This window comes from Thamnophis elegans, chromosome Z (genome assembly GCF_009769535.1).
Source record: "Thamnophis elegans isolate rThaEle1 chromosome Z, rThaEle1.pri, whole genome shotgun sequence".
Lineage (NCBI taxonomy): Eukaryota > Metazoa > Chordata > Lepidosauria > Squamata > Colubridae > Thamnophis > Thamnophis elegans.
In genome coordinates this window covers 116,200,668-116,332,441 of record NC_045558.1, presented here as the reverse complement: position 1 = coordinate 116,332,441, position 131,774 = coordinate 116,200,668, and the positions used below count along the sequence as shown (strand labels likewise).

Sequence of the window (131,774 nt, the reverse complement as noted above, 5' to 3'; positions counted from 1 at the left end):
CTAGTCCTAATTGGATTTATTTCTTGTTCTCTTCATGTTCTCCAGTGCCCGTCCTTTGATTAGTCAGCTTGTCAAGGCAAATGAGAGGACATTCTACCTGGGGCTGATGAGAACTGTAATCCATCACAGCTGAAGAGGGCAATCTTGGGGGAGATTGAAATCTGGGATATCAAAGGAACACATTAGAAAGATACTTGGAATATTTTATTGAATTCAAGTGAGCAGTGCATGATGGCATCTATCAGAGGGATCCGGAAGAGGACAGCTGGTCAAATCTCAATGGTACTAATTATTGTATGAGAACTGATGGAGGACTGGCACAGCATCAGAAGGAAGGAAAAGGAACACAAATAATGCCTTTTTTGGAAAAAGGATAAGAAGAAAGAATAACTATGGGAGTGTGTATGTATGTGTGGATAATGTTTTTGTGTATATGTGTGTACAGATACAAACATACATATTAATATTACGTGCATCAAATTGTAGGGAGGTCTCAAATTAAATTGTAATTGGTTTAGTGTTATATAATTCTTTAAATTAAAAAGATCAGATTTTGCTTCTTGCTCACCTACATCATGCCTCCACCTTCAGTCAGAAAAAAATAGCCTTCAGTCAGAAAAAAAGCTTGTTCCCTCTGATTTAAGTTATAATTATGGGTTTTTTTGCCATAGTATTGGACTTTGATCCCCAAATTCTGTTTATTGCATGAGTCAAATGTCGGCCTGAGGTGAAAGTTCAAGTAAGGAAAATGATTTTGAGGAAGGAAAAAAAAAACCCTTTCCCATTCCTCAGCCCACTGCAGTCATTCTGATTTGATTTGATCCTCTGTCCTTAAAAATTACTACAGTTTTTTTAAATGCAGGCAATTCAATCATTTCTTATTTAATGATTGCTTCATATTGTTTAAGCTGGGAGACATTCTTTGCCATCAACAGGTTTTATCCAACAGCCCTTCTACATAAAGTTTCTTCTGCCTCATTCTGGAACCAGAAACTCTGCTAAGCCGATTTATTTCTAAAACAGCCTCAATGAACTCAAACTCGACAGCAAAGATTTGGGGTTCTTAGAGGTTGTGGCTTGGTTTACAGTTAGACCGTTGGCCTTCCTCTGCATTTTTTATTTATTTGATCTGGTTTCACCAGAATTCTAACCCATGTCGCTTGGTGATGGTTGCTGTTGGAGCATTCGTATTATTAGTGATTTCAGGATGTGATCCATACACTTTTCTGATATACAATCCACTCTTTCCTGAAATAAAAGGAAGTGATATTAAATATAAAACCTTATACTCACTTTATGTGATCATGGAACAAGGTTGCAAAATCCTTTTGCCTTCTCTTGCCATTACTATGAGATCAGATTTTATCATTATGTTTTAGTGGTTGTGATTTTGACCATTTACCAGTTCTAAATAGAGGTTTCTGTTTATTTTTGCCCTTATAAATGGATGAAAATTTATTTTCTCTTTCATCACATTTTCTGCCCATGGAGGCAGTTGTTCATAGAAATGTACATAACTCTGATTAACACCTGATTCCTGTTATGAAAGCGGTAACAACTTCACGTAATTCTAAATGAATTTTTCTTTTTCAGAAAATATAGTAAGGGAAAACTCGTTCAGCAAGCTCTCTCAAAGTCAGGCCATTGAGTTAAGTATTTGATGTTTCAAATCAAATGCTTGGCTTGCTATGGCCAATGACTTCTTGCTCCGAATCATGGAGTCAGGATGGAAAAGCAGTAAGGGAGTGACTCTTTCCAGCTTGAATGGAGATCATTAGTTTGAATTGTATAAACAGATGAATATTGCAGAGGATTTTAAGACCTGGTAGAATAGGATAAAGGCCATGGGAGCGATGAGTGCCTCCACCTGCTTACTGGACCCGTGTCCCTCCTGGCTGGTCTCGACCAGCAGGGAGGTAACATGAGGCTGGCTCCAGATGATTACGAACGCGTCTGTGCAGGAGGGATCTTTCCCGCAACCTTTGGAAGAAGCGGTGGTGAGACCCCTCCTCAAGAAGCCTTCTCTGGACCCAGCTATTCTTAAGAACTATCATCCGGTCTCCAACCTCCCTTTTTTGGGGAAGGTTGTCAAGAAGGTGGTGGCCCTTCAACTCCGACGGACCTTGGATGAAGCAGATTATCTAGATTCCTTTCAGTCTGGTTTCAGGCCTGGATATAGCATCGAAACTGCTTTGGTCGCACTGACCGATGATCTCTGGCAGGCCAGGGATGGAGGACATTCCTCTATCCTGGTGCTCCTTGACCTCTCAGAGGCCTTCGATACCATTGACCATAGTATCCTTCTGCAACGGCTGGAAGAGGTGGGAGTGGGAGGCACCGTTTTACGGTGGTTCTCCTCTTACCTCTCCGACAGGTCGCAGTCAGTGTTGGTTGGAGGGCAAAGGTCGACCCCTAGGCCCCTTAAATATGGTGTGCCGCAGGGTTCGGTCTTGTCCCCCCTCCTATTTAACATCTACATGAAGCCACTGGGTGACATCATTTATCAGCACGGGATTAAATACCATCAATATGCGGACAATATGCAACTGTATCTCTCCGCCCCGTGCCAGCTCAGTGTAGCGGTGGACGTGATGTGCCGGTGCCTGGAAGCTGGATGGGAGTGAACAAACTTGCACTCAATCCTGACAAGACCGAGTGGCTGTGGATGTTGCCCCCGAAGGACAGCCCAGATAGTCCATCCTTAATCCTGGGGGGTGAAAATTTACACCCCTCAGAGAGGGCCCGCAACTTGGGGGTCCTCCTGGATCCGCAACTGACATTAGAACATCACCTGTCAGCTGTGACCAGAGGGGCCTTTGCCCAGGTTCGCCTGGTGCATCAGTTGCGGCCATACTTGGATCGGGAGGCACTTCAAATGGTCACTCACGCCCTCGTCACCTCAAGACTAGACTACTGTAATGCGCTCTACATGGGGCTGCCCCTGAAAAGCGTTCGGAGACTACAATTAGTCCAGAACGCAGCCGCGCGAGCGATACTGGGTGTAACAATATACACCTATGTTACACCTATCCTCCGCGAGCTGCACTGGCTTCCTATTGGTCTCCGAACGCGATTCAAGGTGCTGGTCATTACCTTTAAAGCCCTACATGGCTTAGGACCTGGATACCTGTGGGACCGCCTACTGCCACATATCTCCCAACGGCCGGTAAGATTGCACAGGGCGGGCCTCCTTCAGGTGCCGTCAGCCAGGCAATGTTGGCTGGCGGCTCCCCGGAGGAGGGCCTTCTCTGTAGCCGCTCCGACCCTATGGAATGAACTACCCCCAGAGATCTGGACCCTACCCACTCTCATGGCCTTCCGAAAGGCTGTCAAAACCTGGCTATTCCGGCAGGCCTGGGGCTGTTGACCTCATTACTGAGGTCCAGCCCTGACCAGATTGGGTGCATGGTGAGGTTTTAATCTGTTTTCTTTGCCTTTTTTTTTAATTCTTTATTTTTTATAATTTACTTCTTTTCTGTAAGCCGCCTGGAGTCCTCCGGGATTGGGCGGCCTATAAATCCATTAAATACAATACAATAAATTGAGTCTGGATATTCTTCATGGGGCTGTATTTCTCCAGGAGTACACATGAGGTCACATGAACCTCACAGATTGGATTCTGGAACGAAGCTGGCCATTTTGCCTTACTCCCCCCCCCCCTTCACTATATCTGTAACAGGCCTATTATTATAGCTGGGTTTATTATGTCCTCCCCATTACAAAGTTCATCCATCAAAATCTTCATCTTGCAAGCTCTTTTCAACAGAATGAAATTCAGCTGTAAGCATTTGCCTGCTCCTGCACAAATCCTTGGACATATAACCATAACACAAACATTGCTGAGCAGATCAAAGAAGGACTCAAGTAACAGTAACAGAGTTGGAAGGGACCTTGGAGGTCATCTAGTCCAACCCACTGCTCACGGAGTAAACCTGTATTAGGGATTTGAACCGCCAAACTGCCGACCTTTCTAATCGACAAGCTCAGTGTTTTAGCCACTGAGCCACCTAGTCAGGCTGTTAACCACCTAGTCAGGCTGTTCATTGAGATCCTGATTCTCAAAGACCAAAAAGAAGCACAATGTGGGATAATCCTGCTTGCTCATTCATTCATTCATTCCGCTTCTATAGTCACCCAATTCAAACAAATGACTCTGGATGCAATCATAAAATCAATTAAAACCAAGTATGAACATAATAGTTCATAAAGTTCATAATAGAAATCTATCTATCTATCTATCTATCTATCTATCTATCTATCTATCTATCTATCTATCTATCTATCTATCTATCTATCCTTCCAATATATATGCCATATATATTATATATGCTCTCTCTATATATATATATCACATATGCTCTGTCTATATATATTTAATATAACGTAAGTACTAATATAAGAAACAGGAACCTTAACATACTTGGAGTCTTAGGTCTGAAGATATAACAAGGCCTTATGAAAGGCTAGCAGATTTGGCTTTTTCTTTACCAATGCTACAAGTTAATATTACTATTGTTGTCGGTTTCTGGAGCACGTGAGAATAAGTGTGACAGGGAAGTGAGACTGATATTTTTGGTCTTTTGTTTCAGTTCACTTGTGGTTGGATAGTGTCCTTTAAGGACATTATAATTTTGCTTTGTTTGTTTCCGTGCATTTGTTATAGTGGCCTAGCTTGGCCTTAAGAGTTCCTTTGGGTTCTTAGATCCCAATTTTTCTTCTAGCAATATATGGGTCTCTGATTAATTCCATTTGTTGTATCTTGTTCCAGTTACTCATGCAATTTATTGTGCCTGCATATGTGTTTTAATCTAGCATGTTTTGATTTGATTATATTTTTTAATGGATAGGCATGCATCTAACTAAATTTTAACTAAATTTTCTAAACATCTTTAAGGCTTTGGTTACCTCCAAAAGCAGGTTGCCTTTCTTTTAAAAAGGAATGGAGAAAATGTTGTTTGCCAGTATTGTTATTATTACTTTATAATATCTTAGAAGACCATACTTGGAATATTAGATTCAGTTTTGGTTGCCACAATATTAAAAAAAAGACTTGAAAAAGAAGAGTAAAGATGATTAGAGTGCTGGAGACTGAAGAATGATTGCAAGAATTGGGTATGTCCAGTTTAATGAAAAGAAGAACTGGGGTGACATGATAGCAGTATTCCAATGTCGAAGGGACTGCCACAAAGATGAGAGGGTCAATCTGTTCTTCAAAGTACCTGAAGGCAGAACAAGAAGCAATGGATGGAAACAAAGCAACCTAGAACTAAGGAGAAGTTGCCTGACAGTTCGAATTATTAATCAATGGACTTGCCTCCAGAAGTTGTGTGTGCTTCAACACTAGAGGTTTTTAAGAAGAGATTGGACAACCATTTGTCTGTAAAGGTATAGGACTTCCTGCTTCAGCAGGGTGTTGGATTAGAAGACCTCCAAGGTCCCTTCACACTCTGTTATTCTGTCACCGCTGAGGATTTCCACTTGGCCTGCTGTGATGCTTATATCCTGCCCCTTCCCCAACCTTGTGTTTCTTTTGAGGCTGAAGAGAATTATGGGCCAGGGAACCCAGCTCAAAAAGGCTGATGTAGAAAGAGAAGAAGATCTGGCCTCTTATGGTCCCAAAAGATATAGAAGCTGTGCTAACTGCTAGCCAGGTTTGGATTTGGCTGGGGTTCAACCTAAGGTCAAAGCAAGGCATGTTACTGAAGCACCTACCAAGAAACCCTACCTCCTCCTTTACTACCCCATATCATACGCGGACAAGGATTTGGTGTTCATAGGTCAAAGGATTGAATGTTCTGAGGAATCACATAGCATCTGGGTACGAAGCAGCAATGGACTACTTTCAGATGCCCAGCAAAAAGGGGTAGAGGCTTTATTGCCCAACAAGATTCCCTTGTTTCCATTCTAGCAGTGCCAAGTTGAGATGTTCTTGAGTGGAATGCCTGCTTCATCATCAGCAATCATGCAACCATTAGTACTGGGGAGATTCAGTTTAAATGTTCAGGAACACAGAAGTAAATTCAGATAGTGATCATAGCACTGGTTCTAAATGGAGGGAAAAGGAAGTTCCCAGTTGCATGCCTTTGGGGGTGAAGTTGTCTTAGCAAGTGGCAAGAATGCATGGGCTAGACTTGTATTCTTTCCCATGTAAATACACATTGGAATATATGTGTGTGCTTGTATATCTGCATATATGTATTGGAAACTTAGGCCCATACATCTTGGCAGGGAGACAAGACTGTTGTTCCAAATTACTTTCTCCTTTTGCCATATGCTAAATAACTAAATAACTTTCTTTTTTGCTGTTTTTTAAAAAAAACTTTCAGAGATGTCTCTTCCATAGAGGAATATTTAGGTTGAAATCATTATCCTAATTTAGATAGTGAAATGACTGCAAGAAACCAACAAAGTTCAGAAAGCACCAAGGACCCCTAAAATTTAGCTATTCAATCTCCCACCACACATTTTGCCCCACCTTGGGAATGACCTTGAACTAAGGGAGGAATATATTTCTTTAACACTGGTTCAACTTAAAGATGAATGAAGCTTGCCTCATCTCTGAGTTGGAGATGTGAGGAAGGCTGTGTCATGAGGACACATCAGAAGAAACAAACGTGGCCAGGGCATGTTTTGTGCTGCAGTTAGTTGAAATACCAGCTGATCACGGGTCTCTCTGAGAATGCACCCACACAAAACATTTGTGCCAAACAAAAGATTAGCAAGCTCCTTTTGGACAGAAGTGTAATGCTGCTCCAGGAGAGCCTCAATGCTATGTTCATAGACAACCTGAACATCAGCTGACAGATGTGGGAAGAGCAGAGAAAAACCTGACTCTCTCCTCTATTGTGCTATAACACCCTCCCTGGCTGTCCCCAGGGTGAGTGGCTATTCAGGCTGATCCAGGTCTTTAAACCAGGGATTGATCTGGAGAAGTCCTGAGTAGAGGAGGAAAAACAGAAGGGCTTTGTAACGCGGCATCGAGGGAATACACAACTAGGTGCCAGGCAAATTGTGTCAAGTTGTGTCTGTGGCAAAACTGCTAAGGCTGGTCTGATTAAGGGGGGAAACCAGAAGTGGTATTCAGCCAGTTCTGACAGGTTCTGGAGAACTGGTAGTGGAAATTTTGAATAGTTCAGAGAACAGGCAAATAGACTGGCCCCGCCCCGCTGGCTCCCCGCTGATCTTATTTTGTTGCCCTGAACGGGAGAATGGAGCTGGAAAGCAGGTTAGTGGGGTGGGGTGGGGAGGGAATGGGGACTTTGCAGGATCCTTCCCCTGCCATGCCCACAAAGCAACGCACACAAAGCAACGGCCACATAATCAGAGACACTACATTAACACTAGAGCAGCTAAGGATGACTTTGAGCCCCTTGGGGAGGGTTAGGGATGAGATGAAGCTGACGTCTTGAGAACGACATTAAAAAGAAATTTCATCAGGGACATGTTGGTGCAAGAGGTAGAGAGGGCCATCTAGTTACTGTTAAGTATAGGACAACTGTGGGAAGTCTAAAGAGCTTAAAATTCTTCATGTTTACACATGATTTAATGCAGAGAAACTGAAATTAGAACTTTTTCAGGTTCTTAAAAATTGAACCTAAATTTGCCCTTTGCTACGAAGAGCAATTTCAATTAACTGGCAGACGGTAGGATGGCTAAGATGCATACATGCAGATAAAGTGAAGCCAGGCATCCTGTTCACCATTTAAGCTGGACTTAGGGAAACTGTTAAGTGTCACTTACCGTAGTAGGCCTTATTGTGCTGGATGCTTCCTTGCAGGATTTGTTGCCTAGGATCCTGGGTAGAAAAGGCTATTGTGCATTGCAAGAACTGTAACTTTATTCCTGATTGTAACGCTAGTGGAATTTGGCTTGAGGAGTTAGATTTAGGATTTTATAAACCTGAGCAGTTAGGTTTATAAAAGCAAAACCTAAATGTTATTTTTTAGGGATGTTCGCCAAGGAATCAAAAATGTCAGCCAGGACCATGTGATTGAAATCCATCTTTTTTTTTCTGCATGTCATGCTTGATTTGACTTTTTTTGTCTCTCTTTCTGTGGCTATATTAATGACTTTTTAAAATTCCTGGATTTGGATTGATAATTGCCTATCTTACTTTTGATCAGATGTAATCAAACAGTGTTCCGTTCAGCCCTTCCTACTCTTGACTTTCAGGGGTATCCACAGATCATGATTAGCTCTCTGTCACACAGAAATCTTATCAAATTTGAAGAGGAATATTTCTCTTGGAAGATAACATCCCACTTTACTGGTTTATGATGGTTTCAATTGTTCTTCTTATTCTTCTCACTCGTTGCCAGTTTGGAAATCCTTTCCGAATGGAAGATCCTTTCTTGCTTCTCCGCTTCTCCTCCTCCCTCATCAAGCCTTTAGATATTCTACCCAGACACATTCAACACCTCTTTACTTGATGAGTGAAGGGAGCTCTATCTATCACTCCTGGGTTTATATCTTGGCAAAAACACGTGACTTCTTTATAAATATAAAACGCAGGGGCTCTTTTTAAAAATCATAATAATACCAATAGTAATAGGTGCCTAGGTTGCAACCAAAATATTTGTAATGCCTTTCGAACATCAGCAGCATTGACAAAATCACCACCAGTCAATTACAGCTTTATCTGGAACAGCTTACATTTTGTGACGATACCTTTAATATTAACAAACACAATCTGCCTCTGCCACCTGTGGATAAAAATGCCAAATCCAGTCTAAATGCCTGGTTGATTGTGCAAGGAATCATAATACATAAAATTACAATTAACAATTATTAATGTATTACTACATTAAATAATAAAAAATGGAAATGGTAGTCCTAATGATTATCAGCATATTGGGTGCCATATCAAAAGGCCTTGGGTAACACTTAGAAAATCTGCGCATTGACAAAATTTTCCCTCTGTCAATTACAAAAAAGCCACAGTGATTGGATTGGCACATATACTATACTGATAAATTACGACATCCCAAATTTTGGGGATGAAGTCAGTATGAATGAAGAACAACAATGGCTAAAGAACTGAAAGTTGTTGTGATTAATATAAAAGAAGGAGAAGGAGGAAAAAGAGATGTTCTCTTTTCCCATCTCCCTTTACCCAAAGACTAAGTTAAGACACTTTGGAAAAATGGACTCTTTCCACTTGCTCAGATTTCTGAGGCATTTAACCCCAATTTTGGCTTGGCTGCTGGTAAGAATAATACACCTTCATGGGATAAACTGGGACATATGCCTGCCTCAAATTTGCATGTGATCATTTATAGGCAAATTTATAAATAATTATTAGATTTAAGGCAACAATGACATGTTTAACCCTACTGGGAAGAATAAGACTTCCTGGAATGGCTCACTTGCCTATTCAGGCATTAGTTGTTGATAGGCACTTCAAGTCCTTTGCTTTCTCTTCTTTTTCCGGTTCCTTATCTTGAAACAGAGTCTTTCAAAAGCTGCGACAAAATCTCTTGCCGTCAGTAAACTTGTGACAATCATCCCCTCCATCCCTATTAAAACCAGATGTCTACCAACTGGGAGGTGTGAAGAAAAATACTATTGAATAAATTGAGCATTGTAAAGCTTGAGTTATACTTTTTAAAAATTAATTTTCTTGGATAACATATTTAACAGAGTAAAAGCAATTCATATTTTTTTAAAGAAAAGGAAAGAAAAGGTGATAAGTAAATAAAGAAAAGAAAAAATATATAAAGAAGTCACTCCTATCTTTTGTTATAGCAACTATAGATTTATTGTCAATATTCTGACTGACAAACCCAACCAAAGCAGGCACAATCGAGACGATCCAATCTCTTAATGCACAACTTTATTGAGTACATCATTTTGGCACTGATGAGGGCAAAACCAGATCTAGCTAATTCTTGCGCAAACCCACATGATCAAGTATAGGATTCTCCCTCCCCCATTAGGGCAGGTCACATTGTCCAATTGAATCTCATTGTATTGTTATGAGAAAAGTCTTTGACTTTGATAAATACCTGCTGAAGTGTCCTTGGCTCTTATGCTTATCTTGATGTCTGAAGCTTACGTTCCATCTCCCCCTTCCCTTCCCTCTGGTTCGTTGGCAACACCAAAAGCATTCTTTGAATCTTGATGTTTATATTTTATCACCTCTGCAGTTATATCATGGCTCACTTTTTTCCATATTCTCATTTTCTAATAGTCAAATCCATAAATCACAGGTTTATTGTTTTCCTGTTTTCATTCAAAAGTCCATAAAAAATTTCCAGTCATTAACAGATGTAGTTGTCTTTACTCAGAGGGGGAAAAAATCAATGTTGCCATCTCTGCAAGTTCTGTCATCTGTCACCATTCCTCCAGCCTGAATCATACTTTGGATGGGGTTGTCTCAGTACGAGGAGGTCAGTGCAATTTCCTTCTCCAATGCTTTTAGATTTGAAGTAGAAAATTTCAGATAAAAGAGGTTAAATTGAGGATCACTCTTTGTAAAGTAGAACACATGGTTGTCCTTCTATCCCTAATCCTATGACATTTCATTTCAAACATCTTCTCATAACCCTTGTATTTCAAATAATGGTGGAATTTGCATGTTTCTTGGAAGGCAGTTGTCCAATGGTATCCAAATACTTTCTAGAGAATCTGAGTCTTGTCCTTCTTTCCTCGTGGGAAGAAAAGTCAAAAGAACTCCCAATGCGTTAATTTTAGTCATTACATTTATTTAATCTGTTTACCATGTTTAATGTTTCACTTCAGATTGTGTAACCATCCACATATTATCTGCACTCAATTCAGACAATTTCTTATGAACACAACTAAATGACAACTTCATTATATGCAAGGACCTAGGAGGCATGGGATGAAGATCTAATTGGCTTTTTATTTTAAGAAATAGTGATAAGTTGTTAATGCTGAATATACTTGCTGGTATATTTTTTTCTCATGTTTTGTGGTATTTTGATGGAAATTTGTGTGTGTGTGTGTGTGTGTGTGTGTGCACATTTTATCTGTTTAATATTCTTAATAAAATTACTTAAAAGAAGATGATCTCACATCTCTGTAAAAAGCTTCAGAATTAAAGGGATGGGAAAAGATCTCTCTTCACTACTGCCCTCAATATTATGATAGCTTAATATTTCAACAGAGTATATATCCATATAGTGGATGGATACCTTTTGATATCCTTACAAATATTCATACTAATATTGAAAAAGTTTGGATCCCAAATAAAGTCTGAAGTAAATAAAACCTGTCTATTTTGATCAAGCTGTAATTTATCATGTCTAATCAGTTATGAATGCAATTTTCTATTAATTTTAAATAATATATTTCCTTGAAGCAAGAGATTCATAGGGCATTCAGAAAGTATTCAAGCCACCTTCACGTTTGTCAATTTTGTTATGCTGCAGCCTGATTTCATGGTTGTTGAAATTCACTTATTTTCTCATTAATCTACATCCAATACCATATAATGACAAAGTGAAAACAGAAGTTTGGAAATGTCTATAAATTTATTAAAAAACAAACAAACCCTGAAATATTACATAGGCATAGGTATTCAAACCCTTTGCAACAATACTTGAAATTTAGGTCTGATGGCCCCCATTTCTCTTGATTATTGCTGACACGTTTCTACACCTTGTTTGGAGTTGATCTGTGGTAAATTTAATTGGTTGGACATGATTTGGAAAGGCACATTCCTCTCTATACAGGCCCTCACAGCTGACAATGCATACTGTAGCAGAGCAAAAGCCATGAGGTCAAAGGAACTGCCTATAGAGCTCCTTTGATTTGAGGAAGGTTCCTGCATTGAAGTGCACTAAGTGGCCTCCATAATTCTCAAATGGAAGAAGTTTGTCATAACCAGGAGTCTTCCAAGAGCTGGTCAGACCTGGTTGGGGGAGAAGGGCCTTAGTAAGAAAAGTGACTAAGAACCTGATGGTTGCTCGGACTGAGTTCCAGAGATCCTGTGTGGAGATGGGGCAAAATTCCAGAGGGACAACCATCATTTCAACCCTCCACCAATCTGTGCTTTATGGCAGAGTGGCTAGATGGAAGCCTCTCCTAAGTGCAAAACACATGAAATTCCACTTCCACTTTGCAAAAAAGCACCTGAAGGACTCTCAGAATGTGAGGAACAAGATTCTCTGGTCTGATGAAACCAAGATTGTACTATTTGGCCTCAATTCTAAACGTTATATCTGGAGCAAACCAGGCACCGCTTATCACCTGTCCAGTATGATCCCAACAGTGAAGCATGTGGGTGGCAGCATCATGTGTGTGGGTGTTTTTCAGCAGCAGGGACTGGGAGATTGGACAAGGTTGGGGGAAAGCTGAATAGAACAAAGTACAGGGATATCCTCAGTGAAAACATAGAGCTCAGAACCTCAGACTGGGCTGAAGATTCACTTTCCAACATGACAACTATGCTAAGCACACAGCCAAGACGACACAGAAGTGGCTTAGGAACAGTTCTGAATTTCCTAGAGTGGCCCAGCCAGAGCAAGAGCCTCTATTGAACATCTCTGGAGGGACCTGAAAATGGCTGTCCACCAACAGTCGCTATCCCACCTCACTGAGCTTGAGAGGATTTGCAAGGAAGAATGGCAGAAAATCCCCGAATCCAGGTGTGCAAAGCTTGTCATGTCATACCCAAAAACTCTCAAGACTTTAATTGTTACCAAAAGTGCTTCAACAAAGTACCAAGTGAAGGGGTCTGAATACCTATGCCACTGTGATAATTTCAGGTGGGTGTTTTTTTGTACAATGAATAATAAAAAAAAATAACACCAGAGAGTCCGTTGCTGCAAGAAATTGCAATAGAGTGTACTTTAAAGGGCTTGTAAAAGCAACAATTGGTCATGGAATTGTGGCCATAAGCCATGATTGCTAGAAGTGCAAAAATCATGCTTAGAGCTAGTAGCAGATATCAAAGACAAGTGACAGGACCTCTTCAGCTTGTGAATCTCTCTTGGTCATCTGTTTGGTTGCTGTCAGAGATTGCAAACTGGGAGAGTGGGATGATAGGTCCAACAAAGAAAAATTTACAGAGTGAAAAAAAGAGGGAGGAAAAAACCCTAAAATTATATACTTATGATACATATGTAAAATGCACATGTGATGATTATTAAATAATATTTAAAGTCTATGCAAATAAGAGAGACAAGGCAAAGATTGATTTAGTTGCATATATGGGAATGAGGGCAGCCCACTTCTCTGTGTATCTTCATTACAAACGACAAGTGACAGAAATAAACCCTAAATCTGTAGGAGGCAGGAGGGGGAAGCTAGGGTGAGAACTCTTGAAAGGAACAGGCAAGCATTTGAGTGACACATGGGTCTGTGGACACTCAGCCTCCTCTCTCCTCCTCCCCCCATCCTAAGCCAACCATCCTCCTGGCTTCTCCCTTCAAGTCAGCAAAAATACTTTCTCTCCGCAGAAGGCCATATGTGAGTTGGTGGATGAAGTGATGTCAGCACCGGCCACCCAATGAGGGCCCACGGAGAATGTCCAAGGATCTGGTCCCCAGGCTGCCTCATAAGGACGTGTGCCAGCCTCAGAGTTTGGCGAAGGCTTCTGTTCAAGGACAGGTCATCGGGCTTTCCCTCCATCGTTGGATACAGTGCTCCAAGGACCATGGTCTGCTGAGAAAGAGGAGGAACTCCACGGGGGCACGAGTGACACTCCATTAAACACACAGCAGGGGAACAGCAGAAGCAGGCCAAGCCCGAAGAAGTGGGAAGCAGCTTTAAACACACAAGAGGACAGGTGCGGTAGGGCAAAAATGGAAAACGCCCATGCCAAAACAGGAGAAGAATGCCTGGCTTACTTTGGAGTAAGTGAGCATACAGGCCTCTCTCCTGAGCAGGTGAAAAGGCATATGGAAAAATATGGACCCAACGGTAAGTGCTTTCTAAAATAACAACCCTTTTGGTACCCACTTGGCCAGGTGCCAGGATGCACAAAGGCAGGGGAACTGGAGAGCCAGAGAGCTGAAAGGATGTGCAGAGCAACATAGATATGAGAAGCAAAGAAAGCAATCCAACCAGAGATGCACAGAGATGGAGGGACATGGATTCTAAAATGTAAGGAAGGACAGAAGCAATAAGTAGAAGTAAAAGAGGAGGAATCAACTATTATCAAAGAAAAATAGTCACGTACTTATTGGAAAGCGGGAAGGAGGTGATGGAGATGTTCTAGCAGAGTCTAAAGTTGGCCATGGAAGGGGAATAAGAATGAAGGTAGAAGCAAAGCACAAGAGGGAAAATTGACTATTGCAAAGTTGCGGGGTGAGGGGGGAGATAGTCATGCTGGGACAGGGCAGCTGCTGCTGCTTTGCTAAGAATAACTCAGTAAATTCCCTTTGGTATGAACGAGATATCAAAATTGCTGATGGCAACTTGTAGGAGCAGCCGGGAGGTTGAAACAAAAGAGAAACACTGATATTACACGGCCAGCAAAGTGAGCTAGTTAGATGCTGAGAAGATTTGAGAAGATATGTCTTTGGGGAACAAAATATAATGGTTGGTTGTGATGCTGCTGAGTGGGTGGATCTGGAGAAGCTTGTTTTGTGAGGAGTGGACATATCATGCTGCCAAATATGCAGATAATTGAGAGGATAGTCCGATTTCCAAATTTTATAATGTCCCTCAAATACATGGGGTAAGGTCAAAAGTTCTGGATTCCTCGGTGGACTGGGATTATAACAAGAATTTTATCAGAGGGGGTTGGAAATGTGTGATGTGCTATTTTATGGGACATGCACAAGTTTGTAACTGCTCTAAATGACCTGTTCCTTCCTGTCTCCTTGTCCTACCTCCAAAGATTTCCTATGCTCAAACCAATTTTGCAATCACTTTGGCCGTGGCTTACAAAGTTTTAATGAAGTCATTGAAAAGCATACTCATTTCTGCAGAGATGTCCATATCCAACTCACAATTGCTCTCTAAACCTAAGAATGATCATATAACTTCTTTCTTTCTAACTGTCCGCTTATGACACTGAAAATTCACCTTAAACTTCATGGGCGGAACCAACTTCTTTGTAAATCCAGAATAGTTTCGCTTTCTCTGTTGCCACCTTTGCTTTACCACTCAGCAAAAGTCATACTAGCAATAACCCTGACAAGCTTTTCTTTCTTTTTCTTTTCCTCTCTCAACATGTTGTCTCCGAACCCCAGAACTCCCAGCTGAAGAAGGTGAGTCCTAAAAAAGATTATACATAAGTGTTAGGAAGGGAAAAAAAAACCCTCGACCTTGAATGAGCATGGCCCATATGACTCCTACAGACCATAACACTCATTCGGTGGCTATTGGGTCTCCAGATGGGACCTCAAACTTTCTATTTAGAAATAAAATCTCAGGCTAACCTGTGAATTGCCACCTGGTTTGTCCCAATCATTTCCATCATGTTCCATCATGATCCGTAGCCATGGAGCTCTTCCTTTGACCAATCAGATGCCAAATTATGCCTCCGCCAAGCTATATGTTGTTCTATTCAGATCCATGTTCTGATTTGCCATGTATCACCCCAGCACCCATTTCCCCTTTCTTGGGCCTTAGAACTAATTCAAAGCTTGTAAGAGGCATAGCTGTGATAAAAGATAGCTTGGTTCTTTGAAATGTTATTGATCAAGTAATGGAGGCTGCTTGCTAACCCCCTCCCCGCCAACACACAAACATTTTTTGGATGAAACAAAGACCTCTGTTTTAGGAAACAGATCAATTGGGAAAAGGCAAGAGTAAAAAAAAAACAAGGTTTGTATACGCTGCCATTTCTCCAGGTTAATAATTGCTATGGAGCTTTTGTTAACTCATAGCCAGACTTGCAGAGAAGAACCTACAATTTCCCCAAGCATAACAGCTGGAACCTGTTGAAAAAGTCTATCATAGATGTGTGCAGGCCCGCTATCCCTTCTCTCTTTCCTCGCAGCCCATTGCTTTCTTGATATATTTTTTTTTGCGGGGGAGGCAGGCTGACTTCCCCCACCCCATCTCTGCAGTCTCTGTCTCCTTTGTGCCTTTCATGCCACCCTTTCTTGCTTATCAGGCAAAACTATATGGGAGCTGGTGGTGGAACAATTTGAAGACTTGCTTGTGCGAATTCTCCTGCTCGCAGCCTGCATCTCTTTCGTAAGTGACACTGGCCTTGTAACTGAGGAAACTTGGGAAATCCACAGAGGGCTGAAGAGGAGAAGCAACCATTTGGGGGGCAGAATGGGAAAGAAGCTGTTTCATGGGCAAGCGATGACTGCAAACATGCTCTCTGGGGATGCCATCCTGTGTTAGAAACACCCCGGTATTGGATTGATTTTAGATTGTAATGAGTGGAGTTCTTAGTGCTCTCTGAATTTGGTAGTTTGCTTGTACCATAGACATTTCATTACCCAACAAGGCAACATTATCAGTCAGAGTGAGTGTGGGGTTTACTCCCTGTTTATAACTGGTGTGGGCAAGCTAGTGTATATAAACAGATAGCAAACCCAACACGCTCTCTAACTAATGATGTTGCCTCATTGGAAATGTCTACCAGCAAACCACCAAGTTCACACAGCACCAAGGACTTCACAGTTCAACTCTGAGTCACAGATATTATCTTCTATTGGTAATCAGTGTCAACAAATTGGTGAATTAGCTGGGTGGGAAGAAATAACTCTCAAATGAAGGCAAATATACATGGATAACAGGATAATGTTGCAGGGTCCAAGCTTGGTTGATCACCAGGGCCAGAGTTTAGTCTTCAGAAATAACTGTAATGCCGTATTTAATAATTCTCTTTAACTTCAAAGGTAGAGATTAACTAAGGCTTAATTTGAGTCAGGATACAGAGGTGAAATTATTTTCATTGGCAAAGTAGGCAATACACGTAAATGAAAACTTTGCACCTGAGCATCTTCAATGTGTTTTTCCTCACCAATTCTTTTTCAACATTTGGAGTACTTATAGATGTTTAATTCAATCAGGACATTCTTTTTCTTAGAACTAAAATCTGACTTCCTTTTGTGTAACAATCAGGAAGTAAATTGAGCTAATTTATCTGCTCACCATTTTATTTTAGCTCCTTGATGATTAAAAGCAGGCACCGTGTTTTATTTGGCCATTTTCAAATATTTTACAAAACCATTTCCTTCTGAGCAAAATCTCAGAAAACAATGTGTACTATTTTTCCCCTTTTTAAATACATAATTTTATAAAAAGTTTTGAAAAGGAGGCTAAAAACCAACATAAACTAAAAACTAATACCAATTAACATAAAATAAGAAAAAAAAGAAATAAATCAGGAAAAAAAAACCTAAAAGTGCAAGAAAGGAAAAAAAGAGAAAAGAAAAAACATGCAAAGAAGTGGCTTCTTCACAAGAGTTGTAAACTTATTACAGTACAGTGTGAAATAATTGTACTTATTAAAATTACACATTTATCTTTTAGTCTATGATTAGACTTTCTTCTTTCTATAATTGATTCACTTTAATCATCAAAACCATAACCATAAGCTCAGAGTCAAGAATCCATAGGGATTTCCAAATAGCAATACATATAGACATTGTGCTTTCTCTGATCAAAAAAGTCAGTTTGACCATCTCAGAGTTCTTTGATAAGCTTATTGTATAATTGTACTTCTACTATAATGAATACATTGATTCGGTCTAGAAAAAGCATATACTTGACCTGTACATTTCTGTTTAAAAATGAATGCTCTCAGGTTCATAGAAACCACAAACTCCCTGCCATTTGTATAATACAGCAAACCCAAGCACAAGAAGCTGAGATTTTCCTTATTTCAGCACCCAGAAGCTCATCGTAGCCTGTTGTGCTTCTGCCCAGTTTCCTGACACTTGAGATGCAGCCTCCTCAGATCGTGATATTAGATCTTTCAAGAGCACATGGCTAGGCTCAGCAACAGGAGGTCTCAGAAAAGGTCATAATTTGCAGCCTGGTTTTCATGTCTCTGTGTGGTTCAACATTTCATTCTCAGCCCAGGAATATTGGCATTTCCTTGACCAAAAAACAGCCAGTCAACCAAACTGTTCTGTCTGTTTCCTAATTTTCTTTCCCCGAGCTCTGCAGGACATAAGTATTATGGGCCTTCTGAACATCTGCTTTGGGATTGTATTATCATTGAAAAATAGGACAGACAGTATAAATAAAATCAAGGTCACATTGGAAATAGCACTGTCTTCACCATGGTTTCGAGACGTATTTGGCTACAAGTTTCAGGATTTAGGTAGTTTGGTTGAATTCTTCTCTCTCAGAGAACGATTGCAAAACACACTTTTGAGATGCTGAACTGGCCCTAAACGAGATGCATTTTATCTTTGGCACACATCTACACTTATCTCCTCTGCAGTTGATGAAAGAATATGTCTTTAGTGTTACCTTTTTCCCACTGTCTGTCATGCTTTTCCACTCCTGAAGCTTCATTAAATAGAAACTAATCTGGAAATGTACATAGTGCTTCTAATTTTTAGGATTGCAGTTATTTAGAATGAAGCCAGTAAGAAGCAGGTTTGTTTTGAATATTAAGTGTTGAATTTGGACCTGGAAACAAAGAGAAAGAACTTTGAGATAACTCTGGGAAACAATCAAGCATTATAAAGCACATTTCTACTGTTAATTGACGATAATCCTTCTAACAATTATGTCCCTTTCCCACAAGTATTTCAAACAGCATGAGGTATATATTTGCACCAGGCTCTGTTCCTCTAATAGAAACCCTGTCAGACACAGCTCTCACTAGCAGGGGGCAGTGTGAAACCTTGTAAATGCTTCATTGCAATTGTGCGCAGCACATACCTTCCTTTCACATCTCAAGCTATGCATAGTTACACACTTGCCCCTGCCTACACAATTGTGCAACATCCATGCGCATGCACGCATGCACGTGCATGCACACACATGAACACACACACACACAGCAGCAGGAGCCCTTCGTGCTGGTGTTATCAAGTTTCATGGAGACTGACTGACAGGCTTCATTTTTGTGCCAATGCAAAATGCAGGCTGGCTTCAGCTGTTTTCAAATGGCATGTTCAAGGAGAATTAAAAAGTAAATGGCATTTCAGAAGGAGAAAAGAGAGGTAGGGCTGGGATTTAGGATTCCTGACTGGAAAATGAACAAGAATCATATCTGAGTGAGAGAGAAGTAGAAGATTAACAGTATTCGCTCTCCTCTCCTCTACAACTATGTATATCTGTTTGTTTACAGGTACTGGCATGGTTTGAAGAGGGTGAAGAAACTGTCACCGCATTTGTGGAACCATTTGTCATCCTATTGATCCTGATTGCCAATGCCATTGTTGGAGTATGGCAGGTAAACAAACTAATCATGTTTTGTTTCATTATAGTTTGGTGGATGCAGGTGTGTGAGGTAATCCAGACTCCAAAGGAAAAGGTGATTTGAAACATGTGTGAATGCACATGTATCTGTCAGCTGCCTTTAAATAAAATGCCTCTTTTGCTGGAATTGAAAAAAACCATGAGCTCGGAGAAAGGAACCTCTGCCATTACAAGTTACTAATGGGTAAAATATAAGTATCCTGCACACCTCAAATCCCCTTTGTCCCTTCAGATCCAGATCCCTAGGGTTAATTCAGATATTGCACAGGCATCAAGAGATTGTAGTCGTCTAGTCAATTATAGAAGCTCCCTATGTACTTTAGACCAATCCTCTATATTAACCAACCTATCTCAGGAAGTTGTTCTGTAGGAAAATTTAGGAGAGAGCCCTCTACATGCCTCTTTGGACTCATAAATGAAAGGTTGTTGATAAACACAATAAATAAGCAAACAAATCATGCTTTAAAGCAGTATTTTTTCAAACTTGGCAACTTTGAGGTGTGGACTTCAACTCACAAGGACGTGAAATCCACACATCTTAAAGTTGCCAACTTTAAAGCATAAAGTTCACAAGCCACACCAAACCAGAGCCAACAAATCACATTCTGATTTAATGTAAGGTGAGAAGCCCTCTTTAGCACATGAAGGTATCTCCATGATGCTCTAAATGCACTACAAGATGGCTTAATATATATTTTGTTCTTCAGATGGACCTTATGAATATTATCTGACTGCTATCATGAGGAGATTGCTGTACTCTAACCTAGTCAATCTCGGAGAGCATGAAAGTTCTTTCAGCAAATTGCAGGGTGTCAAAATATCAAGGCTTAATGGAGTAGGAGTTTAGATCTTTACTGGCTCACCTTTTTCAGCTTGCTTTCTTGCATTGCTGAGGGGCCCCGAGTGGTAATTGAAAGCATCAAGAGGGCATCTTAACTCTGAGTGGGGCCCTTCTCCTTGCAGGAACGAAATGCTGAGAATGCCATTGAGGCCCTAAAGGAGTATGAACCTGAAATGGGCAAGGTCTATCGATCTGACAGGAAGGCGGTACAGAGAATAAAGGCCAAAGACATAGTCCCTGGCGACATTGCAGAGGTGGCAGGTAAGTGCAGGTGGTGGTGGGTGGAGGGGGAGGGGAAAGCATTAAAGGTCATGGGGATTCCCCAGGGCAAAGAAGACTAAACATAGAATGAGCACCAGAGTCAGTTTGGATACCACAAGTTCTCTTCCATAATCTTTAAATCCCTAAGAAGCTCAAGCTCCCAACTTAAGCTATTAGAAATGAGGCGACTGAAGATGACAGATACCGTTAGCAGTGACATTCAAAATGCTTAGATATTTCTGGAGCTACTGCTCTAGAAGACAGTATTCTCCTCTCACCCCAATACCTACTCCTTGACAGAGTAGGGTCAAGGTCAATTAAGTCGAAGGGGTATCCCAGTATTCTCTACTGCTTTCTTTTGTAGAGGACATATATTCTCCAGATAAGGATAGTATGATTCTCTAGTGACAATCATCTACAGCTATACTTCTCTCTAAAGAGCAGTTGCCAAGAGCTCTGCCTCCGATCTCCACCTGAGGATTTAAAAATGCTTCCGAGTTTGTTAAACCGAAGCAATTGTTGACACTGACATAGCATTTCTGTCTTCTATTAATCGAACAGGTTGCCTCAACTTGAACAGGGTTGGCCGAAAGACCGAATAGTGATAAAGAAGCATTATTTTGTGAAACAATTGATTTGCAAAGATATTTAGCATTAAGCAGGGATCAATCCATTATTAGATAAGCAGAGGAATTATAGCTGGAATACGTAGCAAAGAAGACATTATTCTCTGTGAGCCAAAATAAATAAAGGTCATTTTCACTTGCACCTAACCAGGACACAAAACACCCTGATTATATCTTTTATTTGCTGTTACCTAACGATATAGCCATCATTTTGTCCCCAACGCACAAAGAAGACAGGCTTAAGTAACCCTTAGTTATAATGGCATTGAAGTAGCATTTAACTCTTATTCTAATGCTGCTCAAAGTTAGCTTCTAGGTAGGTCAAATCTGTCGGGTTTTGTTATCCATAATTTTTGGAAGGAACTAAAGTGGCCGCAGTGACTTGAAACAGAGGCAGCTTAGGCAGATTGAGGCCTGGCAAGACTGAGCAGCAATTATGTGCTGGTTTATTTCTGCAGTTAAGGATGGTAGAGAGCAGTTTAACTTAGCCCCAGGAAAAACGCCCTCAGTGAAGTCAAGAATGCTTCTATTACAGTAGAAATGATTAAACTGAGATCTAATTCTTTTAGGGAAATTTCAGAATTTATCAAATTAATTGAGTGAATATCAACCATGAATGAATTAAAGGAAGAAACTGACCTTGTTTTGAATTTCCAGTATGTGAAAAAGAAATGTTCTGACAATGTCTATTTCTACTGTAAATACTTCCTGTTATAAATTGTATTATTGACTACCCACTCTAAACCCCCCCCCCACTCTTCAGGAGAAGAGTAGCTATTTTTATTTGGGTTAGATAGTGTTTTTCTTCAGCCTCAAATCTGCAGGAAGTTCTGCAGATGCTGCTTCAGCAAAATCTGAACAAGACCCCTCCATCATGGAGCTTGTTTACTCCTTGGGTTGCCCTGTCTTGACCCTGGAATAGAGGCGAGAGGGATGTTTTGGGAACAGACAGTCCCCATGGAGAGTGAGGGCTGTAGGGGGAGCAGTGAAAGCAGAGCCCTGAGGAATCCCCTTCAGCTGCACTTACTGGATAACAGCTGCCCGCAGAGCTGGGCCAGCAGCCAGATCATGCCCTCCTTCTTTCTAAATTAATTTAATTTGGAGATCATTTACTCTTGGGACCAGTTGCACAAGTGTTTCCAAAATATAAAGGGCAGCCACCCACCCACTCACCCACCCACCCACCCATCCAACAATCCATGGGATGGAGCAGTCCCCCTCATGAGGTCTTGTAGCTTCTTGCTTTTTCTTTTTGTCACACATTCACACTAAGGAATAGTTTCTTCTGTGTGCCTAAAAAAAGAGAAATACTGCATTGCCAAAATTTTTTTAAAAAGTACAGACTTTACATAAAACTCATACTCTCCCACTTATCCATAGCAAATAAGGCAAAGTGTGAAGAGGAAATGTTTTTTTCTCTTTTGAGTCTATACATTTAAGTGTAAATTTTGAAAGGATTTGTTAATTTAAGTAGAATGCAAGACATCATGACAACTGAACAGGAAATATGCTGGCTGCTAACAGTTGATGGGCCACAACAAGCCACTCCCTCTCTCATTTTAGAAACTAAAGCCGTTCTATTTGAGCCATTCCCTTTAAAATATGATCACTGCCTCCCCACCCTGGTCCCATCCCACACCAATTTGTCCTGGAGAATTAAAAATCCAACAGGAAATTAATACTCCAGCTCAAATATCAATAAAATAATACATGTGTACACGTGGCTGCACAAAATATTTTGTCATGGAAGTCAGCTTCCAAAAACTGAGAGGTAACTAGAAACTCTCAATCCCCCCCACATCTCATTCTTTTTAAAACTGAAAACCCAGTTCCTTGGTCATGCTTTTTTTTTTTGCCTTGATCCGCTCACATCCTTAAAAATGTGCTTATTAAAAAAATCCTAATATATATTTTGATCAATAAACTATCTGTGTCAGAAGGTTTGGTGACATTTTCAAGAACACCACCAAAGATTCACCTTGCCTAGCACCCTAGCTCTTAGCGGCTACTGCCCAGTGATCCCAGGGAATCTTATAAGCAGGGTTTGAAGGTGACAAAATTTCCCTGTTTTGATTTCTCATGCTAATTACTCAAAAGGGGAAACTTTCTATACATAGATGCCCTGTTCTTAAATAGGACGCTGAATAGCTCTTGTCTGGCCCAACTGTCATTCATGATTTTATCACCTTCTTTCATGTGCCTCAGTGACCGAATGCCAAGGAAGGACACAATGTTCTTGTGTCTTCAAGAATTGCATAAGGCGGGGATTCATTTCCCTAAATTTCTTCTTAAATGTATCGAACTTGTAGTCAGTCCCCTGTGCATTTGGCGTCTATATATATGGTAGGAGGCAATTCAATAATTGGTAATAAATATGTATTACCAAAGAGACAGAGAGTGTGTGTTAAGTCAAAATCCTTGAATGTCTGTAGGAAAGAATTTAACAAACATAAAATTCTGAGGAGGCTCTGCAGCTCATTGATAACTCTGAATAGTTTATGCTCTTTGCTTTTTCTTTTAAATGTTACTGGCCAAGCAACTTTAGCATCACTTTGGGGATGTAGAAACATAGTTGTTGCCACCTTTCTCCTAGACTGGCCTGGCCTGAGTTCCCCTCCCTGCCTAGGGAAGCCATGACCTCTCCATCTCCTTGAAGAAGAGAAGGCAGTGGAGCAATGGATAGTGCAGAGCAACCAGCTTTGCCTTGTATGGACACTGGCAGGCAGCTGGTGGTGCCTCGGGAATGTGATGAGGCAGGCAAGGAGGGAGAGAGAGAGAGGGAGGGATGGAGGGAGGGAGGGAGAGAGGGGGGGAGGGAGGGAGACTTAATGCGCTGGTGGAAAAGCGAGCTGGGGTGCATGGGGACATCTACGGTTACTGTGCCTTGTCAGATGAAAGAGGGACAAGCAAAGGAGAAATCCACACTGGGATGCTGTCTCTGGCTACCTTAGAAACAAAGCAAATAATAATAATAATAATCACTTCCACCCCATCTGCATCCTACATTCTTCAATCCTGACATACCCAAAGCATTTCCTTGATGATTGCCCACTTCTGAGGAAAACAGGGATTTTTAAAGTTTTTCCTCTGCATTTCTGAGCAATATTTATTAATTTAAGGTGCATATGCAGTAAGTATGAACAGGTATCTGGTAACTGGGCAGAGTCTCATAAATGGCTTTAGTATGGCATAGGTTTGGGTTTGCTAAATAGCTTAGCTGGGAGGGATTCTCTGAGGAGAATATAAAGGTGAGAGACTGAGGATGCCCACCTGAACTAACTGTGGGCAAATGACTTAATTAAAAAAAAGAAAACCAGAGAACATCTTGAAGAGGAATGGAGTCAACGAATCCCAAAATTATTTCTGATTGAACGGGGAGAAATTGGATTTTTCTCAATGGAAGAATTTTATCACCACAGGAATTAAACCTCAAAAACTATATTTAAATGCTAAATGGGAGGGATTTACATAAATGCAGATGAACATTTTCACTCTTCTGATTTCAGTTGCTCCAATTGGTTGCATGTTGTTTTTGCCATAAATAGTAGTATATTTATTTCTGAAATGTAATGTTGTAGAAAACAAATAGGAGTGCGATTTAATCTATATAGGACATTTCATCCACTGAAATTCCTGCTTCAAAATTTGACCCCAGTAAGAAATTTTTGTTATTTAAGCTACCTTCAGTTCTGTACAAATAATGTTCTTTGTCTTTATGCCAATGTTTCTTGACCCTAACAATTTTAAGATATGTAGACTTTTAACTCCTAGAATTGCTGATTGGGAAATTCTGGGAGCTGAGTCCACATATCTTAAATCTGCAAAGGTTGAGAAACACTGATCTAGACTGTAAAAAAAAAAACACCATTCTGATGATCCTGGGTAACTTGAGTTGTTCGATAGTCTGTCCATAAAGTTTTCAGATTTGTTACTGTCTTCTACTGCCCTCCAGTGGATGCCAAACCTCTTTTCTTTCCTTAATATAGAACTTGGGTCAATGGATCTGTAGCCTTTCTGACCCAAGACATTCTGCTGTCTGAAGCAGAAGATAAGGTAGCTTGCATGCCTTAGAAACCATCTGGATTGGAAATTGAATTTCATCTGAGGACAGGTGTCTACTAAGGCAGACACATAGCCTGGAATAAACCTTCTTCTTTGACAGAAAGGAACTGAATGCATCATGGCCTGAGACAAACTCTTTTTTTTTGCCTACGGGAAGGGCTGCCAATACCTTGGTTCACAGTGGAGGAAAACTTTGTACAACTTCCTTATCATAATTTCTAGTGCAATGACTTGTAGGTTGAGCAATTGACATCACATGCTTCATGATGTTGCCATACAATTGTCACACTTTAGAAACTATATGCCAGAGACGTCAAACTCACGGCCTGTGGGTCAGGTGCATCATGTGCTGTGGGTCAGATGCAGCACCCACTCCCATTTCAGTGAAGGGGGGGAAAGTTACGATACGTCACGTGCCGCTGATGTGTCGTCGTGAGTTCGACACCCCTGCTATAGGCCATTTGCATCATAATATGACTGACACAAATTATGGCATTTGTACAATGACATCATGAAGTGAGTGACATCACTGAAACATCTACTGGACATCTATTAGTCCAGGTGATGATTTTGGTTGTGTTCACATAATACATAAATAGGCTGAAGTCAATTTGTTGTGAAAACTCAATAGGGTTATTTTGTGACCCAGTGATTGGACATATACTATATACAAAATCTGGTTAGGGAATTAACCTATTTTCTGAGTTTACATAGTATACCGATCTGTAAATTAACTAAATGGATTGGGTTTTTCACAACATGCTAAATCTGAAGGAACAATCTAAGGTGAAAAATTACACAAGCTTAGTATATTGTTCCTATGCTACTATTTTTATTTGACCTGGTTAAGTTATGCTAGCCCAGAAAATTGGATTAATTCAGAAAATTGTGGTTTACTTAGCCCTGACTTAGCTTATAGTCAATAGCAGGTGTTTTATATTGTTTACATCAAACAATAGTGGCTGTTCTATGGCTAAAACTGGAAGTTATTCTTTTTTTGTTCCCCAGTTGGTGACAAAGTTCCAGCTGATATCCGCATCATTTCCATCAAATCCACCACTCTGCGTGTGGACCAGTCTATTCTGACAGGTAAGGAACTCATACACAATACGTTAGCAATAAATAAATTCTGCCCATAAGATAATTTGGGGGGGGGGGGTTAAAACAAAAGGGAGAAAGAGGAAATAACAACAGAGACGATGTTTTTAAATCTCAGTCAATCAGCGAAGACCTGGAGAAGAACATATATTTTAAACCACTTTGCAAAGGGGAAGGATAGAACCAAATAGAGATCATAGACTCTATGGATAAACCTGTGGTTGGGAAAACATGCCTCAGAAAATCATTGCTATAGGTATGATTTGAGTATGATCTATACTGATGTTGTTTCAACCTTGGCTAATTAAAGATACTGTATGTAGACTCCAACTTCCAGAATTCATTAGCCAGCTATGCTGGCTGGAGAATTCTGGGAGTTGAAGTCCACAAGTCTTAAAGTTGCCAAGTTTGAAGACCTCTGATCTATGCAATATGCAATACTTGCATTCAGTCATAGTTATAGTATAGCCTTTATTGTCATTGTACATCATGTATACAATGAAATTGGTTAGTCAGGCCATCCTGACCCTGTTTTGTATGAAGCAAATGATCTAACCCTTTATATCTCCACCCAGGTGAATCTGTCTCTGTGATCAAACATACTGATCCTGTCCCAGATCCCCGGGCTGTAAATCAGGACAAGAAGAACATGCTGTTTTCTGTGAGTATTATTGGCAGGGCTGAAGATGTAAAGTCTCATGATGCATCTTTTTGTCCCTGGAAAAAACACTTTTGGGACAATTAAGTGACATCATTTTATTTGCTTTTCCCTGCTTTCCCTGCTCTCTCAAGCAACAATGCAAATTGATATTACATTTTATTTCACCTATAGGTAACTGGGGAGATCGGGGCAAAACGACCTGCTTGTAAATTCCATAATTTTATCCTTCCTATTAATAACATATGACTGTCAGAAAGTGTGATATGATATAGCCCAAAAAATTGAATATGATTGCAAGTCAGATACAACTAGAGAGACATGGCAAGTGTAAAGTAATCAAATTATTGACCATATGTCATCAATCAGTATTGACTCTAAGTGACCACACAGAAAGATTGTATCCAAGATGATCTGTCCTTCAGATCCTCCTATGATTCAGTAATCTCTGCTGCAACTGAATCTGCTGATCTGCTGATTTTTCTTTTTCCTTTTATCTTTGCAAGAGCTGATTTTGCAAATTTTAAGAAAATGTACTGTTATTTGCTTATTTTTGCTTCTTCATTAAGAATTTAGCAGCATTCTAAAACCTCACCCCAGAAGGTGTGCACATGGTTCTTGGAATAGGTGATGGGATGGGAGTTTCGTGGCCGTCATGAGAAGTAATTTCAACAATGGCCAAAACCAATGGCCTCCGACCTTTTGGGCACCAGGGACTGGTTCTGTGGAGAGAGGTTTTTCTGTAGATTGGAGGGAGTGTGATTTTGTGTGCTGCCTACATCCAGCAGATGGGGCTTCACTTGTTGTGTGGCCCAACAAGTGGCCCTTTTGTTTGGCCCGGTTTCTAGTATACTGCGACCTGGTGCCAATCCACAGACCGATGGGTTGGGGACTAAATAATAGTGCAAGCCATTTTTTTTTTTTTTTGCAGATAGAGAATGAACATGCTATAGATGTAGCGCAGGCATGTTCTTTATACTGCCATGAGGACTAGAGAACTTAGAGTTTAAAGAAATTTTAAGAAAACAATGTACTTATGCAAGATTGTACATAGCCATATTTACAGCCTTCTTTATCTAAAATAACTTAGTTTTGCCCATCCATATTGCGTGCCACTTTCCTTTGTTGATTTTAATCCATCTTGTTCCTATTCCTCTTCGTCTTCAAACTCACTCCAGGGTACCAACATTGGTGCTGGCAAAGCTGTTGGTATCGTCATCGCCACAGGTGTGGGCACTGAAATTGGTAAGATCCGCGATGAAATGGCGGCCACAGAGCAAGAGAAGACGCCATTACAGCAGAAACTGGATGAGTTTGGTGAGCAGCTGTCCAAAGTCATTTCCCTCATCTGCGTGGCTGTCTGGCTCATCAACATTGGGCATTTCAACGACCCCATACACGGAGGCTCCTGGATCCGTGGCGCCATCTACTACTTCAAGATTGCTGTTGCCCTCGCTGTGGCTGCCATCCCAGAAGGTCGGTTGAGGCCATTCCAGGTTCCCACAACCACCTGTCCAGGCTTAATGAATGCTGGCAAATTTCTTTCTTTCTTTAAATAGCTTTTGCTGCCATCGTATTTTTGTGATTTCATTTTCTTCTGCACTGTACATATGGTGCACTGAACTCTGGAAAAGATCTGAAGGAGTTGGAGTCTAGCCCTTTAGATATTAACCCATACTCTTGCAAAGCGTTAAGTTATCTGTGACAGGATTTACACTTTGTGCAAACTCTCATTGTTGCATGTTGGCTTGCTGTACTCTAGTTATACATAATGCTAAGCTATAAATACTGTTTTACAAATTTAGGTGGCTGAATTTATAATATACAGGTAGTCCTTGACTTACAACAGTTCACTTAATGATCATTCAAAGTTACAATCAAACTGAAAAAAATGACATGACCATTTTCCACACTATGACTGTTGCAGAATCCCCATGGTCAAAATTCAGATACTTGGCAACTGACTCATAGTTATGATAGTTGGAGTGTCATTGGGTCAGGTGATTACCTTTTGCAACCTTCTGACTAGCAAAGTCAGTAGGAAACCAGATAAACGTAGCAACTGTGTTACTAATTTAATAGCTAAATAAAAGATGCCCACCTTTCTAATATAGGCAGTTCTCAACTTACAACAGTTTGTTTAATGACTGTTCAAAGTTACAGCAGCACTGAAAAAAAAGTGACTTATGACTGTTTTTCACACTTGCAACCATTGCAGCATCCCCGTGGTCAAAATTCAAATGCTTGGCAACTGATTCAAATTTATGACAGTTGCAGTGTCCTGGGGTCATGTGATCCCCTTTTTGCGACTTTCTGACAAGCAAAGTCCATGGGGATGCCAGATTCACTTAATAACCATGTAACTAACTTAACAACTGCAATTCATTTAACAACTGTGGCAAGTAAGGTCGCAAAATGGGGCAAACCGCACTTAACGCAGGCCTCACTCAGCAACAAAAATTTTGGGCTCACTTGTGGTTGCAAGTCACGGACTGCCAGTAGAAAAGCCAAATCAACCAAGATAGCACAGAGCATCCTAGAGGTGAAAGGAGTTACAATCATCTTGCAGGCTTGCTTTCTGGTACTTTGGTTTGTTCTAACTACCCAGTCCCACCATGGCAGCCATTTTGGAAGACTGACGGAGAGGAGGGTGTTTCTTAAAATGCAAATGTATCTACCTGCCTCGCCCCCCACTCCCTCCAAGCTAGGCTTCTGGTGTTTTGACTACAGTAATGTTGTATCACTTGGCCTTTCAACACAGAGAACAGAATTATGACCTTTTTTCTAGTCCTTCTACTTACTACAATGTTGTCACTCTGAGATTTTCGAGGCTGTTCAGATCCAAAGTATTTCCTACACTATTGGGCTATGACACACTGTTATATTTCTCATTACAGTCTTAGCATTCTTTGTCACAAATTGGAATCTAATAATGTGAGTTTCTCAATGATATCTGAAAAAGAAGTATAATTATAGGTAGTAAGGGCCAAAAAAGTGTCATCCAAGTGTATTCGTTTGAATGGGACATGAATTCCCTAAGCTTATTTTTTTGCTCCTTCCTTTTCTTCCTCCTCAGGCCTTCCCGCTGTCATCACGACCTGTCTAGCTCTGGGGACTCGCCGTATGGCCAAGAAAAATGCCATTGTCAGAAGCCTGCCCTCAGTGGAGACCTTGGGCTGCACCTCCGTCATCTGTTCCGACAAAACTGGCACCCTGACTACCAACCAAATGTCGGTTTGCAAGGTGAGCTGAAGGTGGATGCCAGCATTTTTCTCATCTAGAGTCTCTCTTTTGGGCATCTCATCTTCATTCTTATTGAAATCCCCTTCCTTCCTTCCTTCCTTCCTTCCTTCCTTCCTTCATTCATTCATTCATTCCTCTCTTTCTCTAGATGTTTGTTGTGGACAAAATAGAGGGAGATTTTTGCGCCTTGAATGAATTCAACATCACTGGTTCCACCTACGCCCCCGAAGGAGAAGTGTAAGTACAAATGTGAACTCTAAACAAAGCCAAATTTTAAACCTGATAGCCTAAGCCTAGATAGATAGATAGATAGATAGATAGATAGATAGATAGATAGATAGATAGATAGATAGATAGATAGATAGATAGATAGATAGATAGACTCTGATTTTTTAATAACAAAGCTAATACTTTAGTTTTTATGTTATGCTAAATAATGTTTTGCTTCAACTATGGTTTTCTTAAGTTGAAATGATTGGACTCACCAACACATAATTTATGGATTATTATGGTTTGAAATTATAATGGCTAGTTTCACACAAAATACTAGATCAAAACTGAATAAATCATATTCTGCCTTGATATGGTATTTATTCTTCCAGAAATTCCAGATGCTTTGATTTCTTAGCTGTTGTTTTGCTTCTCCCATAATTCACAGAAACAATCTATGTTCCTTCTAATTATATATCTCGGCCACTGCTGAATTAAGCAATGCCATGGGCATCCTATCCCAGTGCCCGGAGGCTATGGGAGTGGGAAGCAATAGGTTCAGCTGAATTCTGGCAAGACTGTGTAGCTTTGAGTTTAGGGCCATACAAGTTGCAGGACTACCGTGTTTCCCCAAAAATAAGGCAGTGTGTTATTTTCTTTTGACCCCAGAAATAACCTTATTTATGGGGAAGTCTTATTATTTTTGAGGTGCAAGAGGCAGCGAGCGTGGTCACCTCATGGCTGCTGCTGTGTTGCAATATTTTCGGGGAGGGCTTATTTTAGCACATGCATTCAAAAGCCTGATTGGGCTTATTATCCGGGAAGATCTTATTTTCAGGGAAACAGGATATGCTATCCTTGGTGCTAGATAGGGTCTGTTATCCCAGATAAACACTGTGCACAATATAGTGTTATCCTGGACTCACAATTTGCTTAAAATATTCACAGCTAGGAGGGCCTTTGCAATAACAGGTTTGTGTTATGTGCCAGTTGAGTCTGTTCCTGGATGAGGGGGGACTCTGCTCACTGTCCCTCAAGCCCTAGTCACCTTCCAATTGGAATATTGTAATGCACTCTACATGGGACTGCCCTTGAAGAGTATCCAGAAGCTTCAACTAGTGAAAGATGCAGCAATGCGGGCAGTGCGGGCCACACAGGATGGACTTTGTAATACTTGAAACATGGTTTCTGTAGTACTGTTGCACTGGCTAACTAAAAGGGGTTTTGCACCAGCAGTTACATATGTTTCTAGGACAGGAGGTCCTTCACAGGCTGCACTGGTTGCCAATTTGCTTCTGGGTGTGATTCAAGGTCCCAGTTTTGACCTTTAAAGCCCTTCATTGCATAAGGATGGGTTATTTGAAGGACCGCAATTTCCCAATTACATCTGCTCATCCCGTAAGATCTGGCAGAAGAGGCATGCTGTGGGTTCCATCTGCTATACTTGGTGGGCGTGATGAGGCAGGCCACCTCCTGGAACATTCTTCACCCCTGAACTGAAGTCAGCTCTATCCTTACTTATTTTTCAGAAGTCTCGTGAGGCCTAGCTATGTCATGATCTCTGCAGGGGATCCCCTTCAGAGGTGATATTCAGCAGGTTCTGACCAGTTCTGGAGAACCGGCAGTGGAAATTTTGAGTAGTTTGGAGAATCAATAAACACCACCTCAGACTGGCTCCAACCCCATCTATTCTCTGCCTTCCGAGTCCCAGCTGATTGGGAGGGAGTGGAGATTTTGCAGTATCTTTCCCCTGCCACACTCACCAAGCCACACCCAAACAACTGGTAGAAAATTTTTTAGAGCCAAGGTGGCGCAGTGGTTAAATGCAGCACTGCAGGCTACTGCTAGATCAGCAGTTCAGCGGTTCAAATCTCACTGGCTCAGGGTTGACTCAGCCTTCCATCCTTCCGAGGTGGGTAAAATGAGGACCCGGATTGTTGGGGGCAATATGCTGACTCTCTGTAAACCGCTTAGAGAGGGCTGAAAGCCCTATGAAGCGGTATATAAGTCTACTGCTATTGCTATTGAATCCCACCACTGATCCCCTTACTAATTTAATAACTTATGTGCCTCATGTTTTTTACACTTTTAAATAATGGTTGTTTCTAAGATGTTTATTGCTTTATCTCTTTGCTGTACGCTGCCAGAGTCACTTTTTATGAGATGGGAATCACATGCATGGGCTATATAAATAAAATGAATACATTTTTTTTTACTTTTTTGCATATGCAGATTTAAGAATGACAAACAAGTCAAAACTGGACAATATGATGGTCTCGTTGAACTGGCCACTATTTGTGCCCTTTGCAATGACTCTTCGCTGGATTTCAATGAGGTGAATGCTTCTCTTTGGCTTCATCATCCACTTCTCACCAATTGTTCATTAAGGGATATGTGTGGCCAATTCCAAAACAAAACAAAACCAAATAATTCATCATTTAACTAACCAAAAGCAAAAAAGATGAAAATTAAAAAAAAATTCTTTGGAGTCTAAAAACTCTTAAAAGGCAATATAAAGATTTTGACCTGGCATCCAGAAGAATTGTATGTAGTACTGGACAATGCTCTTGTTCTGACCTAGGCTTCCCAAAAGCACAAAGCCGATTCCTAATCCCGATAAAACCCCTTTTATTTAGTTTAAAGTGAATTCCTCTCCAGCAAAGTCTTTCAGGAGATTTCACAACAACAGACCTTTATCAGGCTTGAAGAGCTGCCAGGCCGATATCTTCCAAACACCACTCTGTAGCAGACAATATTTGGCAAGAAGTCAGGAACAGATCTTCACCCTATTGAATTGAACTAATTGTCTCCTGCAAACTCCCCTCCCCTTTCATTCCTCTTTATTCCCTATGGGAGGGGCCATTTACCGTCCACACATGACTTTACTCCTGAGTCAACCCTTGTTCCTTAGTTGTTCCCTTCTCCTGGCAGCTCTGCACTGGGAACAGGCTCAGCTGTTCTTCTGCCCCACTTGTGTCTGACTCCGAAGGCAGCTGATAACTGGCATACGGCTCTGGGCGTCTCTCTGCCTCCAATGCAGAGCATTCGTCAGAGCCTTCCCCAGGCTCCAGGACTGGCCCATGTTCCTCCCCAACTCCTCACTGTCTGAGTCTTCCACCAGCTCCACTGGCCACTGGTAGGCCACAACACTTCTAGTAGGAATAGATTCCAAAATTCTCCAAATTAGAGTTGGCAGGTTCATTGGAGCTGAGTAAATGACTGTTAAACCTTAAATGCAGGGATACCTGGAATAAAAGGAGGTCCAAATATCCTCCTGTTTTTTGTATCTCTGGAGATATGGTCAGATGTTGAGGGCAAAATTCGTTATTGATGGTTTCTTTTCTCACAGGGCTGATAAAATTGTGCTATGTGCACCAGTGATCATTACTTTAGGCAGACAGCCAGTTTGGAGTATTGCTTAAAAGTAGTGGTCTAGAAACCAGGAATTTGAATCCTACCTTAGATACAAAGCCATCTGGGTGACTTGGAGCCAGTCTTTGCCTTAGGAAGAAGACAACATGAAATCACTTCTGAAAAAGTCCCCAAATATCTGCCTGGACCAATCCAGATACGGTACTTGCCAGGAGTAAAGACTAATTTGAAGGCACAAACAATAGCAACAATACCAGAGACTAGTTATAAGCCTGCAGAACAGCCTTGGGAATAAGAGTTAGTCCTTTGAGGTAGATCAGACTAGAAAACCAAAGTATGAATGCTAATTTATTTTATTATATAGTCACAGTAATATAATATTGTGAGTTTGAATACTCTCTCCCCAACACTCTTCTTTTCTCATATCTCATTATCTCTGATTCTTCCCTTTCCCAGTCCAAAGGTGTATATGAGAAGGTTGGTGAGGCCACTGAAACAGCCCTTACCTGCTTGGTTGAAAAGATGAATGTCTTCAACACAGATGTACGAAATATCAGCAAGGTGGACCGTGCCAATGCCTGCAACTCAGTAAGTACATGTTTCTTCCAGGAATTGACTCTTATTAGAGTGCCTGGCACAGGGGACCAAGCCCGCCATGATTAACTTCTCAAAGTAGTTTCTTTGTTGTTTGAGTATAGGCAGAATCTTGCCAGACTAAAGCACACTCTGTATTACTATCAGATAAATACTGTGAAGATTTAGGGAGAATTCCTTCTTCGATCTCTTTCTTCATACCAATGACTAAGTGGTCTCCATTCCTTCCTCCTGCAACTTAGTGCCAGATTCCACCATATAAAGTCTTATATTTCTTGGTCACTGAGTGGTGCCATGTCCACCTCCACTGTAAAGTTCATGCAATGTGTTTTCATGCTACAATATTTATTGTTTATATTGAGGTTCTCAAGATTCCCCCATGGTCTACTGTGGAACTGTTTTGGAATGCAGAAGCACTGTTCAGTGGAGCACAGGAGGAATACAATAGTAGAATTGTGTTTGGGTTAGGGGCTTGCTGTGGGGGGAAGGAGGGAGTTGATTCTCTGGAGATATAACTCAGCCAAGTACCATTTATCCCCCCTTTTTTGTAATTTTCCAATTCTGCCTTGTAACGGACATCACAGCAGTAGGTTTGATGAACTACATTATAGTCTATGAAAGATGATGCTATAATCTATCTATCTATCTATCTATCTATCTATCTATCTATCTATCTATCTATCTATCTATCTATCTAACTATCTACATCCCTCCATCTCAATTGATAATTCTGGGTGGCTTACAATTCCAAATTATTCCAAATTATTGGTGGCTTAGTTATTACCACTGGCCTTTTGCTATTTTAGCTGCTGTAGACATGTAGCATCACCTGGAAGCTGATATTTTATTGAATAATAGCAATAGCAGTAGACTTATATACCACTTCATAGGCCTTCAGGCCTCTCTAAGCGGTTTACAGAGAGTCAGCATATTGCCCCCAACAATCTGGGTCCTCATTTTACCCACCTCGGAAGGATGGAAGGCTGAGTCAACCCTGAATAATCTGTTTTGCGTGTTGTGGTACTGAAAAATCTATTTGTTTCCTTGCAAAAAAAATAATAATCTTAAGAGCCATCCTCTGATGGCCTTCTTCAGTATATTTGAGTCTCTTCTGAGGCTCAAAAAAGATGATTATTCTCACATTACATGCTTTCCAGAGATGGCCATGCCATCTGCATTGCGGTAATATTGGAAACCAAGACTAGTATATTTGGAGGATCAATTGTTTGGATTCATGTCGTTCATTTGCTGTGGTTCTTTGTGAAGCAAAGTAAGATTTAACTCTCCTTTTCTCCCTCTGCTTTGCATTTGTTCAGGTGATCAAACAACTCATGAAGAAGGAATTCACCCTGGAGTTCTCTCGTGATAGGAAGTCCATGTCTGTCTATTGCTCTCCAGCCAAAGCTTCCAGGGCTGCTGTTGGTAACAAGATGTTTGTCAAGGTTGGTAGTAGGCTTCTTTGTGGCCCATCTCAGTGACCCACAAGGGGAAATAGGAATTCACTCTCTGTATCTATTCTAAGTTTAATTATTTTTTTCTAGTTCATTTTTCCAAAGGTAGCCCTTGATTTACAAACATCTGTTTAGTGACTGTTTAAAGTTACAATAGCACTGGGGAAAAAAATGATTTACAACCTTTTTCACACTTATGACTGTTGCAGCATACCCTAGGTCACGTGATCAGAATTTGGATGCTTGGCAACTGGTTCATATTTATGACTGTTGCTGTGTCCCAGAGTCACGAGTGATCACGTTTTGCGTCCTTCTGACAAGCAAAGTTAGAGGGAAAGCCAAATTCACTTAACAACCGTGTTACTAACTTAATGATTGCAGTGAATGGTGGCAAGAAATGTTGTAAAATGGGGCAAAACTTACTTAACAACTGCCTCGCTTAGCAACAGAAATTTTGTGCTCAATTGTGGTCGTAAGTTGAGGACTACCTGATATATACAAATGGTAGCTGTTCAGGTGGAACTTAGCTTGGTAACCAACTTAGCCTGGAATCTTTCCGTGAACCATTGTATCAGGGAGAAGACGAGGTCCTCTCTTCTTTTTTGTAGCTAGTTTTGTTCTTATTTTTGTAAATGTTCTCCTATTGGAGGAAAGGGGGGAAATAATGGATAGACTTTCAGTTATCTGAACCTCCTTCAGCAGACATATAGTTCAATGATGGACCTTTACATGACTATGTCTACCACTTACTCTTCCGCATAAAGGAAAGAGAACTTCCAGGCTGAAGCTTTATGACCTGATCCAGATACTTATGTAGTCACATTGCGTGCTATTCTGCCCACTTTCTCCACAAGTGACAATGCTTGTTATTTTTGTTGTGTCTTCATAGGGTGCCCCCGAGGGTGTGATTGACCGCTGTAACTATGTCCGTGTGGGCACCACACGCGTTCCCCTCACATCCTTTGTTAAGGAACACATATTGGGCGTCATCAAAGAGTGGGGCACAGGACGGGATACACTCCGTTGCTTGGCGTTGGCTACTCGTGACACCCCACCAAAGAGAGAAGACATGAATCTAGAAGATTCCACCAAATTTGTTGATTATGAGGTAAAGCTTACCACTAGTGGTAGATGATTAATGAAAGCTTGGCTTGTGGACTTCCCAGAATTGAAGTGCACATGTCTTAAAGTCGCCAAGGTTGGATACAACATTTTTACAATATTCTAAATACTCTTTACTTTGAAGATTATGTGCGCATTTTAAATTACTATAGTGTCTTAAAATGTACTTAAGGTAAAGGTAAAGGATCCCTTCACACATATGTGCTAGTTATTCCCGACTCTAGCGAATGGTGCTCATCTCCGTTTCAAAGCTGTCCGAAGACATCTCCGTGGTCATGTGGCTGGCATGACTAAATGGCGAAGGCGCACAGAACACTGTTACCTTCCCACCGAAGGTGGTTCCTATTTTTCTACTTGCATTTTTACGTGCTTTTGAACTGCTAGGTTGGCAGAAGCTGTGACAAGTAACAAGCTCACTCCATTAAGCGGCGCTAGCGATTCGAACCACCGAACTGCCGACCTTTCTGATTGACAAGCTCAGCATCTTAGCCACTGAGCCACCTAGTCCCTTACTTGCTGAGCTTTATATTTCATACTGCCCTGAAATGCCGTTTAATTTATTTTCTTCTTTCCTTTTGTAAGAGACTTCTCCCCTGAATGCTGATCTGAGAATTTTAAAAAGTTAGCAAAAACTCCCAGGTGCAGGGCTCTCTTGTGAAAGAAATGATGAAACTGAATTAAACACTATTTTCAGGGCAGTATGAAATATAAAGCTCAGTAAATGCATCTTAAGACAATATAGCAATTTAAATGTGTGGATTATCTTTTTTTTTCACATGTGCAAGTGTGCATAAAGGGAAATGCATGCTTTGCAGCTGAGGAAAAAACATATTGATTGACTTTAGATACTATATAGCTTGATTATGGAGTGTGGGAATGGCCTGGTCCATGATCTTTAAAGTTACACCAAAATCCTGGTGGCAAAAATGGAAGGCAATTGCTTTATGTTTAGCCATACGAGAGTAATTCCTTCATCACAGCCTCTGCTTCCTTGAGAACACTGAAGGACAAGAGGACAAGCCACGTATCAGACATATAAGCAATATGCTCATCCAACTGTATGTTAAACCATAGTGTGTTTAACCATGGTTTACTGAATAAATCACCATTACCTAGTTCATACAAGCCACTGAACCATACATCCTGTTTTTGAAGTCACACTAGGTCAAGGGTCAGTAACCTGTGGCTCTGGAGCTACATGTGGCTCTTTCATCCTTCTGCTGCAACTTCCTATTGACGGTCAGCTGTACAATTGATAGGGCTTTCAGTTAGGACAGGTAGAGGAAAAAGGATGCCGTGCTAGGAGGAGACTCTATGGTGGGGGAACTGGACTTCTGGTCAGCTCCAGAATTAAATGGGGGGCTTCTAGTTAAGACCTTTGTGGCTCTTTGAGTGTTTAAGGTTGCTGACCCCTGCACTAGGTGATATAAGGCACCAAAATAAAATTTGGCATTGATATTTTGGTTCAGGGCATTGTATGAACAATAAAGTGGGAACCAGCCACTTTGTACTTTTCTCTATTCTTGGTTTATCTCCTATTAATTCTTCTCTATTTCATTTTCTCTATTTCTTCTCCAAGAAACTTGAGTTAACATATAAAACTCTTTCCCCTCCTGTATGCACAAGTGAGCTGTAACTTAGGTTAGTCTGGGAGAAACTTCCCATCATCACAAATGTTGTCTCTGTGGAGATTTTTATCCAATTCTCCCCTCAAGCCGCTATATTATAATTGATCTATTCAATAAAAAGCTTTATTTATTCATTACTTTAGCTTCTAGATTGTTCCATATTCAAAGAAACTCAATAGCTTACAAATGACAATATAAAATATACCATTAAAAATCAGTAACATAAATCACAAAGTCATGATGTGTCATCATTTGGGTTACAATAATCCATGTTTTCATAACTCTTTGGAAAAGTGATCAGAGAATTCAGTTTGAGCCTTTATCTATCTTAATTGCAAAGATTCCCACCTTTGACATGGTATAAACTTGATATAAAGACCAGATGGAGGTTATCTAGTGAAAGGATGTGATGGCTAGTAGGCTGGTAATCTTTTTTCTGACCTTCGCAGAATGACCTGACCTTTGTGGGCTGCGTAGGAATGTTGGATCCTCCCCGCAAAGAAGTCTCAGGATCCATTGAACTGTGCCGTGAAGCTGGCATCCGCGTCATCATGATCACCGGCGACAACAAAGGTACCGCTATTGCCATCTGTCGCCGCATTGGCATCTTCACCGAAAATGAAGAAGTGACCGGCAGGGCCTACACCGGCCGGGAGTTTGATGACTTGCCCTCTGCTGAGCAACGGGAAGCCTGCAAAAGAGCTTGCTGCTTTGCACGGGTTGAGCCCACGCACAAGTCAAAGATCGTGGAGTTCCTGCAGAGCTTCGATGAGATCACTGCCATGGTGAATAGATGGGGATATATGTGGGCAGGGAAGGAGTGGTGTGGTGGTCTAGAGGTGGAGCTCTCGCCTCACAATTAAGAGTTCGAGCCTAAGTGGAGGTAGATATTTCTCTCTCTGGGCACAGTGAGACTATATCTGCTGAATAAAACTCTGCATTGGCAACAGAGAGGGCATCCGGCCATTAAACGTTCTGCTAGTTCCATTCAGTTGCCCAGACTCCACTCCACAAGGAATTATGGGGTTGTTAAAAGATGATGATGATTATTATGATATATGGGCAGGTCTGTGCATTAAATCTGGATGAGTGAATGGACACTAGGGAAATTTAATACAGGTAGTTCCTCAATTTACGACCCAAATTGGGACTGGAATTTCTGTTGTTCAGTGAGTTTTGCCTGATTTTAAGACCTTTGATGTCATGGTTGTTAAGTGAATCACTGTGGTTATTCAGTGAATCGCATAGTCATTAAGCGAATCCTGCTCCCCCCTCATTGATTTTGCTTGTTGGAATTTGCAAATGGTGATCATATGACCACAGAGAGCCATAACGGTTGTAAATATATGCCAGTTGCCAAGTGCCCAAATTATGAACATGTGACCATGGGGATGCTACAATGGTCATAAGTGTGAAGACCAGTCGTAAATCACTGTTTTCAGTGTCGTTGCATCTTCAAATGGTCACTGAAAGAATGGTTGCAAGTTGGAGACAACCTGTAAAAGTTATGTGATAGTTTATAGCGTGATGTTCATTAAAGAATAAAAGCCCATCTTCAGGGAACTTCTCTCTGACAAAGTGCGTGCTGTTCATATTGGATACTGCAGAAATTTACTATGCAAAAGAATAAATTGTTTTCCTAATTGACTATTTGGTGAATAATTGAGCATCTCTTTTCATTTCAGCTATTTAGGCTTGAGATCTTTCTATGTTTCCCCCTTTTCACTCTTTTGATCTGAGGATTAATTAACAAAAGAGGACCGCGTCTCCTTCCTATATCAAACTTTTAAAAATCCAGACAGAGGCAAAGCATTGGAGACTCAGGAGAATCAGGAATCAAATCAAACTAAATTAAAATAAAATTTAAAATAAATGCTAAAAAAATAAAAAAAATAACCCTGTTACTTTTAACAAGAGCTCTGAAGGAGCATGATGTCATCAGGGAACATTTCAGGGATTCCCTTGATGAATTGTTCACTGTTGGATGAAATATCCATCGGATTCAGTTCCAAGCCGAGAGGAAGACACTGGAAACATGGAGGCTGATTGGAAAAATTGTTTAATTAGAAAACAAAACCACCAAGCACATAGTTCTCTGGTGCAGCTGAACACATGGAGTTGAGAGTGAGGGGTATTTATACCTTATCTTGGGCTTTGAACTTGAGCTTCCTGTTCCTGTACAAGAACATGTATTCTGTTGGCTGTTGTCGGACTCCCATAGTGCCATGTACAAATCCTAGGAGTTCCTTTGATCCAAACTTGGTTGAAGTTTGGCTGATGCAATTTCCTTAGGAGATTGTTAAATGTAGTGAGCTCTGCTGCTAGTGGGTTAATCCTATTATGTCCGGGAGGGTTATATCTTAATCCCATCACTCTGATGGGATTAATGGTCGAGGGTCTTTTGTTTTGTAGATAGGCTGGCCCAGTCTTTAATGAGCACAAAATATCTGCTGGGAGGAGGGAGCTGGGGCTCTGAGCCTCTCTTAAGATTTTTATTTATCTTTTAGGGGAAATATTTTATTCTGCCTTTTAAAATATTTCATTCTTCTAGGCGGTGGGTAGCTTCTCACATCACTTAAGATGTTTTTAATGTCCTCTTTTCTGTTCTTTTCCTAAATGGAGGACTACCTAGTGATGGAATCATATCCCCCATCAAGGAGGATTGTTCAGTTTTGGAACCTGGAGGTTTTCCAATATTTATTTATTTATATCTCAGTTAATTTTCTATCTCCTTCCTCCCCTCCTCTCTCTTTCTGTCTCCTGATAGACCGGTGATGGTGTCAATGATGCCCCGGCTCTGAAGAAAGCTGAAATTGGAATTGCCATGGGCTCTGGCACTGCAGTGGCCAAGACAGCCTCTGAAATGGTGTTGGCAGATGATAACTTCTCCACAATTGTGGCTGCGGTGGAGGAAGGCCGGGCCATCTACAACAACATGAAACAATTCATTCGCTACCTCATCTCCTCTAACGTGGGTGAGGTTGTCTGGTAAGGGGCCTTGCACGCTGTCATCTGGCCAGCTTCAAAGCTAAACCAGGATGTCTGGAAAATGGTTTTGCAGAGGGACAAATCAACACCGAGTAACTATGGTGGGGAGATCTGTCCCACCGCTCCAAGTGATGATGGTGATGTCACATGTTCCTGCCTTCCAGAGACTTATTTGATCTCATGCTTGTCTTTCTTTTCTGCATCTCCCCACCCCAGTATCTTCCTTACAGCCGCCCTCGGTCTCCCTGAAGCCTTGATCCCTGTACAACTGCTGTGGGTGAATCTGGTGACAGATGGGCTTCCAGCCACTGCCTTGGGTTTTAACCCACCTGATTTGGACATCATGAACAGGCCACCACGCAGCCCCAAGGAGCCCCTGATTAGCGGTTGGCTCTTCTTCCGCTACATGGCCATTGGAAGTAAGTGCTTTCCTCCCATAGCTGATGCCTTGGTCTAGCTTTGGGCCTATATCATATATTTTGGCCCAATATTCTAACTGTGAATTCAAGTCTGCACCCTCATCCTTGTCTTATGTGACCTAACAGTAATCTCAGCTCAGCAAACTGTATCATCTCCAAAATCCCAGGCAAGCACAAATCTTCTGCAAGACCCAGCCTGGCACAATTAGGCTACCTTTGGTTTATTCTTCAGTCAGTTGCATGTTGTTCATACTTACTATTATGTTTGCAAACATTAGGCTAGGGCAAAATATGCATTCACTAGATAAATAATAGTAATAGCACTTAGATTTATATACTGCTTCACAGGGCTTTGCAGCACTCTCTAAGTGGTTTACAGAGTCAGTATATTGCCCTCAGCAATCTGGGTCTTCATTTTACCAACCTTGGAAGGATAGAAGGCTGAGTCAACCTTGAGTCAGTGAGGATTGAACTCCTGGCAGTGAGCTGAATTAGCCTGAAGTACTGCATTCTAACCACTATGCCATCATGATGCAAGGAATTAACCAACCCAGCCTTTTCATTCCAGTTTCTCAGCAAAATCTTGAGGAGATATCCCTTTCTGCTATCACTGGCCTTTTCTTTGCTCACAATAATTTTTCATTTTTGTTTTGCCTACAGTATACGTCGGAGCAGCCACTGTTGGGGCTGCTGCCTGGTGGTTCATATATGCTGAGGATGGACCTGGAGTATCTTACCATCAGTTGGTGAGTTTTGATTGCTCTAAGTTGCGGGAGACAAGTATTGTATAAGGAATGAATGATTTTTTAATTCGGAAAAGATCAGTGTTAATCTCACTTTTCCCTATTCTTCTTCTCCTAGTCCCATTTCATGCAATGTACAGAAGACCACCCTTCCTTCGACGGCTTGGACTGTGAGATCTTTGAGTCCTCTGTCCCCATGACCATGGCTTTGTCCGTCTTGGTCACCATTGAGATGTGCAATGCGCTCAACAGGTAAAATGGAGGATGATGAAGGCCTTGGCTTCATACACACGGTACTGCCCTGCACGTTTTCACTAGTATTTCTCCATTGTTTCCACCTTGCGCAAATCTTATGCTTTCTCCAGCTTTCCAAATTGTGCAGGATGATGGGGAAGGACAATTAATGTTCTCTGTAAACATAATTCAAAGTCCATGCCAACAAAAAATGAATATTAGAGATTCAACTTTAGTTCAGCTTTTTAGCAGTGCAAAATCTTATATTTGAAGTTAACTTACATTTCATGCAAAACATCCAGCCACTGCAAAATATTATGTAAGAATAATTTTTACAACAATATAGGGAACCAGGGAATATCTGAAGAATAGCATTGTAAGTCACCTACATCTCATTGGACATATCTTCACAGAGTCTATGACAATTTGTCACAACCAATTTGCCAGAACCAACTCGCTGTAGCCAACTTGCCATGACCAACTCATTGTAGGACCACTCACCACAGCCAACTCACCACAGGGCAACTTGCTGCTGGAGAAGAGTTACAGTAATATTAAACAAATAGTGGAATAGAATCATTAAAGAAAGGATGCAAAAGGAGGGTCAGAAATGAAATGTGAATGACAAAAATTAAAATATTTTTTTATTTTAAATAATTAAATAGAATTGTTAAATTATCCTGCAGCGAGTTATCCCACAGTGAGTTGGCTGTGGTGAGTTAACTGTGGCGAGTTGTCCCATTCTGGTCTTCACAATAGAAGAAGGGCAGACTGCTGAAGCATGCCAAGATTAATTAGCACAAAAGCAGTGATTTCCCAGTTAGTGCAGCAGAACTTTTGCCATGCTCCAAAGACAAGTATCCTTAATTTAAAACATCTACTTATTTGCATAATTAATTCATGTTTTACTGTTTAGAAGGAAGGGCAAAGAACAAGTGCCCCCAATCACTAGCTCTCCCATTCTGATGACATGTTTTAAAGTCTTAAAGATGTTGATTTGAAATGTAGTCTGAGAACTACAGTCTCAGTCTGTAGTCTAATTGAATTCTGCATCCAAATTGCAATACTGTGGTTTAACTTTGTTGCAATCCTCAAATGCACCCATTTGTTAACTCCCAGGATTGTGATCTTCCAAGCAGAGCTGAGATATCTATTTAATTAACCTTTTGCTCAAAGGAAAGTTACTCACGTCTCATATATCTCAATTTTTTTAAAGAGGACTAGTCATTAGCTATTATATATTTGCATTGACTAGTTATTTAAGCCTGGGAGCTCTCATTTCAAAAACAGAGTGGAAATCATAACTTTGATTTAATTTCCAATTTCTCTCTCCTATATAGCCTTTCAGAGAACCAGTCCTTGGTACGGATGCCTCCCTGGGTGAACTTCTGGCTTCTGGGATCTATCTGCCTCTCCATGTCTCTGCATTTTGTCATCCTTTACGTTGATCCCCTGCCTGTAAGTAATAGTGACCATGTTTTTGATCAGTGAGGGCTGGGGGATTTTACTTCAAAAGAATTCAAAAGTAAAAAGGGGCCATGGAGTCTGCAGAGGCACAAATAACGCAAGACTTTTCTTCAGCTCTTTAAAACAACTGTGTCATTTCCAGGATCATGTGGCACCTAAAAAGGACAGCTACATGACCAACATGGCCAGTTGTTTTAGGCAAGAGTAGATGGGTGCTAGATTCATGCCTGTCAATGAACCTTTTTGCCTTCAAATCTGAGGCATGGCATAGCCGAAATGGCTAGAGGATTGCACTCCCACTTCTTGCTGAAATCTACAGAAATAAAAAAAGGATTATGCAAATCCTTTGAAAAAATATACTTCAGAATGGACAGCAAGGTGCTCTAAGTCCCCCCTCCCCCCCTCCAAAACCATTCAAACAGTTGCTCTACTGTACTTTTAGCTGGAGAGGTCTTTTCCAGGCTTCTTCAGCTGTTCCAAAAACTGTTTCTAGCTACTTCTTCATGTCTGCATATGCACAGCCATACTCACAGGGAAACATCTAAGAGTAACTTCTGAAAGCAGCAGACTCAGTCTAGAAGAAACAGCTTCTTTAATGGCTTGAAAAGAGATGCTTCAGGTGTTCTTCCATTCATTCCAGAATTCCTTCATCAAAGGATTTATACATTCCTAATTGCTGGGAAGAACAAGTCCCGTTTATTAAATCCAATTTTTAATCAGGATTCAGTCAATTGTGTCTAATGTAGCCTGTCATTTACATTATTTTAGTACATAGTCTGACTATGAGTGGAAAGGTAGAAGAAAATACATGCATTTCTTTATTGATGCCTCCATTGTTGTTCTTGTGCTTTCCAGATGATCTTCAAACTGACACACTTGGACTTTCATCACTGGATGGTGGTGTTGAAGATATCCTTGCCCGTCATCTTTCTGGATGAATGTCTCAAATTCGTTGCCCGGAACTATCTGGAGCGTAAGTCTCTCTTACATACCTTATCTTCCCAGTCATTTGCCTTTCCCTTCTTACTGGAAGTGGGTTTTTCAGATGGAATCCATGAAAACAAAATCACCAAGTTGGAGAAGATAAGAAATGGGATGTCCCCTCCTTTCTGATCTTTCTCTTTGTAATTATTTCCTCCCTTCCTCTGAAATTTCCTCAGTTAGTCTAGAATTCCCATCTGCAGTCATTCAGTGGAACACACCTTTAAATATAGGATTCCTTGGTCACTTGGGTTCTTTCCTGGTGAACTCCATGGAGCACATCCAGATGCATCTGATATCAGTTCAAAGGGATTTACAATTCTGATAAAGGCAATGACAGAGTCCCTTTTATAAAGCTGTGGAGTCTGTCCGTCCCTGTCCCCCGGATCCTTGGTTTTACTTTTTTAGATCTGACAATAAAGTAGATCTGGAGCACCAGAGGAAGCACAAAAGTGACTGAATGTCTATGGAGATTCTCAATTATCCAGGTCATGATTGCCCCAAAAGTGCTTTTTCAAAGGCAACGTCAGTTCTGAACTGAAGAAGCTTCTTGGATGAGAAGCAAAATGTCTTCAAGGAAAAACAAAGTCCAGTTGCCTTTTGAAAAAGCACCTCTGGGAGTTCTGTGTCATAAGATATAACAAAAGCGAGACGAAACTATTGTTTGCCTATCTCTTATTCTAGAGAGTTTTCCCTCCTTTATGGATTGCTAATCATTCATTTATTCATTTTACTTACTCATTCCATCCAGACTAATCATATTCTCCTCTTCTTGGGAACTTCCTTCCTAATCTCTATTAACTCTGGCTTCTTTTATCCTTTCCATCCTGTAGCATAAACTCCTTCCCCCTCTATTCTCCTGTATCCTGCCTCCCAGGTATCTTACTGTACAACCCTCAATTGCATGCCTTGTTTGTTCTCTGGCAATTCCTTCATATCTGTCTGTTGATCTATGCAGGAAAATAGGCAATATCTGTGCGGAGCTGGGGAAAATGTTTCTTTTTTGCTTGGACAGTCTGTTTGCTGCAAGTGACATTGTCCAGGAAACCAAGGGCCAGCTACATGGGGGGAGAGAGAGCCTGCTTCATAGGGCCAGAGACAGAAAATCCTTCCCTGAAAGAGAATTATTCCAAGAGTACCATTTCTTCATGAAATGTTTGGTGGTAATCTGATCAATACAAGATTCCATGTTGCACAAATTCAACTTCTTGTTAGGATACAGGAATGGTCATGGCCACTTCAATAAACATCAACTATAAATGTTATGTTTTGAATGCCCACAGAGCAGGCTGAATTTCCAAGAGGGGTTCAAACTGAGCATTTTTAAGATGGTGGGACTAACACGTCTGCCAAAGAATATTTATATATCTACTTAGAAAACTTCAAATATTTCAGAGACTATAGAACCATGTCTAATCCACTGATCTTCACAGAATAGGTTGATCTATCGGTGATTCTACCTTACAGTAGACATAGATAATGTGAATATAGGAATAATCAAAGTGTATCCTTCTCTTTCTTCACCTTCTGCTTCATCCCTAATGAAACCTATATACATAATATTGAATGTAAAGGAATTAGTGATGAAGAGAGAAGGAGAAGGAAAGTTAAAATAATAATCTGTTTTGCTGATTGCTTCCTATTTCAGTCCACTGAAATGCTGGAAATGGTACTTTGGTTCATGTGCCAAGATACACAAATAAGCAAAATTACAATTCCAAGCATTTACTGATAAACCAGTGTATACCAGTTGCTATAGAAAGTAGAGAAAATAACCTTGACAGAGATATGCAAGATTTATTATTAAGGGAAAAAGGGGTGAAACATATTTTATGTTCACAAAAGACATAATATTCAAAAGCGGTTTAGACAGACCCCTCTTTAATTCACTGAACTATAAGAAAAGAAAGTACAAGACAATTAGATTTGCAAGATTGACGTCAGCACCACTAGGCAGACTCAATCCAGAAGTCAACTCCACAGAAAGGGAAAAAAATACCTTTATTAACTTTTGGCTATAATAACATAACCCTGCAGGTCTGATTGTGCTGTGCCTCCTCTTTATAGTTCAGTAATTTAGGAATGTGTCTGCACTGCTACCAATATCTGTCCATTGTGAACTTAAAACCTTTTTCACACCCGTCCCAATCACCCTGGTGATGGATCTTTTGTATTTCTGCAAAGACATTTCTCATACTCTCTACAGCTGTTATAGGAAAGACAAACTATTAGAGATAGTTATCATGTCTTTTCTAAACTTAAAATATGTTCCACCCTTTTTTGCCCTAGTAATGGATGTAGCATATCTCTGTCAAAATTATTTTCTCTACTTTCCATACCAACATTACAGGAGAAAAGGAAGCAATTTTTTTTACATTAAAACTGGCCCCTATATGAATGGTCATCATCACCCCCTCTAATGACTTCTGCATTTTCTGTGTTGCAGAGGAAGCTCAGCAAGGGAAACAAATTATTTCTTAGGAAAACTTGCCTGAGTTTATTGATCCTTCCCTGGAGGAACATCTTAGAAATTTCTAATTGAATCAAATCCTAGGGTGGTTTAGAGTTCAGTTTTGGAACCACTGAATAATTCATAGGGTCCTTTAAAAGAAAAAGATGGGGTAACTTTCAGCGCAAACCATTTTACACGTTTATCTGTTGGGTTGCATGAACCCTAATTGTAACGTTCCAAATTGTACTTCTGTTAGTTGGAACTTTTTCTACATTGTGCCTTTCCTGGCCATTCTTGGCCTTTGGTGCCCTTTTAAAGATGCTTCTGACTTCACTGTGTTTGGCTCAATGAGAGGATGGTCTTGGACTGACCTTTGTTTGCACAGAAGTCTTTTCTGCTTTCCATGGCCTTCCTGATTGTGCCTAACTGTGCCTTTATTGCCTTTGTGTCATGCTTAGGCAAATGTCTGATTTAAGTCGTTGTTTGGCCATACATTTGCTGGACAGCACAGGGGGTGATGCGCGCCTTCTGTGGGCCTGCTGCTTTTGGTGTTGTCAGATTCTTCTTAAAGAGATGGGTGAGGATGCTTGGGCAAAGCTGTAGATAAAATGATGTTCTGGGTTGGGTGAGCTTTTCTCTGCTGGGGTTAGCATGTGTGAAACTAGGGCAGTGAACATCCCCGGGTCTGTTTATCTCTCCCTAAAGCTCCAAGGTCACATATACTTCATAGGAAGCAAGTTCCACTCAGTGTGTAAAATTAGTTTTTAGTCAGTAGAATTATTTGGGGCTTAATTATAATGTAATATATTATCTATTTACCTACCTACCTACCTACCTACCTACCTATTTATCTATCATCAATCTGTCCTATCTATCCATTTCTCTCTCTCTCTCTCCATTTCTATCTATCATCTATCCATATCTATATCTTATATCTATCTATCTTTCTTTCTTTCTTTCTTTCTATCTATCTATCTATCTATCTATCTATCTATCTATCTATCTATCTATCTATCTCCATTCATGCATGCATCCATCACATACCTCCCCAATCAGAAGAACTCAGCAACATCTAGCATAGTCCATAATAAAATACCACAATATTATATAAATAATTAGCAAAATTTAAATCAACATCACTGCTGGAATAACATACAAAAATATTGTTCCACATGGTAATAGCATCCCCTTTAAGCTATGAAAAATCCTCAGAAAAGCTTCATTTTTATTAACATCATCTCAGGAGAAGTCTCAATCTCTAGGGGAAAGCTATTTTATAGTTTGTCTCATTTTCTAAGCATAACACTGGGCACGGTATTATGGATTTTCTTTTTATTAGACTCTCCAGTGTTAAGACAACATGTGGGCCAGTTTTCTCCAATCTAGTGATATGTCTGTAATATGTAAATGTATTTATTTAAACCATTCACTAGATTCCATTACAGCAACTATCAGAAATAGAAGGTGCTAAGTATACCATGGACCATTTAAAAATTGGAATGAGAATTAAAAATATACAGAAGGCATAAACATTTCTCAAAAAGATTGAGAGGGAAAGAAAGTGCTCTAAGGAAGGAATTCATAAAGTGAGACATTGCACTTTAAAAACCACCCTCAACAAATATCAAGGAGTACACATTCTTGCCAGTGATGATTGAAGAGGAAGAAAACTCAAAGTAATGGAGTATGGGCCCATGGAATTTGGCACGCCTTCTCCAATTAGAAGGGGGGGGGGCTTTCCCCAACAGAATGGAGAAAACACATATGGCTACTAGATTATGAGATTATATGTCTGATAATCATCTGAAGGCACAAAAGTTTATACAGATAGAAAAATGCAGGAGGAATAATAATCGCTATTTGCTAGACTGCCACTTGCTATTGGAAAAGTGGGGATAACCCCATTAGGCCTCTGGCATTCTCCCAATTGCAGACCAATATTTGCAGAAGTAGATCTAGGTTACTCATCTTGCTTGCAGGGTATGTGAGGAGTGGGGTGGTGTCTTAATTTCTTCATTCTTTGCCTTTTATTCTTTATTTTCTTCCTCCCTTTTTACAGACAATGTAGAAGTAAAGAAGTGAACATTTGAATCATCATGGAAATAACCACGTTGTTCCCCTCCCCCCAAACGATCAAGATTTGCCCATTTCCCAAACCCCACTGTCTTGTCTTTGGCCCCGCCTCTGCTTCTCTGCCCCTCTGTTATTTAATAGTGTCTCTCTTCCCCTTTAACCCCTCTGCTAGTTGGATTGCTAGTGTGGGCCACAGTGCTGGCATTTGCCATGCCACGTTCCCTGCCAGCTGCTTCTCTACCCAACCCACAAACCCCACCAGCGACTCGGCTTCTGTACATTTTGAGCCACCTGCCTGTCCTTGCCTTTGCACACGCAAGCTCACACTCATACCACATGCACACATACCGTCCCAAGTGCTTTCCGCATTAGTGACCACACTATGTTCGTTTCCCCCTCCCTCCCTCTTCTCATGAATAGAACCCACCTCAAGCCCAGGACTGGATTTTTTAATGCACACATAAACAGAAGGAAACATTTTGTTAGGAAAAAACAAACAAATGAAACTCCTCAACTTGGAGGAAATGAAGAGATTCTTCTAGCTGCTTATTTATTGATATTAAAGAATAAACTCTTAACTGTATTAAAGATTTCCGGCTTTTCTCTTATTGTTATGCCTCACTGGGGAATGGACAGAGAGACTGATAACTCTTCTAATTCAATATATAGGTAGTCCTCGACTTACGGCCACAATTGAGCCCCAAATTTCTTTTGTAAGCAAGTTATTAAGTGTGTTTTACCCCATTTTACAACCTTTGTTGCTACAGTTGTTAAGAAAATCACTACAGCTATTAAGTTAATAACATGATTGTTAAGTGCATCTGGCTTCAACATCGACTTTGCTTGTAAGAAGGTTGCAAAAAAGCATCACACGACCCTGGGACACGGCAACCGTCATAAATATGAATCAGTTGCCAAGCAACTGTAATTTTGTAATTTTGATCACATGACTAAGGGATGCTGCAATATCATAAGTGTGAAAAATGGTCATAAGGCACTTACAACAAATGATTATAAGTCTGGGGACTACTTGTATAGGGAACTACTAATCTGAAACTGGCTGGGATGACATTTCAAGTAAATAATAATTTATTTAACATGACTCATGGGATACTTCATAATTGGCTGGGCTTGCATAGCACTCTGTCTCTCTCTCTCTCTCTCTCACACACACACACACCCACACCCCAAGAACCATCAAAATATTAAAATTTTATAAACTCTCTAGTTAAGCACAGCCATTAGGGTGTAATTGTCAAAGTTGCATGCTGCTGGCAAATTCTTGAAACTAAAATCCAAATATAAAGAACTAGTTGAAAAATTCTGGACTAGATGTGGCTCGGGAAAATAGCAACCCTAAGCCATAAATCATAATCAAAATCCAAGCAGACTACATTATAACAAAGTATATTGGGTGAATTAGCCAACAGCACTATAGTACAGTAAGCAGTGTATATTTTCCCCTCTGCACAACAATTCTGAATTTTTGAATGTACAGTGTGCAGAAATTCAAAGTTCATATCAAAGGTATTGGATTTCTCTTAATATTTATAACTACAATTGTCAAGTGCTTGTTTTCTGTGTAATAAGATATAACAAACTATGGCTTGTTTGAATCTCATTTTGAAAGGATTGTAACCTTTAACCAGCACCCCACTGTTGATCAAACATCTGGAAAAAAAACAAGAAAAGAAGTTGCCACTTTATAATTCCTCCTCCTAAATAGAGCAGGCAGAGAGAGGTTTCTTTGGAGCTGGTGGCATTGCCAAATTGGCTCTCCCATGCAAAAAAGAAAAGAAAAAGAAAGCTGTTAATTGCTTATTTTTATGAGACAGATTGAAACTACCATATTCAGTTAGAAAATGCAAATCACACTATATGGGCAGAAGTAAATCTGCTTCTGCCAGGAGCAAAATGTACTTTGGGTATTTCCAGATACAAAATTATTAGCAGTATCATTCAAGAAAGATTTCCAAAAACAGGAAGTCCTAGTGTGAGGTTTTTCAAGTACAAATAAGAACACATGCTATACATGCCTCATTTGGGAGCAGGCCATATGGAATCACAGATGGAATAATAGCAATTGCATAATGCAGGATACTTATGGTGGGCAACTGCTGTCTAGACAACACAATTGCAAGATCAACAAAATAATCCTTGAGCACAAATTGTAATTCATCTGACAAGCACAAGACTGGAGCAACTCTTGGTAAGATCAAACTTGGAATATTGTGTCCAGTTTTGATCGCCACGATATAAAGAAGATGGCAAGACTCTGGAAAGAGTTCAGAGAACAGCAACAAAGATGATTAGAAGAACGGTTGCAGGAATTTGATATGTCTAGTTTAATGAAAAGAAGGACTAGGAGTGACATGATAGCACTGTTCTAATACTAAGAGTGTCAACTCTCAAAACAACTCTAGCTGAAGCCATATTTTCTTGCTTAATTTTTTAGTTGCCACACTTATGGGGGGAGAGGGGGACTTATGGAGTGTAGAAAGTTTTCCTCCAATGTGCCAGACATAACAATGATAAGCTCCTGAGAACCAAGGCCAAATCAACATACCCTAGCAACAGCAGGAGGGAGTGCAGAGAGGTTCATCACTGGCTTGTTTGGCTAATGTGAAGGTGGACAATATCTATTCTTTAATTATACCTAAAATGCGGGAATTATTCAGTGTTGGTTTCACATCTGACCATGTGTAAGGACTTGCCTCTCCTCTCTCCTCAAGAAAGCAGAACTCTTGAAACAGGCATTATTTCAAAAGGAAACTTATTGAGAGAAAGTGATAGCAAGACAAAGACAGCAGAATCTGAGGATTCCTGCGAATAAGCGATAGAAACCCCTCCCTTCAGTCTGGAGCAGGGCAAGCCAATCCACAGATGCAAAGAAATTCAACCGCGGGCTGAAACAGATGGCCCTCTAACCATTCCTTCCCCCCTTACATTCCTAGGAAGGTAAATCAAAATACAAGAGAGGCATACTATAGGAAAAAGGTTATAAAGTGAGGGGTGCATCCAGGACTTCCCCACGAGAATATGGGGTGTCCCGGTAGGGTTCTATGAAACCTGACACCATGCTGAGGTGATGTACCCAATAAATAGGATTTTTGAGGAAGCCAAGGCCTCAGAATCTTGAATTGATTGGGAGCACTACTCGGAGCCATGACAAAGAGACTACTATAAAGAAGAGGGGGCAAACCTGTTCTCCAAAGCACCTGAAGGCAGAACAAAAAGCAATGGATGGGAACTATCTGTCAAGAGCCGAGGTGGTGCAGTGGTTAGAGTGCAGTACTGCAAGCTACTTCAGCTGACTGCAGTTCTGCAGTTCGGCTGTTCAAATCTCACCGGCTCAAGGTTGACTCAGCCTTCCATCCTTCCGAGGTGGGTAAAATGAGGACCCGGATTGTTGTTGGGGGCAATATGCTGACTCTGTAAACCGCTTAGAGAGGGCTGAAAGCCCTATGAAGCGGTATATAAGTCTAACTGCTATTGCTATTGCTATTGCTAATCAAGAGAGAACCTACGTAGAAATAATGAGAAATTTTCTGCAGAACAATTAGCAGTGGAAAGGTTTGCCTTCAGAAGTTGTTGGTGCTCTATCACTGGAAGCCTTTAAGAAGAGACTGGACAACAGTTTGAAATGGCACAGGATCTCCTGCTTGAGCAGGGGGTTGGACTAGAAGACCTCCAAGGTCTCTTTCAAATCTGTTATTCTGTTATGCCTCAGCTAAAATAAGAAGGGAAGATTCAAAAAAAACAAGATCATCCTATGGAATCCTAGGCATCCATGTGTGTGTGTGTGTGTGTGTGTGTGTGTGTGTTTGTTTGTTTGTTTGTGTGTAGACGGATTTATGATGAAACCTACCTTGCAATGCAAACTTATTCTTACACACCATACATATGTTGCACATGATGCAAGTATGTTTGTTTGTTCACAGTATACTATATTATATTTGTTTGCCACCCATCTCACACAATATAAAATGGTGATCAGTATAAAATATGTGACATCAGAAAGCACATTTTGGTGACATGATGGTTAGGAACGATACCAATGTATGGAAAGGATTGTTAGTTTTCCTCCTTGGCAACACACTGATGTGGCTGCCTATTTTGCAGCTCAGCTGAATCTTGGGTTGAAATTTCCTGTGTCGTGGTTAATTTCAGCATCAGTTGCTGGCTGTTAGAGCTCTGCCCACACATCCATCATTGGCTCCAGCTGCAAAACATTTTTGAAAACCACAGCAGCCCCTCCACAAACCATCACCATGGGATGACTGATTAACATTAGCAGGATGCCTGCAAAAATGCACTGAATCTCCTGGGCCAGGAGCAGCCCTTCTTGCCTGTTGGCTGAAATAAGGCTTTCTGGCATGAGTCAGAAAGGGATGCTGGAAGCTATTTTCCCATTGGCTGGAAAACCTATCAATACCTGCATGTCCCAAAGGTGCTTTTTCAAGAGGCAACTGGACTTGGTTTTTCTTTGAAGACGTTTCACTTCTTATCCAAGAAGCTTCTTCAGCACTGACTGGATGGTGGGGAATGGAAGGATTTATACTCCTTGCAGATGGCTGGTCATTTGCATTCTTTTAGCGAAATGTTAGTGAGTTGGACTTTTATATGTGTCATCACAGTCATCTGAGTGGTGCAAATGGGTGTGGATCCTTCTTGGAAATATTGAAAGGACTCTTGATTGGAGATAGATTATGTCATATTCCTCTCCCTCTGTTAAGAAAAGGCTGCTCACCTATGTCAAAATTGAACAGCTTTCTCTCAACAGAGGGAGAGGGATACAACTTCATCTTTCTCCAATCTGCAACATAGTCATTTCAAAATGATTGACTAAAGTAGGAGTCTCCAAAGTGGTCAATATCACCCCCCTGGCCCTTGGGTTGATTGGGCTAGCCATTGTTGTTATTATGCAAAGTACTTTTAGTTAAAGTAGTATTTATTAAATTATTTTCAGATAGTAAATGTTTGGAGTTGAGGAACAATCTTAAACTTCATGAGGGGATCTCTGAGGTAAAGAGTTTGGGGATCCTTGGACCAGAGGAAACCTCAGTCATGTTGTACTGTAAATTTAGGGTACATTTTAACAAATTGTTATTAATTATGAGTATCCTGGTGTTTTCCTAACATTCATCTTTTCAGTATCCCACCCATACTACATGAGTCAACATCAACACACACACACACACTAGTAACAAGGATTTCTGCACAATTCCCTTATATCACTGCACTCTCCATATTGTCTCTCTCTCTCTTCTTGTCTCTGTCTCTGTCTCTCTCTGTCTTTGTCTGGCTGGGGGATGACAAGAATTATAGTCTAAATATTTCAAGGCCCATTTGAGAAGTTTGCTCAAAATGTTATGTATTGTCTCTCTCCTCTCCGTCTCTCTCTCTTGTCTGTCTCTCTCTCTCTGTCTCTCTCTCTGTTTCTCTCTCTCTCTTCTCCGTCTCTCTCTGTCTCTGTCTCTGTCTCTGTCTATCTGTCTGTCTGTCTGTCTGTCTGTCTGTCTATCTATCTATCTATCTATCTATCTATCTATCTATCTATCTATCTATCTATCTATCATCTATCTATCTATCTATCTATCTATCTATCTATCTATCACATCTGTATCTGATTCAGAGGTGGGTTGCTACCAGTTTTACTACCTGTTCGCTTTGTGTGTGCTTTGCAATTCAATGTACAATTGTGTACAAACAGTGAACAATTTACAGTGAATTGCGCATGCACGCGCACTACTAAACAACATGCTGGCAATGGCCATGGCAACCAGGGAACCGGTTCGTGGACATGGCCAGCCTGGATCGCTATTGGTTTAGCAACCCAGACCAAAATACCACTACCAGTTTGGCTGAACCGGGCCGAATTGGGAGCAACCCACCTCTGATTTGATTTCCTTGAAGGGTGAGTACCATCAAATGGATTCTACCTGGTTTTAAAACTGTTTCTCAACCTTGGCCATTTACCTTTTGTATGTGCTTTAAAGCCCAGAATTTCACAGCCAGAATGGTCAATGATGAGGATTATGGGAATTCATACAGTTGGAAATTGGCAAAGTTGGAAATGCTGCCTTAAAATATTGTCCTAGCATGTCCCTAAAATTCCTATCGCTGCAATGACTATCATGATTATAAACAAAGAAACTAATATTTTGGGGAAAAACATTCGGAGTAAAAATTAGTATATGCTTATAATTACGGTAATAGTTAGCCCACCAAATACAGTAATGGTGTGCAACCTTAATAAAGATTTCTGTTTCGATTTGACCTCTGTTTTAGAGAACCCAACTGAAGCTGCAATGCCCCAATTTTCTCAAGGTTTATTTAAAAATCAATGTTTCCCCCAAGGAAGAAAAAAAAACCAAGAGAAGAAATGCACAGGCCTGGGAACTCAGACCCATAGTTCCTAAAGAGACCACTGTGGCTTGTTTGAATGTAGAAAAGATGTTAAATACAGAAGGAAACTTTGCATAGACATTAGACACTGAAGTTTACACTCTCAATTACTATGCGCTTTGTGGAATTATTTCTCTGCTTTTTCGCTTCTCCCTGCGGGCAACCATTCAGCTCCCAGGGGAGTTTAATGTAGAATTCACGCTTCAGAGCAGTCTCTTTTGCTAAAATTGTTGCTGGTGTGACCGCTTCTTTAGGTTTGTTTGAGCCTTGTTTGCTTTAGCTAGCAGGGAGGAGGCAATGGCACCCGTTCTATGCTACTTGCTTCTCCTATTGTTCTCCTACCACTGGACAGCAACCACTGAAACATCCAACGAAATCGTGCAAGTGATCCAGGTCACAGGTGGGTCTTGTAGATGGTTGAAAACTGGGAGCTTAGTTGATAACAGATTTCAGATTAACAGGTAGGTATATTTTTTGGGAAAGTCAACAGTGTAGAAGTAAAACTTTAGAGAAATAATGTGTGTCCTTCTTCCATCATGGTCAGTCTCAAACATCTGACGCTTGAGATTTAAAAAAAGCTAGATTTGTTTGCATTTCTTATCACTCCCCATATCTTTTTTCCTGTCATGTCATGTATTTCAGGTTGTAGGTCTTTTTTTTTTTTAAGTGCAATATATAGACAATATTCAGTAAGTATTATTTTAGCCCATTTTCAGAAAAAAATGAAGATCTGAAATTCAGTTTTGTAAACCATCAGGTACTATTAAACTTAGGGATTAAAAAAACAAACCCAGCATCGGTTTAGATATTGCTTATTAATTTTTAAAAGTTATGCAAATTGCTCCATTTGTCATTTGATCCTTATTCTTAACTTGCTGGGTTAATTTAATCCATTTTAAGAATTTCCTTTTTTAAAAAATGTGGTTATATTTTAAATAGTTTTAGAACTGAATTCTTTTTGATAAACTTAACTGAAAAAAATCCTTTTTAAATTGGTATTAGCAATGGTACTAGAAATTCTTTAAAGGTTATTATTGTTTTGCTTTGTTTCGAAAGTATTTATTTGACTTGTTCAGCACTTCCACGTGATGAAGAATTAAATACTAAAAAAAAAAAAATTGCTCCTAGAAAGAAAGGAAAGTTTTAATAACTATATCTCATGTTCCAGAATCCCAGAAAGTTTCTTTGTCCTGCAATCTGGATCACACCCGGACTTCAAGTGATTTAGATCTGATCTGGCTTGGTCCAAAAAGGAATGAATTGCTGTATGTAAATGTGGGGTACCACCATCCTGAGGCAAGACTTAATGCTACGTGGGGCTTGTCGATCTACAGAAATGTTGTGCAAAATACCACTTGGTTTACCTGTAATTGGAATGGGCAGTCAGGAAACCGCCATGTGCTTCCAAACAGAACCAGTAAGTGTTGTAATAATGAAAACTTGTTATAGCATTGACTGCTCTCCCTAGCTCCCTCCATCCCTCACTTCGAACGTCCACCATCCCTAGCCACATTGACCCTGGTGTCTGGGGGATGACTAGAACTATAGTCTAAATATGTCAAGGCCCCATTTGGGAAGTTTGCTCAAAATGTTATGTATTGTTGATGATGTATACATCCAGGATGAAAAGAATCTAGGTAGGACAGTGTAGCAGGTAACAGTATTGCCTTCAAATTAGTCATGGATGTCCAGAAAATATGGCAGATATCCTACTAGAGAAGAAACAAGAGAAAGAAGACCCAACAGGAAATGCTAGTTACGTTGATTAACTCAGACCAAGGAGACCCAGGTTAAATTCTTCCCTCAGCCAAAGAATCTAGCTAAGCTGTCTTGGGGCTGATTAGTCTCTCTCTTCTTACCCAATCCAGCCCAATCTCCCAGGGTTTATTTTAATGGGAAAAACTTGAATATCTGTACAGCAGATGCAGCTTTCCTGGAAGAAAGGTATATTTAACAATAAACAAATGGAAGAAGAATAGCTGTAATAATTGCTTAGATGGTATCACTGTTATGGCCAATATCAGGCACACACAAAAAAAAGCGTGGACCAAGTAAATAACAACAACAGCATCTGCCTATCCCAGGTCTTTGGGAAGGGATTGATAGATGGATAAAATGCCAAATCCAATCTAAACGTCTAGCTAATTGTGCAATGAAGCATAATAATAATTCATAATAATAATTCATTTATATGCCACCCATCTTCAATGACTCTGGATGGTTTACTTGAAGCTATTTTTCCAGGTGGAAAAAATGACTATGTTGACCCTGATAACATCCAAGAGAAAATGAAAGCATATGAGAAAGAAGGCTATGAAGATAGTAGTGGTAATTTTTCAGATGAAAACAGCTCTTTCCCTTATATCAGCCACAAGGAATCAGAACGACACCGTGAGTTGATCAGAGTTGCTTCTTTATTATTGCCTTGCTAATTACAAGGGAATAGCCAGAGGAAGTCTTCAGGAATTCCAAGGTAGGGTGATGGTGGTGGGTCTCCGTGGATTCCTTCTCTGCAAGAACTCCAAGCTTTTCACTCCTTCCCCACACCCTAGCATAAGATTTCAGGTCAAATCAGAGCTCATTTTTCATTGGGGAACAGGGTGGATAATTTTTCTATTACCACATGGCTAAGGTGATGACTAAAATGAGTCGGGAAGAAGTATAAATTTGTATGGGGTTGGAAAGAGTGTGAGTAAAAGGATTTTACATGAATTCACATTTGGTAGGATGTAAGTTGTAATCCATCTATCTAGTTCAGGGGTGTCAAACTCAAGGCCTGGGGTGGGGGACGGATTCGGCCTGTGCGGTGCTTTGAACTGGCTCACAGGGCCGCCTTGAAAAGAGCAAAGGACTGGCCCTCAGTGCAATGGTGGGTTCCGGATCTTGTTGCAATGGTACAGTGCAATGGGTCCACCACATGCATGTGCGCATGCAAACTTACTGCCCGCAATGCTCCGCAACACTCCAGCTGCTTGGCAGAGCATTGCGCAGGTGCCATATGTTCTGTGCGCGTCAGCCCTGATCAGCTCAAATACAGGTAAGGAGGGGGGGTGGGCTCTCCAGAGCACCATACTGGAACAGTACCTGGTGCTCCCAGCAGGCACCGGTACGCCTGTACCGGGGCGTACCGGTTGCATTCCACCACTGCCACAGTGCCTCTGCCAGCGAAAACAAAGCTCGGGAGGGCTGCATGCGGTCCTCCTGAGCTCCATTTTCACTGGCAGAGGATTACAGGAGACCTTTGCAGCTGAAAACAGAGCTCAGAAGCCCATTTTTGCTGGCTGAGCGTTCGGGCTACCACAGGCGCCCACAACATGAGTAGCATCGAGCTGGACATGCCCATCCTGGCTAGGCCACCAAGCTCCCCAAGGTCAAACACAATCCTGATATGGCCCTCAGTGAAATTGACACCCCTGATTTAGGTGATGGGTGCCTCCCCCACAACCAATATTTTTTAGTTGTGCTGGGTTATAGTTTCCATTATCTGTAACATTAATTGATAGGAATTGTATTTAAGCAGATGAATGGAAGGTAAGAAGATGGAAGACAATTCCTTTAATTACTAAAGAGTGATAAGCAATGAGCAGGAATTGAATAGCAAATAGTATCTGTGAGTGGAATTGAGAGTGAGGAGAAATAAACTGTCATAGCTCAGATTGCAAACATCTGCATAATCAAATTCAGTAGATGGTGATAATTTTCAGCCTGTCCTGTAATGGGATCCACATTTTTATTGCAAAAATAAAATATTCCTAATGTCTGACTGTTACATGAAGGTGACAGGCGACACATACAACTACCATGGAATGAACCTTACAATTATTTTAATTTCATTTTTAAAAAAAATTCAAAACAGAATCATTACTCTTTAATTTTCTGAGCTATCTGAAGTGTAATGCAAAATGCATTGAGAATTTAAAATGCCTTCAAGTTTCATAACTGGAATTAATGTAAAATTGCGCTTCAGTTCAACTTATTATTACTAACTTTTCTTCCGTAGAACCCCAGGGAGACCTGCCTCATTCAGCAATGGATCCCGAATATTTTTCCTGTGATGCCCCATTACATAGAAATTGGACAAAGGGGACACTGCTCTGGATTCAGCATGATTCACTACATCAAAATATAGTGCTGATTAATATGACAATACGCCGTTCCATTCGCTACTCACTGACTATGAATGCTGGTGTTGTTTCTTTGATCCTTCCAAAAGTAACTCTTGAAGATGCTGGGAACTATTCCTGCCAGTGGAAAAATCAGACACGCTATTTTCAGCTAGAGGTGATAGCAAAGACAGGTGAGGCTTTAAGTAAACTGGTGGGAAGGGAATGCTGCGTTTGGATATAAGTTAAGATATTAAGTTTAAACTTAAAAATGCTATCAGGTTTATAAAATCCAAATCTATTATTTCTGATGTTTTTTTAAAAAATAATCAAATTGTGGTGTTTTTTTTGAAAAACTCATTAACAAATAATTTCTAGAAACTATAACCTAGAACCGTGTTTCTCAATCTTTTTTTTTTAACCTGTGGCCCACTTCCAATCTTGTTTTTCTCCTGTGGTGCTAGCAATAGCAATAGCAATAGCAGTAGACTTATATACCGCTTCATAGGGCTTTAAGCCCTCTCTAAGTGGTTTACAGAGAGTCAGCATATTGCCCCCAACAATCTGGGTCCTCATTTTACCCACCTCGGAAGGATGGAAGGTTGAGTCAACCCTGAGCCGGTGAGATTTGAACCGCTGAACTGCTGATCTAGCAGTCAGCTGAAGTAGCCTGCAGTGCTGCATTTAACCACCGCGCCACCTCGGCTCTTATGCTACCATCCATTCTCTCACTCTTATGCCATTACTGGATAAAAAACATAAGACAGTAATAAGTGTGTTTACTGGCATCAATAAGGCAATATGTGCAATATAATATGCTTTGCATTTTTCTGGCGGTTCAGCAAATGTTATGGCTCCCAGTTACATATTTTTCACTACTGGCACTTTTGACATATCCTGAGATCCTGAGCGGTCCATATGTCCTCTATTTGAAAATGGATGATCTACATCTAAACCAGTGGTTCCCAACATGGGGCCCATGCCCCATGGGGGGGGGGGCAATTTGATTTTTAATGGGGGCAATTTGAACCTTTAAAAACCAAGTTAATGGTCTTTTAGGCTTTCTCCGTGTAAGTAGCATTCACTTTATGAGTAAAGTAAGAATTATATGTCAGAGTGGGGAGGTGGGTGGGGATAATCAGGATTTTAGAGATGCTTAGGTGGAGCATGGCCAAAAGAAGTTTGGGAACCACTGACAATAGAGGATTATGCGTGATCTATATGATAAAAAAATTCTCCAAATGGCAGTCCATAGACCAGAGTGGTACAACTCTACAGGAAGGCTAATATTATTTCATTGAGAATCTTGCAAGTCTCATTTTATTTCTCCCACCCCCTTGATTATTCTACTCAAGTGAATTAGGAAGATATCTGTCTGAGCAGCTTCCAAAATGTTATCTCGCTTTGGACTTTAAAAATGCTTCAACCTTTTTGCCTAGGAAACAGTTCCTGCAAATTTCTGTCTACGTCATTTTCCTTACACCATAAACCAGTGTTTCTCAACCTGGGGAATTCTGGGAATTGAAGTCTACACATCTTAAAGTTGTCAAGATTGAGAAACACTGCTCTCTATACAGTAACCTAGTCACAGTTTTCGATTAACACCATAAATACATTTGTTGCCTTGTCGTGCAGACACGTAACAACCTATGAATGACACTGTAACTGGAACCGGTATTCCAGTGGCGCAGTGGTTAAATGCAGCACTGCAGGCTACTGCTAGATCAGCAGTTCAGCGGTTCAAATCTCACCGGCTCAGGGTTGACTCAGCCTTCCATCCTTCCGAGGTGGGTAAAATGAGGACCCAGATTGTTGGGGGCAATATGCTGACTCTCTGTAAACCGCTTAGAGAGGGCTGAAAGCCCTATGAAGCGGTATATAAGTCTACTGCTATTGCTATTGCTATTCTGTGCTCGGATTTTTCATTAGCATCTAAAATTTCCTCAGGTGTGAAAAGAGCGAGAACAGCCTGTAAGCCTAACATCCAGACCCAAAGACAGGAAACTTTGTTTTAAAAATTAAAATCTGAAATGCTTAGTGCCTAATGTTTATTTATACTGTGCAAAATAAAAACATGCTAAAAAATTTGATGGGAAACTGATTCAACCAGTATTTTTTTTTAAAAGCACCGCTTATATTTAATACAAGTGCTTATTAAAAGCTAGAAATAGCATAGCAGGCACTGTCTTAGAAGACACATCTTCTTTTCTTCTTTCAAATAGAGGGAATAAAAACTGATTTATCATCAAATACAATAAATATTTGTATTTATTTGTTGCAGTTGTTATTTAATCGTTGATAAGGCCTAATCACATCTTTTTCTTCCTTCTCCTCCATCCCGATCAAAGTTGTTTTGCATTGGATAATTTGGTCTGTAGCAACGGGATATATGATTATTTGCCTTGGCTCTGTTTTTTGCTTTCTAAGGCTCCGGCAAGGTACGTATCTTTACATTCAGAAGCTTAATGAGAGAAACGTATGGACAAATATTTTCTGTAATTTATTAAAACTAATAGTTTAATACAGGTAGACAATTGAGCCAAACGTTCTCTTGCTATGTGAGACATTTGTTAACTGAGTTTTGCCCCATTTTATGACCTTTCTTGCCACAATTTTTAAGTGAATCAATGCAGTTGTTAAATTAGTAATATGGTTTGTAAGTGAGTCTGGCTTCCCCATTGATTTTGCTTATCAGAAAATCACAAAAGGGGATCACAAGATCTCCGGACATTGCAACTGTCATAAGTATGCGTCAGTTGATAACATCTGAATTTTGACCATGTGACTATGGGGATATTGTCATGGTTGTACGTGTGGAAAACAGCCATAACTCACTTTTTAAAGGGATGTTGTAACTTCAAATATTAAATGAACTATTTTAAATCGAGGACTACCTGTAGATTAAATCTAATCCTTTCAATACAAATAGTGACAATATTTCTTCCCATTTGGTAAAAGGGAATCCTTGATTTACGACCACAATTGGGGCCAGAATTTTCATTTTTAAGCAAAGCAGTTGTTAAGTCAATCCCAATTTTACAGACTTTTTTGCCACAATATTAAGTGCAGTTGTTAAGCGAATCTATTGCTATTAAGTAAATCCAGCTTGCCCCCATTGATTTTGCTTGCCCGGAGCAAGCCGAGACAGTTGCAACTGATGATCACATGATCTCGCTACAATCAATGCAAATTTATGCTAGTTACCAAGTGCCTGGATTTTGATCACATGACCTTGGGGACACTGCAATGGTCAGAAGTGCAAGGACTCAAGTCATAAGTCACTTTTTTTTCAGTGCCATTGTAACTTCAAATAGTTGCTGAACAAACCTTGGTTGTAAGTCAAGGATTTACCTGTATTACTTTTAAAGCTTAAATGGCTTGAGAAAATGTCTCTATGGGTCCTCCTTTGAGATTAATCCTTTGCAATGTTTGACAGGAAGCTAGGTTGATTCCATAGAGCCTTTCATTATTTGGGAGTAACTCTCTAGCAAACTGAGGGACCCCAATAGGCCTTTTGGCTGTTGACTTTAACTGCTGTTTTAATTTTTTTTTTTTTTTTTAAATATCCTGAGCTCTAGTTCTGATGTTTTATGGCAGAAGGTCACAAAAGGGGATCACGTGACCTTGGGACACAGCAACTGTCATAAATATGAATCAGTCGGCAAGTATCTGAACTTTGTTCAAGTGACCATAGGGATGCTGCAACGGTCATAAGTGTGAAAAAATGGTCATACATCACTTTTTACATTGCCAGTGTAACTTTGGACGGTCACTAAATGAACCGTTAGAAGTCGAGGACTACCTGTATTTGAAATGATCCCTGTCAACTTTTCTTGTTTCAGTCAACCGAGCTCGCAGGCAACAGAAGAAGTTGATAAGTCATAACAGGAGGTAAGTATTCAGAATATAACAGAGGGCCAAAAAATAGTGGGAATTGTGCACTGAATTTAGAAAACTATGTACAAGAGAAGATTGTGGACTCTACAAGATAGGCCCGGCAAAAGGAAAACAGGAGACAATAGACAAGAAAAATGAAGGAATGTGGCATGCAGGGAAAAAAAATCAAATGTGTTTAGCAGATTAAAATTTGTAGCCTGGCAGAAGAAGGAAATGATTAAACACATGCCCAGATATGTTGTTGTGTCAATTAAATTAAGACCCTCGGTTTAAGTTAGATTAAATTCAGTCCTTGGCATGTTCATCCCCTCTTTCTTGAAATGTCATGCTCATAGCATGATACTCGAGCTCAAGTCTGATCCTCAACCCGGAATCAGATATGCGTCCCTCTGCCCCATATCAGTCTTCCCCAATCTGGTTGCATCCAATTTTTTGAGGAAACAGTTGCCAGAAATAGTTCTTCTTTGATTACGTGTCCAGCCCATTTACAAAAATTAGTCTATAACTATTAATGGAGATTCCTTAACTTTATAAATCCCATTGATACAATAAGATATTTTTAGGTTCTGAATTAAATGGTTTTAATGAGGCTGGGAAGAACAGTATCTCGGTTGATACTGTGTGTTTCTCAACTCCATACTGCATATAGGAACCAGGGGTGGGTTTCAAAAAATTTTGGAACCTCTTCTGTAGGTGTGGCCTGCTTTCCAGGTCCACTGGTGGAACCTCTTCTAACCGGTTCGGTAGATTTGACGAACCGGTTCTACCGAATAGGTGCGAACTGGTAGGAACCCACCTCTGATAGGAACCCAATAAGGACCCCAGATATTTTCCCTGACCTTCTCCCCTAATGGCCCAAGTGCCATCAGCTAAAGTATTCTAGAGGACTATTTGAAGCTTTGGAGTAACAATCACAGTTGTCCTCCCCAAAAAGACTCACACTGTTGAGCATCTGATGTCCTTCACATTTGTGCCCCAACAAAGCAATTTGTGTTCAACTCAATCTTGATGTCATTCATATTTTATGTCTCTCATTTCCAGAAGATACTTTTATGCCAAACGGAACAAAAGATCTATTTCCAATAGGATTATGGTATCTGCAGGAAATGATGATGGTGAGTTAATTAAGACCTTTCTCCATTCACAAAATTCTTCCTCAAGATTATGCTAATGTACATTTTCCACTACTTTAATTTGCGGAAAAGTATGCTAGTGAAAGTTGCTTTAGGAATGCAGCACACCAGTGTTTGTCCGTATAGATTTAATGCAAGAAAAATTAAGGAAAGCAATTGCCAGATCTTCTGGTTCCAACCAAGCATGTTCTATGGTAGGAAAATCGTCTCTCTAACATGGCTTGGGTTGGAGTTGAAGAGAAGAGAAGATTTGACATGTCGCAAAATGTGCTCTGGTTTCATTTACTATGTTGTATGGTACCCAAAACCCTTTGGGGCATAAATTTAGCCCTATTCTGAATTAGTGTTGTTGGAAAATGAGTAAAGGCTTAGAGCAGCGATGGTGAACTTTTTTTGGCTTCCGTACCATAAGTGGGGGGAGCGCAGGAGGTCATGCATGGGTGTGCCGCACCCATAATGCAATGTGCAACCCTCCCTCCCCCAGCACGCATGCCTGCATGACAGGTGCGACCCCCCATTTTTTGCATGCTTTTTTCACCCTCCCCAGGCGCCAGAGGCTTTATAGGGGAGGGCGAAAACAGCCTCCCTCCCGGAGGCCCCCCCAGAGACCCTCTGGAGGCTTCAGGAGTTTCCCTGAAGCTTCTGGAGCACAAAAAATCAGCCTTATGTGCAAACCGGAAGTTTGGAAACGGACTTCCGGTTTGCTCGTAGGGCCGGTTTAAGCCCTCCAGAGCCAGGGCCTCGCGTGCCCTGACAAATGGCTCCACATGCCACCTGTGGCACATGTGCCATAGGTTCGCCATCCCAGGCTTAGAGACTAAAACATGTGAAGAACAATTGCAACATTGGGTTTGGCTAGTCTAGAGAATAGGACTGGGGTGGGGTGGGGCGTGATAGCAGTATTCCAGTATTTGAGAAGTTGCCACAAAGAGCAGGGGGGGGTCAACGTATTCACCAAAGCACCAGAAACAGAACAAGAAACAATGTATGGAAACTAATCAAGGAGAGAACCAACCTGGAACGAAGGAGAAACTTCCTAAGAGTGGGGACAATTAACCAGTGGAACAGCTTGCCTTCAGAAGTTGTAGGTGCTTCATCACTGGGTGTTTTTAAGAAAAGACTGGACAGTCAACTGTCTAAAATGGTATAGAGTCTCCTGCTTGAGCAGTGGTTTGGATTAGAAGACCTCCAAAGCCCCTTCTCTGTTCTTCCATTGATTGATTGATTGGTTGGTTGGTTGATCAAAGTTTCTCTGTTCTAGAACAGTGTTAAGCTCATAAGAAACTTGAAACACCCAATTATGGGGAAGTTTGCAAGCTGAAATGAGAAAGAATTTTCTATTGCACCAAGTAACGGTCCTCTTAAAAATGCCAGCTCTATTTATCCTTGGCAAAAATGATATTTTGGGAAGGAAAACTCTTTGGCTACCAACAAGAGTAGGTTCAGAAGGAAATTGTATTGGATGGAACAGATTGAAATGCTAAACTCCCCCCTCCCACATCATATTTGTATTTCTCTCTGTGTGTGTTTGTGCACACATGCATGTATGCACACAAGCGGTCTTTCCACACATTGAAGTAGTTTTCTTGATGCCAGATTGAAAATTTGAAACTGACACAATCTTGCAGTCAAGCTCCCCAGGCCTTTGCTTTTGAAGCTGATGGTACTCTTACCGCAGACTCCTGAATGCATAGCTGCTTTCACTGCTTTATTTTCCTTGAAGGAAGGAAAGCAAGGAGAAATGGCTTCATAGCAGGCCCTTTGTGGAAAATGAGCCCTGGAAACCGAATTGTTCTGTTCCTCTTAGTTTCCTTGTTCTGTTCCTCTTAATCCCATGAAGCAATCACTCCATGAATGTTGAATGTTGAATGTTGATTTTATTTATATGCTGCCCTTTCCCCCCGAAGGGGACTCAGGGCGGCTCACAACTCAACCAGGGAAGGGGGATACAAACAAAAAATTAAAAACAATACAAAACAATGCATAATTAAAAACACACAACAGTCATACCAATTCGAGACGGGGGCAACAGTTCTTTAGCCCCAGGCCTGTCGGAACAGCCAGGTTTTAAGGGCTTTGTGGAAGGCCTGGAGGGTGGTGAGGGTTTGAATCTCCACGGGGAGTTCGTTCCAGAGGGTCGGAGCAGCCACAGAGAAGGCTCTCCTACGGGTAGTCGCCAGTCGACACTGGCCGGCAGATGGAATTCGGAGGAGGCCTAATCTGTGGGATCTAATCGGTCTAGTGGAGGTAATTGGCAGCAGGCGGTCTCTCAAGTACCCAGGTCCAATACCATGAAGGGCTTTATAAGTGACGACTAGCACCTTGAAGCGTATCCGGAGACCATGCAGTCAGGGAACTGACCGCAGCGACTTATGGGTTTTTAACTGGGAAGTATTGGCCCCAAAGTAGTCCCACCCCGCCTCTTTCTTCCCTCTTTGCTTCATGTGTAGACAGAACACATGTTCTTCTTGCTCAGTTAGAATAGGGACTGGAAGCGCAGTGAGCAATTCTTTAACCTAGTAGACTTTTCTGCCATCACAGGTTATGTAGAACAGAACAGAACACTTTATTTGGCCAAGTGTGGAGTTTGTCTCCAGTACAGAAGCTCTCAGTGAACACACAAAGTAACACAAAAACAACACAACATTTGACTGTTGCTGGGTTTGAAAGCACCCTGCATCAACAGTTACATCATGAGTGAGGCAGCCTAGCAGCAGGAGCATTTATTCTTCAGGAGATGAAGACATAGACTAATAGGGTTGGAAAGGACCTTGGAGGTGTTCTAGTCCAATCCTCGGCTCAAGCAGGAGACCCTAATACCATGCCAGACAAATGGCTCTCCAATCTCTTCTTTAAAATCTCCAATGAGGGAGCACTCACAACTTCTAGCGGCAAGCTGTTCCATTGATTAATTGTTCTCACTCTCGGGAAATTTCTCCTTAGTTGTAGGTTGGCTCTCTCTTTAATGAGCTTCCACTCCTTACCCATATTTTTCCCAGTATAAGACGCACCTTTTTCCCTCAAAAAAGAGGGTGAAAATCTGGGTGCATCTTATACACTGCATACAACATTTTTGGCCTCCTAAAACCCTGCCCTCTTTGCAAAAATGGCAGTGCATAGCCTTTAGGAGGCTTTCAGAGTTCTCCTGGGGGCTGGGGAGGGCAACAATGAGTGAAAAATGGGCCATTTTTTTCCTTCCCAGCCCTCAGGAAAACTTCATAAGCTTCCTAAACGCTATGCATGCCCCCCCCTTTTTTTTTACAAAAAACGGGCCCATTTTCACAAAAAACGGGCCGTTTTTAGGAGGTCTGCAGAGTGCAAAAACTTTTTTTTAAAATTTGCCTCTTCAAAATCTTGGTGCGTCTTATACTCTGAAAAATACGGTACTTCTTGTCCTGCCCCCAAGTGCTTTGGGGGATAGGTTGACCCCCTCTTCTTTGTGAGGGCAATATAATAAGGGCACTGCCTTTGTATAAGTTCTGGAACATTCTCATAGACAAAACCAGAACATTTTCCTCATGAGCAGAAGTTATTTTCTATGAATATTTGGCTAGATCTTTCAGGCTGCTGCAGTGGCATGCAGGATTAATATAGTGTGAAGCAAATGCCACATCTTGTAACATTTTGAAAGATTACAGTTTTCTTAATGGCACAAGAAGGTGCATCTTCAAATGATTATGCACCATGTATCTTTATTTGTCTTTAAAACATTCTCCTTTGGAAGAGATATTTTGATGCAATGTGCTTCTTGTCTCTTAAGTCACAGAGCAAATTGATGCCTATGAAAACATGCCACCAGATATGGGTGCACAACGTGGCCAAAGGTTACTGCAGAAAGGAAAAATCTTGCCCAATACCCTCATCATGGAAGGTAGGTACAGATAGGCAGATCATAGAATTAGGTATTGTGTATATAATTTGTAAGAGGGGAAGTATCAATAATAAAAATAGCATAAAGAGCAAAGACTGATTATGACTGAAGTAATGTTACAGTAATAGAACATAATATTATATGATCAAGTAAGGTAACATTATAAACATTGCACTTTCTTTCTCTCTTTTTTCCTTTTCTTCTTATAACTCTGTAATCCCTTGATTTGGGGTTCGGGCGACTGGTGGAGCTCAGAATTTATTGGCCAGCTGCCCTTCCTGACACCTATGCAGAGTTTGCATAGAGATATTTTCTCTTTGCACCCTGAGAGACATCACACTTTATTCTACATCCTATGAATTGCTTTTAAAGATCTGACTTTGAATTGCTACTGGTTTAATTTTGGTTTAATTTCTGAGGGTGTGAAGCCAATGATGCAAAACACAGAAGGGGAATCTTCAGCTCAAGACTTCTGAAAAGTAAATGTTTTCAAATGTTAATGCAGGTTTTTATACAGCCCAATCCACCAAAGGCCTGTAATGAACAAGACTGTAATTTATGATGTTTAAACAGGTTCTAAATGTTCCTAGGCATTTATTTATAACTTTTCCTGTTATTGTAAAGCAACATCACAGTCACAGTCACCTGTGACTAGTAATGCTTTCTTAAATGAAGGCAGGATGCACACACACACACAAAACCAGCACAGGAAATGGGTGAAGCTGTTTAAAGACTGAACCAAAGTGGGCCTCCACCTTTCAACGTGAGGCACCTGCCTTTGCCATTCATAACAACAAACAAAACTCTGAAAACACCAGAAATGTTGGTGCAAATTTCTCACAGAATGTTTGATACTGTATTCCTCAGAATTATGGAGTTCTTCAAGAACTTGATGAAGTTCTATAAGAGACTAATGGCAAAAAAAAAAGTTTACAGACCACATTGTTCTCATCATGACACATTAAAAAAAATTAAGCTGGCCATTTTGTGGATCCTTCTCCATCTTCTTCTCCTCTTCCTGGTTTGGCAGCTTCACAAGGTTTAAAACCCTCTTATAATCACTAAAAGCAATAGCAAGTGTGGCAGTAGCACAGAATACATTGTGCCACCAGTAGTGTTAATGGCATGCTTTGTGCAACAGGCTGGTTCAACTAGGCAGCCTTTTGACACAAGCAACACAGATGAGGGTAGAAGAAGTAAATAACTTCAACTCTTCCTCTTTTTGCATGATAGACAAGAGTTATTTCATTATGAGTGGTTTACAACATCTTCTAGAGTTGACCAATCATTGTGCCAAGCTAGCAGGGGCTGTTTCATTTTCAGGAGCTTCCATGCCTGCCTGCTTTCAGATAAGCTGTTTAAAAAAAAAAAAAAAAAATCATATAGAACAATGTTTCTCTACCTTGACAACTTAAGGGTGTGGAATGCAACTCCCAGAATTGAATGCCATCTGGGAATCTGGGAGTTGAAATCCACACATTTTAAAGTTGCCACGGTAGAGAAACACTCATAAAGAATGGTTCTTTAAAATAAAAGTGCATTTAACAAAGTAAGCTTTTCTTATTTTACTTCAAAGTGGTGTAAACCAATAGGCAAAAAACAGGTAAAATCAGATGCGATCACAATGGCTTGCTTAACAACTGCAATGAACTTAACAACGAACTTTCCAGTCCCTATTGTGGTCACAAATCAAGGACTACCTGTAGTATCATGCAGTCCATCCTTAATGTAGGAGGCCAGTGACTTAAAAAGAGGATTCTCAACCATAGTAATCATGACCCACTATATTATTTACTGAATCAACTAGTGTGAATGCTCCCCATGAAGAGAGCCAAATACCGTAATAAATACAGAAATAATAAAACTATTTGTGATTGACAGATTTGCCAGACAGCTCTCCCACTTTTGCCTTTGTCCCCCGCTATGTCCAAGCTTCATGGGTGTTCCCTTGCAAGTTGCTTGAGACTATCCAGGGGGACATGACTTGAGGTCTGAGAATCCATGCCTTATGTCAATCAATCAGAATAGAGCTGGAAGGGACCTTTGAGGTCTTCTAGTCCAATCCCATGCTCAAGCAGGAGACCCTATACCACTTCAGACAATGACAGTCCAGTCTCTTCTTTAAAAACTCCCATGATGAAGCACCCACAACTTCTGAAGGCAAGCCGTTCCATTGATTAAATGTCCCACACTATTACCAAGTTTCTCCTTAATTCCAGATTGCTTCTTTCCTTGATTAGTTTCCATTGTTTTTTGTTCTCCCTCCTGGTGCTTTGGAAAATAGGTTGAGCCCCTCCTCTTTGAAGCAACCTCTCAAATACTGGAATACTACTATCATGTCCCCCCTAGTCTTTCTTGTCTCTAGACTAGGTAAATCCAAATCCTGCAAATGTTTTTCATATATTTTAGTCTTTAGGCCTTTAATCGTCTTATTTGTTCTTCTCTGCACTCTTTCCAAACTCTCAACATCTTTTTTGTAATGTGATGAAAACTGGATGCCGTATTCCAGGAGCGGCCTTACTAAGGCTTTATATATAGTACTAATACGTCTTGTGATTTTGATTGTTTGACGTCAATCAGGCAATTTTCTGATGATTTTCTGATGTTAATCAGAAAAGCTAGTCCAAAAATTGCACCTAACTGTTTCTTCCTTTTCTTTCCATCAGATGAAGAAGAATATGAATGTCCTGATAGTGAGACTGAGCTGAAGTCAGATGGTAAAATGGGTCAAGTGGGGGGGAGGAGCAGCATGAGGTGGGAAAGGAATTTATAGGACAATAGTTAGCTCTCAAGCCTTAGACACAGGTAGACTATCAAATGTCAACTAACAGCTTAATCTCTTAACTGAAAAAATTACCCTCTTGAAATACATAGGGTTGGATGTGGGGAAGGTTTGGATTGGTTGGAATCACTTGCTGTGGTCAACATTATATGTTCTTTCTTTGGGGCAATGCACAAATGAGTTAATGAATAAACCATTATTTACTTTATATTAAGAAATTCCATGAAATCTTACCTTGCTGTGAACTTATTGATTGCAGTTATAGTTGGCACCAATTGACCTGGTAAACCTTAATCAAGTGGTGCAGTGTTCTGAGAAATTGAACATATTGTTAAGATATAATATATACAGCTATAGGTAAAACCAGAAAACAAAGGAAGCCACAGCTCTTGACCGAGCTTTAATTTGGGCAACTAGTAGCATCATAGTAGAATGTGGAAGAGAAAAATAATAGTGAAAGTGAGAAAAATGTGGGCGGGGCAAAATGGCAGCTGCTTCTGAGTTGCTACCATGCGACTCAGCGACAAATTGCTTTATTTTGTTGCTTTTACAAAGTCTTCATAGTGCTGTGGACAGCTTCTGAAAGCTACACAAAACTTCTGAAAGCTGCAGAAAGCTTCTGCAGCACTTGAAGACTGCATTAAGGCAGCAAAAATGAGGGTCCAAAAATGAGCAAAATGGAGCCATCTGCTCCATGGCTGCCATCTGCTCCATGGCTGCCATCTTATCCCACTGCCTCAACTTGAGGTCCAGGAATTGTCAAAAGGTAAATGTGGGGTAACTATGGGCATGTCGGGAGGAAGCCCAAGCACTATGGAGTCCAGGCAGGGCAGGATGAATCTGGCCCTTTGTTCTGCCTCGATTTATCTTCCCAATAAACAATCGAGTCGGAAGATCATTTAAAACCTGGAGAACCTGGAAACCCACTTTACATTCCTTTTCATAGTTAACACAACAAAGCAAAATAAAAGAGGAAAGTTGGTTGGATAGGATAAGAGTAATCCTTCCTTGCACAGTAAATCAATTATAAAGCCTATTTGAAGTTAGATAACCTGATCCCCAGTTACACTCCTTCTGTAAATTATCTGATCAGTTTAGGAATGTTAAAAACTATCTAATCAATCTGTACAACCATAAGATGAAGGTTTTCCTACATTCCAGTTTGTCACGAGCCTGAACATCATTTTCCAAAAGAAAATAAGTAAAATTAAAATAGAAAGCATCTATGTTACTTAGCAAGTTACAGAATCCATGTCACGTGCCTCTCAAAATCCATGTCATGTGCCCCTCAGGAGAGAGGCAGTGGGGTATTGCAGCATTCCTGTGGTCAGTCATAAGGGCGAATGACCACAGAGTGGTGCGGTGATCATAACTTTGAAATGGGGTCATAATGTAGGGGTTTTTTTGGGGGGGGGGATTTGTCCTCAATTCAAACTGTCATATTTTAAGGACTACTTGTAATCTTTTAAATCTTGTTTGGTTTTGCTTCAGATGATGAAAACTATGAAAATACTCAAGAAGAAGTGAAACCGGGAGTTGTAGTTTTGAATGGTAAACTAATTTATCTTACAAGCTTTGCTTTCTTAATGTAAGTTCTCATCAGATTGCTTCATTGATTTCCTACATTTTGTGAAGGAAGCTGATGAACTTCTCAGGGCAATTGCAGACAGTTTTGAAAAGTTAAGATGCAGGCCATCTTAGGGTGCAGATCAGGGGTCAGTTCCTGCCAGTTCTAACCTCTTCTATAGAAGAGGTTCCACAAATCCACAGTGCCGTTTAGAACCGGTTCCAGCTCCCTCCCGCCGCCCATCCGAACATTATCACGATGAAGAGCGAGAGGAGGAATTCTGGGAGTTGAAGTCCACAAGTCTTAAAGCTGTCCAATTTGAACATCCCTGGGGGTTTTTTTCTAAAGGGTTAGGGGTGCAAGGGTCTTGTAACTTGACAGCTTTAAGACTTGCACCCTTCAATGCCAGAGTTCCTGAGCCAACATCACTGGAGGAGGAATTCTGGGAGTTGAAGTCCACAAGACTTAAAACAGTCAAGTTTGAGCACCCCTGGGGTTTTTTTTCCTAAAGGGTTAGGGGTGCAAGGGTCTTGTAACTTGACAGCTTTAAGACTTGCATGCTTCAAATGCCAGAGCTTCTGAGCCAACATTTTGGTTGCTAAGCAAGAGCGTTGTTAAGTGAGTGTCACCACATTTTACAAGTTGGCCACACCCACCCAGTCACATGGTGGCAAGCCACTCCCACCTAGTCACATGGCTGGCTAGCCACTCCCACCCAATCACATGGTCAGCAAGCCCCTCCCACAAAGCAGGCCATACCTACAGAAGAGGTTCTAAACATTTTTGAAACCCACCAATGGTGCAGATGTCCTTCTTGGTTTGTTTGACCATCTTGTACACATCCCCTCTGGACCCTCATTTTTCAGCAGCTCTTTGAATGAGTAATGTTACCTGGGGAGGAGCAAAACCCTATTGGATTTATGGGCAGAAAACTATAACTTTTAAGGGTAGCTGGAAAATAAATACTGAAGGAGAATATTAAACATTCACTTGTGTGTGTATGAAAGAGGGGATTCTGAATTTTGTACAGGTAGTCCTCAACATACAATCATTTGTTACTGACTACTCAAGGTTGCAATGGCAGTGAAAAAAGTGACTTACAACTGGTCCTCACACATATGACTTTTGCAGCATCCCCACAGTCATACGATCAAAATTTGGGCGGTTGGCAACCAGCATGTATTTATGATGGTTGCAGTGATTCTAGGTCCGTGATGACGAACCTATAGCATGCGTACCAGAGGTGACATGCAGAGCCCTCTTCGTGGACACATGTGCCATTGCCAGCTGCTTTTCTGGTTTCCAATATGCTTGTGCCTGCTGGCCAGCTGACCTTTGTGCATGTTGGAGTCCCAGAAACCCAAAAACCAGCTGGCCGGTGTGCATGTGACATGGTCTTTGGGTTTCTGGGGCTCCAGCATGTGCGAATACCAGCTGGCCAGGACCCATGCGCATGCACGTTCCGGTTTGGACACTTGGTGCCAAAAAGTTTCGCCATCACTGCTCTAGGTCATGTGATCACCATGTGTGACCTTCCCAAATGGCTTATGACAAGCAAATTCAACAGAAGGAAGCCAGAATTCGCTCAACAATCACACAATTCACTTAACAATTGGAGCCAAAATTGTAAAGTTGGATTGTTGTCCCCAGTTCAGATCTGAGCCTGATGCCGAAGCCAATGAAGCCATGAGACATGCATGTTTTGTTTCCTTTTACTGAAGCGCATCCACAAAAGGGCCCCAACCAGCAAAATGCCAGGACCCAAAACAAAGGATTAAGAAAGGCTTATACAATTTCACCAAAGCAGAAAGGCGGGAGATATCAAACAAATCATCTAATAAATGTTTTAGTAATGATCTAACAATTGCACTATTGGCCTCTAGCTGTCCCTATCCCTAAGCCTTGGCTGATGAATGCTCCAGAAGTTATCTAATAAGCATTGTATTACACGTGCACATTCCCTGTGAATAAGAATTATTTGTTTTTGCCAGGCAGACTTCACAATTACAGGCTTCCCTGTCTCCTTTCAAATATTTGCCATAACTTTGCTTTGTTTTAGTAGACAGCCCATCACTCCACTTAACATCCATCTTGGTTATCAACCAAAATTCAGGTCCCAATTACAGTCATACGCTGAGGACTACTTATATACCAAACTCTCTCAGATATTTATCCACAAAACGAGAGTGCTGAAAATCAGAGGCCAGTTATTCAATGACAGGTTCAGGTGGAGACAAAATTCATAATACCAGTTTTTTAATCCCTAATTCTTTCTACATGCCTTCAGCATTTCCTTTATCTGAAATATCACTCTCCTTGTCTGAACAGAACAAGCCGGACAGGGGAGCAAGGTGGCCATTTTTAAACTTTCCAAAGTATGCTCAGGAAAAGGGTATACAGTATCTGCGTCAGTGTCTACCAATTCATCTGGCAGATAGTCCTTGACTTACAACCCCAATTGAGCCCAAAATTTCTGTTACTAAGAGAGCCATTTGTTAAGTGACTTTTGCTCCATTTTACAATCTTTCTTGCCACAATGGTTAAGTGAATCACTGCAATTGTTAAGTTGAATATGGGTGTTAAGTGAATATGGTTTTCCCATTGCTTGTCAGAAGCTGAAGATCTATACTCTGAGCTCTCTACTCTGAACTAATGATCAACCAACATCTTGACTTAAAAAACCCTCTTGCACTCATCTAAATTTAGATACACTGTGTGTTCTGTATGCCTTTGGCCGGATCATGCTGTCTCTACTATTGGCACGTCTGTGTGAGTGTACCCAAGCTTGGAAACTTCCAGATCTATGGACTTCAATTTATAGAATTCCCAAAATGGACCATGCATACAGTGGATTACTGAACAAATCAACCTAGAATTCTCAGTTATACAAATATCTAAACTTAGATTAGGCACTGCAGCCAAAGATCTAGTTTTCTAAAGAAGTATAATGCTAGGAAAGATGGAAAGAAAGAGAAGAGGATTACGAACAACAATGTGGAAGATCTGAAAGAACAGGTTGGAAACAGATTTGTCCTAGAGAAAATGTATCTACATGGTCAATAAGATTTGACATCAACTTGATGGCATGTAATAATCAAAACATTTTTAGAGATAGCATTTTACAATCATTCTTTTGTACCAAATTGCCAGTACCATCCACCTATCTTCGAATATGAGAAAAGCACCAGGATGAAATTTCCTTTCCTTATCAACCTTATCCTGTCAAATCATTGAGAGAATAATTCACTTGATTCCCCTCCAAATAAATGGATAACAAAAACAGAATTGACATGCCTTGAAATTACCCTTAGCTGGTGTTGGAATAAGGAGGGGAGGGGAATAATATTTTAACATCAGATGCCTTATGCACGGCCCATTCATTGTCTGTGGATAAGATGAAGGCCTTATCACAAAGACACAACAGAAAACACATGTTGCCAGAGCAGATTTGTGCCTTGGTGAGGTACAAATTGAGAAGTTCTTCAAACCGTTGCTACAAGAGTTGTCTACATCTCCTCAAGATCTCAGAAAAAAGACCCACCCTTTTTCCCCAGATATGTTTCACATACAGTATGCAAAGCATGTGGATTAGCAATGACAGCCATCCTTTACTTCCTCTTTTTTTTTTTAATAAAAAATGACAGCTATTCTTTCTTCTATCATAGATGTGCTCATTTACGAAAATAACAAGGACAAGGTGACGTTTGATCTTCACAATGGGAACTCAGGTATTGAGAAATATATGGGTGTATCTTGACAGAATGAGGAATGCAGGTGACATGGTAAGATGTCAGTAGAATATTCTTAATCATTGCTTTCTTACGTCCCATAGATGACTCATGGTACTCCAACAAAACCGAGCAGGTCCTTGAGAATTTGATCCAAGACCAAGACCCCATTGCTGAAGGTAGTGTCTGGATTTGATATGGAAGTTGAAAAGACAAGCATCAATCAGGGTTTCTAAAACTTGTCAATTTTAAGATGAGGAGAATTCAGTTCCCAAAATTCTCACATCAGCATGCTGATAGGGAAATTCTGGGAGTTGAAGTCCATACGTCTTAACATTGCCAAGGTTGAGAAATACTAAATATAAAGGAAAGCCAACTAGGTTTCCAAAACTGGTGTTCTTCATGTGTTGAAATGTATCTTCACACATACCCAGGTGTTTTAGCTAGAGCAGTGCTTCTCAACCTTGGCCCACGTGAAGATGCGTGAACTTCAACTCCCAGAATTCCCAGCAGAGCTGGCTGGCGGATTCTGGGAGTTGAAGTCCACGCATCTTCAGGTGACCAAGGTTGAGAATCACTGAGCTAGAGGTAATGTGATGTGTAATGTACTGCAACACCATGTTAGTTGGGAACAGCTAGCAGTACATCAAAACTGGTTTTTATTTTTGAAAAGACAACTAGACTAATTTTTTGAGGAAAAAGAAAACACAATCTTTTCATTCTCCCACCACCACCATTCCCCCAAACTAATCTTAACTGTCAATAACTGCCTTCCATCTCCCAAACCATCCAATACAACTTCCAGGATAAGAAGCAAAATGTCTTCTTTTTCCTCAAAAATAATCAGTCAAAAATAAAAAACCCTTTTGATACAACTATGACCTGGACAGGTGAGAATCTTCATAGATAGCTAGAAGTACTGTATTCTATTCCACATTGTTGTATCGTAGATATATCTTTCCCTCTGGTCTAACATGCCTATTCTTGTTTTTTATTCTAACCCAGACTATTTTTTTAAACAAAAGTAGTTTAAACAAAGATGTCTTAGAATTTTGAAATTAATAAATATATTGACTGTATTGATTTTCAAAATTGTAAAGATACTTTACCACTAGTACTGGTTGCAAAACCTTGTGCCCAGGAGCCTTCATTTGGGGGTCCACAATGGGACCAAAGACCCCCTAGTTTTCATAACACTTCATTGTGGCAGCTGCAGATTTTGATGCATCATGTTACTGCAGTAACATTATTTTCCTTCCTTTTCCTTCTTATGGCTTTAGTTATTTTTTATTTATTAATTAAATTTATATGCCACTCCTCTCACTATCAAGTGACCTTGGATGTCTTATGAGAACTTATAGGATAATTCTCAAAACAGAAACTGACTCCATAGGATGCTGACAAAATTATTGAATCATGGGGCTGCTGGTGATAATCAACTGTATTTACATTATAGACAATGAAAACTATATAAATTTGGAAGAAGAGTGTCCTACGAGCTCTGGTGCAGCACGACTCATAGCAGGTACAAAATAGAAACTAAACAACAACAACAAAAATCTACAAGTCCAGAATTCATTATCCTCAAATGTATGACATTTCTCCATCTTTCTTCGTCAGCAAAGCCAACCTATTTCTAGAAGGCATATTTATTATTACTATTACTGATAGTCTTTAACTTACAAACAGAAGGAGACCAATATTTCCATTGCTAAGTGAGGCACTTGCTAAATGAGTCATGCCCAATTGATGATCTTTTCTTCACTTAACCATATTGCTGCAATGGATACTGCAGGGTAGGCTGGGGCAGTAAGTAGGGTAAAGTAGGTAGCGTAAGGTAAGTAGCGTAGAGTAGAACAGAATAGAACCGAATAGAATAGATTAGATCCCCTTTTGTGACCTTCTGGCAAGCAAAGTCAACGGGGAAACCAGATTCACTTAACAACCAGATTACTAACTTGCCAACTGCAATGATTCACTTAATAACTGAGGCAAGAAAGATCATAAAATGGGACAAAATTCACTTAACAAATGTCTCATTTAACAACAGAAATGTTAGCCTCAGTTGTGGCTGTAAGTCAAGTACTACCTGTATTTTATATCATATTTATTTAAGGAAATACCATCAAATCAGTGCAGTTGGAAGTTGAGATTTGTTAGACTGGTGAAATAAGATAGAGGGTCTTATATATATAAAATTGGTAAACTGAAATTAACATCTCACAGTGATTCCAAATGGGGTTTTATCAATATTAAATACACAAAATATAATAATTAGTAACTGGCTACTACTTAAATATTAAGTCTTGTGTAAGAGACAGTCTATTTATATCAATTCTGGGGAACACAACTAGTTAAATACATTCTTTTTATATAGTACCTCATTTGTGGAAATCTTGGATGCTTTGGGCTGCTCAGTATAAAGATTTCTAGAGAGGAGGAAGAGTCTCTGTTTTAAGATTTAAATGGATGATATTTCTGTAATCACAGTATAAAATGCCATTTAGCTGCTGGTATCCATTTCTGCTTCCAGGTTTACGCTTACAGCTGGCACTGGATATCCATAAGGACAGGCAGGATGGAGGCAGTGAACCTTCTACAGGTAAGTAAAAAGGAGAACTTTAATGGACAACAAAACTTCAAACTTCTCCTGGGTCTCTTCTCCTACCTACCAGATTGATGTATAGCATTACCATCTTTTTTATTTTTAAAACTTCCCTCCTACATATGTAATTTGAAGTGAATGAAAAATACATTTGCATTTGTAAAGGCATTACAGAAAGAAAACTGAGCATAATGTATTTTATATACATCATCCGATGTCATCTAATCTTGCCCTGTTCCCACTATGGATTACCCATACAAGTAATCCGTATTTTAAGATCACAACAGAGACCAGGAAATTTCTTGAGTGAGTATTAAGTGAGGCATCATGGGACCACATCCAATTTTACAGTCTTTTTTGCCACAGTCATTAAGTGAGACATAGCATGACTATGACTTACAAACTTCTCTGCCAGATTCCCCATTGGCTTTGCTTGTGAAAAGATGCTAAAATAGTTGTATGTTTGAGGACTTTCAATCAATCAATCTAGTTTATCACAGTAATAGACCAGAGACCAAAACAAATAAAAGCATTCACTAAATGTACAATTAAAAATTCTAGTATAAAATAATAAATAACAACTAAAATCTTTGATAAAATTCAATCTGTCAATTATATTGTAAGGTTCTACATTTAGGCAAGAAAAACAAAATGTACAAGTACAGTATATGTGTTACCTTGCTCAATAGTAGTAACTGTGAGAGGGATCTTGGAATCCTAGTGGAAAACCATTTAAATATGAGCCAGCAGTGTGCAGCAGCTGCCAAAAAAGCCAATACAGTTCTAGGCTGCATAAACAGAGGGATAGAATCAAGATCACGTGAAATGTTAATACCACATTATAATGCCTTGGTAAGGCCACACTTGGAATACTGCATCCAGTTTTGGTTGCCACAATGTAAAAAAGATGTGGAGACTCTAGAAATAGTGCAGAGAAGAGCAACAAACATGATTAGGGGACTGGAGGCTAAAACATATGAAGAATGGTTGCAGGAACTGGGTATGTCTAGTCTAATGAAAAGAAGGATTAGGGGAGACATGATAGCAATGTTCCAATATCTCAGGGGCTGCCACAGAGAAGAGGGAGTCGAACTATTCTCCAAAGCACCTGCGGGTAGAACAAGAAGCAATGTGTGGAAACCAATCAAGGAGAGAAGTAATTTAGAACTAAGGAAAAATTTCCTGGCAGTTAGAACAATTAATCAGTGGAACAACTTGCCTCCAGAAGTTGTGAATGCTCCAACACTTTTTAAGAAGATGTTGGATATCCATTTATCTGAAGTGGTGTAGGGTTTCCTGCCTGAGCAGGGGGTTGGACTAAAAGACCTCCAAGGTCCCTTCCAACTCTGCTATTCTATTCTATTCTATTCTATTCTATTCTATTCGCATCCATGAGCGAATTGGCAGTAGTGATTGCCAGAACCACCCCTGGTTCTATTCTATTCTATATATGGTCTAACTATACTACAATTACAATCTATAAAATGAGTGGCCCATTGTGAGTTTTACTAAAAGGGAAAGGAATAAGCAGTGCGAAGGTTTTGCTACATTTGTTGTATAACATAACTATGGTGAATTAGACACCTGTTTCCGATGAATCTCCGTGCTGCTGTGCAGAATCCAGCCACCTGCACTGTGGGTATGGACTGTTCATCCTTAAGCAGCCACTGGAGATGAGCAGTGTCAGAATGGCCAGGATACCTAGGAATTATTGGCAGAATATGGTTTTTCTGATTCTCTATGTAAAAGGAACATCAAAGGAATATGTGACCCCCAGTGTCCACCTCTCCTGAGCTGCAGGAACAGAGTCTTTCAACCAATGGTACCTTTGAGGCCTGGTCATAAATCATCTTTTTCCAGCAGCATCATAACTTCCAACAGTTGCTAAACAAGTGGCCATAAGTAAAAAAACAACAACAACCACTTATCATTTCTTAATGTTGACATGAATTTCTCCCATGTTTTGAAACTCTGCATCCATCTTGCATCTCTCCAAGGCTTTTCTTCATCCTTTGGAGCAGATACTCTATAGGTAGCCCTCGATTTACAACAGTTCATTTAGTAACAGTTCAAAGTTACTAAAAGGTGACATAGGACCAATTTTCATACTTTGCAGCATCCCTATAGTCATGGGATCAAAATTCAGATGTTTGGCAACTGACTCATATTTATGACAATTGCAGAGTCCCAGGGTCCAATCATCGCCTTTTGCAACATTCTGATTGGAGAAGTGAGTGGGGAGATCTGATTCATTTAACAACCATGTTACTAACTTAACAATCACAGTGATTCACTTAACTACTGTGGCAAGAAAGGTTGCAAAATGGGGCAAAACCCATTTAGCAAATATCTCACTTCGCAACAGAAATGTGGGACTCAATTGTGGTCATAAGTCGAGGACTACCTGTACTCTGATTTATTCTAATCTCATTCTATTGCCACTCCAAATGGCTACAACAGCTGGCATGGGCCATCCCCTCCAAGGGCTGATTGCTGCCCTGTACAACAATGATACCCTTGGGCTGCTGGGAAACTATGTTCTCAACATAGTTGAGATTAGGTTGCCATGCAAAATTGTTAATAACATCAATAAATAAGTATTGTTCTCAAGATAGATCATAACAATGTAATATCATTGTTGTTGTTAGTTGCGAAGTCGTGTCCGACCCATTGTGACCCCATGGACAACATTCCTCCAGGCCTTCCAGTCCTCTACCATCCTCTGGAGTCCATTTAAGCTCACGCCTACTGCTTCCGTGGCTCCATCCAGCCACCTCATTCTCTGTCGTCCCCTTCTTCTTTTGCCCTCCATCTTTCCCAGCATTAGGCTCTTCTCTAGTGAGTCCTTCCTTCTCATTAGGTGGCCAAAGTATTTGAGTTTCATCTTCAGGATCTGGCCTTCTAAAGAGCAGTCAGAGTTGATCTCCTCTAGGACTGACTGGTTAGATCACCTTGCAGTCCAAGGGACTCGCAGGAGTCTTCAGCACCATAGTTCAAAGGCCTCAATTCTTTGGTGCTCAGCCTCTCTTATGGTCCAACTTTCACAGCCATACATTGCAACTGGGAAAACCATAGCCTTGACTATACGCAGTTTTGTTGGCAGAGTGATGTCTCTGCTTTTTAGTATGCTGTCTAAATTTGCTATAGCTTTCCTCCCCAGGAGCAAGCATCTTTTAATTTCTTGGCTGCAATCCCCATCTGCGGTGATCTTGGAAGCCAGGAAATAAAACCTGTCACCACCTCCATTTCTTCCCCATCTATTTGCCAGGAATTGAGAGGTCCAGATGCCACGATTAAATTTTCTTAATGTTGAGTTTCAAGCCAATTTTTGCACTCTCCTTCTTTACCCACATCAAAAGGCTCTTTAGTTCCTCTTCACTTTCTGCTATTATAGTGGTATCATCTGCATATCTGAGGTTGTTGATATTTCTCCCAGCAATTTTAATTCCAACTTTTGATTCTTTTAATTCCAACTTTTGATTTTTGAAATGTAATAGCATAAAATAGAATAATTAAAAGATGCAAAGAACTCAAAACAAAGTAGGCCAGATTTATTACTTTTTAAAAAAATTCTTTTTGAGATTAAATGACAGCAGAGCAACAGTAGCAAAACTGACTGCTAAGAGTTAGAAACATTTTGCAAGAATATAATTCAATAATTCAAGGTCCCGGCCCTTGAATTGATCTACCATAAATAATTTGGCCCTAATCCCATTGCGAATGGGGCACTGCTGAACATAGTAAATGATGTCCTCCATTGGACCAAGGGATCAAGATGCTGTTAAACAGGATGCTTGCGAGACCTCCCTTCAAGACACAATGAAGATATGGCTGAAGGGTTGGTAGTATTTTCCAGATAAATAGTATCAGGAGTAATTAACATAGCCCTATTTTGAGAAGTTCCTGCTTTGTTCATCAGGGTCTCAATCCTATGAAGAGATGAATGGATCCTTATGTCCCACTGCAAGCAAACTGTTTTACCTCCATACCAACACGAGCAATGAAGAGGGTGAGTATAAAAACTCCTGGATTCTCTAGGAAGGAAGTTAGTTGTAGGAACTTAGAAGAAGAAACTTCAAGGACTACTTTCATAGAATGTGAGAATAGATTGCTAACAAACAAGCCAATGTCCAATTTGTGATAACGGTTGAAGCATTAAGGAAACCAAGGTCGTCAGCTATGAAAAGTTGCTAGATGATTTTAAGGCAATTATTCACTCTCAACCCAACCTATCTCACAGAGTTGTTTTTCTCTGGAGAGGAAGTGCTCTGCATGCCCTCTTGAACCCTTGAATAAGAGGCAAGATAAAAATCCAATAAACAAAATAGTTATTTTTCATCTTCAAATAATTTAAAGTTACTTCCAGTAGATGCTTGAACAAAACTCATGAACTGTTCTTCTGCATTTTAAGGACAAGCAGCAGAAAAGGAGAAACGTTTTTCAAAGCCATAGTGATTTTTTTCTCAAGAGGAGCTTTTTTTGCATTTAAAATTGTGTGGCAGATGGAGGAAAATCTTCTGCTTGGCAAATGCAATAAAACCAACAGCTGCTGTAGTGAGCATTGAGGGTTTATTGATCTACGAACACAGGATATTTTATTTGAAGAGCAGAAAACATTTGCATGCAAACAAGCACATTTATCAAACTAATTGCACACGTATGTTATCTTTCTGGTTTCCTTATTTAGAAATAATAGCTGATGTAGGCGTTGGGGGGAAACAGTCTTGTCCTTGACCCAACATACTTATTTTAGAGTTGCTTCCTTCCATAGGAACTTGACTAAGACAGCAAATATGGAACAAAGAGGCTTGTTTCCAATTTCTATATAGTCTATGTTTGTTATCGCTGATTCTCTTTTCCCTGACAGAACTTTTCTTTTACAATAGTTTCTAGCTTATAGCTAGTCCTTGACTTACAACCACATTTGAGCCCAAAATTCCTGTAGCTAAGCAATACAGTAGCTGAATGAGTTTTGCCCCATTTTACAAACTTTCTTACCACAGTTGTTAAGTGAAACATTGCAGTTGTTAAGTTAGTAACATGGTTATTAAGTGAATCTGGCTTCCCCATTGACTCTGTTTCTCAGAAGGTCACGAAGGGTGATCCCATGACTCCAGGACATTGCATAAATGTCCATCATAAATACATGCCAGTTGCCAAGCATCCAAATTTTGATTACAAAACTAGGGGAATGCTGCCATGGTTGTAACAATGGTGGGCTCCTACCAGTTCAGCCTGGTTCGTCTGAACTGGTAGTGGTATGGTGGCCTGGGTCACTGGAACCAACGGCCTGGGTCGCTGGAACCAGGCCTGACATGCCCCCAAACTGGTTCCCTCGTTGCCGCCGTTGCCACCGCCATCTTGTTTTTTTAGTTCTGCGCATGCACAGAACAATTTTAATTGAACTACACATTCGCGCGTGCATTTTGCGCGCGACCGAGCGAACTGGTAGTAAAGCCGGGCAGAACCCACCCCTGGGTTGTGAGTGTGAAAAACAGTCATAAAACACTTTTTTTCGGTGTCATTATAACTTCAAACAGTCATTAAACAAATGTAAATCAATCTTCCTAGCATGGCTGACTTCCTGTCTGTTCTCCACAGCTGCCCCCCTCTTCCTATAGCAGCACATCGAGTACAAAAAGAGGCTGAGTATTGGGACAACATTTCCACCTCAAAATGGGTCGAGAACCAAATTCAACAAGTTTTAAAGCAGTCAAGTATTTTACCAAGATACCACTATACTTGGAAAGCCCAGTACCATATTAAAGACAGGACAGGGAAAAAAAATGGCTAACTCTGAACCACTTGGATATCTCCAACTCTCCCCAGTTCCGGAAATCTTATTGTCGTAAACTGGGATTGGGAATTCAATTAATCTATAACAAGTTTTCTCACTGCAGATGCCGACTCCTATGAAAATATGGAAAGCCCCACAAGTCTCAACTCACGGAGAGATGGCATCTTGGATCCACATGGAGACAGTAAGTTGTCAGGAGAGGGGAATTTATGGAGCAGGAAATGTTTCCATAGGGATGCTGCCTGTTCAAACTTGTTGTGGAAGTCCTGGAGTTAGAAATTTATCATTTGCCAGGGAAATAAGTCATGTGGGTCTAGTAGTTCTTTCTCTCTCTTTTTTTTTTTGCTAATTAAAGAAAATATTCAAATTAATGAATTCAGTGTTCTATATTATGTTTAAATGCTGCAGATCCCGTAGTGTGCAAGAAAGTCAAGGGTATATGTTACTTTCCCCAGCATTACCTACCCAATCTTCATTTCTTCCACAGATTCTCCCTCTGGCTCCAGGTGGCAGCACATCTCTGTTCCTTTTGGAGGTGATCTTAGAGGTGGGCTGCTATGCTCAGACTAGTATTGCCACAGTACGAGAACAAGCCCAACAAGGGATCCTTTCCTTCTCTTAATTAAAAAATATTTCTACCCAGAATTCTACTCTGTTGTCCCAAGAGATGAGGAATGTTGAATGTGTTAGATGTCAGCTCTTTTACAAGAGAAGAAAACCCTGGTAGATTAGACTTGTGTCTAGCAGTTGGAGCAGTGAAGAACGGTAGAGGTTTTTAAGGAGATGTGGGTAGAAACTTGCTTTTTTCAATTGCTCAGAGACTCTGAAAATGTTTCTTTTGTTTCACAATTACAAACTTTTTTTTAAAGCAGTTTATGGGTCTGATGAATCAACAATTGGCAAATATTACTCAGAGAATCCAGCTCTGGAATAATGAAGCCGCTTGCTGATTTATTAATTCTTATGATAAACATGAAAACACCTTCTTCATTTAAGACTGTGTTGACTGGTGCACATGACAATCACAAAACCACCCTTCATTTTCAGATACTGAAACAGCATTTCAAGCAAGAAGCATACAATTGCAAATGCTTTTTCAACAAAAGGATCAGTACATACTTTGCTAAATAATTGTTTTAACTGGAAAAAATATTCAACTATGTTGATGTGCCTATACTTGCAAAGATCAGAACTGTGCAAACCTTAATATCCTCTGGGTATTATAGGAAAGCGAAAGTTGGACTTTAAAAAAAAGCAGGCCAGAAAGGGGAGTTATCCTTTTGGGATGCTTGTGTGAAGAAGCCTCCTGAGAATAATGTGGCTAGCCAGGAAAATAAACAAATGAGTCATTGAATGAATCAATCCAGAAGTCTCACTTAACCCAGAAATGACCAGACTCAAATTATCCTAATTTGGAGACACTATGTGAAGATCTGATTCTCTTGAAGAAGGCTGTAATGTTGGAAAGGAGGAAAGAAACAGAAGAAGAGGATGACCACGAGTAATGTGGATGGATTGAAAGTGGTGATGGGATTATCAATGGAAGACTGAAGGACTGGATTGGGGCAGATCTTCATACTGGGTTCTAAGTGGAACCAACTTGCTGGCACGTAATCAAATCAATTTTTAAAAGGCAGGGAGGGATTTTGAAGAAGTTACTGTCATTAGACATGCATGTGTCAAGAAAAACAAAAAGTGGGGGAGGACAAAGGGGAAGTACATATTATGCCCAGTAAAAAAAAAAAGGGGGGGGGGGTTCTATAAATAGATGTGTTTCTGTGTAACTATGAAGAAAGGACACATTAGTCTGGCTGAGATATTCTATTCAGCCATAATTTAATGAAGATCTACAATAATAATGCTAAGATATAAATGATAGCTAGGTCCATACAGTATGTTATAATAGATCAACATCAAACCTATTCCATTATTACTTAGTACAGTGTAAGGCCCATGGTTTATCTACCTCCTGGGTATATAAAAAGGATCTAATTGCACTGTTAACAAACTGGGGAAACTTGTCCCAGCATATTATTGTTCTTATTTCTCTTGCTGTCATATGTTTTATCAGGTACTATATCCCATAAAATAAAATATTCTCTATTAGATTGTCTTCTGCTTCTCATCACCTTCTGATCTCAACAAGCTCTCTTTTAATTTTTATTTGAATTTGGGTCAGATAACTGTAATCTTAGACAGAAATGAAGACATCTTTCTTGAAAACATTCCAACAGCTGTTGCCGGTGCTACATACAGGTAGTCCTCAATTTACAACAATTTATTTAGTGACCGGTTACAGCAGTACTGAAAAATGTGATTTACGACTGTTTTTCACATATGCAACCATTGTAGCATCCCTAAGGGCATGTAAACAAAATTTTGACACTTGGCAACAGGCCTATTTTTATGATGGCTGGGAATCATGATTATTTTTTGTGAATTTCTGACAAGCAAAGTCAATGGATAAGCCAAGTTCTCTTAACAACCATAGTGATTCACTTAAAAATGATAGCAAGAAAGGTTGTAAAATGGGACAAAACTCATTTAACAGCTGTCTTGCTTAGCAACAGAAATATTGGGCTGAATTGTGGTCATAAGTAAGGGACTACCTGTAACGGTGTCTAGTCTTATATAATTGAAATTAAACAGGAAGAGCAGTGATCTGACATGAGGGAAAGACTGCTGCATATCGACATATTTTCTGATGTATTTGGGATTTATGGTCCTGATACAACTTGGGATCTCTAAATTATCAAAATGCAAACACAGGTTGTCCTTGACATACATCTACACTTGGAATTAGGATGTTTATTGCTAAGCAATGAATAATTAAGTTTACGACCTTTTTGCCATGGTTCTTGAATGAATCATTGCAGTTATTAAGTGAAGCCCCCATTGACTTTGCTTTCAGAAGCCAGCTGAAGAAATTGTAAATAGCAATCCTGGGACAACCATTGGAAATGCATGCCTTTTACCAAGTGCCTACATTTTGATCGCATGATGCTGGAGATGCTGCAATGATCATAAATGCCAAAATCAGTCATATGCCCCCTTTTCAGTGCCATTGTAATTTCAAACAGTCGCTAAATGAATGGCTGCAAGTCACTGAACAGTATGATGTTTCTATAAAACCTGGATTTTGCTCAAACTTCAATTCTATCAGAATAAACTTTGGGATGTTGGAAGAAATGTCCATCTGGGTTCAGTTCCAAGTGGGGAAAAAGACACTGGAGACATGGAGGCTGCTTGGAAAGATGGTTTAGTGGTGATCAGGATCACATGGCTTGAGCTCCTGAACAGAAAAGGGGGATCACATGCTTCCAGATGTTGGGTGAAAAAGAAAAAGGGCAGAGATGCTGAAAGTTCCTGGTTTTATGCCCTCTCTGGGCTTTGATCTTGAGCTTGTATTCTGATTGGTTGTCAGACTCACATGGGGCCATGCAGGGGCAACTCTGTAGGATGTGCTTTGAGTCCAAGTTTGGTTGAGCATTGCTTCTTCCCAGGTGCCATGTGGTGAGATCGGTAGAGAGTTAATCCTACCTCTGTTATGTAGAGTAGACTGCCTCAGGCCTTAATGGTTCATTGGCAAAAGTGGGAGTGGGGGACTGAGTTTCTTCCTCCCTTTTAGGGGGAAATATTCTGCCCTTTTAATATTTCCCAAAATGTTTCATGTTCTAGTAGAAGGGTGAGTATTTACCTCCTGTAGGGAAATAAGACAAGACTCAAAAAAGTACTTTTAAAAATTTTATATCTCATTTTAGCTTTCATGTCATCTGAGTCAGCATTCACCAGTCTTTCCAGGTTGGCAGCCTGGCACAAGGGAAGAGGGGGTGAAGAGGGGATGGTTTTGTGTGAGGGCAGGTCCATGCATGTGCCTGCGCACACAGCTTTATTTGTATGAGCAGTGAGTGTGCACTCTTATTTATTGATTTATTTATTTAGTAAATTTATAGGCCGCCCAATCCCGAAGGACTCCTGCTGCTCACACGAGTGGGGCTGGGAGTGCTGGTGCTTGCTGCTCACGCAAGACTGGCCCAACATTCACGTAGCCCAGTTGAGAATAGGCCACAGCCCAGTAGTGGGCCACAGCAGCGCAGATTGGGGACCCCTGATCCAAGTTGCACAGTACATTACAACCTCTGAAACAATGAGGCCCCAAAGGAGGAATTTAATTTAACATTGATTGCAGGAAAATACAGAAGGCCAGGCAAAATAGATAAGGAAGTCCTGAGAACAAAAATAACTTAGGGAGGAGCATGTAGAAGAGCCCGTGGGAAATATTATGACTGTGCTGCAGAAAACTTTTAGAGGCAGAACTGCCAAAAGTTAAATTGTAAATTATGCAAGGAAGCAGGAGAGCAGATATAACAGCTATCATGTGTTTGAAGATAAGCCCAGTGCAGAACATGTGTAAAAAGACAGGGGGGAAAACCAGGCCTCTTCCTCTGCTCCATAACACATTTACACAATGATCCTTTAAAAGATCTGTATGCCATTCAGATAGTCTATTCAACAATTATATCTCATCCTATTTTTAACTCAGGGCGGGCTTCTTTCTCCCTTATTTGCATAAAGATGGAAGTTATATTTATTTGCAAGATGTGCGTGCATGTATGTATGTATATGTATGCATGTATATATATGTGTGTATGTGAGTATATGTGTATGTCTATGCATGTATATGTGTATATATATATGTGTGTATGTGTATGTATGTATATGTGTGTGTGTGTATATATATATGTGTGTGTGTGTGTGTGTATGTGTATGTGTATGTGTATGTGTATGTGTATGTATATGTATATGTGTATATGTATATGTATATATGTATATATGTAATTAGTGTCACAACCCCTGGTATGCCCAAATATGGGAGGAAGCTTACTGCTTCCATTCTCTGTCTATTGGCTCATCACAAGAGACCATCCAGATAGAAACCCAATATTTTTACTGTTGCCTTTTTACATTTGTGTTGTATTTATTTATTTATCAGCACAAATACAACATATATGTATATGAGTGTGTGTGTGTGTGTGTGTGTGTGTGTGTGTGTGTGTATGTATGTATGTATGTATGTATCAGGGGTGGGTTTCAAAAATTGTTCGAACCACCTCCGTGGGCGTGGCCTCCTTTGGGGAGTGGCTTGCCGCCCATGTGACTGGATGGGAGTGGCTTGCCGCCCATGTGACCGGATGGGAGTGGCTTGCCATCCATGTGACCGGATGGGAGTGGCTTGCCGCCCATGTGACCGGATGGGAGTGGCTTGCCACCCATGTGACCGGATGGGAGTGGCTTGCCACCCATGTGACCAGATGGGAGTGGCTTGCCGCCCATGTGACCGGATGGGAGTGTCCAAGACGATGTCACTGAATTCTTTCCCCCAACTACAATATGATTAAAATAAGTACAAAAACAATAAAAGAGCTACTTACAGATGGAAGATGCCTGTTCTTGCCAGTCTTCAGAATCACGGACTCCAATGAATGGGCTGCACAAAGAAGAGACACAGAAAGCAAGACTTTAATTGCATGGACTGCATTGGGATGAAACCAGCACACAAAATAATAGAAAAGGAAAATTACTCTCCTTTTTTGCATCTTCTGCACCACCACCTCACCATCTTCCTCCAAAAACCTGCACAAAGGACAGACACAGAAAGAAACGCCTTAATTGCATGAACTGCATTGGGATGAAACCAGCACACAAAATAATAGAAAAGGAAAATTACTCTCCTTTTTTGCGTCTTCTGCACCACCACCTCACCATCTTCCTCCAAAAACCTGCACAAAGGACAGACACAGAAAGAAACGCCTTAATTGCATGCACTGCATTGGGATGAAACCAGCACACAAAATAATAGAAAAGGAAAATTACTCTCCTTTTTTGCGTCTTCTGCACCACCACCTCACCATCTTGCTCCAAATACCTGCACAAAGGACAGACACAGAAAGAAACGCCTTAATTGCTGGCACTTCACTATCTCAAGGAGGAAGACAAGACAGAGCACACCACACCCAGCAATAAAGACAGGTACTTACAGGGGAAGCATCTCTGGCTTGCAGCTAGTGGTGCTGGTGCAGCTGGTGGTGCTGGTGCAGCTGGTGGTGCTGGTGCAGCTGGTGGTGCTGGTGCGGCTGGCGGTGCTGGTGCAGCTAGTGGTGCTGGTGCAGCTGGTGGTGCTGGTGCAGCTGGTGGTGCTGGCGGTGCTGGTGCAGCTGGCGGTGCTGGTGACTGCTTTGGATCAGCTGATTCATCAACTCTTGGCTTTTTGCAGAAGAAAGCGGTCAAACTCTGTTGCCTCTTCTTCATTGTGCTAAGTAGATCTAACTGCTGTCAAAGAAATAAAACAATATTGGACTCAATTGTGGTTGTAAGTTGAGGACTCTCTAGGTAACAAGAAGGGACCTCTGCTTTCAACCAACAATGTACAGTCTTTTCAGGAAGGATGAGAAACAGGAAAGATATAAACAAACAGGAAAGATATAGTCTTTCATCCAAGAAGATAGTTCAAGAATGAATGTCATATTCCCAGAGCAATACAGATTTCCTTTTTCTGAAATTTAGTTCTCAGTTCCAAAAGACAGGAATATATGAATGCATATGAAATTATGAATTAGTACTTAGGTCGGTCCAAGAAGCTATTCAGAAGTTAGTGGTTAGAAGAGCAATCGTAAAGGTAGATTACGTGGGATGTGTTTGCACAACAGTGGAAAAACAGAGATATGTAAATGAATAAATATTACAATGTGCAGGAATAAATAAATTGACAATTAAAATCAAGAAGGCTTTGAATACTTTTTCACGTGGGATTGGTTTTAGCTATTGCCAACTAACGGAAACAGGAATTAGAAAGCCAAAAGTATGAAAGAAAAGACCAATTATGTAAAGAAAGGTCCCTAAAATGTATAAGGAAATATTACTAGATCATTATTAATGCGTAGATAACTGCGGGACATTACACACACACACACACACACAAACTATGATGGAAAACACAAAAAAATAAGAACAACACCCCCCCCCCCCCCCAAGACTGCGAATGAAACCAGGTTTTTTTCCCCTAAGCCTAAGGACAGGAAAGACAAAGCCACTGGAATAAAAACCATCAAGGCATTGCGGGCAATTTTAAAGGACAGGCATTCACAGAACCATCAACCACCTCAGAATTACCTAAACAATGAGGGTGAAACACACTAAATCTGATTTTCTACGATACATACACTTAGCGACCATTTTCACACTTAGCGACCATTTTCACACTTAGTGACCGTTGCAGCATTCTCATGGCCACGCGATCAAAATTTTGATGCTTGGCAACAGATTCGTATTTATGCTGTTTTCAGTGTCCTGGGGTCCTGTAATTGCCTTTTGTGACCTTTTGACAAAGTCAAATGGGGAAACCAGATTCACTTACTTATGTTAGTAACTTGTCAGCTGCAGTTATTCACTTAAGAACTGTGGCCAGAAAGGTGGTATAGTGACCAAAGTTACAATGGCATTGAAAACAGTGACTGATGACCATGTTTCACACTTAGCGACCATTTTCACACTTAGCGACCGTTGCAGCATTCTCATGGCCACGCGATCAAAATTTTGATGTTAGATCCCAAGGTTTCAGTAAAACTATTCAATCATAATTAGTTTCATGCATTAGGATTATTTCAAAGCACAAGCAATAATTCATATTTCATTTCAAACTATGCCAACACACAATAACATAAATGAAACCATTACTAATATTCCACACACAATAGGTTACAATAAAACTATTATAAAAAATTCAATGCACAATACATTTCAAAGTATTGAGTGAAGAATACTTTAAAAAGGTTTATTTTAATTTATTTTGGATAGAATCTTTTTTTAAATCGTCTAAGACGATTTTAAAAAATATTATATCCAAAATAAATTAAAGTAAACCATTTTAAAGTATTCTACACTCAATACTTATATGTAAAACTATTATAAAAAATTCTATGCATTAAATAAAATATTTTAAAATACATTAAAATAATAATTAAATAAAACCGGGCCACTTACCAGCAGCAGGCAGAATCAGCAGCACTCCGATGCGATGGATGGATCCTCGTCGCGATGGCAGGCAGCAGGAACAGGTAAGAAACCTGACTGGAGGGACAAGGCTAGGTAGGGTCACTTAGGTTGCCTGGCATGCTTAGCAAGCCAGGCGAGGGTAGAGGGGAGGTGGGGGGCTTGCTTCCCTAGCGAAAACTAGACGGTCGCAGCCACTGCCACGCGTAGTACGCGAGGCCGCGGCTTTTGCAGGGGAAGGCCTGGAGGACTTCCCTTTCGCAAGCGAGGCCGCCGCGGCGCCGCCGCCGCCCGCACCACACGGAGGCGGCCACGCGGCCTACGCGAGGCCGCGGCTTTCGAAAGTGAGGCAGCCCCCCCCCCAACGACCAGAAGACGGCCACGCGTAGTACGCGACGCCGCGGCTTTCACGAGGGAAGGCCTGGAGGACTTCCCTCGCGAAAGCTAGGCGGCTACCGGCGCCCCCCCACCCGAAAGCGGCCACGTGGCCTACTCGAGGCCGTGGCTTTCGCAAGCGAGGCCGCCGCCGCCACCCGGAGGCGGCCACGCATAGTACGCGACGCCGCGGCTTTCACGAGGGAAGGCCTGGAGGACTTCCCTCGCGAAAGCTAGGCGGCTACCGGCGGCCCCCCCACCCGAAAGCGGCCACGTGGCCTACTCGAGGCCGCGGCTTTCGCAAGCAAGGCCGCCGCCCCCACCACCCGGAGGCAGCCACGTGGCCTACGCGACGCCGCGGCTTTCACGAGGGAAGGCCTGGAGGACTTCCCTCGCGAAAGCTAGGCGGCTACCGGCGGCCCCCCCACCCGAAAGCGGCCACGTGGCCTACTCGAGGCCGCGGCTTTCGCAAGCAAGGCCGCCGCCCCCACCACCCGGAGGCAGCCACGTGGCCTACGCGACGCCGCGGCTTTCACGAGGGAAGGCCTGGAGGCCTTCCCTGGCGAAACCTAAGCCGCTACCGCTGCCACCCCTATCCCCCCCCCCAGCTTCCTACCGCCGCTACCACCGCTGCCGTCGCCACCGCCCACCCGAAGTCCTGCCGCTAGCGTCCCGAGTCTTGCCGCCAGGGCTTGGTTGCTTACCTGTGGGGAAAGCAGCAAGCTCCTGGAAGGCGAAGGGAAGGCGTGAAGCGCGAAACGAGGCGTCTCGGCAACAAACAAACCCTTTGGAAAAGACTCTTTGAGAGAAAGATTCTTTTCAAAAGAGGAATGTTAGCCGTTGGCGCCACACTTTTAAACGAAGCCAGCCCGCTCACTGATTGGCTGGACTCCAGCCAAACAGTGAACGGCAGGCTGCGCTTAGTCCAGACGGGCGGGGGAGCGCGCGACAGGGCCCAGGACCGGTACCGGCGTTCCCGGAAGTTCCTTACTTCCGGGTTCACCGACGAACCGGATCGTGCGATCCGGTGCGAACCGGTAGGAACCCAGCCCTGGTATGTATGTATGTATGTATTGTGTCACATCTCTTGAAATAGATCTATACTGGTCTCCCTTTATTTATTTATCAGCACAAATGCAACACACACACACACACACACACACACACACACACACACTAAATCTGCACTTTATTTATTTGGTTGATGAATGAAATATTGTTTGCCCTTGAATCAGGATTGAATTAGCAATTAAGATTACCAATGACACTGGTGTGGTATCTAATTACAGTCCAACAGCTTTTAGTTGGAAACACACATTCTAGTTGAAATCACCCAAACAGCAGTGGAACAAAATATCTAATTAACAAAGTGGTTCTGGAAAACTGCAGAGGAGGAGAAAAACCAACCTGAATGTAGCCTGCGTAAGAAGGCATTTGACTCCCTGCCATGTGATTGGGCAATAGAAATAACAAGGGGTCAGTAGAAACATCAGAAGCTTTGTGTAAAGATCTTTGGCACAATGGAAAATGACCAAAGGTGATGGATTAGGAAAAGTTTACTATAAAAAAGGAATCTTTCAAGGAGCCTCACTAACACCACTACTCTTTGTCATTGCACTGATTCCTCTGTTGACCATAGTGAATAAATCAGGGCATTGCTATTGGACATCAAAAACCCTTACTAAATTATCCACCTCAATTTACAACCATTTATTTAGTGACCTTTCAAAAATTACAGGGATGTTGAAAAAACTGATTTACTGGTCCTTGCACTTACAACCAAACATAGCATCCCCATAGTGACATGATCAGAATTTGAGTGTTTAGCAATCAGCATGTATTTACAACAGTTGCAACATCCTGGAGTCTTTGGATCACTACATGCAAGTTAGTGATTCTAGTAAGCGAAGTCAATGAAGGAAGCTGGATTCACTTCATGACCACATTATTCACTTAACAACTGCAGTGATTTGCTTAACAACAGGAATGGAAAAGGCCATAAATTGGGTAGAGCTCACTTAATAGCCGCCTTGTTTAACAACAGAAATTCTGGTCCCAATTGTGCCTGTAGGATGAGGACAGTCTGTCATGGGTTACCTGAAACAGTATGGAAAAACACCACTTAAAATAGAATTGCTGCTCAACTCTGTGAAGTACCGTATATACTCAAGTATAAGCCGAGTTTTTCAGCCCACTTTTTGGGCTGAAAAAAGCCGCCTCGGCTTATACTCGAGTCAGTGAAAAATTTGCCCGAAATGGAGGAGAAAAAGGGGCGGGGCCATGCCGCTGGGTGATGCTCGTGAATGGCTCGGCGCCCTTGTGAGTTTCCCCTCCCTCTGTGTCAGTTTGCCGCGCAGCGTGCACCGCACCATCCCCCCTCCTCACGTTCTAATGTAATGCAGGGCTGTCTTACGATTCCCCTTCCTCCCCCTCCTGCCGCTCTGCAACGATGTCCCACCTCCTCCTTGTTATGGCAAGCAGCCACATAGCGATGTCCCACCTCCTCTGGTACAGTGATCCAATGATAGGAATCACTGTGCCGTGTGTCATAGGAGGCGGGACATCGCTCCCGCGGCTGCACGGGACATCATTACCGGTAGCTGCTGCATTTCCCACCCTAGGCTTATACTCGAGTCAATCACTTTTCCAGTTTTTTGTGATAAAATTAGGTGCCTCGGCTTATATTCGGGTCGGCCTATACTCGAGTATATACGGTAGTACTGCTTTATAAAGCTTTAGAAAGGCCACACCTGGAATACTGTATCCAGTTTTGGTCACCACATTACAAAAAAAAATGTTGAGATTTGTAAAAAGTGCAAAGAAGAGCAACTGAGACGATTAAAGGATTGGAGACTAAAACATATGAAGAACATTTGCAGGATTTGGATTCGGCTAGTCTAGAGAAAAGAAGGACTAGGGGTGACGTGATAGGCCTATTCCAGTATTTGGGAGGCTGCCACAAAGATGAAGAGATCAACTTATTTTCCAAAATTTCAGAAGGCAGAACAAGAAACAATGGATGGAAACTAATCAAGGCGAGAAGCAACCTGGAATTAAGGAGAAACTTCATAACAGTGAGAACAATTAAACTGCAGAACAGGTTGCGTTCAGAGGTTGCGGGTGCTTCATTACTGGAGGTTTTTAAGAAGAGACTTGTCTGAAATGATACAGGCAAGGATCTTCTCCTACTTGAGCAGGGATTGGACTAGAAGACCTCCAAGGTCCCTTCCATTTCTATTCTGATTGAACTGTCTGTCTATACAGCCAAGATACTGCAATAGAATTTTGACCTGACAAATGTACCATGGTCACCATCAAACGGGGGTGGGGGGTGGGAGTGAAAACTCAACATTCCCTATGAAAACAATATCAAGAGTCTGGATGAAGATGATCACTACAAATATCTGGGCATCCTTCAAGGTGATGACACAAAGCACATTGAAGTCAAATTAAAGGCCAGAAGTGAATATATCAAGGGAGTGAAGATCTTAAAGTCCAAAAACTCAGTGGAGGAAATACCATCAAGGCAATTGACACCTGAGCAATTCCAGTTATTAGATTCCCAACTGGAATAATAGACTCAAGCAGAACTAAAAGCCCTGGATAGAAAGACTAGAAAAATAATGACAATGCATCATGACCTTCGTCTTAGCAGCAATGACGACAGATTCTATTTACCAAGGAAAACAGGTGGATGCCGAATGTTGCAGAAGGTTAAATATGAAAAAAGGGCAATTGGAAAAATCCCTGAAGGCCAGTGAAAATGATGCACTGAAGCTAATATACTGGGAACGGTTAAGCTGCACCACAAAATAGACTAAACAAAGAACAGAAAAAGAGACATGGGAAGATAGTATTACATGACCAGTACATTTTAAAAAAATAGCAGACAAAGCAGATAATAACAAGACTTGACAATGGCTAAGAGCAGGAAAATAGAAAGAAGTTGGAACTTGAATAAAAGATAAAAAAGCTGAACAAAATAGCTGAAGAAACAGTGGGCCACCTGGTTAGCTGCTGTGAGAAGATTGCCCAGACTGGTTACAAGCAACAGCATGAAAAATGAGCTATAGTGGTGCATATCCCAATGCAATGCCATTTGCCCAGAAGCAAGAACTGATGGGACCGTAAAATAGAGAAAGTAATAGAAAATGAAGAGGTTAAAGTGCTCTAGGAGTTTAGAAATCAGGTAGAAATGCACCTGACATAATACATCGGACTTAACAATTGTGGATAAGAAAGACAAAAAAGTCTGGATATTAGATGTGGCAGTACCCACAGACAGTGGAATGGAAGAGAAAGAATTGGAGAAGATAACAAAATGCAAAGATTTGTAAACAGAAAAAGAACAACTGTGTCAAAAGAAAGCAAAGACAGTACAAATAATAGCAGGTGCAACACAACTGGAGCACCAAGAGAGTTCCAGTTTTCCTTAGCAATTACAAAAAAAACTTAAAATCTATAAATTGGCAGAATAATCCCCAAACATCTGGGGCACCACTTAAACACATCAACATTGACAAAATTAGCATCAGTCAATTGCCAAAGTAGAATATACTTGGAACAGTTTTCAAGCTGTGATGATATCTTTAACCCTATGAAACATCAACATATGCCTATCCCAGATTCTTGGAAAGCTCTCCATAGGTGGATAAAAATGCCAAATCCAGTTATCAGAAGAAAAATCTGATCCAATCCCAAACCGGGAGAAAGATGCTGAAAATAGAATGGAGGCAGGCTGCATTTTGGAAAGGAGGTCTCTGTTTATTTAGTAGCCAGAAACCTCAGCAGCATGTTTATGGGGTGGCTGACAAAATGGGGTTGAGATGAGTGGGCTTTTATACATTTTGGGAGGCTTTGTGTTTGGGATTCCTGTCCATTGTGAAATGTACTTTGACTCTCTGCTTGAGCGTGTCCTTTTAGTATTCTAAAAGGTCAAGAATTCTGGGAGTTGAAGTCCACAAGCCATAAAGGGGTCACAATTCCCCACCTCTGCTGTTTTCATATGGGTTGATGCCAGTCAGTCAGTCAGTCAAATGTTTATTATAATCAAAGATCAGTACATGTGTTGATCTCAATTAAAAAGATCAGTTTTTCAAGTAAAATAGGCAATCTTGGATTTAACTACTGGTAGTTACTAAGCTACCTAATATCTTATGTTGATTTTATAACATCAGTTCTTCCTGTTGCCTTTCTCTTTCACATTGACCGTTACAGTCCCCCAAGGCCCAATTCAAGGCAAACCAGGTTCTGATGTCCTGCTGCCTTGTTACTTTCAGGACTCTTCCGGACCCATAGATCCAGAAACCCTAAGTGTGACATGGCGTGTGGGTTCAAGAGATATTGCTAATTTTGAAGATGAGTTGGAAATCTTTCAGCCAGGGGTAAAGATGTCTCCTACGGAAGTGCTACGGGGCAATGCCAGCATTCTGCTTCCAAATGAGCAGGATGCAGATGGAAAGACACTTGCTGTGTTATCCACAGCCCTGACAGGGAAGAGAAGACAATAGAGTTGAGAGTGGAAGGTAAAGGAAACCACTGCGTCTTATACTCTGAAAAATACAGTAATTATTCATCCCAATCCTCCAGATACCCAAAATAGTAGGCATACATTTTTTTCTCTTACCTCCTCGGCCCACAGATACAAGTGCAGTGGTTCTTCCTTGGCTGTTGGGATTCTTCATTGAACTCGGGACTGGATTGGCAATAGCAGCTGGAATAATGTACTATAAAGGTAACCTTTCACATCTAAAGAATGAAGGGTTTAATGGCAGTGATGCACTGCTGGGACAAAGCAAAGCCAGTGAAAAAAGTAGCATAGAAGGGTCAGAGGGGGGCACCGTACAGCTAGTCCTTGATTTATGACTATAATTTAGCCAGGAGTTATGGTCATAAGTTGTTGTGGTCCTATGTTAAGGCAACACATGACCAGAACCATTTTGGGGGAGGGGGGCAATTTTTGTGGCAGTTGTTAAGGGAACACAGTGGTCGCCAAGAAAATCCATTTCCTCAGTTGCCTTTTTGTGCCAGAAACTGGAAGTAAATGCTGGAAACTCTTGAATAAGTTGCAAATTATGGTTATGTGACTGAGATGCTACACAAGTAAAGGTGATCCAGTTACCAAGTGCCCAAATTTGACCACATGACCATGCCAAAGATATACAATACAGTAGTAAAGTTGGAAGGGACCTTGGAGGTCTTCTAGTCCAACACCTGCCTAGGCAGGAAACTGTCCCAAGTGAAAAGAAGTTGTAAATAGCTCTTTGGTAAGGCAATTAAGTCCCTTAAGGTAATTAAGGAACCAATAGCAAGTAAATTAACATGTATCTTTTAATTACACTTTTTCAATTTTTCTCTCTAATTACAGGAAAGAATAACTCAGTTACGGGAACATCCACTTAGAAAAAGCCTCTTCAAAAGATAGATGAGGAGAAGGTACTTGACATCTCAAAATGAAGACAAGGAGAGACCAGGAGTGGATTAATACATACAGAAGAGTTAGATGATGTGCAGGAACAATGACTTTGACTGGATGATTACTATATATATTCCGCTGGAAAATGTGAACTGTGAAAAGCAAGCTACAGATTTCTCTTTGGTGATCTCTACAGTGCATTGTTTCCTTCCAAGGCTTAAGGAAATCACAAATATGTGAAGGCAAGGCATCTGTGAAAGACAAGATGTGGAAATTGCTCTTTGGAATAAACCATCAATCCCAGATTTCTTCTTTTCATTTTTTAAAATCAAGCTGTTCTACAAATTATGCTGTGAAGCCAAACACTAACCCTCTCTTTTAGTTAGTTATTAGAAAAGGAGGGGTGGGAATAAACCTTTCTGTTTCCTTTTAACTTTCTAGCTAGATCTATGCAAAAGATTTAGAAATGGAAAAACTTCAAATTTGAACTACCCTATTTTAAGGATGAAACAATGATTTTAAGCGGGAAAAAGACTGTTTTTTATTTTATTTATTAATACTTTCTCCAGTTCATCCACCAATTCATCCAAAGTTTTATTTATTTATGTATTAATACTATAAAATACAGAAATGCGAAAGAAAATAGTAGGAAATTTAGGAGAGGGGAAAAGGGAAGGAAAAATGTGGGAAAAAGGAGAAAAGGAAAAAAAGGTGTTAACTTCCTACTTCTTTTTGTGCAGTAGAATAAAATCATATCAAACCTCAACTTTTTATTTTTATATAATAGTATAAACTACCCATTTTTATAATAACAAACCTATCTAATCAGTATAACCCAAAATCAAAGTTTCCTCTTTTTTTCCTACCTCAAGCTACAGATATTTACCACTATCCTGGGTTTTTTTAGCTGTCATAAAAAAACCCTAAAATCAATTAGTTGGCAGAATAATCCCCAAACATCTGGAACACTAAATGTCTATGGAGATTCTTAGTCATCCAGGTCATGGTTGTGCCGAAGGTGCGTTTTCAAGAGGCAACTGGAACTTTCTGTTTTTTCTTTGAAGACATTTCACTTCTCATCCAAGAAGCTTCTTCAAATCTGACTGGATGGTGGGCAAGGAATATAAAATCCTTCCATTTCCCACCATCCAGTCAGAACTGAAAAAGCTTCTTAGATGTGAAGCGAAATGTCTTCAAAGAAAAAACAGACCAGTTGCCTCTTGAAAAAGCACCTTTGGGGCATCTAGAGCAGTGGTCCCCAACCTTTTTATCGCCGCGGACCAGTCAGCCTGTGATAATTTTACCGTGGCCCGCTGAGCGCGCGCAGGGGTGGGGGTGGGGGTGTAAAAAAACTCCCAGCCCGGAGTACCCCTTTAAGTAATCCATATTTCAGTAAACTGATCTACCGTCAGGCTGTTGCTTGTAAACTGGACTAACTATTTCTAGTTAATTTCTAACTATTTGAATGGAAGATTATATGCTTATAGTTTCTATTCTTTTGTTAACACACAACCACATTTTTATTCTTCTACAGACACCATTTTTAATTACCAGGATAGTACACCAATGACAGCACCATGATCAGAAAATGTTAGATGTTGCATTATTTTCAATATGTATTTGTAAATATATGCCAAATAGATTGCAATCGCTTTCTGGACTTCCTTTAAATTTGCAGGTAAATGCTGCAATAGATATATAGCTCCCATCAGATTGATGATCACCCAAAAATGTTATTCATTGAATTCACTGTGAATCCTTTCTTAGTAAGTGCATTCAAGACAGCCTACTACTAGCTGGTAGCCTCTCTGTCCATTCACCAAATTATCTGGGACAGGGGTGTCAGAGTGACATCGAAAATGTCAAGGTAATAGCCATGACTATGAAATTAAAAGCCTATTTATTCTTTTTTTTGCATCACATAAAAACCAAGATGGTTCCCATCTTGAATTTTTCTAAATACATCCTACATACAACCATGATGCAGGAGTTTTCATTCAGCAAGAAAAAGGAACCGGTGACTTGAGCCAAGTCAACATCTGGAAATCTTATCCCAGTCATATCCAACCTAGCTTATTTTTTGAGATCACCTCAAGGCGAGCTGGAGCGGGACGCGCTGCGCCACGAGTTGGAGAGCTTGGAGAGGCTGAGCGCGCAACTTGGAGAGCTGCGTCTCCGCCGCCTGGAGCCCGAGCTGGCCCGGCGGCGGCAGCAGCTGGAGGGGCTGTGGGCCGACTGCGCCGCTCTGGAGGCGCTGCTGGAGCAGCTCCTGGCCGAGCACGAAGGGCTGCAGGAAGTGCGCAAGCAGCGGCCAGCCGCGCTGCTGTCTGCCCCGCGCGTCCTCCGGGCCGGGCGCTCCGAGAAGCGGCAGCTGGCCTCCGACTACGTGCTGGTGGTGAGCTGGAGCTGCGTGCAGAGCCTGAAGCGATACGAGGCCGAGTTGCGGGCGATGCAGGAGCTGGAAGGGGGCCGCCTGGGCCAAGAGGACCTGCGCAAGCTGCGCGCGCAGAACCAGGAGAGCCGCCGGCGCCTCGAGGAGCTGTGGCGCCGCTGCCGGGAGCTTTGCGCGCTGGGCGAGCGGCTGGAAGAGGAGCGGCTGGCGCAGCAGGAGAGCCACGGCGCCCAGCTGCAGGGATCATGGCCCCCGGCCGCTGCGCGGCCCGGTGCCAGGTACTCCGCGGCCCGGCACCGGTCCGCGGACCGGGGGTTGGGGACCACTGATCTAGAGCACTACTTATCAGCATTGACACATTACACCAGTCAGCTCCAAAAGGAAATAGTTCATATCCTGTGGCAATAACTTTAGCACCATGAAACATATATGCCTACTCTATGGTGATGGGTTTCAAATGTTTTTAGAACCTCTTCTGTAGGTGTGGCCTGCTTTGTGGGAGTGATCAGGTGGGAGTGGCTTTCCAGCCATGTGACTGAGTGGGTGTGGCTTGGTAGTTATGTGACTGGGTGGGCGTGGTCAACTTGTAAAATGTGGTGAAACCCACTTAACAACCCTCTTGCTTAGCAACCAAAATGTTGGCTCAGAAACTGGCATTTGAAGCACGCAAGTCTTAAAGCTGTCAAGTTACAAGACCCTTGCACCCCTAACACTTTAGAGAAAAAAACTCCAAGGGTGTTCAAACTTGACAGTTTTAAGACTTTAAGGTTTAGATAGGACTCTTAGAGGTGGGGCAATTGGTGAGCCAGCCAATCAGTGAGTGATGGGCAGGGAGAGGAGCTGGAACTGGTTCTAAATGGCCCGGTAGATTTGTGGAACCTCTTCTATAGAAGAGGTTAGAACTGGCAGGAACCCACCCCCGCTGCTCTAGGAAAATCTCGTCAGGTGGATAAACGTGCCAAATACAGTCTGAACATCTAGCTGATAGTGCAAAGAATCATAATAAGCTTTGTTGTCACTTTCCCTTGGAAATTCTTGAATGTAGTCATAGTCCAATGGAATTCATTCTCAGGAACAGTTGCTCCAAAATTAGACCAAACTCATCTTGGCATAGAATCAAAATCAAGTGAAGTATTAGTACCCCTTTATAAATCCTTAAGCAGACCACATCTGGAATACTGTATCCAGTTTTGGTCATCACAATACAAAAAAAAATATGTCGAGGTTTTGGAAAAAGTGCAAAGAAGAGCAACCAAGATAATTAAAGGCCTGGAGACAAATATGGAGAACAATTGCAGGAATTGGATATTGCCAGTCTAGAGAAAAGAAGGACTAGGAGGGACATGATACAAGTATTCCAGTATTTGAGGGGCTGCAACAAAGAAATCAGGGTCAATTTATGGTAGGGACTCCTGCTTGAGCAGGGGGCTGGATTAGAAGACCCCCAAAGTACCTTTCAATTCTATTCTGATTGATAATGTCAGCTTGTTCCCTGGCTATATAAAAAGGTTCTCATCGCGCTGTTAGCAAACTGGGAAAACTTGTCCCAGCATATTATTGTTCTTATTTCTCTTGCCTATCTGTTTTATCAGGTCCTACATCCTGTAAAAGTAAGTGTTCTGTTTTGGATTGTCTTTTGCTTCTCATCCCCTTCTGATCTTTACAAGCTCGGCTTTAATTTTTTTTATTTGAAATCGGTAATTCGGATAAACTACCCGTTCCAAATTTTATCTTTATTTAAAAAAAATTTAATCTTCCCCCACCCATCCGTTTTTCGCGGGGTAACTATCGTTTATTCCTTATATTTATTTCTAGCTGTGTACGCTGTTTTCTCTCTTTAATCAGCAAACGTCTCTTTCGCTGACCCGGAAAAACACAGAGCGCTGAGCATCCGCGTATTCCGATAAAAACGAAACTTTAACATTGGCTTTAAAAAAATATGTCGCTCTCCTTCGCACACTTCGCCTGCCTCTTGCCGTTTCTGCCGTTTACACGTGAGTAACCAGAAAACTGAATCACCAAAGCTCCTACAGGGCTTATGAATGTCCTGGGACTGAAAAGACGCTCGCTGGGAGGGAGCAAAACGAAACCCGGGACAGGAGGGGGACAATATTGCATCTGGAGGCTGGACTGACGGACTTTTCGCTTTTTAGCTCCCGCTCACCTTCTAGGCAGAAATAATCTCCTCCCCTCTCCCCCCCCCCCCGGCAGATAATTCTTCAAAGGAAAAGGAGTAGCGGGGTGTCGCGGCAAATTGTCACGAAGTCTTTGGAATCTAAGAGAAGTTGTTTAAAAGGAAGAAAAATATCCTGTCTGCAAACCCGCGGTTGCTAATCCGTTGCGTAACCGTTTCGAAATCTGTCTTTAAAAAAACGGTTCATCGCTGCGTTTACAATAGAATAGAAAGCAAGAGTTGGAAGGGACCTTGGAGGTCTTCTAGTCCAGCCCCCTGCTTAGGCATGAAATTCTATACTATTTCAGACAACTGGTTATCCAACATTAAAATGTCCAGCGTTGGAGCAGTCACAATTTCTGGAGGCAATTGTTCCACTGACTAATTGTTCTGTCAGAAAATTTCTCCTCGGTTCTAAGTTGCTTCTCTCTTTGATTAGTTTCCACCCATTGCTTCTTGTTCTACCCTCAGGTGTTTTGGAGAATAGCTTGTCTCCCTCTTTTTTGTGGCAATCCCTGAGATATCTGGGGTTGCTATCATGTCTCCTCTAGTCCTCCTTTTCATAAGACTAGACATATCCAGTTCCTGCAACTGTTCTTTATGTGTTTTAGCCTCCAGTCCCCTAATCATCTTTGTTGTTCATTGCAGCACTCTTTCTAGAGTCTCCACATCTTTTCTACATCGTGGCGACCAAAACTGAATGCAGTATTCCAAGTGTGGCTTTACCAAGGCATTATAAAATTGTATTAACACTTGACGTGATCTTGATTCTATCCCTCTGTTTATGTAGCCTGAAATTGTGTTGGCTGCACACTGCTGGCTCATATTTAAGTGGTTGTCCGTTAAGATTCCAAGATCCCTCTCACAGTTACTACTATTGAGCAAGGTACCTATACTGTACCTGTGCATTTAGTTTTTCTTGCCTAAATGTACAAAAGAACCTTACTCTTTTCACCATCAAATTTTGTTTTGTTAGATAGTGCCCAATTTTCAAGTCTGTCAAGATCCTTGTGTATCTTAAGCCTGTCTTCTTGAGCAGTGATGGCTAAGCTTTTTGTCGTCGCATGCCGAACGTGGGCGTGCCCCTGCACCCAAAATGCAATGCGCATGAGACCGTTCCCGTATCCCATTTTGGGCCTAGTATGGCTCCCTACAGCCTCCTGGAATCAAAAAGGGCCACTGGGGGGGGGCGCGACACTCCCCCAGGCTCTCTCTCACACATGCATGTGTGACCCATGCGCCACACACATATGCAGTAGAGGCATGAAAATCAGCTGGCTGGTGAGAGGTGCACATACATGCATGGTGGACCTAAGCTGGTGTGATGGTTCGTATGCCCACAGAGAGGGCTCTGCGTGCCACCTATGTCACACGTCATAGGTTCACCATCACGGTTCTGGAATTTTGGCTACTCTTGCTTGCTTGGTATCATCTGCAAATTTGATGAGTTCCCCCTCTATCCCCTTGTCCAAATCATTGATGAAGATGTTGAAGAGTACTGGGCCTAAAGCAGAGCCTTGGGGTACTCCACTGCATACTTCCCTCCATGTAGATGCAGTTCCATTGAATTGGGTTGCTTAGCCAGTTACGAATCCATCTGGTGGTGATGCTGTCTAACCCACATTTTTCTATTTTATCAAGTAGTAGGTTATGGTCTACTTTATCAAATGCCTTATTGAAGTAAATTACATTGACAGCATTCCTCTGGTCCACTAATTTTGTCACTTTGTCAAAGAATGCAATAAGATTAGTCTGGCTTGACCTGTTTTTGACAAACCCAAGTTGCCTTTTGGTTATTACTTTGTTTGCTTCTAGGTGTTCATGGATTTGTTGCTTGATTATCTTTTCCGGAATCTTCCCTGGTATTGAGATCAGGCTGATGGGTCTGTAATTTCCTGGATCTATTCCCCCCCACTTTTTTTTGAATATGGGAACTACATCAGCTCTTTTCCAGTCCGCTGGCAGTTCTCCAGTATCTTTGAAATATACTAGTTCAATACTGTAGTTCTGCCAGTCCCTTCAGAACTTTGGGGTGTAATCCATCCGGTCCTGGTGATTTGAACTCGTCTCGGGTAGACAGGTGCTCACTTACCATTTACTTCTCTATTTTAACTTGTGTTCCTAATCTGTTTTCTGAGGTGCTGTTTTTGATACTGTTTTTTGGATTTTTTTTTTACCTTTGTGTAAAGACAGATGCAAAATACGAGTTAAATAGTTCCGCTTTCTCGCTGTTGCTTGTCATCTTCTTGCCACTTTCTCCCAGCAATGGACCAATTGTTTCCTTGACTTTTTTTTCTTGTTTTTTAACTAGTTTTTTCAAACTTGGCCAATTTAAGATGTGCGAATTTGAACTTCAAATGTTCTGGCAACCTTTGCGGGATTTTTGCTGACATTAGAATTGAAAAGTTGATGTTTATGGGCTTGCTTACAGATAAGGGATGGCATATGGGACGAAGAGATAGCTGTTTGTAACTAAATAGTGCTATATAGTATGAAGGTTCGAACTATAGTATGAACTATAATAGTAAATGAAAATTTGAAGTTTCTTTTTCTCACCATTTTCTTTCTTTTCTATTGTTCTATTTTATCTGCTTTTATTTTTTCTTATGGTTCTTTTTTCTTTCATTTATATGAGTTTTTACTATTTTTATCAACATCCACAATAAAATTATAGGAAAATGGAAGGTCTCCTTCGTCTTTTTTAAGCACATAAAATTGGCAAGAGTTCTGCCACTTCCCTTTTCAGTCCATATGACAGGAATATATTTTTCCTTTTCTGTCCCCAAGGATGTCAGGGATAAACCCCATGGATAAATCAAAGGAAAACTTGTGTCCCGGGAGGGGGGGGGCGCTTCAAGGACAGCTCGTTGAGAGAGATGTGGTGGAAAAGCTATGGTTGGTGTCTGGTGTCTTGCCAGTGGCAAATGCAATGGGATGGCAACGGACCCAGCTTGATGGTCATTTTTTAAAAACTGTGGCAATGGGGATTGTTGGATCAAAGCTCTCAGTTCAAGAGGGCTTGAATTCTGTCTATATAGTTGTAATGAAATATAGTTTCATAGTTTGGATAGCCAGAAGGGGAAATTTATGTATGTATGTATGTATGTATGTATGTATGTATGTATGTATGTATGTATGTATGTATTTTGTGGCGAACATATGCAACCCACCTTCTTTCTCCTTTTTTCGATACAACAACAACAGCCCTGTGTAATGGATTGGAGTCAGTGTGACTGGCCCAAAGTCACCCAGGTGATTTTCATAGGCTAAGGCAGGACTTTAACTCCCAGTCTCCTGCTTTCTAGCCTGGTGCCTTAACCACTAGGCCAAATTGGTTTTCCAGTTTGGCATTCCAGAGGGCAATTTTGGCATGGAGAGTTTGGTCAGGGGAAAGAGAGTTAAGGAGGATCCTCCTTAGCATTTCCCAAAGTATATCTATAGTGATGCAAATAGTTGCTTTAGCTTGGCAAGATTTTTGTCTGGAGGTGAGGAACAATAAAGGCAGCTACTCTGAATTACAGTAACTCCACTTGTTTTTCTTGGTTCTTGGGAGCCTGAAACTAGTTCATTTTGTTGCATTTCTTGACCAAGTAAGCAGGGCTTGCCACTTGAATCTCTACAGGATTCCATGTCAGGCTAAGTCAGGGATGTCAAACTTACGATCCGCAGGCCAGATCCACAGTGTCTCTGTCAGCGAAAATGGAGCTTGGGAGGGTCGCACCCACCCCGTGTTCCGTTTTCACTGGCAGAGGGCTAGCAAAACAAACTAATAACAAAAGAAAAGGAGAAAATGTTTCTCCTTTTGTATTTGAGCATGAAGGGGCAGGAAAATAGAAAGAGGAAAGACAAAGAAAAAGAAGTAAAGATGGGAGGAGAATCAGAAAGAAAAAATAAGAAAAAAGGGGAAAGAAGAAAAAAGGGGAAGGAAGAGAGAAGGAAAAAGAAGAATAAGAAGGAAGGAAAGAAGATTATAATGAGAGTGAGAGAGAGTCTAAGGGAAATCCTACCTTAGCACTTGGCCACCACAGTGCCCCCCCCCACCCCAATACAAATGACATCAAACTGGCCACGTCTACCTGGGCCTTCAAGGTCAAACACAACCCTGATGTGGCCCTCAATGAAATCGAGTTTGACACCCCTGGACTAAGTCATTAGTTTTTATACCCCTGAAATGGCAGCTATTGGCACACCGATCAAATGTCAAGAGATGCCTCACTTAGAGGAGATCATTAGAAAGAAAAATTATCCCTGAAATAATATTTTACTGCTATAGGTTAATGTGGAAATAGATTATGAATTTCAGAAGGAATCTACATTCAAATTTGAGCTAGTTTTATCAAGGAACCCTTATAATTGTAGTATAGTCAAAGAATAAACCTTCCTTTACAAAACTACTCTTCACATGAAGGATATATACATATAGTCCCATCCCAATTGAGTATTCATTTGTCAGACTTGTACGCATAATAAATTTAGCACAACAAGATCAAAATAAAATGAAACAACAATAAACAACCATATGCTAATTAATGAATTAAGCAATAAAGTTTTGTTTCAGATGGTGCATTGTGTACCATCCAATAAAACTATCTTCACTAATTTCACAAGGCCATCACTGAGGGCCCAGCCTGCCTTTTGAACGGGCACGATGGTGAAAAAAACCCAACATTTTCCGGCTTCAACCCCTTCCCAGTTCACAAAAGCTTGGAAATAAAAAATAGCTTCTCATGAGAAAATATTTCAGATGAGTTGATCTCAACTAAGAAGACCTCTAGATACAACAACCAGACACAAGGACAGTTTTCCCCCCTATATACAACTATTTCCCACAACACTGTCTTATGCCCTGAGATGTCAAACTATCTGGGAGGGCTGTGTTACTATTATCCTTCTCATCTTTTCTATTATCTATTTCCTTAGCTTCTTATGACTATAACCGTGTGATTTGTATCTTATGATTTATATTTATTGTTTTTATTAGTATATTTTTATTCATTAGTATAACTAATATTTATTATTAGGATACTAATATAATTATAATTTATGTTAATTGCTTAATACTATTGAGTGCTGTGTGTTGCAATTTATGATGATAGTGTTTTATGATTATAATCATGTTTTATCACTTGTTGCTTATATGAACACAGATAGCTTATGCACCGGTGGCAAATTCCTTGTGTTCCCAAATACTAGTGGCCAATAAAAAATTATCTTCTCTTCTAACTAAAACAGGCAATCTTGAATTTATGTGGATGCCAGGCCGCATACATAGTCCTTGACTTATGGCCATAATTGAGCCCAAAAATTTCTATTGCTAAGTGAAACATTAAGTGAATTTGCTCCATTTTACGACCTTTCTGCTCGCAACTGTTAAGTGAATCACTGCAGTTGTTAAGTTAATAAAACAGTTGTTAAATAAATCTGGTTTTCCTATTGACTTTCTTATTAAAAAATTGTGATCACATGACCCCAGGACTTCTCAACAGTAATAAATATGTGTCAGTTGCCAAGGGTCTGCAACAGCAATAAGTGTAAAAAATAGTCATTTTCAGTGCCATTGTAATTTTGAACAACCACTAAGCGAACTGTGAGGACCGTCGATAGTACCTTGTTGATTTTTTTAACAGCAATTCTTCCTGTTGCCTTTCTGTTTCAGAGGCAGCTTTGACTGTTACAGTTCCCGAAGGCCCAATTCAAGGCAAACCAGGTTCTGATGTCCTGCTGCCTTGTAATTTTGAAGACTCTTCTGGGCCCATACGTCCACAAAGCCTAACGGTGACATGGCGTGTGGGTTCAAGAGACATTGCTAATTTTGAAGATGAGTTGGAAATCTTTCAGCCAGGGGTAAAGATGTCTGCTACGGAAGTGCTACGGGGCAACGCCAGCATTCTGCTTCCAAATGTGCAGGACGCAGATGGAAAGAATTACACTTGCTCTGTTCTCCACAGCCCTGACAAGGAAGAGAAGACAATAGAGTTGAGAGTGGAAGGTAAAGGAAACCAGGGGAAGCGGAACGAAGGTCATATGATAACCTTCAAAATATTTAAAGCGTGACCACGACACAGGTTAAAAGCCTTAACCTGGGACAGACCTGGGCATTTTATGGCCTGCAGGCCACATCCTGGTGGGAGACGAGGCATTGGCAGCAGGGGCAGGAATGGAGTGGGTTAAAGAGGGCAGGCATTGGGTGGCTGGTGGGTAGGGGGTAGTGCTGGGAGCCCTCCACAATAGTCCTTGGCTCCTTGGGAAAAGTGATTGCCTACCCCTGACCAAGGCCACAATTTTAAAAGTGTTTTGGGGGGAATTAGGGGTCACAGACTATTAATGATGCTAAAACATACATGACTTAGAGAGAGAAGGTAGCAGTTATAAAGTAACAAAGTAAGGAAGAGCTTAACTGTTCTAGTCCAACTTTCTTTTTGTAAGGCATACCCTCTGACCTCCATTTCTGCAGGAAGATAGATAGAAAGACAGAAAGACAGACAGACAGACAGATAGACAGACACAGATATAGAGAGATATAGATAGAAATATATAGATATATAGATTAGATAGATAGATAGATAGATAGATAGATAGATAGATAGATAGATAGATAGATAGATAGATAGAGATATAGACATACATACATACATGCATGCATGCATACATACATATATAGAGAGAATATATATATGTTTGTGTGTATACACACACACACACACACACACACACACACACACAGAGTACATAATTAGAATTAATATGTAAATAAAACAATTCCCTATCATATTTACCTATGCTATCTGTATCATCTGCCATTAGATTTTGTTGTCTGGGGATTAGCTATTATAATTTTTTAGGAATGTAGTGTGACTGTTATGTTTGATTGATGATTGTACCCACTTTTTTAATTTCATTACTGTTGTATTTTCTGTGTTTTTAACTGACCTATGTGGGGAATGTATGGGCGAGTGACTGTGTTTATGTGAGGGGATGACTGATTCGAAGGGCTTGTCGGGGAACGCGGGGGCTATAGGGGTGGTGGGTGGAACTACGGACACGGGAGTGGGACGGAGCATTACGGTCTTAACAGGGAGGGGCAGATATGGCGGGGACTTTAAGGCAGGCCATTACCGGGGAAGGAGGGTTCGCTACATCACAGAGATCCCTCCTTCCGGCCCTACGAGTCCCACTCCAAGGCCAGGTGGTGTGAGCAATCAGGACCCTGGCCTTAGGCTGCTGGCGCTAAATGCCAGGTCTGTAACTCATAAAGCTCCTCTCGTTCGGGACTTGATATTAGACGAGAGGGCAGACCTGGCATGTATTACTGAGACCTGGCTGGGCCCGGAGGGAGGAGTCCCCCTCGTAGAGATGTGCCCAGAGGGTTTTCAGGTGCACCATCAGCCGAGAGCTCAGGGAAGGGGTGGGGGTATGGCTATTGTTATCCGAGAGTCTCTAGCACCTCGTAGGATCCCTGCTCCGGAGCTTGTTGGGTGTGAGTCCCTGCTGGTGAAGTTGGACCTCAAGGGTCAAGTGGGTCTGCTGCTAACGTACCTGCCTCCTAACTGCGTTGCAACAGCCCTCCCCTCGCTCCTCGAGTCGATAGCCGAGCTGGCAGTTGAGTTCCCCAGACTTATGGTTCTGGGGGATTTCAATCTGCCTTCGCTCGGTGAACACTCTGATGGAGCGCAGGAGTTCATGGCTTCCATGACAACCATGGGCTTGACCCAAGTAATCCGAGGACCAACCCACTCGGCGGGTCACACGCTTGACCTCGTATTCCTCTCGGAGCAGTGGAATTGTGATCTTGGTCTGAGGGGTAGCGAGATCTTGCCCCTGTCATGGTCAGACCACTACCTATTGAGGCTTGACTTTCGGAGACCAAACCCCCACTGTAGGGAGGAGGAACCGACCAGGTGGTTCCGCCCCAGGCGACTTATGGACCCTTCGGGGTTCCAGACGGAGCTTGGGATTATTCCTGATACTCTCGCCCGCAGTTCGGTGGAGACTCTGGTTGCTGCCTGGGATCTGGCAGCGGCGGAGTCTCTTAACCGGATTGCGCCTCTACGGCCGCTCCGAGGCAGTCGATCCCGAAAGGCTCCTTGGTTCACTGAGGAACTCCGGGAGATGAAGCGCCGAAGGAGACGCCTAGAGCACCTTTGGAGGTCCAGCAAATCCGAATCGAGCCGAGCATTTTTGACAACCTGCACCAGAGATTACGTTCGGGCAATTAGGATGGCTAAGAAAACACACATTGCCTCTCTGGTTGCATCTGCTGAGTCGCGCCTAGCCGCCCTGTTTAGGATAACCCGTTCCCTCCTAAACAGGAGGGATACGGGCGATCCGCTGCAGGGCAGGGCTGAGGACTACGTCCAATTTCTCGCAGACAAGGAACCTGGACTCCAATCCCGCAGTTCCAGCCGAGGCACTAAGGGATGATCTGGTAAATCATCGCTGGATTGAGTTTCAGGCGGTTGCCCCTGAGGATGTGGACAAGGCCATGAGAGCTGTAGGTGCCTCCACATGTGTGCTGGACCCGTGCCCTTCCTGGCTGGTTGTAAACAGCAGGGAGGTGACACGAGGCTGGATCCAGGCGGTTGTTACCGCCTCACTTCGGGAGGGGATCTTTCCCCCCGCTTTAAAGACGGCGGTGGTGAGACCCCTCCTGAAGAAACCATCCTTGGATCCAGCTGTTTTAAATAACTACCGACCAGTCTCCAACCTCCCCTTTGTGGGGAAGGTTGTTGAGAAGGTGGTGGCCTTTCAGCTCCAGCGGTCCTTGGAGGAAGCCAACTATCTCGATCCGTTCCAGTCTGGCTTCAGACCTGGCTGCAGCACAGAAACCGCTTTGGTCGCATTGACCGATGATCTCTGGAGAGCCAGGGATGGAGGCCATGCCTCCATCCTAGTGCTCCTTGACCTCTTGGCGGCTTTCGATACCATCGACCATGGTATCCTTCTGCGACGACTGCGGGAGGTGGGGGTGGGAGGCGCTGTCTTACAGTGGTTCTCCTCTTACCTCTCGGACAGGTCACAGTCGGTGTTAGTTGGGGAGCAGAGATCGACCCCTAGGCCCCTAACATGTGGGGTGCCTCAGGGTTCGGTCCTGTCCCCCCTTCTTTTCAATATCTACATGAAACCGCTGGGTGAGATCATTCGACGGCACGGGATAAAGTACCATCAATATACGGACGATACTCAATTGTATCTGTCCGCCCCGTGCCAACTCAACGAAGCGATGGATGTTATGAGCCAGGGGCTGGATGCTGTTAAAGACTGGATGGGGGTCAACAAGCTTGTTCTCAATCCAGAAAAGACCGAGTGGCTGTTGTGTTTCCCTCCCAAGAATTGGCCAAGTACTCCATCTCTCAGGCTGGGGGGTCAAATTATACGCCCCTCAGACAGGGTTCGCAACTTGGGAGTCCTCCTGGACCCACAGCTGACCTTCGAACATCATTTGTCAGCTGTGACCAGGGGGGCATTTGCCCAGGTTCGCCTGGTACACCAGTTGCGTCCCTACCTGAACCGGGAGGCCCTCACAACAGTCACTCGTGCCCTTGTGACCTCTAGGCTGGAATATTGCAATGTGCTCTACATGGGGCTGCCCTTGAAGAGCATTCGGCGACTCCAGCTAGTCCAGAACGCGGCCGCGCGAGCGATAGTGGGTGCACCTCGGTTCACCCACGTAACACCTATCCTCCGCGAGCTGCGCTGGCTACCTGTGGATCTCCGGGTGCGCTTCAAGGTGCTACTTATCACCTATAAAGCCCTACATGGTAGTGGGCCTGGGTACTTGAGAGACCGCCTACTGCCAATCACCTCCACCAGACCGATTCGATCGCATCGATTAGGCCTCCTCCGAATCCCATCTTCTAGCCAGTGCAAACGGGCAACTACCCGGAGGAGGGCCTTCTCGGTGGCTGCTCCGTCCCTTTGGAACGAACTCCCCGTGGAGATTCGGACCCTCACCACCCTCCAATCCTTCCGCGCTGCTGTAAAGATCTGGCTGTCCCGGCTGGCCTGGGGCTAAGATTATAGCCCCACTCGAATGGTGTGATTGTTGCGTTTTTTCTCTTTTAATATGCTGTATTGTTTATTGTTTGTCGTCTCCCCCCTCCCTTTTGAATTGTGAGCCGCCCTGAGTCCCTTCAGGGAAAAGGGCGGCATACAAATAAAGGTAAAAAAAAAAAATTGAGTTCGCCATTGGAGAGATTATTATCAGTAGTGTCTTCTTTTTCTTTGAATTTCCTCCCTAGAAATGTCTGCTACTTTGGTTTGCCCATAGAATTACTTGTCAGACAAAATTCTTCATGTTGTCGGACTGTGTCCTTTGATTTTACTACACTGTTTCTTACATGCTAATGTTGTAATCTCACAACTTTTATGCATAAAGTTTATACATGTATGCATTTTTTAAATTTGTTTCTGTGTGTTTCAATAGATTCATAAGGACCAGAAATGGATGCAACCTCTGCCTGGTACTGACTCAAATGCATCTTCCTACAACTTGAATACGTGTTTGTTAGTGTTTATGAGCAGTTGTTTATTGACCCAGAGTAAGAAAGTTGGGAAGGACAGGTGCAGACGTTTCCATCAGTGCCACCTTCTTTGTGACAAAATTATAGCTTTGAAACTTTTCCTGTAGGAAACTAACAATCTTTCTATTCTTGTTCTTGGAATCTTCCCATTCTCTCTTGCATGTGTCTTCCAGATGTTGACTTGCACATTTCCAAACAATACTGAATAGCAGTAGGTGGATGGTGGATCACGGCTGTTGGCCTTCAATGCTGATTAATGGAATTAATTGGGTCGCTAGATAGTAAGAATGTCTTCTTGTATCCTCTCTGTTCCCAGCTCCCCCACTTGTTAAACTTGGCTCTACAAAAGTGCAGTTGAGCAAGCTAAACATGATTGCATGTACAGCAACAGATTTCTATCCTGGCAATATATCCATGACGTGGTTCCGAAATGATAAGATTGTGCAAGGCCCCGAACGGCCTCCTGTTCAGCCCAGCACCGGCCAATTGTTCAGAGCAGAAAGTCTCCTGAAGCTCGTACCAGAATTTTCGGATGCCAAAGCCAACTTCTCTTGCCATATCAATCACCAAGCATTCAAAGGGCCAGAGGCACCACAATTCCAACTGAGCTTGCAAGGTGAGTATAACCTTTTGCTCAGAAAGCAAGGAACCCAGGTCAGTCTTTCTCCAGTTGTCCAGTCACAATCTCTTTATTTTAAACTGTTTCTTGAAATTTGGGCTGAAAGGCAGAGCTGGGTGCACAAAATGCATCACCTTGTTCATTTAATTTTTTTTTTAAGTCCTAATTGATTCCATTTATGTGACCCAGCCAGTTACAGACTCTTATCTTACAAACCTCATGTGGCTTGGTTATTGTGACATCTTGAAGTCGGAACCAAACAAACTGCACTGTTGTGTAGCATGAACCAGGCACTAGCTTCTTCTCAGAAGGTTCAAAGCTAGCTTTAGACTCAACTTGGAGACATTTTCTGCCTTATGGGTAATGTCACTCTTTCAGTTAATCTGTAGTTAATGGAAGAAGAGAAGCTCTTGGGCACTTGTATATTTTCTCATGCTAAGTTGAAAGATACCACACAGTGTTTTTTTATATGGGTGCCCCAAAGGATATGCACAACTTGGATATCTGGTGATAGAAAAAAGAGGAAATCCCTCCCTCCCCCAAGGAAATAGGGAAACATAACATTCCCCTTTATAGTCTTTATTGATTAGCCCTTGGGCCATATTAAAGTGCAAAGTTCCAGAAACAAATTATTATTAAAATTTGATAAAAGCAATTTAAAATGGAATTGGAATAAAATACGATTTAAAATGGAATTAGAATAAAATAAAGTCTAAAATAAAATTGGAATAGAATATAATAATTTAAGATGTAGATAAAAGATGATAAAATTACATTTCAGTGTCACCCCTGCAATGTACCCAATCAGTCCCACATATGCAGAACTTAACCAAACCATTTTGTTTATGTTCTGTGCTGTGTTAAATGTTATTTTCCAGTTCTGGCCACACATAAGGTAAGTCGTTTTGATATGGGGATCCCAATGGGTCATTTGTTTAGTATACAGACCAAGGTACCTGTCTCTCACCACCGTATACAAGCAACAATCAAATAGGATGTGAGCCAGGTCTTCTTATCTTTGCTGTTCTGCAAATGCAGAGGTGCGTAGGGTATAGAATGGAATCTCCCATATCTGACCATTGTGTTAAGCTGTTCGAATCTTGCTTGCGTAAATATCTCCCTAAGATGTTTTGGCAGTTATATCTTCAAACAGCTGTCTAGTTGAAAAATACCTTCGTAATCTGTATTTAGTGGAAGAGGACAAGCTCTTGGGCACATATGTATTTTCTCATGCTAACTTGAAAGATACCACATGGTGTTTTTTATATGGGTGCCCAGAAGAATATGCACAACTTGGATAACTGGTGATAGAAAAAAGAGCAAATCACCCCCTTCCCCCAAGCAAATAACAAAACATAACAAAATAATCATCATCCCCGCAGAAGCTGAGCCCCTAACGCAAAAGCTTCAGAATCAAAGTCCTTCACAAAGGAAAAACTAAACAAAACAGTCCAGCACTCAGCTAAGCATAATAGTGTCAGGCTAGCTGATAAGAGCCTACAACAGAGCATCTTAAAGTAAACTCTGAAACCACAGAAGATAGTTCTTTTCCTTTCAACTAAAATAATGAGGACTGACAAGATTAAGACAGTAGCGCACAGAAACTCACCAGATTTACATCCCCATCCCTCCCGGTGGCTAGGATTAACCTCTTCCTTCCTGAATGACCAAGCCAGAAAAAATTATCCCATCAAAAGGTACACCAGCAAACCCCATGAAAATATCTGAATCTCAAACGCTAAAAAAAAAAAAAGAACATAAAACTTTCAATATGTGGTTCTCAGGTCAGCTAGCTAGCTCAGAACCCATTGCGGATGTCACTATCCTCTGGCTTCCAAAAGTAAACTTCTTTGTGGAAGTTTGTTTTCTTGTCTATTTGTCCTACAGTGCCAATAGCCTTATCTCTGCTGGAGGGATGAACCAAGGGAATTTTTCTTCCAATACTGCCAAAGTGGGGGTGGGGAAGAGATTAAAGTACTAAGTTGTATCCTCTGTATAATCAGAGCACAGCACACACCGTTTTGATAATATTGCACCTTTCATACACAGTAGTGCACAATCTAAGGTCCCAGTGCTCCCTATAGCTCCCCAAAAATTGGATGTGAGCCTCAGAGCTGTTGTTGGAAGAGAGAAATAAAAACACAAGAATATTGCAGCAACTTCATAGATTCAAACTGCACGTGATAAAAGCTACAATAGATTGACTGTCTTGATAGATTGGTTCTCTGGGACTGCAAATACACCTCTCCCTCTGCTAGCACAACTCAAATGTCAGCCTAGGGGTCCGTAGAGCTTAGGGAAGCTGCCTATATTCCCACTGGTGACCATCTGGCCTCTTGGTTCTCTGCAGAATTCAGGAATACCCAAACTGAGCTTTGAGGGAGCCTCATGGCTCGTGACCTGTGTTTGTTTCAGATCAGTGTTTCTCAAACACAGCGATTTAAAGATGCATGGACATCAACTCACAAAATTCCTTGCCTTACAACAGTTCATTCAGTGATGGAAGTTACAACAGCACTAAAAAATGTAACTAATAACCATTTTTTTTACACTTACAACCATTGCAGCATCCCCACGGCCACGTGATCAAAATTTAGATGTTAGGCTCGTGATTATGAGATTTACTCATATTTATGAGATTTATTGCAATGTTCCAGAATCATGTGATCATCTTCTGCAAAGTTCTGACAAGCAATGTCATGTTCTGAACTAGGTTTCCCCAGCAGCATGAAGTTGAGTCCTCGTCCTGATAAACACCTTTTATTTAATTTACAGTGAATTCCTCTCCTGCAAAGTCTTTCCTCTCCCACAGTCTTTCCAGATAGTACACAATTACCAACCTTTATCAGGCTTGGAGAGTGGCCAGGCCAGATATCTCTCAGACTCGACAATACTTGGCAAGAATGCAGAAATGAACTAATTGTCTACTGCAAACACCCCTCTCCTTTAGCTCCTCTTTTATTCCCTATGGAAAGGGCCATTCATTGTCCACCTGTGACCTTACTCCCAAGTCAACCCTTGTTCCTTAGCTGATCCCTTAGTCTGGGAACTCTGCACATGCGCACACTGGGAACAGGCTCCAGCTGTTTGTCTGCCTCATTGATAACTGACTCAGAAGACAGCTGATAACTATCAGACGGCCCTGGCCCATCTCTGCCTTTGACGTAGAACACTCGTCAGAGCTTTCCCCAGACTCCAGGACTGGCCCATGTTCCTCCCCAACCTCCCCACTGTCCGAATCTGCTGCTAGCTCCGCTGGCTGCTGGCAGGCCACAACATGCCAATGGGGAAGCCAGACATCACTTAACAACCATGTTACTAACTTAATCACTGCGGTGATTCACTTAACAACCTTGGCAAGAAAGATCATAAAACGGGGCAAAATTCACTTAATAACTGTTTCACTTAGCAACAGATATTTTGGGCTCAATTGCATTCATATGTTGAGATGTACAAGAATCTTAAAGTTGCCAAGTTTAAGAAACACTGTTTCAGATGGAAGAGAGGAACAGTCAGTAGCTGGAAACTGATTTTGGTGCTCCCTGATTGATCAGTTGAAGCAAGCCGATATCAACTGACCCTAGTTCACACAGCAGCTGTGTCAACAATACAGCTAGTATTTTACTTATGACCACAATTGAGCCTAAAATTTCCATTACTATGCAAGATAGTTGTTACGTGAATTTTACCCAATTTTACAATCTTTTCCCCCCACAGTTGAGTACAGTGGCCACCAAACCTTTGGGGACCAGGGACTAGTTCCATGGAGAAAGTTTTTTCTGTGGACCAGAGGGGGCATTGTTTCGCATGCTGCCTAAATCCTATGAATGGTGCTATGCTTGTTTGTGTGGCCTGGTTGCTGATATGCCATGGCCTGGTGCTGGTCCACAAACTAGGGGTTGGGGACTCCTGGTTAAGTGAATCACAACTGTTGTTATCCTAGTAATATGGTTGTTAAGTAAATTCGACTTCCCCGTTCACTTTGCTTGTCAGAAAGTGCCAAATGTGATCGTATGACGCTGGGACACTACAACCGTCATAAATACATGCCTTGCTAATCTGAATTTGAATCACATGTCGGTGAGGATGCTGCAATGGTTGTGTGAAAAATGGCCATAATTCACTTTTTTTGCACTGACACTAACTTCAAACAGTCACTAAATAAATGGTTGTAGTTGAGGACAACCTGTCATCCCAGGTGGCTCCAAGAAGCTAGGAAATGATGATGGGAATTGTCTATTGCAGTGTTTGTCAACCTTGGCAACTGGCTGACTGAGGAATTCTGGGAAATGAAGTCCACCCATCTTCAAATTGCCAAGGGTGAGAAACACTGGCCTATTGGATGCAGGACTTCAAATTTCCTTCCTCTCTTTGCAGCTCGGCCCAACCTTCAGCTGATCACAAGGCCTCAAGGGGAAAAATTTGTTGCGGCCCTGTGCAATGTGAGCGAATTTTATCCCTCTCATATCAACATTCAGTGGTTGAAAAATGGAGAGCCACAAGAGCAAGTAAAGTCAGAGGTGTACCGCATGCACAATGGGATGTTTTACATCAACAGTGTCTTCTTCCCACAGAAGAGTGATGTTGAAGTCACCTATGCTTGTCGAGTAGAACACGAAGCTTTGGAAACCTCATTGGAAAAGTCTGTCCTTTGGCGACCAGAAGGTGAGGGAGATGTGATTATTCATCCCAGTCTCCCAGTTACCCAAAGTACTAGGAATACATTTTTTCTCTCACCTTCTCGGCCCACAGTTACTCCTACGATTCCAACTGCAGTGCCTCTTTGGCTGGTGTGTTTGGCTGGACTCGGTTCTGGATTGATACTAGGAGCAGGAATAACAATATGTATATATAAAGGTAACCTTTCACATCTAAAGAATGAAGGGTTTAATGGCAGTGATGAACAGCAGGGACAAAGCAAAGCCGGTGAAAAAAGTAGCATAGAAGGATCGGGGGGAGGGTGGAAGCACCGTACAGCTAGTCCTTGACTTATGACTATAATTTGAGTCCGGATATGGTCATCGGTTGTTGTGGTCCTATGTTAAGGCAACACATGACCAGGCCCACTTTTTTGGGCAATTTTTGTGGCAGCTGTTAAGCAAACAAAGTGGTCGTTAAGAAAATCCATTTCCCCAATGGCCTTTTTGTGCCAGAAACTAGAAATAAATGCTGGAAACTCTTGAATAAGTTGCAAATTATGGTTATGTGACTGAGATGCTACACACAGCAGTAAAGATGATCCAGTTGCCAAGTACCCAAATTTGACCACATGACCATGTCAAAGATATGGCTGTCCTAAGTGAAAAGAAGTTGTAAATAGCTCTTTGGAAGAGTGTAGTATCTTTTAAAGGTAATTAAGGGACCAATATAGGGGTGAAATCCACTTACCTTTGCTACTGGTTGAGCATGCACGCACAGTCGCACGCACCACCTCCACGCATGCACAGGACCTTCCGTGCATGCACAGAGTGCACCTGCAAAGGTAAGCAAACAGTGGGGGGGGAATCTGCTGTGCCACATGATTTAGATTAGCTAGAAAGCTAGAAATTCTGCTTTCTAGCTAATATGAATCATGCATCACAGTTGATCATTGGAAAAACTGATTCGCCCAAACTGGTAGCATTTTTTTTACTACCGGTTCGGATGAACAAGTACCATTTTTACTACCGATTCAGGTGAACCAGACCGAACTGGTAGCATTTCACGCCTGGGCCAATGGTAAGTAAATTAACATGTACCTTTTAATTACACTTTTTAAAATGTTCTCTCTATTTACAGCCAAGAATAACTCAGTTATGGGTACATCCGATGAGAAAAAGCATCTTCAAAAGAAAGATGAGGAGAAACTACTAGACACATCAAAACCAAGACCAGAAGAGACCAGGAGTGAATTAATACATACAGAAGAGTTGGATAATGTGCAGGAACAACGACTTTGAATGGGTACTATATACATTCCACTGAAAAATGTGGTCTGTGTAAAGCAAGCTACAAATTTATCTTCGATGATCTGTACAGTTCATTGTTTCCTTCCATGGCTTAAGGAAACCATAAACATGTGAATACGAGGTATTTGTGAAAGACAAGAAGTAGAAATTGCTCTTTGTCATCAGTCACAGATTTCTACTTTTCATTTTTTTAAATCAAGTTGGTGTACAAATTATGCTGTGAAGCCAAACACTAACCCTCTCTTTTAATTAGTTACTAGAAAAGGGGGATGGGGGGAAATCTTTCTTTTTTCTTTTAACTTTCTCGCTAGATGTATGCAAAAGATTTATCAAAGGAAAAAGTTCAAATTTGAATTACCTTATTTTTAGGATGAAACAATTATTTCAAGTGGGAAAAAGACTGCTTTGATCAGTTTGGAAGCTTTTCCAACTAAAAATAGTTGTTTGATATTCAAAATGGACATGTTTGAATATCTAACATTTCATTCATTCATTCTTTACCATTCATATTTGATTCTTGGTGGCGACTTTACAGACTATTCTGTGATATCCTGTCAAGCACAGCTTTTTTAAAATTATTGGATGTTCATCTTTGTATCAGCTTTGATGCTATTAAGCAGCAAGTTCTTTGCAGCCCTTTTTTCTAACCATTTCTACAATCTTTGACTTGTCCAATGAATTTGCTTGCATGACATGGCCAAAATAAATCAGACATGGTGCTGTTTCTGGTTTAATATGATTGAACACCTTTTGGTTAGTTAGTTAGTTTCTGTTAGTTGTTCTGGCTGACCTTGGCATATGGAATTATTTATGCCAACACTACAGTTCAAAGGCATCTGTTTTATAAAGCCCTGTTTTTCAACCAGAGAAACTATGATTGACATGCACTAGATTACAGGTACTTACAACAGTTCACTTCCTCATTGTTCAAAGTTATAATGGCTTATGAAAAGTGAAAACTATGACTTCTGACCTATTTTCACAGTTTTGACCTTTGCAGCATTCCCATGATCATGTGATCAAAATTCAGGTGCTTGGCAGCTGGTTCATATTTATGACCATTGCTGTGACCCAAGATCATGTGATCACCTTTTGTGGCCTTGTGATGAGGAAAGTCAACAGAGAAGCCATTGACTGGGTTAATAACATCAACTGCAATGATTCATTTAACAACTGTGACACGAAAGGTTGTAAAATGGGGCAAAACCCTCTTAACAAATGTTTCACTTAGCAATAGGAATTTTGGGCTCAGTTGTGGTTGTAAATCAAGGACTACCTGTACAAACTTATGGAGCTATTTTTCATTTTAAAAAATATTCCCTAATGGTTGCTGCCCATTAAAAAAACAAAACAAACAGAAATGTAAGATATTTTAGTGTTGCTGTATCTGCCAGTTGAGCCTAGAATGGAAAAGAATTCATATTATTTTAAATTAAAATCACATTTTTAAAAACAAGAATAGTGGGTGTAAAGTAGGAAATCAGCAAGAAAATTGTGTTTGGGCGGAGTTATTGAGATTCTCAAAAAGAAGAAATTGAGAAGTTTAAAGAACAAAAGGTAATGTATGAAATGGATGTGGAAGTAAGTTAGAAAGGTATAAAAAGATATAATAAGTATTGCTGATATAAATTTAGCTACGTTCTTGCTTTTGCATGCTTACTATTTTTTTTTTTTTTACATTTTTTGTGCTTTGGGTAAAGCTGCCTCACCCAAAATATAATAGGAAGAAAGTATGCTGCACATCTATTACATGGAAAGAAATATTGGAGTTTATATATCAAAATAATTCTACCAATGTATTAAAATCATGTTCATTATTAGAGCTATGTTGCAGAAAATGAGGAACAAAATGTGGGAAATGCCACTGTAAATGACTTTTCTGTACTCCTATCCATCATGCCGCTAATACTGGTGAGACAAGCCAAGAGTCATCTCTTGAACGTTTTATAACCTAGTAGGTTTGTATGGTAAAATATGCTATTTTAAAAAACATGATCTTAAATCAGGTAACTCAGAGGCATAAGCATGTATAGATCCCAAGAAATTGAGAAACAAGGGGCAGACATAAATCTTTTTCTCTTTTTAGCTATATTTTTTTAATAAAAAGTTTATTATGAGATAAAATACAAATCTAAACAAAAGTTAGAAAAATTAAAGAGGAAATTATTAGATCACTGCAGAGAAATGGAAGAGAAAAAAATACCGACTTCCCACTTCTGTACAGTAGAATACAAAAAAGTTATAGCCTCAACCCTTTGCTTTACATTTTTAAACATTTCAAGTCATATAGAATAGAATTGAATAGAATAGAATAACAGAGTTGGAAGGGACCTTGGAGGTTTCTAGTCCAACCCCCTGCCTAGGTTATCTAATATCTTCTTAAAAACTTCCAGTGTTGGGGCATTCACAACTTCTGGAGGCAAGCTGTTCCACTGATTAATTGTTCTGTCAGGAAATTTCTCCTCAGTTCTAAATTGCTTCTCTCCTTGATTTTCCACCCATTGCTTCTTACTCTACCGTTAGGTGCTTTGGAGAATAATTTGACTCCGTCTTCTTTGTGGCAACCCCTGAGATATTGAAATACTGCTATCATGTCTCCCCTAGTCCTTCTTTTTATTAAACTTTTTATTAAACTAGACATACTCAGTCCCTGCAACAGTTCTTCATATATTTTAATCTCCAGTCCCCTAATCATCTTTGTTGCTCTTTTCTGCACTCTTTCTAGAGTCTCCACATTTTATATATATATATATATATATATATATATATATATATATATATATATATATATATATATATATATATATATATATATATATATATATATATATATATATATATATATATACACATACATACATACATACATACATACATACACACACATACATATATACATATACATATACATACATATACATATACATATATACATATATACTTAAAGTCACAACCCCTGGTATGCCCAAGTATGGGAGGAAGGTCACACTTCCCATACTTGGGCATACCAGGGGTTGTGACTTTAAGTATATACCTCCCACCCTGGCTGGCTGATAAGGAGTCGTTCTCTGTAGCTCAAATGGTTAACTCCCTGCCTGGGAGGCAATGGAGCACAGGTTCGATTCCCAAACATGGGTATGGCTAGCTGATGAGAGCTAAATAGCTTGAAATAGATCTATACTAGTCTCCCTTTATTTATTTATCAGCATAAATATAACAAACATATATACATACATACATATATATATATGTGTATATATATATATATATATATATATATATATATATATGTATGTATATATATATGTATATATATATGTATATATACATACACACACATACATACATACATACATACATATATACATATATATACACACACACACACATATACATACAATATATATATATTTATCAGCATAAATATAACAAACATATATACATATATATATATATATATATATATATATATACACACACACATATATATATATATATATATATATATATACACACACATATATATATATATATATATACACACACACATACATACACATACATACATACATACATATATATATATATATATATATACATATACACACACACACACACACACACACAGTCTCATTCTAATCATCAAAACCTACAGTCAGTTTCATTATGTTTAGTTTCAAGTACAAAGTCTAGAAGTGGTTTCCAAGTAGAACCAAAGCTAGATAAAGTTCTTCTTTTTAATCAAAACAGTCAATTTTAGGGTTAGGGTTAAGGATCTCCATCAATTCCATCACCTTTGTCACCCACTCTTCCATTGTAGTCATAAATCTTTCTCAGTGTTAATTCAACTTTAGACTTGTTTCTTAGGTTCCCATTTATTAACACACACACCCATAACACCAATTTGAATTCACAGCTTGTTCATTTTAATTACAGTATATGTTAAGCCTTTTTCTGCTCCATTGCATGAAAGTTTTAGAGTTACGAAAAAGTTGCTGTCCCTTAAAGATATCTGCTATATATGTCAAAAAGTACAACAGCAGCAAAGAGAAGAAGGAAATGAAGGAGACAAATATAATATTGCTTTCTTGCAGAATCTCACCTGCTATTGAGCATTTAATGCTTTGTAAAAAATTCTTCTCTGCAGCCAGAAACAGTGCCATGAAATAGATCTCATAGGCACAAAGTTTTATTAAGCATAGTTGCCATTCAAAACATATCCTGCATTGTTAATAAAAAGGTGTTGATTTAATATTGTATACATGACCAAAACAGTGTGTCCATGTAGGACTGTTACAGCTATTTTTAGCCAGGAAAACCCAATTTTGTTCATATTTCTATCTTGGGGCCTTTCATTTTTGGGCCTCACATCCATGTCCTAAAATTCCTGGAAGGCTATCTGATAGACTTGTCAAAGAATTTGAACCAGGCCAGCAGTTGTTCAGGTCTAATGTCCTTTTCCTTTTGCAGATAAATTAGCTAGACAGTTTTGCATACTTAATTATCAAACTTATCTGTTAGGAGTAGAAGGGGAGGGTTTTAATATTTTAGTAATGCATCCAATTTCTTAGAGGGACATCTTCTACAGCACTGTGAATACATTTATACTTGTTGCTTGATATCATGTGCCTTTGTTTTCCAAAAATGTATGAAAGCTACACCAATTTGTGTACAGGTAGTCCTTGACTTACAACCATTAGTGATTGTTTAAAGTTACAATGGGATTGAAAAAAGTGACATGAGCATTTTTCATGACCATTATTGCATCCCCATAGTCATCCCCCTGATCAAAATTCAGATGCTTTGCAACTGACTCATATTTATAACAGTTCTAGAGTCCCTGGGTCATTTGCGACCTTCTGACAAGCAAAGTCAATGAGGAAACCAGATTCACTTAACAATCACGTGACTGACTTAACAACTGCAGTGATTCACTTGACAACTGTAGTAGGAAAGGTTGTAAGAAGAGGCAAAATTCACTTAACAACTCTCACTTAGCAATAGAAATTTTGGGCTCAATTGTGGTTGTAAGTCGAGAACTACCTGTATTGGGGTTTCTCTCTTTGTTAGTAGTTCTGAAAGTAAGTCTGTTTTCACTGTAACAGAATAAAGAAGCAGCAGTTTCCCCCTCTTGTGTGATAATTGGCTATGTTGACCAAGAAGAAACAAATCTATCATTTGATGAGTCCAGTTGACAGTTTAGCCATCATCCTGACATTTTTATATTTCTTAATTGCATTTTATCATTACGATGCTCATTTTGTAAGCCCTGCTTTATGATTTCATTTTAAACTTTGAATATTAAATAAACTTTTGTTTTATAGAACCCAACAGGATGTGTTTAAGACACATATCAGCAAATAAGGTTGTCAACAGGTGATGGATATGTAAAAACTAAGCTCAGACTGGTACATTTCTAAAGGTATTAGCCTCTTTTAATTTGTCATTTTTTATCATTTTCTATAGTTTTTCTTTTTCTTTTTAGTTTTATTGTATTGGATGAGATTATTATTTCACCACAGCAAAGAGAAGCTAATAAAGATGGCGCTTGCATGAGTGTTCCTGAAATAAAAAAAATCTGAGCTGGTTATTGAAACAGGTTTTATAACTGTAGCAGGAACTTTATATTACAGGGATAGATACAACCCAAGTCCTAATAGTATGAGAATCAAAGAATGCACATTCACTCTACCAGTGATGGCTAACCTTTTTCCGATCGCATGCCAAAAGCGGGAGCCCAGGGGGGGTCATGCGTGGTGTGCCCACACCCATAATGCTATGTGTGCGACTCCCGTGCATCAGCACCCAACCCCCCTTGCCCTCCCCCCGCTTTGGTCCATGATTGACCCATTTTTCACCCTCCCCAGGCTCCAGAGGCTTTCTAGGAGCTTGCGGAGGGCAAACCCAGCCTCCCTTCCCTCCCTGAAGACTCCGGAAGGCAAAAAATGGCCGTATGGGCAACCCGGAAGTTCGGGAACGGTGACTTCTGGTTTGCCCATAGGGCCGCTTTTCGCCCTCCAGAGCCTTCAGGAGGCTTCCCGAACTTCCAGTTTGCACGTTGGGTGGTTTTTTGCCCTTCAGAGGCTTCAGGGAAGCTTCCGAAGGGTGAAAAATGGCCAAAAACGAAGACCAAAGTCACTTCCGGGTTGTCTGTAGGGCCGTTTTTCGCCCTCCTGAAGGCTCCAGAGGGCGAAATACGGCCCTACGGACAAACCAAATATAACCGTTCCTGAACTTCCAGCTTGCTTGTATGGTCATTTTTCGCCCTCCGGAGGGTAAAAAACCGCCCTATGGACAACCCAGAAGTGACTTCCAGTTTGTCCATAGGCCCGTTTTTCGCCCTCTGGAGGCTTCAAGGAGGCTGACAAATGGTCCTATGGGCAAACCGGAAGTCCCTTTTGGGTTGCCCATAGGGCCGTTTTTTTGCCCTCCAAAGCCTTCATGAGGCTTCTCTGAAGACTCCGGAGCATGAAAAATGGCCCAACACACAAACTGGAAGACCGTTCCTGAACTTTGCGCATTGGATGGTTTTTCACCCTCCGAAAGCTTCAGGGAAGCCTCTGGAGGGTGAAAAATGGCCGAAAAAGAAGACCAAAGTCTTCTGGCATGATGGAGCTGACAGGGAACACCTTGTGTGCCTTAACAAATGGCTCCACATGCATCTGTGGCACGTGTGCTATAGATTTGCCATCACAGATAGCCCTCAAGTTACAACAGTTCATTTAGTGACTGTTCAAAGTTACAATGGCACATAAAAAATGACATAACCATTTTTCACAGTTACAACCTTTCTAGCATCCCCATGATCATGTAATCAAAATTTAGCTGCTTGTCAACTGGTTCATACTTATGACCGTTGCTGTGTCCCTGGGTTACATGATTTCCCCCTTTGCAACCTTCTGACAGGCAAAGTCAATGGGAAAACAAGATTCACTTAAGAACCGTGTTACTAACTTATCAACTGCAGTGATTCAGTTAACAACTGTGGCAAGAAAGGCTGTATAATGGAGCAAAATTCATTTAACAAATGTTTCACTTAACAGTAGAAATTTGGGGCTCAATTGAGATTGTAAATTGAGGACTACCTGTATTCACAACAGTTGCGACATCCTGGGGTCATGGGGTCACCAGTTGTGATCTTCCCAGCCAGCTTCCAGTAAGCAAAGTCAATGTGAGAAAATGGATTCATTTAATGATCATATAATTCACTTAACATCTGCAGTGATTTGCTTAATCATGATGGAAAATGTTGTAAAGTTGGCCAAGGCTCACTTAATAACCACCTTGTGTAACAACAGAAATTCTGGTCTTATTTGTGGCTGCACATCAAAGACTATCTGTTATGATTGTTATGGTTGATCTGAAGCTATATGGAAAAGCACCATTTGAAATAGAATCACTGCTCAACATTGTCTGTTTATACAGCCAAAATACTGCAACAGAGTTTGGACTGGACAAATATGCCACGGTCACCATCAAACAAGGTGGAAAAAAAAATGAAAACTCAAAATTCCCTATGAAAATAATACCAAGAGTCTGGAGGAAGACGATTCCTACAAATATCTGGGCAAACTTCAAAGCAGAATGAACTCAAGAAAAAGACCAGAAATGAATACATCAAGAGAGTGAAGATTTTAAAGTCCAAACTCAATGGAGGATATACCATCAAGTCCGTTAGAACCTGGGTAATTCCAGTTATTAGATACACAGCTGGGATAGTAGGCGCAAGCAAAATTAAAAACCCTGGATAAGAAGACTAGAAAAATATTGAATCACACCCTTCATCTTAGCAGCGATGTTTAACAGATTCTATTTACCAAGGAAAATAGGTGGATGTGGAATGTTGGAACTACATCAGATGATTGACTAAGAAAAAAGGGCATTGGAAAAATATCTGAAGGACAGTGAAGAAGATGCACAAAAACTGATATACCAGGAAGAGTTACTAAGTACTGGAGAGAGCAAGCTGGCCTACAAGAAAGACTAAATAAAGAACAGAAAAGAAGACATGGGAAGATAAAGTATTACAGGACCAGACTTTTTTTTTTTTAAAAAAAGCAAACAAAGCAGATAAGAACAAGACTTGGCAATAGCTAAGAGCGGGAAGGTAGAAGAAACAAAGAAAGTGAAGCTGGAACTTAGATAAAAGATGAAAGAGCTGAACAAAAAAGTTGAAGAAACAGCGGGGCCCCTGGTTAACTGATGCAAGAAGATTGCCCACACTGGCTACAAGCAACAGCGTGAAAAAGTAGCAATAATGGTGCATTGGAATAGCTGCAAGAAAAAAACATCTGCCTGCTAGCAAGAACTGGTGGGATCATAAAGTAGAGAGAGTAATAGAAAATGAAGAAGTTAATGTACTCTAGGACTTTAGAATTCAAAGAGAAAGGCACTTGCTACATAACAAACCAGACTTAACAATTGTGGATAACATAGACACAGAAGTCTGGATAGTGGCTGTGGGAGTGTGGGAGTACTGCAGACAGTAGGGTAGAAGAAGAAGAACTGAAAAAGACAACAACACGAAAATGAGGGTTGAAGGTTGAATTCTCCGAGCTTGTGCGTTGGTTTCTGAATGTTTCGTTACCAGGCTAGGTAACATCTCCAGCGGAGTTTAGGGGATTGTGAGTGTCAGTGTTCTCCTGTTTATAAGGGCTTCAGGTGCGAGTGTGTTAAATGAGGGTCTTGTGATGGGTCAGGTGTGAGTCATCAGTGAGAGTCTTGTGATGGGGAGGTTGCATCAGGTCATGGTCATTTGGAGGTGAATTGCTGGTGGGGGGGGCTTGCGGGGTTGGTTCACGGTCAATGCTGTCTGGTTGGTTGTGTGGTTGATTTGGATTCTGAGGAGTTCATAGGCTGATTGTACATCCATGTGTGGATGGAAAATGGAATAACTTGTGGAATGCCAGGTTTTGATGAACTCACACATGATAGGTGATAGCATGGCCAATGATTTTTGTGTTGCTCCACCCACAACCCACCCAAAATTCTGGCCACGCTATGTCAATGACACCTTCGTCATCATCAAATTGTCCCAAAATGAAGAAACACACCACCTACTTCATAACATATTCCTTGGGATCAAATTCACATGCAAAGAGGAAACGGACTACAGACTCCCATTCTTCGACATCGACATAAGGAGACTAAGCAATGGAGAACAGGAAACCTGCATCTATCACCCACGCACACAAATCTGATTTTCAGCTTCGCAAGCAACCACTGCACACAAAAGAAGCTATGTCCAAACCCTCTTCAGAAGTGTTGTGCAGTATCAAAACACTAAGAAAAGCAGAAGATAAACAGGTTCTTGATGTCTTTCTCCCTAGGTAAGGGTAAAGGTTCCCCTCACACATATGTGCTAATTATTCCTGACTTTAAAGGGTGTGTGTGTGTGCTCATCTCTGTTTCAAAGCCCAAAAGCCAGCATTGTCTGAAGACCTTTCCATGGTCATGTGGCCAGCATGACTAAATGCCCCGAAGGCACATGGAATGCTGTTACCTTCCCACCAAAGGTTCCTATTTTTCTACTTGCATTTTTATGTGCTTTCG

The 131,774-nt window shown here is 41.0% G+C and overlaps 2 protein-coding genes and 1 gene segment (V, D, J or C); all 3 read left to right on the top strand.

Annotated features, from left to right (window-relative positions):
• Positions 1-13,700: 13,700 nt before the first annotated feature.
• Positions 13,701-49,849, top strand: ATP2A1 (ATPase sarcoplasmic/endoplasmic reticulum Ca2+ transporting 1). The gene is made up of 22 exons (XM_032236253.1): positions 13,701-13,887; positions 15,165-15,182; positions 16,034-16,116; positions 19,187-19,291; positions 20,281-20,419; positions 26,116-26,196; positions 26,781-26,866; positions 28,042-28,339; positions 29,940-30,106; positions 30,255-30,343; positions 32,549-32,651; positions 34,145-34,276; positions 35,599-35,724; positions 36,623-36,841; positions 38,933-39,268; positions 41,251-41,471; positions 41,688-41,890; positions 42,551-42,636; positions 42,752-42,885; positions 44,208-44,325; positions 45,190-45,307; positions 49,827-49,849. Exons 1-22 carry the CDS (start codon positions 13,770-13,772, stop codon positions 49,847-49,849), a joined length of 3,003 nt encoding a protein of 1,000 aa, XP_032092144.1. The 5' UTR covers positions 13,701-13,769.
• Positions 49,850-56,499: 6,650 nt separating this feature from the next.
• On the top strand, positions 56,500-88,212 carry CD19 (CD19 molecule). The gene is made up of 17 exons (XM_032234617.1): positions 56,500-56,648; positions 57,417-57,665; positions 58,493-58,639; positions 60,249-60,545; positions 62,700-62,789; positions 64,194-64,242; positions 65,290-65,363; positions 69,142-69,252; positions 71,919-71,969; positions 73,526-73,585; positions 77,267-77,329; positions 77,434-77,508; positions 78,786-78,854; positions 79,863-79,931; positions 83,854-83,943; positions 85,835-85,915; positions 86,219-88,212. The coding sequence occupies exons 1-17, from the start codon at positions 56,546-56,548 to the stop codon at positions 86,299-86,301; spliced, it is 1,761 nt and encodes a 586-aa protein (XP_032090508.1). The 5' UTR covers positions 56,500-56,545; the 3' UTR covers positions 86,302-88,212.
• Positions 88,213-104,797: 16,585 nt separating this feature from the next.
• LOC116522733 lies at positions 104,798-122,650 on the top strand. The segment is given in 6 exon segments: positions 104,798-104,956; positions 110,792-111,124; positions 115,972-116,271; positions 120,652-120,939; positions 121,027-121,131; positions 122,053-122,650. Coding segments are annotated over 6 exon segments (1,242 nt in total).
• Positions 122,651-131,774: the final 9,124 nt, after the last annotated feature.

Bases quoted from the DNA above. Each gene is read 5' to 3' on its own strand.
- ATP2A1 (XM_032236253.1), top strand. From the start codon at position 13,770: ATGGAAAACGCCCATGCCAAAACAGGAGAAGAATGCCTGGCTTACTTT. The intron at 42,637-42,751 runs GTGAGTTTTGAT...TTCTTCTCCTAG, and splicing joins GAGTATCTTACCATCAGTTG to TCCCATTTCATGCAATGTAC. The intron at 45,308-49,826 runs GTAAGTCTCTCT...CCCTTTTTACAG, and splicing joins TGCCCGGAACTATCTGGAGC to ACAATGTAGAAGTAAAGAAG.
- CD19 (XM_032234617.1), top strand. From the start codon at position 56,546: ATGGCACCCGTTCTATGCTACTTGCTTCTCCTATTGTTCTCCTACCAC. The intron at 60,546-62,699 runs GTGAGGCTTTAA...TCCCGATCAAAG, and splicing joins AGAGGTGATAGCAAAGACAG to TTGTTTTGCATTGGATAATT. The intron at 64,243-65,289 runs GTAAGTATTCAG...TCTCATTTCCAG, and splicing joins TTGATAAGTCATAACAGGAG to AAGATACTTTTATGCCAAAC.